Consider the following 144,179-nt stretch of genomic DNA (forward strand, 5'->3'; position numbering starts at 1 on the left):
AAAAACAATATTAAGACACCATAATTTCATAGTTGTAAGGAAAAACTCATTTGTACTTAATGAAGGCTTCAAGAAAAGGGACAACCTTCATTTACTAATATTTAATGACATATAAAACTCCCATACATCTTGTAATGCTTCAAAACTTCACAAGGGATTCCTTTAAACTCAAACAAAGTTCCATGCAAATTCAAAAGCATCACTAGAATTTGCATGGAACTTTGTTTGAGCAAGGTTCATATACTTGCAAATGGTCATCATATTTTCTCATTTTTTACCATACATGATGCATACTTGCCAAAACATTGTGCATTGGTATGTTTACATCATACATGTATGTGTTTGATGGTCATGAAACCTTGAAGAGACCTTTGAATAAGTAAGGCTCATATACTTGCAAACTTTCATAAGGATCAAACATCATATATATGGTGGGACATGCACATTTTCTCATTTTTAAACCATGTATAGTGCATAAGTAACAAGAAATTTTGTAGCGACATGCTTATACCATACATATATATATTTGATGTCATAAACTTTGAACAGACCTTCGAATGAGTGAGACCCATATCCATCTATAGTTTCATAAGGATTACATAATTTTTATGGTGGAAATGTACATTTTTGACCACACACGCTCCACACATGGTAGACAACTATCAAGAAATTGTGCATTGGAATGGTTATATACCATATGTGTATGTGCCCAATGATCATGAAACTTTGCATAGAACTTTTTTGAGTAATTTTTGTATACTTGCAAACTTTCTTATGAGTTTGAGTGAGTTTGTATGGTAGGGTATGCACATTTTGTCATCTTTGACCATGCATGGCATAAGAATTGTGCATCGGTATGCTTATACCACTATGGTAATCTTTGTGTGTGCGCTAGGCAAAAATAATTTCATAGACCTTTTTTTTAGTAAGGTCCATCTAGATAGAAAGTTTCATAAGGTCGAACATTGTTTTGTATGGTGAGACATGTCCCGCCATAGAAACTATGTCAAACCGATGGCCACCAAACTTTGCATAGACCTTTGTTTCAGTAAGTTCATATAGTCACAAAGTTTTATAAGTGTTAAATAGTGATTGTATGGGAGAGCATGCATGTTTTCTTATTTTGCACCATGCAACGTGCATGGTATACACTTGTTAAGAAATAGTGCATCGGTATGCTTACATCTTGTGTGTAGTTATGTGATGGCCATGAAGCCTTGATGAAGCATTTAAATGAGTAACTCCTCTATACTCACAAAGTTTTGTAAGGATCCAATATCATTTGTATGGTAAAATATGCACATCTTCTCAACCATGTAGGGTGCATCGGGATGCTTATACCATATGGTGTATGTGCTCGATGGTTGTGAAACTTTACACGGTTTGCATTTTATAGTAGTTTCTATATAATATCATAGTTACTTATGGTTCTAACATAGCGTGGGTGGTAGGGCATGAACATTTCCTCATATTTGACTATGATTAGTTCTTATTTTGTAAAAATTATGCATTGATGCAGAAGTTGGAAATTGGCTGACAAGGACACTTGATGGTTCTTTTGTTTGCAAGGTCCGTTATGCAACCCGAGCTTTTTTGAAGTTATTATGACAGATGAGGAGCATAAGCAAATGCTGTACTGGAGAACTCTCCTCTTTTTAAATGGGACAAAAAATGGTTCATGTCCTTCCATGGTCACCGCCGACCAGGGACTATCAAGCCCTTATTAGGCTGTCTAGTTTGTTTGGAAGTAGTTGATTTTCCATAGTATTTGGCTTCCCCCTTGCTCAAAATTGCATCTTCTTTGGGCAAAGTGGACTGTCCTCCAAGACCAAATGGGAATTCAATTTGATTTTGCATATTGTGGGAAACTGATAATCCCACACCTGAATCTTATTTTGTCACTGTCAACAATGTGGCTATGGGAAGTGCATTCTACAAGTTCAAGTGTGGTTTGTTTGCAAGTGCTTGTTTTGAATGCAATAAATTTGGACATATGGCTTCGCAAATGTCCTTTACGTGAGCAAAAGATGGCACCAGATGCTATGCCCACACAAATGCAAAACAAGGATATGGGTGGCTTTTCTATGATTAAAAACAAAGGCAATTAATAGGCTTATAATGCACAACCTACAGGATAAAGGCATAGCATCGTTTGATTCTAATGGGAATGCTCCTGCTTCTTTGCCTTCCACCTCTCAATCTAAAGGCAAAGAAAAGACTTTACATGAAGTCTGGTAGACTCTACGCAAGACTATCATAGCCAAAAGGCCGCTATCTTTGCGCACATGGAATGGTACTGCATCTAATGGCCATACTACTAAAGAAAATCCAGGTGTTGGCATTATTTGGGTTGATGTGATAGCCAGTCGTACTCTTTTTCTTGAAGAGGATGTGGTGGGTTTGATGTCCTCTCATGAGGCACCTTTGTCACCTCAGGGTAGAGGTTCTGACCCTGAGGTGGATATGTAGACTTGAGTCGGCTTTACTTTCAATGTACATAAACTATAAATATGTTATCACAAATCAAATGTTTGACACTCAATGTATAGGGTTTGTGTGATGCTAGAAAATGGAAGATAATATGGGTGTATCTCAATCATTTGCATCCTGACATAGTGGCTTTACAAGAGCATAACCAGCACATACATGTACGCTAGACAACATGGTCATTTTGCTAGTTACGATATCTTTTATGCTAGACAACATTCTTTTTCACGAGTGGTTGTTTTAGTGAAGCATGATCTTTAGCCCACTATTGCCTTCAATGATGTACAAGGTAGATGGAAGGTTGTGCAGTGCAGTGTTATTCAAGGAGAAAATTTTGATTTTACATAAGTATATGCTGATTGCCACTGTAATGTGCTATTAACTAAAATCATGGGTTGGTTTCCGCTCACTATTGCCACTTCCATTTGCTTGTTAGAATTATCATATTCTAATTACCACTCTCTTCAGCCATTATCATATGCTAATTAACACATACAATGCTTGTGAGCACCTATAATGCTTACCAGTACCTGCAATTCTAGTTAGCACTTGCAACACTTGTTAGCACCTGCTAATTAGCACTCTCATCTACCACTATCATAGGCTAGTTAACACATACAGTGCTTGTTAGCACCTACAATTACAAGCACTCACAATTCTTGTTAGCACCTAAAATTCTTATTAACACTTGTTAAGCATATGCTAATTAGCACTCTCATATGCTAGCTAGTTAGCACATGTAGAGCTTGTTAGCTGGTGTGATTCTTGCCAGCACCTACAATGCTTGGTAGCACTTGCAATTCTTGTTAGCACTTGCGATACTTGTTAGCACCTGCAATCTGTGTTAGCATCTGCTAATTGGCACTCTCATCTACCGCTACCATATGCTAGTTAGCACATGTAGTGCTTGTTAGCACCAGCAGGAGCTTGTCAGCACCTACTAATTAGCACTCTCATCTACTTATCACACACAATCCTAAACTGTGATATCATATATGCTAGTTAGCACATGCGATGCTCTTTGCACCAAGAGGTGCTTGTCACCACCTACTAATTAGCACTATCATCTACCACTAACATTTGCTAGTTAGCATATGTAATCTAATTAGCTTGTCATCTACCACTGACATATGCTAGTTAGCATATGCAATGTTGTTAGTGCATGCAATGTCTAACACTTAGTGACCGTACTAAGTGTACATAGGGCATTCTAGGGTTGAATTTAAGGTTTATTGACATCTTTAGACCTATAGAAGCTTAGACCTCCCAAACAACTTGTATCCACCAAATTATAACAAAAAATAAACGTAAATCACTACAAGGCATAGGTCCTTTTTCAATGAAAATATCGACCTTTTTTACACTAAAAAGTTTTTTTTTAACGACTGCAAAGGTCGGTATTTACATCGCCATAAGCATCGAAAAAGAACGGTCGCTATACTAGTGTCGCTATATAGCGACGCTTATTAGTGTCGCTATATAGCAACACTAATAAGAGTCGCTATATAGCGACAGTAATAAGCATCGCTATATAGCGACACTGGAAAACGTCGCTATATAGCAACACTAGTAAACGTCACTATATAGCGACAATTAACATAAGCTTTAAAAAAAACATTAGTGGGGCTAAACAGGGCCACAACAAGCCATGTTTTGCCCCACTAATGTTTTTTATTTAGTAATTACAAAAGAATGTTTTTTGTTATAAAATTTTCCTTGTGGAAAGGGTGATACAAAATCACTCAAATGAACCGAGCGAGGAAAGCATATACATGTCAAAGATATACAACATTGTTTATTACAAAATTACCCTTTCGAAAAGGGTGATATAAAATCGCTTAAACGAGCCGATATACAAAAGCATATACGTGGCAAAGTATACACAAACTACTACTACTACTGTTGCTCATTCGAATCATCATCCTCATCCTCATCGCGCTGGCCTGATCCCTGGCCCTAGTCGAAGCTATGTAAGCCTAATCCCTCATCATCGCCGCTCATATCCGCTGATGGGACGTTCGAGCTTTGATTCTAAGAGTGAAACCATATTAATTGGAAATTAGATTGGAACTTAAAGAATAAAACAGTTTAAAAAGTGAGATAACAAGTAGGAGTAGCCTTATACCGTGCGAGTAACCACCTCAGCCCAATCAACCATCACTCCCAGTGCCTCCTGCTCAATAAACCACGGCTTTGTTCGTACGCAAAACGTGTTGAGAGTTGTGGTGCCATGAGCACATAGATTAAAGGGCTAAGGTATGGTATAGGAAAGAATTAAAGTAGCCACCCTAGGATGTGGACTACATGATGTGGAGATGTGGATTTGGGATATCCACAAGGAGAGATGTGGATGAGAGGATCACACAAGTGTTGACTATTCAAAGGGCACTCTCTATATAAGAGGCCTATCATATATTGTTGAACACACACATATATTGCAAGAGATATAGATTTGCTATCTCCCTCTCATGTCTTATTTAGTGTGCTTTGAGCCTCCTTAGTTCTTCTGCTAATCCTGTGTGCACTAGGCTAGTACAATCCGCACTTTGTCATGGTATCAAAGCCTAGGTTAGCTAAGTCTAGATTAGTTTTAGATGTAGTTGAGAATGCTTTGTGAGACTTCTTGAGTGTTGCCTTGATTGAGAGAGAAAGAGAGAGAGAGAGAGAGAGAGAGAGAGAGGTCTCTCTGTTCTTGTTTCATCGAGATTCAGGTACTCTGCTAGGCGTGCTCTAAAGAGACTCCCACCTACAGCAGCTTGCAGCAGAGAACATCTCCAAATGCAACCACAGACGAATAGTGACCCATTTAAATCTCTTTGAGCCAAATCCTTAGTTAAAGGCGTGAGCTGTTGTAGTAGATCTTTCCTTTTTTGTGGGGAGTTATGCTTTGTGGGCAGCTTCTGGACTTCCTCCATTGTTGCGATGCCAGCTGACTGCAGTTGAGCATTGCAAAGTAATAGAAGCTCACCAGCAACCTCTTCAAACATGCTCAGGCGACTTCAACGCAACACTTAGATGCAGCAACCCTCTACTATGCTTTTCACAAGCTCTTGAAAAGACTTGGACATAGCGATTTTTTCAGCTCTTGACAGCAGGACATAATCTTGAAAGAGACAATAGCATTACTAGAGAAAGTTGATGCGGATACTCGGACACTGCAACGACAACTTGTGCTAGTCTATCAGCAGAAAAGCGAAGCCGAATCGTGTGTCTTGCAGTTGAATGGTGCTCTGAAGGAGTGCATGGAAAGGGGCCAAAAGGTAAGAGAGCAGCAAGAGCACAAGATGATCGAGACCCTTAATGCCCGAGGGATTCACTCTTCATTAAAGGGGGACGTCACCTGCGTGCATGAACCTCAAGAAAACCCCCTATTTAAGATCCACGTACCCCTTTTTAAGCTTATAAGATACCACCAAAATTCCATTATGTCCCCCCCTTTCCTTAAATCTACATTCTTTCTCAAGCATTTAGATTACACAATAAGCAAATTTAGGTTACTTTCCCTATGACTATTTAAAACCATACACAAAATCAAACTTGTTTGGACTAGTTACCCAAGGTAACCTATATTATGTCCCCCCTTCTTAAATATGACATGGTCCCCCTAGCTTAAATTCAATATTGGGGAAAAAAAAAGGGCCCCCACCCCTAATGTATAAGCTTATGCCTCATTTCAAAAAAAAACCCTATTGTACACTCACGTGATATCATAAGTTTCCCCCTGTGAATCCCCCGGGCCTTAATGCCAATGCCTTGCAACAACGAGCTCTCCACCGACAGCAGCAGTGACTAAAACTAGCCTTGCCTCTCATCCCACAACTAATTCTGCCATAGCTTCAGTAGCGCATCTCCTCCAAGCTCCAGTAGCTTCTCACAATAGCGTTCACCTAGCACTATTGAACTACAAGCAGTATAAAGACACACAGCCTTGAACTGAAGTAGCAGTGAGCAGACAGGCCAGGTAGAGGAGAAGGGGGATGGCAGAGAAGGATGAGGAGTTGTAGGAGCAGGAACTTCATCCGCAGCCACACCTTCATCCCAATCTTCCCTGTGGACAAGAACTGAAGAAGCTGCCAAACCCGCATTGCCAATCCTAGCTTACAACAGAAATGCAGCTCAGGGAACCAGCTTTGTTTTTGGAAAGAGCTGCAGCTCCCACGCCATTCCAATCGCACCCGTGATGAAGAGCTGAAGGAATGCTCCTCTGTATTGTGGCCCGGGTGGAGCTATAGTCAGAAACAAGGCTGGAAGAGGAGGATGACGACTCGAGGAGGAGGACGAGCAATCGCAGCTTAATCCAACAATGAACTCCAGCTCCATTGACGGGTGACAGAAGTCGGAGGCCAGCAGAAACTCCAAGGTTTTGCCAAGGTTCCCATTGACTGCCACATGTCAAGATTGGATGTGACCAGGATTAGGTTTGTTAAACTTTGGGTTGAACTCATTTGGTTAAAATTATGACACATGGCAAGATAAGTCTTTACCTTGGTTAGGTGCAGTTAACCTTGGTCTGGTCACTGGTACATAGGGTTGGATTATGATTGAGTCAGGCCACCCTAGGTTTGGTCATTGGTCAAGCAACCCACACTAAACCATGGTTAGGTTTAGGATTAGGATTAGTTAAAAGTGCCACATAAGCATGTGCCTTCTAAGCACACAACCTCTTATTAAGCACCATTTTGAATTGAGCATGTGAATCCATGTGCCACATCATCAAGGCCCCCTCTTCTTCACAAAACCTTCGACAAGTTGTAACTTCCAATCCAGGAAGAATTTCCACATGCTCCAAGAAGGAAAAATGATCGTCTTTTTTAGCTCTACATGCCTGTCAAGTCAAAATCATTGTATACAATTAGACACTGCCAATATTAAAAGAAATCAATTGGTAAGACCTTTGCAACAAATGGAAAAGCAACGCATGAATGCAATAAGCATGCCGAAAGCACAAGTGCATGAGATGACCATAGCCAGAAACATGGCATCCACACAGAAAGCATTAAGGCACATGGAAGAACAAAGCATCATGCATCAAGCTACGAAGCAAATACCATCGACATGAAGCATTGAAAAGTAAAATCCTTTCCACCTACAGCCCATATGTTTGTAATCAACCTGACCACCTGAGAGTAGCTATGACATGTAAACCACACTTTACCACCTTAAGTAATAATGCAAGCACTAAGGGGAGGTGATGGAATGTAACTCACATCTGACCACCTTGCAGTAGCCAAAGGATCATGGCACCAAGGGGAGGTGTTGAGAGTTGTGGTGCCATGAGCACATAGATTAAAGGGCTAAGGTATGGTATAGGAAAGAATTAAAGTAGCCACCCTAGGATGTGGACTACATGATGTGGAGATGTGGATTTGGGATATCCACAAGAAGAGATGTGGATGAGAGGATCACACAAGTGTTGACTATTCAAAGGGCACTCTCTATATAAGAGGCCTATCATGTATTGTTGAACACACACATATATTGCAAGAGATATAGATTTGCTATCTCCCTCTCATGTCTTATTTAGTGTGCTTTGAGCCTCCTTAGTTCTTCTGCTAATCCTGTGTGCACTAGGCTAGTACAATCCGCACTTTGTCAAAACGGGTGTCTCATCTCTGTGTCTTAAGAAGCACTCATGGTAGTGGCAGAGTCAGAGCCAGTGGCGTTTGTGCGAGCGCTTACAGAGGGAGGAGTAGCAGTGGGAGTAGGAGAGGGCAAGGGACCTAACTAGTACTGGGTCTTGGGACCAAGAGACCTATATGGATGTGAGTGTGTTGACTTGTCTACATCTCCCGAGTCAGCACAACATAAGTGACCCCTCCTACTCTTTCTTTCCTTACGATGGGCACGCCCAGGTGATGACCCCTCAGTCGAAGGGACTAGAGGGGACGACTGGACATTGGGTCCAACCGTCAGTGTAGGAGAGGGATTTGCTGAGGTTCTCTGGGATAGCAGAGAGAAGAATCTTGCTGCCTCCGCATCGGTCATCTGTGCGACAAACTCATCGAGATTCCCGACAAAGCCATGGGCTATTAGCAAAGGAGTTTCCCGAGGGGTAGTCATAGTGTTACGTCCAAGAGGAGTTGGGCCAGGGGTAGTTGCAGGGTAGGCCCCTGAGGTGTCGCTTAAGTGGAATCAAAGTCCTCTGGAGAATAGAGATCATGATGTCTCCTCCTACAAGGGTTTTCGTACTCATCGAACGTGCCATCGAACGTGCGACATGATCCCATGTCTAATTTGGGGGGATTAGCCAAACATAGACACAAACACGAAAACAAAAAACAAAAAGCAAGAGCGGGTAAGAAGCAGAAAGCATATGCATAAGAGAAGGAGAAGCATAAGTGAAGCATAAGAGAAGGAGAGGGGAAAAGAACAGAAAGAAAAGGGGAAAAGAGATTGAAAGAGGGAAAAAGAGAAAAAGCTTATGAAAAGAAGAGAAAAAGAGAAGAGAAGGAAAAGAGAAGGAGACATACTCTCTCATGCATAAGAGAAGAAAAAACATATGCATAAGAGAAAAAGAGAGAAAGCATATGTTTGAAAGAGGAGAAAAGAGATTGAAAGAGGGGGAAAAGAGATTGAAAGAGGGGAAAACGAAGAGGGAAAAAGAAGAGAAGGAAGAGGGGGAAAGAGATTGAAAGAGGGAAAAAGAGCATAAGCATAAGAGAAGGAAGGGGGAAAAAGAGATTGAAAGAGGGGAAAAGAGCATAAGCATAAGAGAAGGAAGAGGGGAAAAGAGATTGAAAGAGGGGAAGAAGAAGAGAAGAAAGAGGGGAAAAGAGATCGAAAGAGGGAAAAAAGAAGAGAGTAAAAAAGCATAAGCTTAAGAGAAGGAAGAGGGAAAAGGAGCATAAGCATAAGAGAAAAAGAAAGAAAACATATGCTTATGCTTATGCATGAGCATATAAGCATAAGAGAAAAAGAGAGAAAGCATAAGCTTATGCTTATCCATGATACATATGAGCATATGCTCATACATAAGCATAAGCATAGGCAAATACATATGCTTATGAAAAGAGGAGAAAAAGAAAGGAAAAAAGAGAGTGGAAGATAAGAGAAGGAAGAGGGGAAAAGAGATTGAAAGAAGGGAAAAAGAGAAAAGAGCATAAGCATAAGAGATGGAAAAACATATGCATAAGAGAAAAAGAGAGAAAGATTATGCTTATGCTTATGCATGAGCATATGAGGGAAAGGGGGGGGGAAAGAGGAATGAAAAGAGGAAAAGAGGGGAAGAAGAGGGAATAAGAGAAGAGGTTCCCCATCACTATAGCTAGCGCTTAACGCATTAGCTTGTAGGCCAATGCAAATAATAAAAATAACAAAAGGGAAAAAGAGGAAGCACTTTCTTACCTAGAAAAGTCTCGAATCGTGTTTCGTGGACTGGCCCTACAAAAAAGAGAAAACATACCATTTTTTCAGATAACTAGTTAGAGGAAGGAGAAGTTTGGAGAAGCAACTTTTCAAAGGGATTGGATGAGTTTGGAGAAGCCTACAAACAAGGAGAAAGCATAAGCCTACAAACAAGGAGAAAGAGGAGGAAGAGAAAAACCAAAAAGAGAAGAGATGAGTCTTCTTTCTTTCACCAAATCTCGTTTTTTGTCCTTAACCTCTGAAAATCAAGCATGAAAATTAGCACATAGCCTTAGCAATACAAGGAGAAACATGCTTCAATAGTCACAAAACAAAATCTCACAAAAAATGAATCTACATTGCTTAAAGAGACTCACCTTCTTGAAAAACTTCCTTTCACACAAGCAGAGAGGGAGAAAGGTGGAGAGGGAGCACAAGTGTTGGGAGAGGGGCTGGGTAGGGGTGAGAAGTGGGGAATAGAGAGGAGGAAAGCAAGGTCGTTGAATATAAGATGGGAGGAGAGATTTTTGCTTTTCCTACAATAGAGATGTGAAAGACGGCGTCACACGAGGCTTCGACTTTAAGCCCCCAGCATTGCTATATAGCGACACTGGTCAGTTGCTATATAGCAACGTTTATATCCAAAAAGCATCACTATATAGTGATGGAACAAGACAAAGAGTCGCTATATAGTGACAAAACAGGGCAAAGTGTTGCTATATAGCGACGATTCAGGGCACTTATTGTTAGAAGAGAGAAAAGGAGCTCATGGGTGGCTATTTTTTGGATCTTAATAGATTTTCTTGCAGCTCATGTTGTGATTTTGGAAGTGTGCAGATGAAAGGGATGAGTGGAAGCTTATCAGATGATGCGCCAACGCCCGAGAGCACAGAGTGGCTTACGAAGAGGATTACCAAAAAGCGAGCGACAAAAAGTGAGCGAGCCACAAAAAGCGAGCGATAAAAAACAATAAAAGATTTATAAATCCCCCATTTTAGTAGCAAAAAATAATAACTTATTCAAAAGTGCATATGTTCCCTTAATTCCAGAAGGTTAAACATGCATATAACTTTAAAGCCATTAACACTAATTTCACATCATCCATGAGACAGTTTGTATGTTTAATTTCCAAGTCATTGTTTGTATCAAAGAACCCTACTGCAATCAAGTTCTCTCTTTCCACTAGAGTAATTGAGATCGTCTTTCCAAGGACTCCTTGCATGGATTAGTCTAGATTCCATGCATATGTAAATGCTTAGCTTTTTTAACTCTATTCACTCTTTGAACAAAACCCATGTTCCTTTGTTACTGCAAAAATATCCTTCCCTAATGATTTATTCTTACCTCCCACTAATCTTACCAATGCAGCAAATTGACCATAAATTCATTTTTTCGTGCATTAAATTTTACTAGATGGTGCACAAAGACATGATAATCATCTAAACTACACCTTGCCATTTGATTTGATATGTAACATGACCCCATTTGGACTTGTAAATCAAAAGATGCAAGGATGTGAAAATGTCCTCTGTTTTGGCCCAAAAGAGGACATTTTCACATCCCTATATTTTGGCAAGATGTCAACATTTGATTGTTTTGGCCCAAAATATGAGTTTTTAACATCCTTGCATCTTTTGATTATCAAATATAAATGGCATAATGTTACGTATCAAATCAAATCACGAGGCATGATTTAGATGAATATCATGCCTTTTTGCACCATCTAAAAAACTTGTGTGCATCAGAATATAATTTTGTGACACATAACCACCTTTTTGAATACTTTGTACTTCAAGCAATTATTTTATAAAAACTTAGATTCTTTCTTTGCTTGCTTGATTTTCCAACCACTTCAACTAATTGTCGCTCGCTTTTTGGGCTCGCTCACTTTTTCTCGCTCGCTCTATTGACTACCTCGCTTACGGAGAGGTTGTATTGTCATTGCACTCATTGCAAGCGAGAAGTACGACATCAATGTCATATTGTTATGCGCCACTTGCGAATGTATGGGGAGGAGCCCGACCAACCAGTACCTACTGTTGGTGATGGATCATCGGTAAGTCAATGCTATTTGAGTTTGTGAATCATATTGGATACCATTATGACACAAAACCTTGAGATAAGATCTTATATTTACACGAAATCTTGAGACAGGATGAGGAGGGTGGCGAGGGTGCACATATACCTTCACACTTTGAGCAAGACTATAGTCTCCTGGATGTGCTAGATGATGACGAGGGTATGGTGGACATGATGGATTCTATTTTTAGGGGCACTACATCACATGTACACGTGATGTTAAAGTCTGAGGTCAATATGCGAGAGTTGCAATCAACACAATTGTACGAGGATGCTAGGATGTCTAAACTACGGGCTTGTCTCTCAATCTTGAATCTACAAGCAAAGTATAGGTGGTCGGATACAAGTGTCTCGGCCTTAATGAGGTTAGCTCCCGCATTAATTTGACTCATTATTTGGATATTGTTTGTTTTGAGAATCATCATTATTCGAAGCCTATGTATGTTTGAATTGTCTCTCTCTTTTATCATGTATGTTTGAGAAAGAAAAGGGGAAAAGAGAGGTGAGAATTATCATGTATGTTTGAGAATCATCATTATTCGAAGCCTATGTATGTTTGAATTATGATAGGTTGCTCCAGAAGATGTTGCCTGCACCAAATACCGTGCCCGCATCAAGAGATGAAGCGAAGAAGATGCTAGCAATGGTGGGTATGGATTATGATACCATCCATGCTTACCGTAATGACTGTATTCTCTTTCGTCGTGAGCATGGAGATTTGGCTAGTTGTCCGAAGTGTGGGGAACAACGATATAGAGACGACTTGTAGGGTGAGCGGATACCGGTAAAGGTCTTGAGACACTTTCCCATCATTGCAAGAATGCAGCACATGTTCCGATGCAAATCCATAGCAGAGTTGATGACTTGGCATGCATCTCATTGGTCCACTGATGACACATTGAGGATTCCCGCAGATTGTGCAGCTTGAAAGCACATAGGCAATCAGTGGCCGAACTTTGCGAGGGAGCCACACAACTTACATCTTGGGCTCGCCATGGACAACGTGAATCCTTTCGTCTTACGCTTGACATCTTGGTTGACATGGCCCATAGTCTTGGTAAATTACAATATCCCACCATGCCTAACAATAAAGAAGGGACACCTCATGCTTGCACTACTTGTGCCATGGAAGTACAAGGCCAAAAATATGGACATGTACATGGCACCTTTGATAGAGGAGTTATAGATCTTATGGAGAGGAGTGTGGGTCTCTGATATTTCTAGAGCTCCTAGACATACCAATGATATTTTGGTCAGGGGTATCTTGATGTGGACCATGCATGACTACCTAGGATATGGAGAGTGCGCAGGTACGTGGTTGTGTCTTTACATGTATAATATAGGATTATTCTCTTTTTCGCACACATGTCTTATACTAACACATTCATGCACGCGTGTAGGACTTGTTACAAGTGGGTACCATGCTTGTCCTGTTTGTGGACCGGGTTTGAAATCGCTTGCACGATACTCCAAACATATGAGGAAAAATGTTTATGAAGGTCATGCTCGATACCTTCCGCTGTGTATGAAAAGAGAAAAAATTTTGTCATTGGGAAAAACTAATGGGAAAAAACACTCTCTATAAAACGTCGCTTAGGAAACTATCTCAGTGTCGCTCTATAGCGACCATTCACAAGTCTAATAAGTATCGCTATATAGCGACCATTTACAAGTCTAATAAGTGTCGCTATATAGCGACGCTCCTTAAACATCGCTATATAGCGACACTTGCCTAAACTCGCTATATAGCGATACTTAATGAATCCCGCTTTGGTTACCGACGATTAGTGCCCTACACACGCTAAACATCGATGCTTAAGCGTCGCAATAAGACCCGTGTGTAGTAGTGAATGTATTGTATTATAAGTGATGGAACATCAAATGCAAGGAACTTGTGTGCAATAGTTCCTCACAAATATTAAAGTGTAGAGTACTCAGTAAAATCTATGAAAACAATTAGTAACAGTTAGCACACTGTTTACATAGAAGAAAAAAAGTCCATGCTTGTAGGAGAGTGACAATTGTGAAGGAGCAAAACTAATATGCATAATAAGTTAAGCACAAAGTTTGGAGAGTCATGGTCTTCAAGGGCCTCATAAGGAGGGGATTAAGAAATGGGTAATCTCACTAATCCTAGGGAAAATTTTGTGTGGTAAGCTACATTAAATGAATATTTTCACTATTTGAGGGTGTGCCCCCAATTTTAAATTTTAAAATTTGAAACTATGGATGGTATAGATGGATTTTGTTGAGTTTTTTATAGTGGATAAAGGCTCAAGTTGTAAGTCGTTCAATCATGGTTGTAATCCAAGGGCTCACACACATCGCCTATTGTGATCCATAGGATTGGTTTTGTAATCGAACGGCTCACAACAATCAACACCCATTTTGATCCATAGATGCATATCTCCATCCAATGATGGAGATAAGTCTCATAAAGAGGTGCGTGCGGATTCGACGGCTAGTGTTGCACAATTGTGATAGTAGTCTATAGTGACTGCCCGTGGATCTCGACCATTGGATCTCTAAAGATCCAATGGCCATGAATGTAAGTTGGCCCATGCCATTAAGGTACTTGCTTCATTGTGCTGCCATGTAAAAGCACGAAAGTACAGAGCAGCGGATGCATATGAAAAGGCCTCCACTCGCTGGGATCAATGGCTATGGACATAAATTCAGACCCTTGATGATCGCCCCCAATTTGATGGCCAAGATCTTTTTTTGAGCTTTGAAATTTCCCTTTACCTTGGTGAAAGGGGTAAAGATTATGACAAGCATTTCCTTCTACCAATGAGGAGGAGGGAAGTTTCCTCCATTATTTTAATGCTTGACCTTCCTCATTAGTGGATTCCTAATTTTTGGATTAGAGGAAGAATTAGGCCCTTAAGCTAAAGGGCACTTTTTGACCCCAAATATCCCCCACTTCTAAGGCAATGTTATTGTTGATAGTGTAGAGACAGATGCTCTTCCACTTTATCTAGAGATGAAACCAATGGAACCAATGATAGTGATGATTTATGAAGAGTAGTCAATTTTGAAAATATACCAAGGACATTTTGTTTCTACTTATTAATCACTTTTCAATGGTTTATTTCATTTTTAAAATATCTATGATCTTTGCTTCCAATAATAGCACAATTACCTTGCCATTTGAGATTCATGATTATGTAGAATTTAGTTTCTTGCAAAAATCATGTCATTCCTTGGATTTTTTTGTTCTTTTTGTTTGGAGAAGTATGGATTTTTTGGCTCATTTAGAAAATCCTTTAATAGTAAGTAAAGAATTTATCTAATGTCTTTCAAAAGAGTCCCTTTTTGTACAAATATTTCTAAGATTCCAAATGTTTTTCATAAGTAGGTAAGATTGCCCAAACAATCCACCATGGTGTTCTTTATAATTTTCTTTTGTGTCAAATTTTTTCATATGTCATGCATCGAGCATGCATCTTGTATCATGCATGCATTTTGTATCATGGATGTTTGTATGTTATGCATGCATGTATGTTCTATGCACTTATACTTTTATAAGTTGTAACTTTAGACTTAAATCATTCATGTGTATGTGTTACTGTGCATTACAAGTAGCTTGTCTAGTGAATGGACATAGGATGTATTAGTCGAGTGTCACAGACAATGTCCATTTAATAGCCATATATACGCCACAAGTTGCACTAATAGGTGCATCTTTAATGCAACTTATGGTGGCTTGCCATATGTAGACATTGCCTGTAATTTGCAAACTTGTACATGAACAATTTTCTTATGAGTGGGAGACTCACAACGTGTGTTATATCTCATTGTTGGTTGTAATGCCTACCATGCCCTAGCTTTTTAGAGCAATATTTTGGGTTTGTTCACTTGCACATCTTCCTGTTTGAGCAACAACAATCCCTGTACTGTGTTCAAACCAATATTGGCTTGATGTGTGGCATTTTGGTGATTCTTTGTGATGTTGCCTTGTTGGGAGTAGGATGTTGGTTCTTCAAAAGTTTTATATGGAACATTTGTGATCTTGATATGAAGGTTTGTATTTCAACTCACTGTATAAGTTTGGTGAGTGCATCCTTTCTTGTATACACATTATGTTCATGTTTTCGGGCTGTATTGCATGTCCCCCATTGTTTAATGTTACTTATTTGTATGTATCATCAAATGTTGCATGTTGTACTTCATCTAATGGAAAAGATGAGACTTGGCTGTATGTTCTAATATAGTTTCATTGAACTTATTTGTAGGTGATTTGATTGATGTGTTACTTGTTTGAACATTGGTTTGGCTACTAGGTTTGTGTATTTGGCAATATAGTCTAAGTCAATGCACTTTTGTTGATGGTTTGAGGAGTCTAAGAGATGATGCATGCTCATCCCATTCAAGTAGCTATAGTCCATTGTGGGAGTTTTGCATGTAGGCCTTGTTGATTGTTTGTTATGTTCATCGGTGGAGGTGTTGTATGCTAGAGATAATGTTGTTGGTTTAGTCCAGCAAAAAAGATGCTGCGTGCCAAACCAATTTTCTTGTTTTAGTTTGCCATAATAGATGTTTGCATATTACTCCATTGTGGGAACTTTGCTCTTTAGACCCTGATGATTGTATATAATGTTCATTAGTGAGGGTGTTGCATGCCATAGATAAAGTTGGCTTAGCCCATCAAAAAACAATGTTGCATGCCTGAACCAATACTTTTGTTTAGTTTGCTCATGTAGATGTCTGCATATTCATCCTTATCCACAGTTTTGGATGGGGTTATTATCGATTATGTTGCCTCTTTTTCCCAACAGATGTATTTGTATGCTTCGTCAACTAGAGCTACACTTGTTTAATGATTGGGTATATATTATGTACTATTGTGTGGTAGACATCCTTAAGTGATCCTTCAGTTAATGTTTTACCTTTGTGATCATTAGTTTGATTAGTAAATTCATGTATATGGATATAGATATTGACTCGTATCCCTTTTATGAACGCTTAGAGTGCAAAGATGCTACATGTGGGTCTTGGTTAAATAGCTCTGACCCATCATGAGTGTGATGCTAGTTCTGTTGTAATGTTCATTTTGTTTGGCGTGTCAAGGTAGTTGCTACATTCTAGTGATAGTGTTATTCATCGTAGTAGATGTTACATGCTCTAAGTAGTACATTTGTTTTGGTTAGTACAAATGTTGCATATCTAAAATTTAAATAGTTTATAATTGTGATAATGATCTTTTGAGTAGTCAACAATATAAGTTAATCAGTGTTTTAAGTTCCACTTTGATATTAGGCACAACTCATGGATGCCTAATAGGTTTGCTGAGGTTTTTGGGTCAAATGCTTGTGATATTAGGCACAACTCATGGATGCCTAATAGGTTTGCTAAGGTTTTTGGATCAAGTGCTTGTGAGATAAACTATTTGCTGAGAGTTGTTGAGCCTAGAACTTTTGTTGGCAGTCTGTTTCTTTACTTCAACATGTGTCATCTTGGTTTGTTAGGGTTAAGCATGCGATTTATCTAAGTACTTGTCCTTCTCTACTTTTTACATTGATTTGTTCTTGGGTGATTATATTGACCATGTCTCGTTTTTCCCACTCTCGCTTGCTTCACATAGAGAGGTTAACATATGATCATGTGTTGAGTGACATATCCTAATTTTAAGCTTTGGACATCTAGGAGTTTTACTGTAACGGCTCTTTGAAACTACTTGTGAGGCATTATAACATTTAATACTTAATTGTGGTCTATAGTACTGTGCTTGCCACTGGACCTTGTCAAGTCGCAAACAAAAATTCTTGTTTGCATTCTGAATGTGGGAAAACTTTTGGGAGTTGGGTGAAAAAAGAAAGAACCACAAAAAGCAAATGAAAATTTTGATCTATTACAAGTGATTGATTAATTTGACTCTTGAGAGTGTTCATGAATAAAAATAATGCAACCTTTGGCATCTTTACTTATTGCATACTACAGTATTTAGGAGGAGAATATATATACTTTTTTGTGAATAACTTAGGCTATCAAAGGGCCTTTTACAACATCTTTGTTTATTGTGGTCTTACTAGAGTGACTTAGATCTTTATTGTGGTCTTTGTTTATCGTGGTCTTATTAGAGTGACATAGATGATGATTGTATGTTGATTATGAAGCCTACCTACCTCATTGAGCATGCAATGCACTAATGTTGTTGCTTGGTGGGATGGTGGTACGTGAGTCGGCATGATTCTCTTATAGGTTTGTAGCGTAATGAAGCTATTTTGAACTTTGCATGAATAGAGATTCTCCAAATGGATGGATGGAACATGATTTACCCTTTACCTTATAGCAAAAGAGCACTAATATAGTTTTTTAAACTTCAACATTTCACACTCTTCTACTAATGATTATGTACAATTTTGAAGTGGAAAGAATTTGAAACTTTACTCAAGTTTGTAAAAACCATGAAGGGTTTTATAGGTTGAAACTTGGGATATTTTGCAACATTGCAAAGCCACTTCGCAAAAATAACTATTTAACAAGGAGATGTAATTTTGGAATTGTTTCTGGGTTTCGAGTTCTAGGTCATGAACATGCCAGAGTCATCAAGATTGCGGAATGTTGTCGTCATCTCTCTTGGGGTGTTGGATGTGCTATGATCCAATGACCTAGAAACATCTTTAGTTATGATGTCTATGGACCTAGTGCACCTGTCCCATATGTGTGATCTCTCTTAATGATCAATATCAAATGATGAGTTGCTACCCTTCGCCTCCTAGTGCCCCCTCGAAGTGAGGAATGCATGCCAAGTTGGCCATCCACTCCAAAGTTTTCACAGAGGGTATATTTATATCCTATTAAAGAACAATGGAAGAATTTTGTATAACTACTTATTTTTGTTTCATGATATTAAGGGAATGCAATTGTTTATGTCATGTGAAGTCCCTCTTTGGAAAGGAACTAGCAGAAATTTAACATGTTAAGATTGCAAAATTATAAGATGACATATTTGTTTAACATACTTTAATGGAAAATGAGTGTGGCTTTACTTGCTTAGCATTTTGTGTAGGGGACATATGTCCTCACTTTCTCTCCCATCAAAAACCTGAGTGGTGCCCTTGACATCTCAGCTTCCAGACCTTGAGAGTGACAATCCAAGCTTGGTAATGATGCCAACTAAGGGGCTTATGTCATGGGAGTGAATTAGCTCAGAAAAGATGCATTTCCCTTATGTAGGATGAAAAAACATGTGTCTTTCCCCAAATTTGATTGTCCTTCTTGGCCTCTCGACCTCAATATGCACTCTCCCCTGCATTTCCAAGGTTTTTGTTTCCCCTATGTATTTAAGGGTCTTATGCTATGCATTTCCACAAAAGGTAAGACATGTGTCCCAAGCTAGGGAAATGCATTTGGAAAACTCGACCCCGATGATGTAAGTGCATAAGTTTCTAATTGTAGAGGTTGTTAAAGGGATACCATGAGAAGGAGTTTTGTGTTCCAAAAACAAGCTTATTTATGGGCATAGAGTGAAGTCGAGGTGACCGAGGCCTTGGAAGGGGCATTTCAAAATTTCATCAATGTTGGAAAATTTTTGCTTGTTGAAGAAATTAAGAGAGAGGAAGAGTTGCTTACCAAAGAAATTGAGAAAGAGAGAGAGAGAGAGAGAGAGAGCACATGTGTGGTTTCGATTTTAGTATGTTAAGAGAGTTTCCTGTCAAAATCAAGGAGAGATGACAACCTAAAGTTTGTTGTACCCTTCAGATTGAAATATAAAAAGTAGCATTTTTCATTTCTATCCCCCTCCCCTGTTGACCCTTGCTTGCATGTGTAGACCGTTGGCATATGTTAGGCATCCAATTGCCTTCCTTTTTTTATTTTTGCATTGTATAGAAATTGCAAAGGCTAGTAACGCCCCCATATGGGGTGACCAAGATAGAATCTTGAGCTGCCCTTGGGGCTTGAACTCAGGACCGCCGGCACATCACCCATGCATTTTAATTGCTTGGTCTAAACACCATTGGCATCTAATTGCCTTCTTGCTGAAGGTGGCCAAAAGCGTTGCATGTGCCCAAGGTGAGGTCGGGAAGGTTGACAAATAAAAATTCTATAAAACTGGGCATGACACCAGAGTCTTGTGCAAACTTCTTAAGCCAAGAGTCTCCATTAAATGCATGGAGCTGATTGGCTAATTGATTTTAGGGCCTGTTTCCACGATGATGAGATGCGATGGGAGTTCGAGCACTGGTGGGAGTGGGGTGGCAGGACTGGCACCTGGCATTCAGGCCACTTTGAGAAGATTGGTAGATGCAATTAATGTTTGATTGCTGAGAGAAAATGACATGAGAGTGGAGGCAGACACAAGCAGTAGAAATGCAAAAGTGTAAAGATTGGCTGGGACATGACTGTTTAGGAAGCGAGCACGTGGGTGGCAGAAGAGATCAAACGAAATTGGATGGACTCCATCTTGCACCCAAGTGCTGCAATGGCAGACTCATTAAAAGGTTGATGAGAACCAAATGAGTGCGAGCATCAGGCACCGAGATGCTCGCATTGGTGCGAGTCATACTATTTTTGCATATACTGGGACTCTCCTGTGTTGTTGATTCCCACGAGTCATTACTAGGAATCCTACTCAGCTCTCCTGCTATTCAATTAATTCATGTATTCCACTCTCCCTTCTGCCTCCATTAACCTATTGCTATTTGATTAATTTGGCTCGATTAACCTATGTCCTGTGCCTCATTTCGCATTCTCGCTCCTCTCCCGTGCTCCTGTCCCGCCCTCAGCTCCCTCCCCTCTCCCTCTCCCTCTCCCTCCCCTATCTCCCCTTTGAGGCATAGAGAGGCTTGCACACTCTCTCCTCCTTTGAGAGCCTTTCAGAGGCCCTCCTCTTGCTTTACCATCCTCCCTTCACCCTGCCTGGGCTTTATAGGATGCTGTGGAGAGCAGAAGCTTCTCCAAGAAGTGCCCTCCTATTTCGAAGCTTATGATAAGTATCGCACCTTCTCGATACATATCACTTTTAATTTTTACGTATGGCCAGGTTTAATTTTGGTCAAAATCACCCTCCTCCCGCACGCACAAATTAATTAATGCCGTGAGAATTCTTTCCATGGGGTACCTATTTTTACGGTAGGTAACCTAGAGGGAAGTTTTGGATTTTTTATCTCTCCTTGAACCACGTGTTCAATTCTAAGCCCTTGATTTTGGATGATCTCAACAACCACAACCACTTTTCCAAATTTGTGATGCTTTTCTCATGAGAAAGGAAAAGCTTTAGATTTAATCTGCCCTTGATATCTAATGATTTGTGCCTTATTTTGGGGCATGGTTTTCTTTTTTGGAAAGAGCCTGAAAAGTTAGGCCAGGCGAGGACACTTTCTCCATCGCCATCGCCATAGCTTCCTCCAGCAGCTTCCCCCCCTCTACTCTTCATATTCTCCCTTGGTGTAGCCTTCCAGTGTCCAAGCTCATCAAGTGTTGAATAATGCATTTACTTGGGAGTGCAAATCTTGCGCGATTCGCCCAGCCACAGTCCCACAGAATGCACCCACGGTACCTATCGCTAGTCTTTGGCTTTTGATAGCAATTATTTTGTCTTCTCAAGAGATGCCGCGTCTCTAGCCTTGAGCGCCCATCACCACAATCTGCTCAGGATCTTGCGCAATCCAAGATCGTCCAGCCACAGTCCCATAGAATGGACCCACGGTACCTCTAATCATCACCTTCTTGCTTTCACATTGCCGTCTTTGTGTTTCTTATTCTATAATTTATCGCTTATCACTAGTCTTCGGCAATTCTTTTGTCTTTTGAGTTGATGTTGTCTCTAGCCTTGAGCACACCACCACAATCCGCTCAGGATCTCGTCTCTCTCTCTTTTCTACGGCATCGTTCGCTCTCACAAAGCTCCAAAAATGCGAAACATATCTCACAAAGCTTCAGAAATGCGAAACATATCTTGCAAATTTCCTTCTTTAGCGCCGATGATCTGCCGTCCAAGAAAATGTAAATTCTACAGCCACACGCCCATACACCAGTTGTGGAACATCGCCAGTGTGGTCTGTTGCACATCCAGCTCAAGTCTCAACGGAGGTCACATCTTATAACAACTGTGACAGGAGACCCCCACAAAAGGCAGTACAAAAGTACCTGTGCTTCAACTCACACGGCAGGTGATCATTAACATAGGAATTCTAGTGATTATGAGAGCTATGTTGGCAAGCACCCAACATTCTGCAACTTGCTCTATCTCCTTACAACGCTATGCTGGTTCGTTTTTCGTTGTGGTCGAATAGCATACCTAGAGCATCTACTTTATGATCTCTCTGCATGAGGCTCAAATTGGAAAGATGCGAATTGCTTTGTTTTGAAGCTCCTGCGGTTCTTCATGAAATGTGGTCACGGTGCTCAGAAGCATTGCGTTCTACCAAGGTACAAATCTGTCATCCAAGACGTTGCAAGAGGTAAGCCTCTACACTTAAGATTGATTATTGGAGATGCAGGAGCTGCTTTGCAGTTTCAGAATTCAGTGCATCACAGGCATCAACCACAACTTCAAGAGGATGAAGATGTCCAAGAACATTGCAGAGATCGAATTCCTTGTGCATGTGACATCCTCGGGATTGACATAACAAAAAAGAAAATAAAGTTATCTGCAACAAGGAGGCGAGGTTTAATTCCCAGACATGCCATGGAGCCAGTTGGTCGAGCGGCAATAGCTGGAGGTCACGCAAATGGCCCTATACGATTGCAAATGGCCCCAAGAGCCAAAAACAGGCAGCTATAGTGGCATGGTCGACTTTGATATTGCTTGCTTTGTGTTGAGAAGCAACGCCACTCCAAAAGTTTTGAAATCAGGCAGGAAGAAAAAGAGAATGGCCATTGATGAGAGTATGCCATCGATTTTATGGAAGAAAGAGAGACGAAAGGAAAAAAGGTTGGGGACAAGTGGTTGTAGATTGAGGAGGTAAGGTAGAGAAGTCCAATAGAGACGTAGTGATCAAAGAAGACACTCTGTCGAGGAACATAGTGGAGACTCGAGGGAGATTAGTTCATATCAGAATTGGGGATTTTGATTGAGAGACACATATGTTTATGACCTTGCCTCGGAAATGTCGTTTACATTCCAACACTACATGTAGCAATTTATATATAAAATTTTGATAAAGGCTAGACTAATGATTTGTTGTTCAATAATACCGTATTTTAATACTGTTTCCATTTCGAGACGTGTTTTTTACATCTTTTTAGAAAGTGAAGCAGACGTACATACTTGGTGCGTACACGAATTTGGATGTTCAACTTGGAATACAAACACGCCCATTGAGATTTAGGTAATGTGTCAATCTCTTATATATTCGCGATACTCAATCTCGGCGCTAATATTCTCAGCGATTCCAATCTCGACGCACAAGGAAGGGCCCGTTCCCTCGGATTACAACTCTTTGGGGAAGGAAGCGCGCCGCCTTCCCAGCCCACACTCTGTGTGGTTATATAAAGCATATTATATATATCTATATATATGTTTTGAATTCACCTTGTTTGTTGACTTTTGCTTTTGCATATTCTAAATTCTTATCTGTTTCTGTGTTGAGGTACTCGCTCGCAAGAAGGGAATGCTTAAACACACACGACATTTGCTTGGACCTTCTATTGCCTGCTTAGTTTATAGTGACTTTCAAAACTTACAGAAATCATATTCTTCGGTTTTCTTCCATCTCCTTGAGTCACGTGTACTGAACATGAGCTCGTAGATTGATGTTATCCCTTACAATGATGAGTCCTTAGATTGATTTTAATCAATGCCAATCATGAAGGTTTTATTCAAATAGCGTGGGTAAAAGAATATCTTTGCTGTGAAAACTCAAAAGAGCAAAAAGCATACAATTCTGATATTCTCAGCTTACTGTTTTCATTCCAATGTAAAACATTGTTAATTGAAATGGACTTATTATAAATTTCGTAATTGAGTAAGTGTTTCCCCTTAATAGGAGGTGATTGGCTAATAGATGTTCGACTAAAGGAGTGATACTATTTTCGTAGAAAGTGGGACTCTACTGTGTTTAATGAGAAGGGCCTCAAACTTCAAAGGTGAGTGGCTATGGCGGTAAAAGCTTTGACAGGAGCTCGCCTTTCCTTTCTGGCAGCGTCTTCTTCTCCATCGCCCTCTTCCTCTTCCATCTCTCGCCTCTCCATCCCCCCTCCCCATCACCCTTTCCTCTTTCGAGCTTCCCCTGCTTCCATGGCCTCCCCTGCTTTCACCCACAAGAAGGTCAGTTCCTTCTTCGTCCCATTTGCATCAACCCCAATTCTTAATTCTCATCATTGGACGCACATGAAGCTCCGAACCACGGAGATTTCATCCCCCTTCTTGCAATTGTGTTTGCAGGTCCTTGTTCCCATTGGTTTTGGCACCGAGGAGATCGAGGCAGTTGTCATTGTCGATATCCTGAGGAGAGCCGGAGCTGACGTTCTGGTCGCTTCCATTGAGGAGGATCTTCAAATTGAGGCTTCCAGACGCGTAAAGCTTGTGGCCGATGAACGAATATCCGCCTGTGATTCTAAAGCTTTTGATTTGATAGCATTGCCAGTACGGGTTTTGCACTTTCACTTCCTCCAAGTGCATTGGTAGCGAGCAGGGTCGAGGATATCTGAGAACATGATTGTGAACAGAATTTGGTACTTTAAAATATCGCTCATGGGATCGTCTGAAGCATCGTGGGTTGCTCCCAGGGAGGTATGCCAGGTTCGGCACGGCTGCGAGACTGTGAATTGTTGAAAAAGTTGACGATTGCCCAGGCTCAGCAAGGAAGTCTTGTAGGAGCAATTTGCGCCGCTCCTGCTGTGGCTTTGCAGGAATGGGGCCTTTTAGAGGGCCGGAGGGTGAGCCTATTTTGCGAACCGAACCGGTTTAATTTGCATATCTTTGCCCTTCAAGAGTGTGCGTGCGCGCGCGCGCGTGTGTAAAGCATTTCACTAGAAAAAGAGTGTGTACGGTCCATTGTGATAAATCTTCTAGTGCAAATTTCGACGATTAAGCCTGGAGCGGTTTGCCTTAACTAACTTCTTTTATTACCACTCCAAATTTGCAGGCAACTTGCCATCCATCCTTTATCGACAAAATGAGTTCCTCTCTAACAGTGGGCTCAAGGGTTCAGAAGGACGGGCACATAACTACCAGTAGAGGACCGGGCACAGCTTTCGAGTTTGCTCTGTCTTTTGTAGAACAATTATACGGAACAGAGAAGTATGAGGAGGTTCTGAAACCTTTGGTGCGTCTCTTTTAGGCATTGCTTTGTCACGCAGCTGTTAATAAGTCTTTTCATATTTGTGAAGCATCTGCTTGGTGCTTTCTCCTTCTAATTTGTTCCTGGGGAATAAATTAAGGGTTTTGCGGTCTGCTGTTACAGCCAAATTCGAAATACCTGTCATGTCTTCTTGAGAGAATAGTGTATTCAGGATTTCTAGTCTCTTTGCTATTTGGTCCTTGCATTGTACCTCTCGGAGTTGCACGTGCTTTTCTAGATTGAAGCAACCTGGGGACATGCTAAAATCGTCTAATAATTTCATGCAGGTGCTCCAATCTAAGGGTGGAAGCGAACCAGCGAAAGTTGAATTTAATTGCCAAGAGTGGACAGCAACTGAAGCTCCTCGTGTAATGCTCGCAAAAAAAAGAATAAAATTCTCAGTCTTATCAAGAATCTCTGTTTGCTATGCTATATACGTCAGAAAAAGGGAATACAATTTCGAATTTACTGCAGTTGCTTTTTTGACTTGGTCTTTCTTGTATGCATGTGGGTTTTCGCTGCGGAGTTTATTATACATCCTCTTCAACTCTTGATTTGTTCACATAGATTTGACTGTGGAGGTCCTCAAGTAAGCACACATGGAGAAATCTTGGTTTTTTTGACCCCAGTGGCAGTACACGAAGGGATATCATTGGGAGTGTGTGGAGGTCGTCAATGAACGGTGAAGAAATACATGGGTGCTTCAATTTCATCAAGCCCACTTGGGCATTACAAGCTTCCCAATACATGGATGTACAGGGACAACTAATTCAAAGCTTGACTTGGGCTAAGTCAATTTTTGTTTATCGATAAAGTACAACTACATGGTCAGTTTAACAAAATCTACATAATGTCTAACAACTATCCTTCTCCTTTAGTGCTAGCCTTCGTCATGGCTGAGTTTGCCCTTCACCTCTGGAGTGCTGACAGAAACTCAGTACGAAGACTTTGTATAAAAGGATGTTCAAGTATGTGTGGGTGTGTGGATTTGTATGTGTGACAGCATATTTTTATACGATGGTCTACGCCCACTGTTGGGCGCTCATGACGTTAGTGGGGATGTTCATAGTAGCTAGTCCCTGCTATGCGTGACGGAGTTTATGGTTTTCAATCTTATGAGTGACTATCGTGAGATTGAAACTGTACTATGTTGTGTTTTTAGAGGATGAGTTTGGGAATGTGCCTGGATTCATTGAGGTATATCCTTCTGCTTATCTTGTTGGCGTTATTGTGTTGGACCTGTTCACCACATGACAAAACATCCAACACTAGCTTAACACATATTTACTTGACCTTTCCCTTAGGCTGGTTATTGGAACAACTCCTTGAACATAATTATATAGACCTTTTGTACAAACAAGATAAACCAATATTCGAACTTTTTCGACTGTTCTTGGATGAGGATGTTCTACAATCTTGTTAAGTTGTTTTGGATTCATACTCATCAGATCTTTGGAAATTATATGTCGTAAATTTTCACCTTTTTGAATTTAACCGCTTTGACATATAGCTTCAGCAAACTTTAAACTTTCATGAAATGCTTGACATGATCTTTCTTAGAGTCACTATATCATTGAGAAAGACTCCTACAACTTCATCCAAATGGATTCAATCAGTATATCATTGATTTACTGTTAGTATATCATTGAGAAAGACTCCTACAACTTTGTCCAAATTAGATCCAAGCACACTCTTTTTTAGGGCTGGTGCATTGGTTAAACTAGAAGGCATGCCACATAACCTTGAACATGATGAGTTCAAAAAGTAACCTTAGATACATCCTCCATTCAATTCAGACTTGATGATTGGGGCTAAGGTCAATTTTAGAAAATAGGTAGCACCTTAAAGTTGATAAAAGACTTTTTCCATGCCTTGCATTGGGATTTGCACTACTTTGACTTGGTTTAATTCTCTGTATCCCCTTAGAGAACTTTAAATCAAAATGCCTATTAATTAGCTGTGGAGATAAGAAGAGGGCAAGGGCATGATTAAACTAAGGGAGAAAGGGGGGAGGGGAGGAGTTTCAATGAAAGGATAATGGAGGGTAGGGGGCGTTAGAGAGGGAGGCACGTGAGATTGGGGATGGGGGAGGAGGATCGCTTACGAAGGACCAGTTATGAAGGGATATTAAAAAAGAAGGGACGTCTTAAAGGGGTAGGAGGAAGAGGGACCATTAATAATATTATAGTTAGCAATAGGCATTCTATACCACACTATTACTTAGTGGTAGGGCTCACTTATGAGAGAAAATTGTGGGCTCGAATCCTTCCTTGAACCTTTGGGGATATCTAACAAAGGATTAACCTATGCCCAAAATATAATGTGCACCCTAGGCTTAAAAGATTAAGCTATGTTTAAAATAAATTAAGCTTAAATTAATCTATGAACATAGATTAATTGGTGTAGCATGCGGGGTCTAGCTGTGCAGAAAATAGATGAACTTGCAAGGAGAACTCAAGCATGAGAGATACAAGAGATCTACCTAACAATAGTACACTGCTTTATTTATACATGGTTGCCAAATCGGCATACAAAACTGTGGTGAGACCACTCCCCTAACTACGACATGGGGGAGATGGAACTATGCTGCGGAACTAGGACACCCGAACCTCGCTCATATGCTGGCTGGAAGTGTTGTTGGAGGCTGAGAGCTGAGTGCTGAATGAGTGGCAAGCCCCCTTTATATAGGGGCTGGAAAGGCCCATTTTGGCTGACCCAACCAGCCTGAACTGAGTGACCAACCAGTCGGCTGGTTGGCTGGGCTGGTCGTGCTGTTTGCCCAGCCCTAGGGGCCGACCAAGAGGGGGTTGAGGCTGCCTATAGAAGACGCCTCCCCCAGCCCACTTTCTATGCATTTCGGTGCCCTTTTGAGGACCCAAATTGTGCCAAATCTGCTGCGTAGGGAGCTGCGATTGCTTGACAAGGTAGCCAGTTGTCACTACCATTTGGGCTTGACCGTGGTGCATGTGACATTCCCCTCTTCAGAACTTGTTGCTACATGGATACCTTGCAACACTTTGCTGTGGCGACCCGAACTGCTCCTCTGTGGTGACAATGAGAATAGACCTCCGTAGCTCGTGCCTGACTCGTCCCCAGACCAAGGCTCACAACGGGGTCACGGTGTACGACAAATGAGTCAGACTGTGTGTCACAATGCTCCATAGTGTAGGTGTGTATGTGACATTCCCTCCTGCTTAAATTCTTGATGATGATAGCTGCTGAGAGACTGAGTGAATCTGCCAAGAGATTGTGATCGTGATGACCACCAACTGTTGCCCGAAACTCGACTGTCCTCCCAAAGAACGGGGAAATAACAGTCTGGCACTGGGATTGACCTGGTATCGTTCCAAGAGGGTGAGGAACGAAGAGTCTGCTATGGCGCTCAATAATAACTCCTGAGAACCGGTACTACTGTAAAGACGGGAAGCTAAACTGTTGAGGCCAGTCATCCCACCACGCTTTTACTGTGAACTCCTGATCCTCGGAGGGTATGGAACTCTGATAGGCTCTTGGAAATATGAACTCCATGCTATCCTCGTGAACTGCTGAGGATTGATTGGGCTGCTGTGGGGGCACTGTGCTTTGAAAGTTCAATGGCATGAAATTGTCTCCCAACTGTTGGCATGCATTCTCCCCACTGCGGAAGATCTACTAACAGAAAAATGCTGGTGCTACTCCAGGAACTGCTAGGGTGATGATAAAGTCACTGAATCTAGGCAACCAAAACTAAAAGAACTGGTAACTCCAAAATACTCACATGCACTCCTGAAAACTGTGGTACTGCTGTCTGCATGTCTGCGTTGAGGGAAAGCTGGAATGTTCCTACCTCCTCTACTTTGGTGTGATAACTGCTGAGGGTAACCCCTTGTGTGGGAGCCCCAAGAGAACTAACGGTGGGGAATTGACAACTCCTTTGGGTGGTGGATCCAAGAGGCTCATTTATGGCAACTGTTGATGGGTCTGAGATATCTTCAAGAGTGGAAGACCCATCACTGATAGCTGTGAACCATCTGCTCCCCTACTAAAGCTGATCCAGGTGACTGAGTTCTTGGGGTGGAAGACCCAGAGGAACTAACTGGACATGATAAAGCTGTTGGACGAGTAAAAGAACCATCTGATGTAACTGCACGAACTGATTGATCCTCTCGGGTGGAAACTCCAAGAGAATAAGCTACTGAAGCTGGATGATCCCCGTGGGTGGTAGATCCAAGAGTCTCATCATCTGGGCTTGCGGATTGAGCTGAGCTGGCCCCAGGGATGGAAGACCCCTGAGAGCACATTGAGGAATGGCTGTACTACCCCCATGGGTGGAAGACCCTGAGGCATTGCAGGTAGCACCATGGAAACTCAATGATCCCCTGGATTGGTAGACCCAAGGGAAACCACTGTCTGAGCTGCTGCAAAATAGTCCATTGAACTATGCTCGGAGATGGAAGACTTCAGAGCAGATAAAGGAATTCTTGCTGATGCATGGTCTGTGGGTATTGCGGATGAGGAGAGGAACTGGGAGCAGGCCATGAGAAACTGCTGGTGTTGTACAAGCATCTACTCTCGGTCTCGCCTGCGTTGGAACTCATATACTGCCAAGTCGGCACAACGCTTGGATTGATGTGTGGCCGCCTCAAGGCGTTCTTGTTCCAACAGAAGCTGGAAATGGTCCAACATTGTTTCATCCTCCTTTGTCTTCTTGTGCTGCTTGAGTTGCTCAGAAAAGAGCCTATTTTGGTCAAGGAGACGATCTTGCTCCTTGAACGCTTGCATGAGAGCTGCCCTATTGGGGTGGAAGGTTGGTAGACCCATAAACTACGGCAATAATGATTGCAAGAGGGGAAAAGATTTCCCCCCTAGCCTTACCCCGCAAGGTTTAAACACATACGGGTGAAGATGGGAGCCGGCCCGATGCACGATGAAGGTTGGGAGGAAGAGGCTAATGGAGTATGGTACTACCACTACTCCAGGCTAGGAGCACAATACAAAGGTGCTGCCACTACCGCTCGTTCGGGGTAGGGACAAAATACAAAATTAGATAATGTCCTAGACATGCTCCCTCCTTTACTGACCGAGGAGGGAGTATGATACTACCACGAGTATGGGCTAGGAACAAAATACAAAATTAGATAATATCCCCGACATGCTTTCTCTGCTAGTCCGGCGTAGGGACAAAATGCAAAATTAGGGGTAGGGATTGTGAAAAACCAGACTTTTCGAGAATGCAAATGTGTGCAATGCATGTAGAATTTGAATGCCAATTGGCCCTCCAATGGGGAAGAGCGCCCTCGTGAGAGTACTTGTTTCTATTTCGACCTATATGCAAGGTGGGAGAGAGATGGCGGATGAATGCAATGTGGTAGAGAGAATGCTACGTGAGGTTCACAATGAAAGGGTGATACCCTTTCATTAATGTCCCTTGAGATCACTCAAGTTCCATCTTCCCATTTACACCTGCCCTTATCCTATGACCCATGCACCTATCATTCAATGCACTCTAATGCACCCTTCTCTTTCCTATTCCCCTAGGACCTAGACACGTGTGTGCACATCTTTATTACTAATCATTGGCCAATGTTACGTAGTTTGGCGGTACTATTTACACCGCTTGATCGATCATAAATACAAACATATAACCGCACCATCAAATTGGCGCCTAACAATAATAAGGTTCTAATGACGATTAATTAACTAAATAATCATTTCTCTTGTCATGACACTCCCTCTTGCTTGAATGAGTAGAAGTCCTTTTTTGGATTATTGCCTGTCTCTTCCTCTTATGTGCACTTTCTCTTGTTACTTCTGCAATTGCATCGCCTCTTTATAATCTGCAAGTATCTGTGGAAAATCTGTAAAGAACTCTTCTTCCATCCATTATCACTAGTTGGGTGGTTTTTAAACTTCAGTGAATACATATATCTTTTCTTTCCACGAGTACTCTTTTCTTTATGGTACACGATCTGTTTTGGAGTAAGAACTTCAGTCCCCATCTTCAAGTTCAGGTTCTTCTTGATGCTGAGTATCCAAAAACACATAAGTATCGCCATGGTATCTCTTCAAATTGCTCACATGAAAGATATTCTTCATATGCCAGTGGGCTGGTAATTTCAGCTCATACGCTCTGGATCCTTCTTCTGGATATAAAGCTCTGGATCCTTCTTCTGGATATAAAGTTGCTGAAATCTGAAATGGACGATAAAACTTCGGTGCTAACTTGACATGTTTTGTACTTCCTCTCATTGACTTGATTCTTCTTCCTCCTTGTAATAAACTTCTTTTCTTTTTTGATTGGCTGCCTTGGATTGTTGAACCTGGGCCTTCTTAATATGTTCTTTTACATGCTCAATAACCTGTGACATATCCTCAGCAAACTGGTCAGCAGCAAAAATTTGCTCCCCCAAGTGTGTTATTGGAGTGGGTAAACATTGCCCGTGGATATTTCAAATGGGGCTTTCTTGGTGGAAGTATGTACAGTGTTATTATAAGCAAACTCTAACATGGGTAAGAACTTTGGCCACCTTCTAGGTTGGTCATGGAAATAAGCTCGAAGTAAAGTAATTATGGTTTGATTGGCATTCTCACTTTGTCCATCTCCTCGAGGATGGAAGGTTGTAGTAAATTTCAGTTTGGTTCCGAGATTCTCTAATAGGGCTGTCCAAAAGTTGCTAATGAAATGGCCATCATTATCGGATACAATAGATTTTGGTAACCCATGTAACCTAAAGATTTCCCTAATGAATAACCTTGTTGTTTCAGGAGCAGACAACTCTTTTTTACAAGGAATAAAATGAGCCTGTTTACTCAATCTATCTATAACAGTGAAAATCTGCTCAAACTGACCAACCTTGGGGAAACTTGACACAAAATCCATTGTAATGTGTTCCCACCCTTCAGAGGGAATAGGCAAAGGCTACAAAAGACCAATAGTCTTACTTGTGTTAGATTTAATGCGTTGACATACGTCACATTATCAATGGTCTCTCTAATGCCTCTCAATATTATCAATGGTCTCTCTAATGCCTCTATGTCCAGAATATGGACTCGCATGTAACTCACTCATGACTAGATACCGAAATGTTTTGGGTACACATATGGCACGTCCCAACAATAAGTATCCATCCACGATGGAATAAGCCTCTAAACCCCCGACCTCATTACGCGAAATCTTCCCATAAATGTCAGCGAAGTCCTCATCTAAAGGATAAGCTTCAACCATTGCTCCTAATGATTTCTCCTTAATCACAAAAATGTGATTAACTTGGGGCCGTCTACTCAAAGCATCAGCTACTAAATTCTCCTTTCCTGGTTGATATTCAATATTTGGTTGCCCAAAGGATTGAATATATTCAGCCCAGTTGATTTGACTTGAAGAAACAATGGGTTGAGAAAACAAGTGCTTGATACTTTGATGGTCAGTCCTAATGTTGAAAGCAGAACCATATAAATAATGCTTCCTACTTTAAAGCATGAATGACTGCCAGTAACTCCTTCTCATACGTGATATATTTCAATTCAGCCCCTTGAAGTTTTCTACTCTCATAAGCAATGGGATGCCCTCCTTGCATCAACACTGCCCCAATCGAGGTACTACTCGCATCCGTATATACAACAAAGAACTCTTTGTCCATGTTCAGAAGTGTTAACACTGGTGCAGTGACCAATGTTCTCTTAAGCCCTCAAAAGCTACTTGGTGAACCTCTCCCCACTCATATAAGGAATGCTTCTTCAACAAATTTGTTAGTGGAGAAGCAAGCCGAGCAAAATTCTTAATGAATATGCCATAATAACTACACATCCCTAGGAAGGATCTCAGCTCATGTATATTTTTGGGTATTGGCCATTCAATTATGGGCTTGACCTTTTTAGGGTCAATCCGAATTCCCTCAGTAGACACAATGTGACACAGTCGAATCTCGTTGCTTCTAGTTTTACGTTGAATCACGGGCGAAGGCACTTAGTCTATCCTCCCAGCCAACCTTGTTGGTTGCAAGCTTCTTTGTTGTAAAATCCCAAAAAGATTCGTTTCGTCAAAGCTCTCTGCTTGCTTAATTCCAATGAGGATGAATCTAGTATGCCACATGTCATAAATTTAGGGTCCTTCCTTAATGCATTATTTACCTCTCTCTTGGGATATCTTTAAAACATTTGCTCATGCATTTAGAATTTTTGATTTCTGATTTCTTTTATTTTCTTTGTAGATTTTTGATCTTTAGAACAACAAAAATTCTAAATTTGTATGATTGGACTTATTCTAGTCTTACAAAGGTATATACATTTACTCACATTTGTTCTAGAGCATTGGCACATGTTACACAACACTCGGTTACATAGATGGTCTAAGCATTTTTTTGCTTGGATGCTTGTTTGGGAGAGACTAAAATGAAATCGTTTAGTCTTCACAAACAGTTGTAGCTTGAATGAAGAGAATGCGGACTCCTTTTTGATTAGCCTTCTCCTTTAGTGCTAGCCTTTGTCACGGCTGAGTCTGCCCTTCACTCCGGAGTGTCGACATAAACTCAGTATGAAGACCTTTGTATAAATGGATGCTCAAGTATGAGTGGGTGTGTGGATTTGTATGTGTGAGAGCATATGTTTATACTATGGTCTAGATCCATTGTTGGGCATTGATGATGTGAGCGGGGATGTCATAATAGCTAGTCCTTGCTATGCGTGATGGAGTCTATAGTTTTCAACCTTATGGGTGCCTATCATCAGATTGAAACGGCATTAATGTTGGTCTCAAAAATTCCAGGTCAACCCTGCAGTTGACTTAAAAATGAGCTAATAATTTTGTATTAGCTTTGCCGTATTAGCGGACATTGTGTTGCCCTATCAGCTAGATTTAGATTTAGATGCTCATTGGGGAGAGACTAAAATGAAAACGTTTAGACTTCACAAGCAGTTGTAGCTTGATTGAAGAGATTTTGGACTACCTTTTGATTAGCCTTCTCCTTTAGTGCTAGCCTTCGTCATGGCTGAGTTTGCCCTTCACCTCCGGAGTGCTGACAGAAACTCAGTACGAAGACTTTGTATAAATGGATGCTCAAGTATGTGTGGGTGTGTGGATTTGTATGTGTGAGAGCATATTTTTATACTATGGTCTACACCCACTGTTGGGCGCTGATGACGTGAGTGGGGATGTCATAGTAGCTAGTCCCTGCTATGCATGATGGAGTTTGTGGTTTTCAACCTTGTGAGTGACTCATGAGATTGAAATTGCACTATGTTGTGTTTTTAAAAAATGAGTTTGGGAATGTTCTCGGATTCATCTAGGTATATAATAATTTTGTAAGGGTAGAGGGGTCATGGGGCAAATTTTTTAAAGGCTAGTCAGTGTAAACCACTCTTAAACTAAGGTTAGAATTGTTATTATCCTAACCACAATAGCCAATAATATTAACTATGGCTTTAGGGTGGTTGATTCAATTTTACGTTGCCATTTAGTGATACGAAAATACAGCCAATACGGTTCTCAAATTCGTACACTCACCTTTGGATTGCATTACATGACTACTACCTTCATGGATCGATAGACATGAGTATGGTGGCATAGATGAAAAATGTTACATTTTGGCTTTTGTTTCGTATTTGGGTCAGCTTGCATCCCATGGCTTAGCAAGAAACGAGCCAGGCTCTCTTTTTTCTTTAGTGAAGCTGAATATAAAGTAGCAAGTGCAACCAATATGGAATGCATGTGGATCTACTTACATAGGATGGTGTGGCTACTCTTATTTGTACTTCCTAGGTTACTTCCACAGGTTGCTATATTGTAAAATATCGTGTAGGATCTAACTCTAAAATGCGCAACCAACAAAACAAGATAATCAGCACACGACTCACTTCCTATCCACCCCCATGCATGCGCTATAGATCTGGCATCCCATACCACGAGAATCCATTCCCAAAGAACCCTCGGCACAACATCTTGCGATCTGCCATATAGATGGCAGAAGTCTAGGCTCATATAGATGGCATGAGTCTAGGCTCCTGATCTAGACAAGAGCATCTAGTGCTGAATACCTTCACAACAGCCTTGGCCACTCTTTTTATAGAAGAGCATCACATTTTATTAAGGGTGCTTGGCTAAATTTGGGCAACTGGCCCTGTCATGTGCACGGATCAGTATCTGACGTGTACTAGGTACACAGAACTAGCTCAGGTTAGCCTGGGGAGGCTTAGAGCTAGGCAGGCTTGATTCTCGGGTTGAGTGGCAAGGGTATGAACTATTTATAGGTCTTCGCTATTTTTGGCGCCGGGGCCCGAGTCTATAAAAGAGGCCCAGGGGGTTCAGTTCTCAGTGTGCAGTTGGGAGCAAGTCTCGTTCCCAGGTGCTAGGTCTGATCCTGGATTGTGTCGCGGACGCGCGCCTGCATCTTAGCGTAGCCCAAGGCCCAGTGGCAGATCCAGGGCTTCACAGCGCCACCTGGTGGTATGGGACACCAGGCTGGTTTGGGATCTGATTGGGAGTTCGTACCAGTAGCTCAGCTCGTGGCTCGGGGGGACATCTTCTGATTCGGGATCATATCCTGTAGATGTCACGGTTGGGTGGTGAGTAGCCTGCTCAGTTCTGATGTTGTGTGTGGTTATTTTGCAGATCAGGGGTTTCAGGAGTGCTGGGATGTGTCAGTTGGTATCAGAGCCAACTCCTGAGGTAGGAACTTCTGATGCGAGAAATTTGACGGATTTCTCTTCCAGGTATGCCCTAAAATTCGAGATTACCTGCTGCGTTTTTTGCTGTCTACCTGGAGTAGACGGGGTGAAGAAATATCTGGAAAAGGCAGGAAGAAGGAGAGACCTGATTTCGAAATTGCTGAAGGGACTAAGTGAGAGAGGGAGTGAAGTTCTAGCTAGGAGAGTGAGGAAGAGAGGCGAAACAGGGCTGATAAGTAGGAGATGGAATCGGGATGCTGGTCAGGTCTGCACAGAGGTAGGTGTCGCTGGTAGGTGGGGCTGAGAAGTGCGCCATCTGTTGGTGCAGAATTCGGCCCAGGCAGGGGGTGCGTCAGGCTGAGCAGGGTGCGGCCAGTAGCATCTAGGGGTGGCTGAGGTGCGAAAAAGCACCACCTTCCAAGTTTGGAAGGTGGGGCAGAAAAAAGCATCGACCCTCCAAGATTGGAGGGTGTGCATGCTAAATTTAGCCCCAAGCCCTATTTTAGGAGGCCAGCTTTTCTGGAAAGCGTGGCTAGGCTTTTCTAGGAAGCACAGCCTCCAGAATAGCTGGGCTAACTTCTATAAAGACTGGCGAGACTTCAAGTCCAGCCATAGCCTCAAGCCTGATAGCGCAAGAACAGCCTGCCCCTACCAGAATTCCGCCATTTAGTTACTGCTGCAATAGCAGCAGCTCTGCGACCTGCCTCTGCCTGAGATCCGCCTCCACGAAACGGCTGCAACAGTAGCAGCTATTCCGTACTGTACGGCCTGTAGCGGACCTGCAACAGGACCTCATCCCCTACGCGCACTGATCGTTGGTGCACGATATCTTCTTGTTCCAGCCAGCTTCTCTGATTTCGCCATATCTTGGAGGGACGGTTTCTTTCCTCTACTCTTCTCCTTCCAGTTTCGATTCTCCCAGCTATTTCTCTCAGCCTATTATCGAGTTAGTATTCAGCCATGTCTGATGCTCCGAATCCCGAGTTCACTATGGGAGAGCAGGAATTAGATTACACTCCAGTGGGAGAGGATGATCAGGGTCTCTATGACGACCTGATCACTAAGAAAGCCTTCAGTGAGTTCACGACTGCTCTAGATGGTAAATTTGAGCAGGTCAACGCTAATCAGTCGGGGTTGACACAGCAACTCCAAGGGATACAAGCTACCTTGACTCTTCTGGCTAGCACGGTTCAGGCTCTCACGCATGTGGATGCCATGGCCTCCGTGCTAGGCCCGAATATCACTCCGGATCCCTTTCCAGGTGACCAGAAATCAAGAACAAAGGAGGTGGTTGACACTTGGCTGCACAAGTGGCAAGTTCACTTCCAATTTCACCCCTATCCAGACGAGAAAAAGATTCAGCTAGCAGCAGGGTTTATGTCAGGTAAAGCCTTGCTTTGGTGGAAAGAACTCCAGCCTAAGCCTGACACTTGGACAGAATTTGAGGGTATCTTCAGGAAGGAGTTCCTGAAGAAGGAAGATGACTATGATATCGTCGGCAAGCTCAAAGCCCTCGATATGTCAAAGTTGAATTTAACTTTTGAAGTGTATCTTCAGAGATTTAGGGATCTGCAAACCAGGGCCACCAAAATGGATCCTGTAACCTTGTTAGGTTTTTTCGTGGATGGTTTGCTAGACTCCTATAAGTTACAAATTAAGAATAACAAGTGCACAACATTGCAGGAGGCCATGACATATGCGCGCATATATGATGATACCATGGCCGGAACCAAGGCAACCACAGTTACCGAGACCAGCGGAAAGAACAAACGCAAGTTCTTTCAGCATACAACTGGTATTGGGGAGACGAAGTCTACGGACAACGCCTCCAGGAAAAGCTTAACTCCTGCGAAGAATGGTAAGGCCCGTTTCCTTCGCACTCTCAGGCTCAAGAAAGAGGGCCGGTGTTTTTATTGCGAGGAGCAGGGCCACACGAAGAATGAGTGTCCTAAGCGGAAGAACCAGAGATTGGTGCTAGGACCGAAGCTCCAGGCAGGTCTGCGTACCGCAGCCAAGGGAGCCAACCAGGTTACGATGACAGGTATTTCAGTGAATGTCATTACCTGCCCCCTTTCTTGTAATTGTACCTTTAATACTTCGTTGTTTGGTTCCCATGATCTTTTCCGAGTTTATGGAGAAGTTAGGGACCAACAGGTTCACATTCTCTTTGATCCGGGCAGCTCTCACAATTTTGTTAATTACAAATTTGTGCAGAAGATGGGGCTGTCCACAGTACCTAGCGACCACACCTACGAGGTGCAGCTTCCAGCCGGGAAGCAGTTTTGGGATCGCAAGGTTGAAGCGCTTCCCATCCGGATTCAAGCCTACACGGGAGCTCTCACATGTTACGTTATGCATCTAGAGCATGTAGACTTGCTGATCGGGATAGAGTGGTTTAAAACCCACAATATCCAGATCGGATGGACGGAGCATACGCTTTCTTTTGAAGACAAAGGCACCCAATTTTGTATTCAGTGTGATAAGATTACACCTTCTCAGGGGCCTATTGTATCTGCGATGCAGCTTCGGAATATATTGAACACTTCTCATTATGATGTCTATCAGTGTGTTTTGATTCCACTTTCTACATTTGTTGTTTCGGTAATTAACAAAAATGAATTAAGTGTGTTTGAACACCGAGAATTGAGAACGTTGTTAGATAATTTTAAGGACGTATTCCCAGCTCAACTGCCGGTAGGTTTACCTCCAGAAAGGGCAGTAGATCATCGCATAGACTTAGTCCCAGGGGCTCAACCTATCAGTGTACCACCGTATAGGATGAGCCAGGTAGAGGAGGATGAGTTAGCTATCCAGCTTCAGGATTACCTGAATATGGGCTACATCCGCCCAAGTAAATCTCCTTGGGGTGCACCTGTCCTCTTAAGAAAGAAGAAGGATTCTTCCTGGAGGATGTGTATAGATTATAAACGACTTAATAAAGTTACAATTAAGAACCGCTATCCTTTACCTCGTTCTGATGATTTGATAGACCGTTTGGCCGGAGCGAAGTATTTCACTAAGATTGATTTGCGTACGGGTTATCATCAAATCCGTATCTATGCTAAACACATAGATAGGACCGCATTCCGGACTAGGTATGGTCATTACGAGTTCCTCATATTACCTTTTGGTTTGACCAATGCTCCTGCTACTTTTCAGCAGATGATGAACGATTTGTTCAGAGATTATCTGGGCAAATTTGTTGTCGTGTTCTTAGATGATATCTTGGTATATAGTAAAACGCTTGAGGATCATATAGGACACCTCCGGGTTGTCTTACTTGTTCTAAGACAGCATAAGCTTTATGCCAAGATGAGTAAATGTGACTTCTTTATGAAGGAGATCATTTACTTAGGACACAAGATTTCTTCTGAAGGTATTAGCATTGATCTGGATCGTATCCAGAAGATTTTAGAATGGCCTATTCCTCAGACTGTGAAACAACTTCGTTCTTTCCTAGGATTTACGGTATTTCTTCGGAAGTCAGTCCGTGATTATTCACAAATCACGGTACCCTTGACCAACATATTGAAAGGTCGTGGACGCAGGTCTACTCAACCGATCCCTTGGAATGATGCAATGCACAAGGCTTTTGAAACCTTGAAGTTATCTATCAAGGAAGCACCCGTTCTTGCATTACCCGATCCTACCCGGCCTTATGTTTTAGAGGCCGATGCGAGTGATTATGCGATTGGGGCAGCTCTATTCCAAGAGGGCAGACCTGTAGCTTTTGAGAGTAAGAAGCTAGACGACACCCAGTATCGTTGGCCCACACTGGAGAAGGAACTTTATGCGGTAGTGTATGCTCTCAAGGTTTGGAGACACTACTTGTATGGTTCAAAGTTCCTTATATTGACTGATCACCAGTCAATTAAGTATGTGTGTGATGGATCAGAATTGAGAGGAAGGAAAGCCAGATGGGCAGAGTTAATGCAGGATTTTGATTTCGAAATACGTTATCGTAAGGGTTCGTTGAATAGTGTGGCGGATGCCTTAAGTCGAGTTAAGTTTGTAAATGCTTTGTCATTTACGGAAATATCCTCAGACCTATTTCAATCCTTGAGAGGGCTATACGCAACTGATAGTCATTTCAGTTCTTATTGGCAGAGAGTCCAGGATGGGAGCTCCATGGTTGACCAGGACTCAGGGATTGTGCCACCTAGAATACAGGCGGCGGGAGGTCAGTGGATGATTAGGAACGGCTTGCTGTTCCGGAATGAAAAGATTTGTGTGCCTGATGTTCTGGACCTAAAATCCAAGATTCTCTGGGAGTGTCATGATGCTCCTAGTGCGGGACATCCAGGTATACATAGGACTCTGTCTCTTGTGAAGCATACCTTTTATTGGCCTAAGATGCGTGCATTTGTAGAGAACTATGTGGTAGGTTGCCGAGTTTGTCAGGTTACTAAGGCTGAACGCCTTAGAAGCGCGGGCTTATTACAGCCATTACAGATACCAGGTAATAAATGGGAGAGTATTTCCATGGATTTTATTACTGGTTTACCTCGAACGCGCAAGGGTCATGACTCTATTTGGGTCATAGTCGACCGTTTGACAAAAATGGCTAGATTTTTACCTACAAGAACAACTATTTCAGCTGTTCAGTTGGCTCACGAGTTTGTGGACCACTGGTTCAAGCTGTATGGTTTGCCATCTGACATAGTCAGTGACAGGGACTCAAAGTTTACAAGTAACTTCTGGACACTTGTATTTGAGAAGTTGGAAACTACTCTAAGTATGAGTTCCTCGGATCATGCACAATCCGATGGCAGTACAGAGAAGGTCAACCAGTTGGTTGAAGACATGCTTCGGGCATATGTATCTAAGAGACAGTCTTCGTGGGAAGATTATCTACCCATGATTGAATTTGCTTACAACAGTGCAAAGCATTCTAGTACAGGTTATAGTCCTTTTATGCTTATGTACGGGTTTCAACCTAAGTCACCAGTTATGGTTGGATTAAAAGGGATTCAAAATGATGCTGCTAAGAACTTCTTGCTAGACATGCAGGAAATGTTGCAGTTTGCCAAGGAGTCTATTAGAAGTGCCCAAGATCGGGACAGATTTTATGCTAATAGACATCGTTCACCTAGAGAATTCTCTGAAGGAACGATGGTATATTTGAGAATTCCTAAGGAATCCAAGAGCCTAAGTACTGGTTTGGTTCCGAAATTATCCCCCAGATACTGTGGCCCATTCAAGGTCATTAAAAGAATTGGACCAGTTGCATATCGACTAGAATTGCCTCCTGATGTTAAAGTACATCCAGTCTTTCATGTCAATAGACTGAAAGAAGTATTGGGTGCAGATGATCAAATTGTTTCTCCTCATGAGATTATAGAAGTTACAGATTTAACTTTTATTCCTCACGAACCTGAATCTATTCTTGAATTCCGCGAAAGACAGATTCGAAATCGTACTATCACGGAATACAAGATTAAGTGGAAGGATCGTGTTGAGGAGGATGCAACATGGGAGACATTACAAAACCTCCAAAGAACATTTCTCGATTTCTTACCGAACTCAGGAGTGAGTTCTTAGAGGAGCGGGAGTATGTCATGTGCACGGATCGGTATCTGACGTGTACTAGGTACACAGAACTAGCTCAGGTTAGCCTGGGGAGGCTTAGAGCTAGGCAGGCTTGATTCTCGGGTTGAGTGGCAAGGGTATGAACTATTTATAGGTCTTCGCTATTTTTGGCGCCGGGGCCCGAGTCTATAAAAGAGGCCCAGGGGGTTCAGTTCTCAGTGTGCAGTTGGGAGCAAGTCTCGTTCCCAGGTGCTAGGTCTGATCCTGGATTGTGTCGCGGACGCGCGCCTGCATCTTAGCGTAGCCCAAGGCCCAGTGGCAGATCCAGGGCTTCACAGCGCCACCTGGTGGTATGGGACACCAGGTTGGTTTGGGATCTGATTGGGAGTTCGTACCAGTAGCTCAGCTCGTGGCTCGGGGGGACATCTTCTGATTCGGGATCATATCCCGTAGATGTCACGGTTGGGTGGTGAGCAGCCTGCTCAGTTCTGATGTTGTGTGTGGTTATTTTGCAGATCAGGGGTTTCAGGAGTGCTGGGATGTGTCAGGCCCTTTGCTATTGCCCATGTCCTCTAGACCCATGTTAGCCTGATGGGTTAGCCTACTTCTCTTAATCCCAGGGCCCCCCAACCCTATTATAGAATTTAGGATTTTAGAATAACACAAATCTGAATCTGTATGATTTGATATATTCTAGTCTTACAAAGGCATAGGTCTACTAATTCGAGGATTAGCATCAATGTACATAACATTCTTCCCCTCTTCAAGTGTTTACTCTTAACGAAATTGGGAAAGTTCTTATGTAAACTAGCAATTGACTCCCAAGTTGAGTCTTCCTCAAACCTATCCTTCCAATTAACTTTGACCTTTGGCATTAACTTGTTTGTAAGTTCCCTTTCCCTAAAAGCAAGAACTCTTTCATGCTCATGTAAATATAGATTAAATCCTTAACCTCCACAAGTTTTTGGGGCAAAATGAGACTGTCTCTAGCCCCCAACCCCTCTTTCAGTCTACTGACATGAAAGACGGAGTGAACTTTCACGTGTGAAGGCAATTCTAGCTTATATTCAACCTCAAGATTAGGAAGGGTCCACAGCACCTTGAGGATAAATTCTCTACCAATCCCATCCGTAACATCTGTGAATCCTTCAGTATTGACAAATATACATCCCATTGAATGCCTGTAAGAAATCCTAGATTTACTATATTTAGAAATGTGCTAAGGAACAGAAAGGAGATAGAAATAGCAGAGAACAAGGAATAATTGTATTGCTTGAGTGTCTGTAGTGTGTCATCCATACAATTGGGCCTCTCTTATATAGAGAGTGAAGAGTCACACATGAAAAGGTGTGTACTCCAAAGTGTATGTGCATGAAGAGGTGTCTACCCCTTGTGAAGGGTGTGACCCTTGATGAGAGGGTACATTACAATAGGAATGTCTCTTCAATAGAATGTCTCTTGTGAAGGGTTGTGCCTCATAGGAAGTGTCCCGTCGAAAGGGCATACCCTTCCACAAGTGTCCATTCATCAAACCATCCATAAGTCTAAGGTATAGAGAAAGGAATACGTCACAGATCATGACATCCCCTCCCACTCAAAATAAGACCCTGGTGGAGATAATGAACTGATGTAGAAAATATCATGGTAAATTCTGAAAATCCTGTTGTAAAATGTCAGGGTACTGCTGTAAGTCTTCATCAGATTGCCAAGTAGCGTCGGAGTCGTCCAGATCTCGCCAAAGAACAAGGAATTATGTGATAAGTCGATGTCGAGTCTCTCGTTGTCGATGGTCCGGAATATGCTCAGGAATAAGGAGAACATAATCGTCTTTGATTTCTAGGAAATAATCACCTGCAGGAGGAACTGCTTCATCATCTGGAATGTACGTCTTTAGCCAAGAAATATGAAATGTCGGATGGATTTTACCCCATGATGGTGGTAATTCCAATTTGTAACTTAAAGGTGAATTTTTCTCGACGATCTGGAAAGGTCCATAGTATCTTGGTCGCAACTTAGGAAACACAAACTTAAGCGTCTTATAGCGATGTGGGGCTTTAAATAATAGCACCATGTCACCAGTGTCAAATTCCAAGTGACGTCTATGTTTGTTGGCAGACCGTTGATACCGCTTTTGCGCTTTTCGCATATGATCCTTGACTTGGAGTAGAATGTCTTGTATTTCTTGAAGCAGTTGATCAGCTAGGGCCACTCGACGTTGAAGTACAAAATTCGTTGGTACAATCGGAGTGTGTCCATAAGCTGCTTGGAATGGAGTCATGCTGATGGCACTATGGAAAGAGTTATTTACTCTTCCCAAGCTGCTAGGTGTGACTGAATATAATGTCGAAGCATTTCTTCCAGAACTTGGTTGACTCTTTCAATCTGGCCATCTGATTCTGGGTGGTAGGCTGAACTGAACAGTAGAGTTATACCCAAAGATTCGAACAGTGAAATCCAAAAGTGACTGGTAAACTTAGGATCTCTGTCGGATATGATATTCTTGAGCAATCCATGGTGTCGGAAGATGTGTTGTATGAAGAGTTTGGCTATGTCCGGAGCCTGTGCACTGCTTTTACAAGCAACAAAGTGTGCCATTTTGGACAATCGATCAACAATTACCATAATCTCAGTGTTACCTCTGGAGGATCGTGGTAGTGTTGTAATGAAATCCATGGAAATACTTTCCCATCTTTTAGTTGGAACTGGAAGAGGTTGAAGAAGTCCTGTTGGAAGTCGTCGGCTTGCTTTCATTTGTTGACAAGATAGGCAAGATGTAACCATTTTGATGACGTCGCTTTTCATTTGAGGCCAGTAGTATGTTGCACTGAGTAACCTATAAGTCTTGTTGATGCTTGGATGGGCAGCATAAGGAACTACATGATGCTCTTTTAACAAAAGACGTCGAACATCCTTGTCATGTGGTATACATACGCGATCTTGATAATACAGAAGGTCATCCGTATAAGAATAGGATGAGAAAATCTTCTGTTTGGAAGTCGAAGGCTGATCTTTTGAAAGAACTTATACTGCTGTGCCGAAGTCTTTATCATTGAAATACTTCCCTTTGAATGAATTCGGAACATCCACAGATAATGTAGAGATTACCATAGCTGATGCTAGAGTTAACCTGATGAGAGCATCTGCAACTACATTGCGTAGTCCCGGAATGTACTCAATGGTCATGTGAAAGTTGGCCAGAAACTCATCCCAGCATGCTTGTCGAGCGTTCATGACTGGCTGAGTAAAGATATACTTTGAGAGTGATGGTCTGTCTTGACCACCGAGTCGGCTCCCATGAGATAATGTTTCCAAGAGCGATAAGCATGTACAACAGCAAGAAACTCCTTATCATAAACTGGGTATCGGGTTTGGATATCAGAATGTTTATGGCTGTCAAAAGCAATAACTCTGCCTTCTTGCGTTAAGACTGCTCCTATAGCGATGTCGGAAGCGTCGGTCATGACCTCAAATGGAAGGTTTGGGTCAAGAATAGCCATAACTGGTGTGGTAGTGAGTGCTTGCTTGAGTTGTTGGAAACTATACTCTGTTTCGGGAAGCCACTGAAAAACTGCTGTGCTTTTCAATAATTCGGACATAGGAGGTGCAATTTCGAAAAATTGATAGACCTTTGTTATGGTAGAAGTTTGCCAATCCGAGAAAAGAGCGGACATCATGAACATTCTTAGGAGTAGGTCAGTTTTGGATTACCTCGACCTTCTTGGGATCCACAGAGATGCCTTGAGCTGAAATAACATGTCCCAAATATTCGAGTTAGGTCTTGAAGAACTCACTCTTCTCAATGTTGATGTAGAGAGAATTTACGCGGAGAACTTTAAAAACTTGGTGAAGATGTTGTTTGTGCTCATGTAGAGATCTGCTGAAAATGAGGATGTCATCGAGGTAAACAATGACGAACTTATCGAGGAAAGGCCTAAAGATGTCGTTCATTAGTGTCATGAATGTGGCTGGGGCATTGTTTAATCCAAAAGGCATGACCAAACATTCATAGTGTCCATACTTTGTTCGAAAAGCTGTCTTGTACTCATCGCCTTCTCATATGCGAATTTGATGATAGCCTGAACGAAGATCAATCTTTGAGAATTGTGTTGCGTGTAGAAGTTGATCGAAGAGGTCATCGATGCGAGGCAATGGATACTTATTTTTGATAGTGAGCTTGTTGAGGGCTCGGTAGTCAATGCAGAGGCGCATTGATTTATTCTTTTTTTCCACAAGTAGTACACGAGATCCGAAAGGGCTGCGATTGGGCCGAATGTGACCTTTGTCGAGTAGTTCGGTGACCTGTCTTTGGATTTCTTCATTTTGAGTGTAAGAAACCCGATAAGGAAGTTTCGACGGTGGATTACTACTAGGAATAAGTTTGATTGGGTGATCCACAGGTCGTCGAGGTGGTAACAGCTTTGGCAATTCCCGTGGAAAAATATCTAGGTAGGGCTGGAAAAAACGTTGGTTGAGGTATTCAGGAGGATCCTTTGTTGGTGTCTCCTCTACTGCCGTAACCAACAGAAGTGAAGTCTTTACTTGACATTTATGAACCCACTTCTTTACTTGTAGGGCAGAGGCAACTAGGGTTGAAGGAGAGTCCCTAGAACCAGTTAACTCAATAAGTTTTCCCTGGTGGACAAACTGGATAGTATGGCTGCCAAAACTGATTGATGGATCTTAGTCGTAGAGCCATTGTTGTCCAAGTATGACATCGTATCGAGAAAGAGGCATGATGTCGAAATTTAACTTGTTCGTATAATGTTGGATGCGAAAAGACAAGTTTTTGATCCTGGTGTTGCACAAGAAGGTAGTTCCATTTGCGAGTTCAATCTAATAGTCCATGAGACTAGGACTGGTGGTCAACCGAAGTTTGTCGACCATAGAACTAGCTAGGAAGTTATGAGAGCAGTCACTGTCGATGAGGATAGCGACCGTTGTTTCACGAATCGATCCTTGAACACAAAGTACTTGAGTGGCTAGGGAAGGTTCGGGGTTGTTGGCAAGGCTCAGGTGGATGGTATTTGCTATTGGAACAGCTTTGCCTTTCTTGTCTTGTGTTGGGGTAGCATCTTCTGTTTGGGAAGTGCTAGGTTGCATATTGGAATTTTGCTTTGGTCGCTTGGGACAATCGAACCATCTATGGTCGCCTGTATAGATGGTACAAAGTCCTTTTGTGCTGGAGTTGTTCTTCTTGTCAGTGGCCGCACCTTTATGTTGGGGATGACGGTAATGGCTTTGTGAAGAAGAAGAGGCGCGATCCTTGGAGCAGTGCTTCTGTTGGAATCCAGCATATGATTTCTGAGACTTGTGGGGATCTTGAGACTGTCGCTGACCTTGATTACTCGAGTTTTTTCTAAACCTGGGGTTATCTTGAGGGCGAGCACCTTTGGCCATAGTAGAGTTCTGTGTTCGATTAGCACTCTGCTTCCCTGTGTTTTGGAAATCTGTAATGCGCTCTGCGTAAGCAATAGCGCCAGCTGTGGTGGTGATGTTTGCTTTGAGGACATCAATGCGTAACGAGGGATTTAGGCCTGAGATGAAAGCATGAAGTCGATCATCCTCAGTTAAACCATCAATCTCCAGCACCAATGTGGTGAACTGAGAGATGTAGGAAAACAGGGAGCCTGTTTGCTCCAACTGTCGGAGTTTTGAACATGCTTGGAAGTCCGCATTGGCAGGTATGAACCGCTTACAGAGCATGTGTTCAAAACGTTCCCAAGTTAACACACTTTTGCCGTCCTTTAAGCGTCGTTGCCACCATAGGAAAGCTGTATCCTTGAGGAGGGAGGCTGCCAAGGCAATCTTTTTGCCTTCAGTGAGGTCAACAGTATCAAAGTACATGCGTAATTTTGCGAGCCATTGGTCAACTGTTCAGCGATTTCGTTGACCAGTGTAGGCTTCCGGAAGTTTAATGTCAAGTCTTTTAGTTTTGGAAGCTTGGAGTAAATGGTAGAGGGCACGGAGTTCAGTGTTTTCTACCTCTGGTGGGAATGAGTCCACATAGTCGTCTGGTTGCGTCATGTCATCCTCTGTATGTGTGGTACTGCGAGAATCTTGGAGTTGTTGGACTTTCTGGACCAAGTTGGAGATGCTGTCCTGAAGCTGGGAAATTTGAAGTTGTAGTAGTGTTTCGCCTTGTACGTTGACTTCAGGGGCCTTTTTTGGACCTGAGTCGATGATCTCTGGAGAGGCTGCACGCGAGCGTTGCGACATATCTAAGGTCCCCGTGAGAAAAACACGAACCTGCGCTCTGGTTTGTACCATTCCTGTAAGAAGATTCGGGCTGCTCCCTGAGGTTGCTCATGTTGGAGGGGGCAGGTGAGGCAGGATGGAACCACCTGTGGAAATTTGGTAAAGGAGGTCCTGTCTGAGGTAACACTGGTGATGCCGAAATGGGTGTTACTGCTCGTGAGAGTACAGGAGTAGGTTGCAGAGTCCACGGATCTGAGAAGGGATAGGAAGCTGCTGTCGAAAGTGGAGGATATCCAGGAGAAGGAGTGCCTTCAGAGTGTAAATACTGTCTTGGGGAAGGTACAACCTGTATAGGAGGATATTTGGGAGCTGAAGGAGGTGGAGAGTACCCTGGAGATGCTGAAGCTGAGGGGTAAAAATCTCTCCAAAGATGGACAGCAAACTCGTGAGGAATATCGGGTTCTGGGTATCTTCGTGTCTCATGGAACACAACCTGGACTGTGCTGAGGAAGTAATGTAATTGAGGTGCCTCACGAAGAAGGTATAGGATGTGGTCCAAATCACGAGGAGGGCACGTGACACAGAAGACCCACGATGCCAAAGCTCCGAAATGGGCTGGTTGTGCAATCTGAACACGATATTGTGTGGTAGATGATGCCTGAGGTGTCCTTGAAGTGACGGGTGAATTACCAGGGGTTTCCATGCTTTAAGGAAGCGTCTTTCATTTGCTGTAATTTGATAATGACAAGAGAATCCTTAGAAGTAGAATGGAAAGAATCCACCTGGCATTGATTTAATCTGCCAATTTGTTGCGTGGAAAAGGCCTGCAGATCGCTGTCCGGAGGTCCATATTGCTGTCCTTGCAAATCCACGTGGCTGTGTGAGCCAGAAATAGGTGCCGGGTAGACTTTCAAGGCAGATAGCGGCGTTGGCAGAGGCTGGATGCAGAAAAGGCAGATTTCCTGCGTTGATTTCAGAGAACAAGTGCCTGTGGGGTGCGAGGAACAGAGCTCGGCCTGGTTGGACAGGACTGGAAGGCAGCAACAGGGCGAATTTCACAGGCTGTCTTCATCGCGATAGAGGGGCTGAACCGCTGCTGAAAGAGGGGGCAGGCTGCGTATGGCGAAACAGGCTGCGGCTACCAAGGCTGGATCGCGATAGAGGGCTGGCGAACCAGGCTGCATGCTTCCAAGGGCTGGATCGCGATAGAAGGCTGGCGAACCAGGCTGCGGGCTTATCAAAGGCTGTTTTGCGGCAGCGATGGCAAGGCCTGGCAGGAAACCAGGGCAGCAAACCGGTGAGGGCAGGGCAATAAACCGGCGAGGGGCAGGGCAGCAAACCGGCGAGGGGGCAGGGCAGCAAACTGGCGAGCGGGGGGCCTGCACAGGGAGGAGAGCCTGCTTGACGAAATCCGCACGGGCGTCAAAAGGTGCGTCCCTTTTTTTTTCGTTTGTGGCTGCCTATGTTGGGTGGTTGCCCAAAAAATTTAAGGGTGGGTTTATTTGACCCTTAGGTAGTCTAGGGTAAGACCTAAGGTATGGGGCTGGTTTATTTTTTCTTTTTAACCCCTCTAGGTACCCTTTTTTTTAAAAAGTGCTTGGTGCCAAAAGGTGTGCCTATTCGAAGGGGTGTGACCCTTGGAATAGGTGTACCTTTTCATGAAGGGGTCGACCCTGTTTTTAAAAGGAGTGTCCCCACATGAAGAGGTGTGTCCTTTTTCCCACGATGGGGTGTGTCCCTTGGGTGAGGAGTCAAACTCTTCATCAAAAGGTGTGTCTGATGGTGGAAAAGGTGCGTCCCTTGGTTTTGGGACAGCCCAAGCACATGAAAAGACACGATTTTTGTCGTGTCCATTCACATCAACTCGTGATGTGTGGGAGATGGGGAGGCCATTGATGACTTTAGGCAGGGGTGGCGCTAAAAAATTTTACGCTCATTCTCTCCATCTCTTCCATGCACAATGTGCATGGATATCCTTCTAGCGGAAAGAGATGTATCAGATAGGCGCTAGAAGGTGGGGGGCATTTCCTACAGGCAGGAGCGAAATTTGCTCTGATACCACTGTAAGAAATCCTAGATTTACTATATTTAGAAATGTGCTAAGGAACAGAAAGGAGATTGAAATAGCATAGAACAAGGAATAATTGTATTGCTTGAGTGTCTGTAGTGTGTCATCCATACAATTGGGCCTCTCTTATATAGAGAGTGAAGAGTCACACATGAAAAGGTGTGTACTCCAAAGTGTATGTGCATGAAGAGATGTGTACCCCTTGTGAAGGGTGTGACCCTTGATGAGAGGGTACATTACAATAGGAATGTCTCTTCAATAGAATGTCTTTTGTGAAGGGTTGTGCCTCATAGGAATATTCCGTCGAAAGGGCATACCCTTCCACAAGTGTCCATTCATCAAACCATCCATAAGTCTAAGGTATAGAGAAAGGAATACGTCACAGATCGTGACAATGCCCTTCAATAGGAGAATTGGGATTGATGTCCGTACATTTGCATAAACAATCTGTGAAGGTCTCGGGCTTGAGTTTGCGTAGCCCTATCAGGATGGATCGTCTCTTCCGCCTACCAGTAGTTGGCTGAGGTTTTTGTGAAAAAGTTGCTTTGGCCGTAGAGTTTTTCATATCTATAGCATTCTGGAGGTCTTTACTATGATTATTCTTCTCTTGCAGTTTCGTTCGCCAACCATTTATGAAAAACCCACATAAGGTAGCTGGATCCATGTATGTGGCCTTTGATTGCAATTCCCTAAACCATTGTATGTAAGCATCAAATGACAAAATTCGCCTTACTAAGAGTAGTGAACTTAGAGATGAGTTTAAAATGATCCTCAGGTTGAAGGAATTCTTCTTTAAACAATTATTCAAATTCAGCTCAGGTTTTAGGTGATTTGAACTCATGCTTCCAAGTCAAAGCCTTTCCCTTCAACATCCGTGAGCCATTTGAATCTTGAGCGAATAAGAGAAAGGATGAAATGAGAAGTGTACCTGCCACCATTGGTTCAACTACATATCTATAGACTCAGGAGTACGCTCTTTCTTCTCACATGCGAAGGCCTCAGGTGTGAATGATGGTGCTATGGGTACACTCCCTTTGGATCCTGTTGCCAAGCCCGTAACTGTGACTTGCAACACTGCAATTGGTTGGGTTTGTGTCTTGAGGCGTGTCTCTTGGGCCATGAACATGTCCTTCAAGTCCTTCAGCTGCTTTTCGAAATGTCCTTAGGTCGGTGTGCTGCTCTCTGATGACAAGGTTGTCCTACCAAAATCTATGCCGTCTCCCTCTTCATCCTGAGGCTCCTCATGTGGAGGCATGCTGGCTGTAATGGCTACAGCTTCTTTGCTATTGGGTAAGAAAATATGAAGAAGAGTGTTTAGATAAGAAGAGCAGGAAGAAGAAGAGCTGTGAGTAGGTGATACACACGTGACTTTAGAGGCTGTTACTGTTCAGGATCAGGATGCTTAGAGAGATAGAAGTGAGGCATATCCATGCAGAATTGATTCGAGTTTCTGTAAGCTGGTTCACATTTTACTGTGGGCTGGCTAGGAGCCTATTAGCTGCTAAATAGAGAGTGTAGGGTACCCAAAAGCCAGGCTCTTTGTTCTAGGAAAGCTTACTCTGAAAAGCAATCCAAAAGCAGAGGAACAACCTTAGCATTGGAAAACCTTCCCAAATGCAAGCTTTGAACCCTGACCATAGCGATCACCTTGCCTTCTGCGGGAAGGGAAAGCGAAAATATTTGAAATACGCCAAATCTGCAAAAGAAAATCTTTTTGAAATGCGAAAAAGTTAACTTATAATTTGTGTGATTGGATATATTCTGGTCTTACAAAGGTGCGCGCGCATGTGTGTAATGATTGTGAAACCACTGAAATGTAGGAATTGAAAGATTTTCTAGGCCACCATAAAAGAAAGTCCGGGCACTGTAGTAATACCTGAAACACACGATTCCATTCCCACCTCGATATGTGAAAAGTATTTTTTGCCATATATACTGAGAATGTCCTGGAGACGTCATTGGACAGCCTGCTTTTGTCACAATAACATGGTAGAGAGGGATTCCAGCAGCTTGGGGGTCCTGCTATTCAAGGCTCCTACTAAGAATGCTCCTACCATCTGGCATAACCGTCCTTCCACTGCATGGATAAGGAAAGAAATTGAAAGGGAGAGGTGGATAAATAGACCTTCAGCCTTGCATACGGTCCAGCAAAATCATCAATTAGAATCAAAAAGCAATCCCAGTCAGCAGCATGCCCCAATCTGGTGCACTTGTTGACAGATTTGCTCCTCCATATCTTCCAATTCCATGTAGCAAGTAACCGCCTGCAATGAATTTCCTGCAGCATACAACCTTATTGGCTGAATAATTCTGCCCAGGTGATCGCAACTGCTGTCCGACAGTCTAATCACAATATACAAAGAGCCAATAAGTGCTCAGTAGGTGGCCATGCACCAATCAACAATCACGAAGGTCTACCCTACACTACCCGCGAGGCACACAGGTCTGTGCAACACCTATGCATCACTACAGCAACTAATTGACAGTATATCCAGGTGGGTTCTGCAATAGCAATCATGCGCAACAATATAGCTTGCCTTGCCTCATGAAACGAGCCCCCCTATGCATCACTATAGCAACTAATTGGCAGTATATCCTGGTGGGCTCTGCAATAGCAATCATGCACAACAATATACCGTGCCTCATTAAACAACCCCCTTATGCTGTGTGAACTGGTTTCCAGCCAGTTGCTCAGCCCTTCGGTGGTTCTCCCCAACCAACAAGCAATCCAGCGCAAGTAAATAACCTCCTAGGGTGATTCGCATTCAGGCTTCATGCCCTACAGTGATTCGCAGCCAGCCTGGTGCACCCTCCCTGCAGGTTCATCACCCCTTTGGGGTTTGCACGTACAATAGCCTTGAATTTGCAAAAGCTACATCCTACTCCATGAATTGAAAACAGATTCTTCCTCAACACAGGACAAAAAATTCACAGGAGCATCTTCACCTTGCACTTGCATACCTTGCAATAATTCTGTGTGTGTTAGGGATGCTCTGATACCAACCCTAGAAGCCTCTAGGATCTAACTCTAAGGACAGATCAAAACAGCAATCAGTAAAACAACAAGACAATCAGCAAGTGGCTGACCTCCCAGCCACATGGAGATAACACTCCCACAAGCCCATGCTTATAGCTCTGGTGTCCCATACCTCCAGAACCCATTTCCAAGGAACCCTGGATACAACATCTCGTGATCTGCCATGTAGATGGGAGGAGTCTAGGCTTTTGATTCAGACCAGACCATTTAGTGGTGTGCACATTGAATGCCTTGGCCACTCTTTTATAGAAGAGCATCCTGCTTTATTAAGTATCCTAGCTAAATTTATTCAACTGGCTCTTTGCTATTGCCCATGTCCTCTAGACCCATGCTACCCTTCTTCCCTTAATCCAAACTAACCGTGTTGGATTAAGTCCACTAATCTGAGTATTAGCAGCTAGGTACATACCATATATCCCTTGGGGACGTGCAACCATGACACCATAGCTAGACTAGGTGGTCCTTCAGCCACACCATTAAGGGGGAATCCCTATGATTGAATGGTTATGGTAATTTACGATTGGATAAATTCAAGTCTTACAAAGGTATACGTCTTGATTTTTTAATGGGTTTCCTATACGTTCCAACTCCTTGTATTTCCATTATGGAATACACACATTTGTGTCTTGCATTCTCCACTCTTTGACTCCCTGGCATTGCTGGAAGATAATATGAGAAACAAAGTGATGTTGATTAAAATGACCAAAAAAGAATTTAAAGTCTTTAAAGGCAAAAGAAGTCCCTGAATGAATTCGAGCATGAGGTAAAAGCATGTTAATGATGAGAACCTTGTTGTTGGGGCGGAAATGTTTCGACTAAATAAGGGCAAAGGAGCTGCATGCTAAATGAACCAAGTGCAGAGAGCCTATGGTCTTTGTTCGGGCTTGTAGATAGAAGAACATGTTGAAGTTTCTTCCAAGTTGATCAAGTAAGGTGATGGTGCAACTTAAATGATGTTATCATTTGGCTAGATATTGGATTTATACAGAGTTCGGCTGAGGAAACGATGTCATAAGGTCAAACATTTGCATTAATGATGGACAGAGTTTGTTGGCTTTGTTATTACGAATGGTGAATGCTTTGTTCCATGGTAAATATGCATATGATATCCGTTTGTGAATGAGCCTAATATTTTCATAGGTATACCCTGTTGATTATCTTGCCCTTGCCCTTGATACCAATATTAAAATAATCCTTCAGAAAAGCAGGCTGAAATGATGAAATAATATAAAATTATCTTTTCGGCCACTTTCACACATTCTTGTTTAAAGTTTTGATCTGATTATCTGTACTGCAGGTTTTGGTTCCCATTGCCAACGGATCAGAAGAAATGGAAGCTGTTATCATCATTGATGTTCTTCGTAGGGCTGGTATCCATGTTTTAGTAGCTTCGGTGGAGGATGACCTGCAAATTGAAGCCTCTAGGAAAGTAAAAATTGTTGCAGATAAGCTGATTCAAGACGTAGAAGGGTCCTCATTCGATTTAATAGTATTACCGGTCAGATTCTTTCTGAGTTGTTTTTATCATACTTTTTTGTATAAGGTTAAAGTTGTTATGGAGTTAGTTGGCTTTGTCACTTTCTTCTTCTTTATGTAGTCTTGGCTCTGCTTTCAATTTTATTTAGGTCTTTGTCTCTGTGTATCTTTTCATCGGTGCATGGTTGTTAGAAACATCAGGTATGAAACGTTAGAAATGTTTATACATACACACATACAAACATACTTACATATATACATTCATACATACATACATACATACATATAATATATTTTACATATCTTATTAGTAATATGATATATCATTGATGTGACTTGTCAGAATATTAAATATATTATAGTAGATACTAGATGCGTCATGCTGCATGCACATTGCACATGTGAGTCAGAAGTCTCTGACATTACATACCACTAATATTATAGTGATCATTGTTAAGCTATAAGACTTAATTTATAACTAATAGCTAGAATCTAGATACTATATAGTTGGTTCAGATCATGTCCTTAACCATGGATAATGGTGTGTTTGGACTTAGAAACTTCAAACATGGCACACCGCACATGCCACACAATTAACTTGAAAGTTCATAGAACATACATGATATAGTATACGACATAGCAAGTTAGACTTAATTTATAACTAATGGCTAGAATCTAGATACTACATTATTGGTTCGGGTCATGTCCTTAACCATGGACGATGGTGCGCTTGAACCTAGAAACATTGCACACTGCACATGCCACATAAGTTCATAGAACATACATGATATAGTATACGATGATGAGACTGGTAGAGCAACTCAGAAATGCCTTTATAGCTGGATGAACAGTCACGTTCAAAAACACATGCAAGAAGCTTCAAAACTCAAACCGGCTGCCACTGCCTCTTGCACTATAGATGGCGCTGGAGGGAGAATCGTTTGCAGCACCTACTGGCTGTTGTGAGCATTCACGAGTCCCTGCACAACCTTTTCCAGGCTTTTATGAACTACTGTCGTTGATGCATATGTAGCGTAGACCTCTTTACCTTTAGCCCGTGAATCAGAAGCATAAGAGCTGCTGCCGGTTCACGTATGTTTTCAAAACCTTTGACAGTTCTTTGATCACCATGCAACTTTTTAATTGTCAGTAGCTATTCCAAGTATTCCATTGATGGGCTTTTTTTGTGCGACTGGTATCTTTTTGTATCAGATAAGAAATGCTATGTAGATCATGAATAATAGCACTCACGTGTAGGAGGCAGTAGCACTAATAGGCACACATGTAAATAAGTAGGGATAGGATAGAAGATAGTAGCTAGAGAATATCATGACATTGGCCCTCTCCATTTTTTGGGATGTTTTTTGTATTGATATATCTTGAAAATAACTATGCGCTTGTATGAAGAACCCTAATTGTAGGAGATGATGACAAGAACTTTGCGACCAAAAATTGGATGACCCACGGAATTTGGATGTGGACCTTGGATCTTGCACTGGCACATGGAATGGATGATGGAGGGAGTGGTCACTAAGGCACTGAAGAAGGACCAGTGTTTTCCTAAAAGACTACAGGTAAGGAGCACTTTGCACAACCACAGACCGAAAGAGTGGGCCACAAGGAAAGAGAATTAAAAGGATGGCTCTCAATAGTGGAGATAAAAGGAGCCGATCAATGGCCAAGGTTTTGCATGGAAAAGGAAGGACGTGGGTTAATGGAGCTTCCAGTTGATCATCCATAAGTAGAGGCGGCCATCTTGGATTAGATCTATCTTCGTGCTCATCTCGTGGATTAGAGGGCAGTTGATCTTGTTTTCATGAGCGTTTGCTCATCTCAGTTGTGGTGGGAGTTGCCCATCCTAGTTTGTTGGGTTTGGTCTAGTGGTGGCGAGGAGACTCTGACTAGTTTGTATTTACGAGAGGCTGAATCCGACTTGCTTTGAGGGAGCCTTGTTGGCTCGCCTCCGTTTTGGTTATTTGTCAACATTAAAGGTGTTTCAAGGGCCTCACGGAGACTCGTAACATCCCATTAGTGTTGTAATTGATTGAGGGAGCCGTTTTCCCCCTCCAGCACTATCTATACTGCAGTTTCGGTTGTATGGTGTGCTAGCAAATGGTGGGCATAGTTTGAGTGCTGTTAAATCATAAAAAGAGGCAGGCTCGACTCAAGTGCCTTGATTGTGGATGATCGCAGTAGTAGACTATTATTTGGTTCAGTTCATAGTGGGAGTTGCTTGTCAGTGTTTAGTGCTGATGTTTAGTGGCAGAGATTGGAGATCCCACGGTGAGCATTATTGCTGGTCATTACGTGTGCTTGCAGAGAAATCGACTGGCTCAGAATATCTACCGAAGCGGTATTTTGGAGGACCTACTTGAGATAGTCCTTTATCAGGTTATGGAAGAAATCGCTCTGTATACGTAGGAGCAGCTAAGGCGACGGAGTTTGGTTTTCAAGCAGGTGCAGATGGCGAAGCAGTTGCATGGGTGATTGTCACGTAATCACAAAGGTTTGGTAAAGCGGCTATTCATGGTTTTCGCTAGCTTTTCTCTCTGCTAGAGCTGCTTTTCTAGTGCACTACATGGGTTCTAGCATTTCTCTATTAATTGCAACAAAACATTTGTAGGAAGGCTTTCAACTACTATGATCAGTAGCAGTCGTGGTGCTGAGGTTGAGGAATCCATAAGCATGCTTGCTTGTCCACTATGCCATTAAGTGCTGGATTGAAGGTGCCAGGCACACTTTGATCAACCACCGAAACTCTTACGTGCCTCCACTACGATTTTTGGCCAGAGGGGCGGAAATCCCCATGATATCGAGGAGGATTTCAGGTCATATTCGATGATGCTAAGTGTGTAGTCCGAGACATAGAGAATGACTATGCTTTGATGTTATCTGGCAATTTGTATCTTGGTCTTTTTCAGCTTGACATTTATGAGAAAAGATCTGTTCTTGCACTTTCAGTGAGCACTCCCACTACTGCGATGCAAAATGCGGAGTTATGGGTACATGAGCTATGGCAGCTTGATGACACTTCATAAGCATGCTATGGTTGATGCATTGCCTCCTTTGGAGTCACCTCCTCCTCATGCATGTGAGGGATGCATCCTTGGCAAGATGCATAGATTTCCTTTTAAGAAGGATGGTGCAGTAAGAGCTACTCGTAAATTGCAGCTCATACACAGTGATGTCTGCGGTCCCATGAGGACATCTGCTTTTGGTGGTTATCTCTATTATGTTACATTCATAGATGACTTCACCAATTATACTTGGGTCTATGTTTTACAGAAAAAATCAAAAGTGTTTATGCACTTTGTGGCTATGATTGAAAATGAGATAGGACTCAAGGTGCATACACTTCGCACTGACAGAGGGGGGGAGTACATGTCTCATGAAATTGAGGCATTTTTGAAGGAGAAAGGCATCACACATTAGCTTACAGTGAGGCTTACACCTCAGCAAAATGGCAAAGCTGAGCGCAAAGATCACACTCTCATGGAGATGGATAGATGCATGCTTACTAGTATGAGTTGCTTCACAGGTTTTGGCTCGAAGGGCTCATGTGTGCCAATTATGTTTTGAATGGGGCTCCCACAAAAGCTTTGAAGACAATCATTGCCTATGAGGCTTGACATGGGAGAAAGCCTTCAGTGGATCACTTCAGAGTTTTTGGTTGTGTTGCATATGCCCACGTGCCTATGGAGTTTCGACATAAGTTGTCAGATAAGGCACTTAAGTGTATTTTTGTTGGGTATAGTGCACAAAGCAAAGGCTATCGTCTCTACAGTCGTGCTTCTCACAAGATTTTTGTGAGTAGAGATGTTATTTTTTCAGAGAATTCAGCACATACACATGCTGAATTTACTATTCCTGCTTCGTCAGATGATGTTTTTGAGGGGATGCTTCCTATAGCTTTTGGTTCCCTTGCTAAGGCTCATGCTGAAAATTAGAATTTACAGCAATCTCCTCTTGATCCACATGCCCCGATTCAGCCACAGCAGCCACAGGCTGATTTTGTTTCTCCAAAGGGTGTGGATGAAGTTGTCAGGCAAGAGATTCAAGAGATACATGCAGCCAAAACAATTCCGAATTGGTTGCTACAGACTCTCAGGGAGAGTAGGCTTGAGGCACCTTTGCCTGGCAGGACTCGTAGTGCAGTAAGGCACGCAGGGGGGGCTCTTTTTGTTGAGACAACTTATGCAGGTACTCTTTTTGATGAAGAAGAACCTGACTCTTTTGAAGAAGCCAAGGATAACTTGCATTGGATGCATGCCATGCACAATGAATTGCAGTCCATTGAGAAAAATCAGACTTGGGATGTTGTGGATTTGCCACCAGGGAAGCATGCCATTGGTACCAAATGGTTTTTCAAAGTGAAAAGGAAGCTAGATGGGTCCATTGATAGGTACAAGGCAAGGCTGTTTGCCAAATCCTATGCATAGAAAAAGAGCATAGATTATGAGGAGACTTTTGCTCCTACATCCCGAATGACCACCATAAGGTCAGTTATTGCCATGGTTGCAAATTTTGTTTGGAGTGTCCATTAGTTGGACATAAAAACAGCTTTCCTTAATGGGGACTTGCAGGAAGAGGTTTATGTCAAACAACCTCTTGGATTTGAACTTTTTGGCAATGCACTTGAAGTTTGCAAGTTGAATAAAGCTTTTAATGGGATGAAACAAGCCCCACGTGCATGGTATGCTAAGATTGATGCATTTCTGGCAAGTTAAGGGGTTACATAATAGTCCCACGGAAAGCACTTTCTACATCAAGAAGGATGGGGGGGATATTTTGGTCATCATTGTTTATGTAGATGACATGCTGCTTATCTCGTCAAATGAGGAAATAATTATAGATTTCAAAGCTGAGTTGAAAGCTGAATTTGACACGACAGATTTAGGCATGTTAAATTTCTATTTGGATATCCAGTTCATACAAGACAAGCATGGCATTGTTATGTCTCAATCCAAGTATGTGCAAAAGCTCTTGGATAGGTTCAACATGCATGATTGTAAGCCTATAGCCACTCCCATGGAGCCAGGGCTGAAGCTTACGATGTATGATGCAGGTGAATCAGTGGATGTCACACTTTACAGCCAGGTTGTTGGATGCCTCATTTATTTGTGCAATACAAGGCTCAATATTCAGTATGCATTATCTCAGGTGAGAAGGTATATGCACAGCCCAAAGACATCTTCCGTTACTTGCAAGGCACAAAGTCTTATGGCTTGATGTTTCCTAGTGGGGGTGACTTGGAGATGCATGCTTACTGTGACTTAGGTTTGGCTGGAGACTATGATATCAGGCAGTCCACTAGTGGTAATTGTTTCTTTTTGGGCAAAGCTTGAATTTCTTGGCTAAGCACTTCCTCATGTGAAGCTGAGTACAGGGCAGCTTTCACAGCGACAGTTGAATGTGTTTGGCTGTGTCGTTTGTTTGCTGATCTTCATCTCTTATTGGAGGGTCCTTTTCCAATTCTCACTGAGAGTCAGAGTGCTATAGCAGTGGCAAAGAAAACCCTATGTTTCATGCTCGCACGAAGCACATTGAGGTTCATTATCATTATGTCAGAGAGAAGCTGCATGCATGGGAGATCAGTATGATCTCTGTGTCAACACATGGCAATGTTGTAGACATCTTCACCAAAGCACTTCCACGTGAGAAGTTTGAGGCATTTCGCAGTGCCCTAAACTTAGCTCCTTTTGGTGATTGATCACTACCTTGTACACTACATTGGCACTACAGGGGGGTGTTAGAATTATTGATATATTCTAGGCTGTGGCCAATGTAATGTAAATAGTAGGTTAGGGGCACTTTTCCCTTGAGGTTTTTTCCCCTAATCACAGGCCAATCCCTAACTACAGTTAGTGGATAGGATAAGGGTTTTGTCACTTAGACAAAACCCCACTTTCTTGTACTTTCTACTTCTTCTATTCAGATGTTCAGCAACTATGGTTGGAGGGGCCAGTACAAGCCCATAAATAGGGTTGTATGGCCAGCCAACCAGGTGGACCAGCAAGGTCAGCTGGTTTGGCGGCTGAGTCGATCCTAGGGGGTTGGTCCATTTGGAGGGCCTTGTGCCCTATAAAAGGGAGGCCCCTTGGCCTTATTTGAACATCACTTGGAGCAGCCCTCAGGACAGCAGACAGGAGCAACAAACGGGCAGCCTTGGGCCTACATTCAGGAGGGGAAGGTGACCTAGAAGAAGCTGCAGACTGAACTAGAGTGGCAGCTTACCTAGGCTGGTTTTACGGACAGCAATGTGGAAGGGATCCTTTGGACAGAGAGTCTACATATGATCAGTGGAGCACGTAGGCTTAGGATCTAGAGGTGCCCAGGCATATAGTAGGAGAACCTTTTTGGTCTTGTATCTTGTCCAGTTTGTGGATGGATGGAAATATATAAGAGTTGCTTCGATATTTGTCTTTGAGCACAGTCTATTTGCTAGTTTGCACACACATGAATGGTTCTGAAGTACACACATCTTTATGAAGCTTGATTCCATAGTGAAACGCTTCCGTGTGTAATTCTTGGGCTAATCTATCAGTCTTTTGCTGCGGGATACCCTCTGGAGGGATTTCATTTTTTTCTAACACCAGGCCCATCTAATCTCAGCAAGATCTCTTATTTCTTGCAACCTATATTGTTGATTTAGCATTGACAAGTCTGAAACTCACTTCGTTTAAGATAATAGATCCAAATTTCAAGAATTCTCAGTTGCTAGTAAAGACCTCTAGCTATAGTACCTCTAGAGTCGAGTTATTATAACACTATTAATACAAGGCAAAATCATGAAACACTTACCTGATGGTGTGAGTGCTTCACATGCTTTTAGGGAAGCTTGCAATCGATCCATAAAGTGAGTAACAATACTTATAATGCTGCCCTCCATATCGGATTTCCCGCAAGCAGCAAAGAGAGGATGAAGGGTTCTCACTATGGCTTGCATATCACTCCAAAGTGCATGATCCAAGCACATCCTTTGCACTTCCATGCTCTCTGGCTGAGTAGAGTCTGTGACACAAATGTTTGTCAAACAGATGCATGTATGGCAAGAGGAACTCCAACCACGTCTATGACAGAACTGTCTGTCAGAGGGCTGCATGTATGGCAAGAAGATGCTCCAATACAATGTGCATGTAGGCGAAGCGTGTGTTGGACGATCAAGAGTTACTATGCTCTCTGAGAATAGTGAATTGCCTTCAGCGTCTTCTTAAAGGAGGAGGTAGTTGTAGCATCTTGCAGGTAATTATTTAAATCAGAATTACCAAGGTTGTGACTTGAAGCTTCCTCCATACAGGCTGGGCAATGAGCACTTGCCACTGCAAGCAAATCGAAAACGGGCTGCTAACAAGAGAAACAGACGACACAAGGTTCAACGCTGGCTGTTGGCAGCTGCACACATGCTGACTGAGGGCACAAAGGTTGGCAGGCAGAAACGATGCACACAGGCTGGGCGGTGTCGAATGGCGTCATGGGTTGGAGAAGAGTGCCGTACAGTGTATGCGGGTCAATTTTAGCAAAGTACATGAAAACCTAATTTTTTGGGAGGGTACCTAAAAAGTTCCTGACATTTGTAATGTTTCTTAATTTGAGATAATGTGCTTCGATCCAACCATGCATTGGTGTATCACCAAACACAGAATTTGCCTCTGTAGGTAAAGGCTTTGTAATGTTTCTTAATTTGAGATAATGTGCTTCGATCCAACCATGCATTGGTGTACCACCAAACACAGAATTCGCCTCTGTAGGTAAAGGCTTTGAATATGAATAATAAGTTGGCAAGGGTTAGTGTCCATGTGCAGGTTTGGTTGGGTTGAGCATGCCCACACAAGTGCGCATGTATGCATTATATTCTGGTGATTCTAATCGTTCCTGCTGGGTATATAATGCCTTAATATTTTAAAAAGAAAAGTTCTTGGAGCTGAGAAACGAATTTTATTTATTCCATCTATTGTGACTTTCGTGAAGTGACATATGTGGTCTGCTCGTGTCTATGACACTCAGATTTGGGAGCTCGTCATTGATATATTTTTTCATTGTTTTGGTGTGCCTGTGAGCCTCTTTTGAGATCTCCATCCAAGGTGCAGGTGCAACTGGTGGTTTATGCTGAACCAAGTATTTATAGGGATCCACTTGCCCCTCCAGCTTGCTTCTCTAATTCTTGTTCTTGGATCTTCTGTATTGATCATGTGTCTCCACATGGCGGTTGTGTGATTGAATAGTTTTAGTTGTGGTTGCATCTCTTTCGTACCGTTATTAGATGCTAGCATGTGAAGTATGCTTTTCATGTCTTCTCTGTAAAAAAAAAGGTATGCTTTTCATGTTAAGAAGGAAGAAGTGAACATGGTAGTGTGTAATTAACTGTGTAAGTTCTAATGCTGACATGGATTTATTTACAAAACTTGCACGTGCAAGTAGGGATGTCATGAAACATTTTAAAATGCAGACTATATATCTTTGTTTCCAATTTTAATGTTCAAGAGAATAAGAGTAGGCTTATGTTATTCTACCATCTTAGTAGGCATACAAGTTGTTTTACAATGGTTGTCTTTGCATGCTTTTCATGTCTAGAAGGAAGAAGTGAACATGGTAGTGTGTAACTAAGTGTGTAAGCTCTAATGCTGACATGGATTTATTTACATAACTTGCACCTGCCAGTAGGAATGTCCTGATACATTTTAAAATGCAGACTATATATCTTTGCTTGCAATTTTAATGTTCAAGAGAATAAGTGTCGGCTTATTTTATTCTACCATCTTAGTAGGCATACAAGTTGTTCTACAATGGTTGTGGTTGATTTAAATTAATCAAACACATTCAATCAGGTATCTCTAATGCTAGCGTTTATCATAGCTGATAGAAACTTAGTATATTGGGCAGTGTAACCAAAAAACGCGTTTCTAGCAGGCAAAACACTTTAAAACGTTTCTAGACGAAACGTTTCGCCGAAACGGGTGAAACACCCAAGTACAGGGTGTCGCATGTATCTTGAGTCTTTTGAGAGTGCTCAATGTGTATATTGAGAGTTCTTTTGAGAGAGAGAGAGAGAATTTGAAGAAAATTATTTATCTTTCATATAAAATTCATATAAAATACAGTTTTAAAACCCGTTTCTAGACAAAACGCCTGGCAAAATCTAGAAACGTTTCTTGTCACATTGATACTGGGTCCATTTATTAACTTGAAAATCTTTCGACCTAGCCTTATTTTGTGAGTGAATGTAATGGAGGCCAAAAGCCAGCATCACTGATACCTCTCTTTGAGTACTTATAGCACCATTCGAGGACATATCCAACAAGTATCATGTGAACCTACAACTAGAGGCAGAAAATGTAAGCACACGCTCTTTGGGATTTAGTGGAACTCCTCAAAGTGTGCTCCACAGTCTTCGATTGCAAGGGAAGAAGCATCTTGACCTTTGGGTGGATGGAAACTTGTATCCTTTAGACCCTGCCACCCAAAAGAGTCCTCCTTTTCATACAGTGCATGATGTTGTTCGGTTTATTGGCAAGGGACATGCTGGATTGCTCGGTTATTGCAATCGATTGAACCATTCTCAGACATTGGCTATGCAAGCAAGCAAGGTGCAGAGAGCCCAAGCAAAAGATCTTGCACATTTGGGAAATATTACTATTGTGGCAATGCATAATAGTATGCAGGATCTCCAATTGCAAAACAAAGAACTCAGTGACAAAGCACATGCACTGGACTTGGAGCGACATGAATTGGAAGAATTAATTAAGAAGCTTGCTGAAAGCAAACAAGATTTGGAAAGGTCTATCTATGGCCAAGTTCAACGTGCTAATTGCAATCTATGGATGCATTGTCAACCAATAGTGGTGCCCGAAAGAGGAGAATACGGGCTGCAAGGTTAGTTCCCTAAATTTTCAATGAAATTCCTTGTCCCAAAATATTTGCGGTGTTGCATTCTTTCCACTTAGACTCATTTGTACTCTACTTTAGGAATTTCATGGAGGATGTGATGGGAACAATGGAAATGGATGACAGTGATCCTTCATATGTTCTAAGAAGTTTAATAAAGCCAAGTGATGTCATGGAAGTGTTGAAGGATCCTAGACAAAAAGGGCTACGTAAACAAGTTGCTAGAGAGGTAATGAAGGATTTCAAGGGCCTCGTCTAAGCAAAGGAGGTGATTGGAGCTTGTGATGCTGCTGGTGTAAGGCGTGAAGCTTATAACTCTGTTTTTAAAAATTTCAAGTCTGCTATGGAGAAAAAGTATAAGATATCTACAATGCCATTGCCAACACCGTGGTTTGTAAGGCTTGCACGTCAAGAAACAAACCAATGTGCTAGAGAAAAGCTTGGAGGATACCATTGTGTAAGTGGCACAATGACTTGGAAGAGTAAAAAGAAATCTGGCATTCAAAAGTTTGAGATGAATGCTTTCAATAATGTTTACGTGGATGTAGAGAATTGTAGAGAGCCATGGTCAAATTCTATGAGATGAGAGAAGAAGGTAAGAGAAATTCCCTCTTCACATTCAACTTTATTTCTTCTGATTTCTATATCCTTACTGAATTTCTCTTTCATTGTACAGATGGCAAGCTAGTATTTTTATAAAAATGGATGAAGCTTAGTTGGTAAAAGAGCATAAGCTAGAGAGGGTGAGCATTTGCTTAGACAAGGTCAAACAGATGAGCTTTATTATGAGAGATTCATGACAACATTGGGAGAATTCATATCATTGATGGTAGAAGCATGGGGGGAGTCACATATTACACATTACATGGTAATCCTCCTTAGGTTGAAAATTTGTGCTTTAAAGTTGAGTCAGTTTATGTTTCTACTACAATGTTTTTCTTTATAGCATATTCTTTACGCACATGCACCATGGCTTGTGGAGCAATGGGGCCCTCTGTCCATTTGGAATACTCAAGGAATGGAGAAATCACACTACAGAGCAAAGGCAACATACTTCAAGAATACAAGGCATGGGGGTGGTATCGCACGAAGCAATGCACTACATGAAATGTTTGATTGGTTTTATAAATGTCTAGAGGCCAGGACTCTCAAGTGCGATAAGGTAGAGGTCTCAAGTCTCACAAAAGCGGTTCAACATATCAAGAAGACAAGGAGATGTGTTGCTTGGAAGTCCTTAATAGGGAGTCAAGGGGTTGCGCTTTGGTTGCAATGTAGAGTCAGACAGGGGAGGCGTTGGGTCCTAAGAGAGCCCCAAATGTAAAATGTTTGATGAATAAAGTTAACACTATTTTGAGTCAATTATAGTTTCCAAAATTCACAAATTTGTTTGGAAATTGCAGAATTGCATGTGCGACATGGCAGGGCGGAGGGGTGAGTGGGTTGGGAGGGAGGGTGGTGAAGATTAAGTATTACCGAACAGGCGACAAAACACTGGGGGGGGAGAAGGTGCACTCAAAAAACCCTAATTTAAAAGAAAAACCCTAAAGTGCTTTAAAAAAGACTATATAAAGCACTTCAAAATCCTAAAATCCCTCATTTCTATGGCACGAGTTAAACAAACTACTAGACCCACTGGACGCCCTTTAGACGCTACCCGTTGTCCTCCTCAGAACGCCATGGACTCCGAACACACTGTAAGCCCCAGTGGCCAAGAGGGCAATGATCATCAAGGATCTGAAGGCGGTTCTCATCATCAGGAGTCCAAGTAATGCGAGTCCCCACCATTCGACTCTCATGGGGGATCCCAGGGATCTCAGCACCATGAGGAATCCGAGCACGATGAAGGATCCAAGCACGATCAGGGGTCCTCTCAATCCTTCCACACAACTAACCGTGGAAGTAGAGAGGTCTCCCAAGAGGGGCAAAATAGTTCAGTTAATCCTGATCAACTGCCTCTCCTTCCTCCGTGGGGTCCTGGCGTGGAGCATCTAGACGAACAAGGGGAGCAAGAAAGGCAAAGAGAGGAGATGGAGAGATTACAGGGGCCACAACAAGAGGAAGTATTTGGCGGGATCGCAGATATAATGAACCTTGGTCCCAATCCTCCAACCAAGCAGACCGCACGGAAGAGCACGATCAACCCTCTGTGCCTCGAGCTGATCAGATATGAGGAGCCTCTAGTACGAGCTGAGCAAGAGCCTCAGCCTGTTGTCTCACAACCTCGTGAAAGGAAAAGAGACCAAGGACAAAGCAGACCCCTAGGCGCGAGAAGCTACCTCGAATGACCCACCAGACACAGGAAGAGGAGTCTGAAGAGGTGGTTGCAAGGGAGGAGAGGCGAAAGAAGTTCAAAGCGGACAAGCGGCCATGGAGCCATGTCCAAAGGCTAGTGCAGGGTCCCCCAAAGATTACGACGTGCAAAAAATCAAGCGTGAAGGTACTTCAGGAGATCCGCAAGTTCCAAACCACTGTGGATAATCTCATTCCCCATGCATTTTTCCAGCGTGTTGTATGTGAAATAGCACAGCATTACAAGAGTGATGTGCGTTTCACTTTAGGCGCTATGGGAGCAATTCAGGAGGCAACGGAGCAGATGACAGTAGGTCTTTTTGAAGATGCGAACTTATGTGCTATCCATGCCAAAAGAGTAACAGTGATGGACAAGGACCTTGCACTCGCCAAGCGCATCTGCTCCAATCCCTCCCTTAGGCCCTAGATGTTGTTTAGGTTTATTTGGTGTAACCTGAATCATTTTGTAAATCTCTGTCCTTTGAGGCCAATGAATAAAAGATATCTTTATGTTCTATTACTGTTCCCATGTTTATACACGTTACGTGATGCTTTCCATCAGTTTATGCAAGTTCAGTGTGAATTTGAGTGGTCAAATGATGTTTTTTCACCGTGCGACAGAAGGCAAATGTGTTCGGCATCGCGCGGGGAGTCTAAAAATGGTAAAACCCGCTATGGCGCGTATGGGGCCTGCTTGGTCAAACAGGCCCCATATGCGCCATAGCGGGTTTTACCATTTTTGGACTCCCCGCGCGATGCCGAACACATTTGCCTTCTGTCGCGTAGTGAGATTCTTATTGGATTGCTAAAAAATGACCATTATAGCGCAAATATTTATCTGATCGCATGCTTTTGAACATAATAGTGAATGAAAATATTAATGCCAACAACAATTAAAGTTACAAAATACAATGACAGTATAAAATAAAATTTGAAAAGAACACAAAATGGGGCACTGTATAAAAAGTATAGCTGTATTCATATAAAATAAAATTTCTATACAATAACGCTTCAGAGTCTTTCTCTCTTCTCTAAAACACTGAGAACATCGGGCTTTGAATTCCCAAATACACTCCTAGCTCTAAACCTAGTCGATAGAGAGTCAATGCGATTGTCGTTGGCCAGGGACATGGTTGCTGCTGTCAATGCCATGCCTTGAAAATTGGTTTCAAAGGCATTGAGGGCAGCCATGCGGTTTACAAAAATGACCTTGTTAGCATTGTGATTGATGTCAGCATGACCAATCACTCTTGACAAGGCCTTGCACTTTAGGAGGTCATTAGTGCCATGTGGAGAAAACTTTTTGTGGATAACCACAAAGCGTCCTTTTGCTTGGCCAAGGTAATGTGCCAGTGAGTTATCTCGGCCGAAGCTACTGCGAACAAGGCGTTGCCGAGATGAGAATAGGTCAACCTCAAATGCCTCCTGCAACAGTCCAACATTACATTAGAATTCCATTAAAGCAAAAGTATACCAAGAGAGAAGAAATTCAAAGCTCATAGTTTCTTACCACTATGGAGTCATCATGCTCAATCCCTTCCTCTTTGTCAATGAGGATGGATGCAGAGGCCTCTTACTGTCTGGAGTGAGATGTGGAGGCTTCTTTTGGAACATCAGGTAGGTCGGAGTAGATTGATGGCTCTGCATCTTTGATTTGGGCCAGTGTTAAAGCAAGAACCTCTTCTATTGAATCATCTGCTCCCAAAAACCCAGGTTCTTGCATAGTTGTGTCCACCTCATATCCACACAGGATACCAAGAGCTTCATCCTCCCGGAGACCAAACATAACCTCTATGTTATGGAGAAAGAGGTATTGTTCTCCATCGACAAGAAGGGGAGCAAGAAACCATATCATTGTTGCGGGGTCAACAGAGGTGGTGCTCGAGGTGGATGGAATTTGAAGTAGAATGGGATTCAGGAGGTTGTTGGAGCACTTCCAGGGCTAATGCAGCTTCTCGCTCCTCAGCTTCTTCATCTATGGGCTTTTCATTGTAGATGTTGGGCTCATCTACAGAAATAAGAGGATCGAAAAGGGCAGGGGCAGGGTCAGCAGGGCTTGAGGTCGAGGCCTCCTCTTTCATTTGTTCCTCCTGGAGAAGGAAAATAAAGGTCATTTCCCAGGATAGGAACCTATTTCCTGTGTTTCCGACGACTCCACATGATGCTAGGAGGTCATTAGTGTCCACCTCCTTAAACCCTAGGGGTGTGAGCTGGGCTCGAAAGCGATCTAAATGCTTCACGAACCTGGGTTCTTGATTGAACAAGTACTTCAAATAATCAATGGGGATCCATCTTTTTGTAGACTCATCAAGTTGATATGCAAAACTCGCGATGTAGTCTTGCATGTACTTGATGAGGTCTTCAAAATCGTTTCGAGCTCCCAAGTAGGTGCCTAGGATATCTATGCTCTTATCAAAGACTGAAAATAACTTCTCCTCTCTATTAATTAATGGAGTATGGGAGATGAAATCGTGGAAGGCAGATCTAGCATAATCCATGGTAGTTTGGTAGCTAGGAGAACTATGGCTATGATAGTGAAACTTTGAAACTAAAGTAACTTTATAACCTATATATACCCAAATGTTCTAAATATAAAAAATAAAAAGAATTATAAATTTTTTGGAAAAAACTTGACATTGACATGAAACAAAACGATTCAAAACATCAAAATTAATTGCACTACTATTAATTGGAAAATGTCAAAATCCACAATTGTTCCACTCCATATTTTCTAGACAATCTTCAATATTGTAGGAGGGATAAAAGTGGCACTATGCACGAGCTTCTTTGCATGCTTTCCTACCTTTTCACCATTTAAGATAAAGTGAAAGGACTCAGACATGCCATCCTCCATGACCAATAGGTGTTCCTGCACGTCCCTGAGAGTCCACTGTGACGTGACAGTCACATTCTTGATATCTTCTAAATGAGAACCAATACATAAACTTACCCCTGTATTATCATCATCGTTAGAGTCAAGGGGGAGCCAATTGCCACCTGTTTTCTTCTAGCGCCTATATTGGAAAGCAAAATATAACATTTGGCAGGAGATGTGGTACTTGACAACCACATTGTCCTTACATACATGGCATTGAAACATATCACCCTTTTGTTCACCTGACCTGCTTTCCCAATTCGCCCCAAGTAATTCCTCAAGGGCATTCTCATGTAGGCACTTGCATGACCACATGGTTTTTGTTCTGTGCATCTGGATATTATGAAAACAAGAAACAAAAATGTGCAGAGGCATAAACCAAGACAACCTTACCCATTTAGAGCGAAATGTAAACTTCATGGCCATGCCCACATCCTTTGCAATCTTTTCCTTGTATGATTGCGTTGTTCTTGTGTCCACCATGCTGCAATCCATGTCTTCAAGTTGTGGTGTTGCAATGCATTGAAGATGGCCATAGCCTGATGCCGTCCTTGGAGTAATGTACTAGGCATTATACCAGTAGATATTTCTCTGTTTCTAAGCAGAGAACTTCTCTCTAGCATGCATTTGCCTTTCTAAATTCTCATGAATGGAAGTAAACTTACCTAAGAAGCACTTGACTGGTTTCCACTTCTCAAAGTTTGAAGGAAATACATCTGCTATGCACAAGTGCTATTTCAAAGTACAATTTCAAACCGACTCATTACACTGGTTTTATTTCAAAATACAATTGCAAGCTGACTCATTACACTTCAAAATCTTACACAAAATGAAGACTTATAATGCGATGGTATTGTCGATTGATTGCTTGATGGAGGAAGGCACATGTCCTTTCCCATGTAGATGTGTTGCATCTTTGCAAGCAATTCTTTCTTCCCAAGCTTGAACTTCATGATGCGGCCCTTCCATTCATGCAAAAGATCACCTCTTTTTCTCTTGGGAAGCTTATGCGGACCCTTGGCAGATCCTCTCATGACTATCCAATCATTCCAGATGTAGGTGCAAGGCACCCATTCACCCAGTGCATTTTTGCTCCTGTGGGACAGAGAGTACATGTATGGTCTCCTCACCATGCTTGTACGTAGGTCACAACAGCAATAGTGGACTAGAAAGTGCGGCTTGGAGGGAGAGAGCAGCTCTGATAGAGGGAGAAGGTATAGAGGGTGCAACTGAAGGTTGAGAGAAGCTCCAAGAGATGTTGTAGCTAGGAATGGAGGGAGAAAGAGTAGAGGGGGATGAGCAGCTGCTCCAGGAGGTGTTGTAGCTAGGAATGGAGGGAGAAAGAGCAGAGGGGGATGAGCAGCCACTACAGGAGTTACTGTAGCTAAGAATGGAGGAAGAAAGAGCAGAGGGGAATGAGTAGCTGCTGCTGTAGGAGGTGCTATAGCTAGGAACAGAGAGAGAATGAGCAGCTGCTACAGGAGGTGCTGGAGAGGGAGAAACACAGTGGACAAGAGCAAGAGGGGGCAGAGAAGATGCCAAATGAGTTCCCACGTTTGAAAAATGGAGGGAGAATGGAGCTGGACCAGAGAAGAGGAGGGGAGAGGCCTGTAACAAGTTGAGAGGGGGGAAAAATTCGCCCAGAAGGGCCCACCGCCTCTTGAATGACTTGTAGGTTTGTTTGGGGGAGGTGCATATGGGAGAAGGGTCGGGGATGGTTTGAGTGGTCCCCGGTGTAAGAGGAGTAGCCAATAGGGGCTGTTTGCAGCTCTGCCCACCCTCCACCTCAACATGGCATTGCCTCACAAAAAGGAGCACTCCCATTGGTACACCTCAAATACCTCACTAATCCCTTGAAATTAGGAAACACTAATTGGGGGCCCTTTGGAGACCCCAATTCTCCCTTAATGCATGACAGTCCACGAACCAATGGTTTTTTGACCGACCCGGAAGGATCCGAACAGTGGGTTGAATGAAGTCCAATGCTGAAGGCACGGACTGCCTCGCTAGACGCCAACATTGACAAACTGCCTCGGTTCAAATGAACTAGACGAACTGCCTCGCTTATTCCAGTCCCGGCTTGACCACCGAATTCCAGCTTTCTTCGGCCGCTTGCGAAGCTCCCCGACTTGCGAGATCCATTGCGATGCCACCAATTCATCCATGCCATTGATTTCCTCCATTGCGACATTAAAGTTTGTCGTCGTCGCACGATCCGCGTCCATTGCTTGTTGCAAAATCTTAGTCTAAGTTGTTAATTAATCTTTAGGTTAGTTTAGATCGAGTTAGTTGGGTTAGATTGAGTTAGTAGGTTTAGTTAGGGTTAGGTTAGCAAGTTAGTTTAGGTTGGGACTAGCTGGATTAGTTTTACTAGGATTAGGTCAAAAACTAACTTGGGTTAGCTTAGAATAACTAAGCATGCTAACGAATAGTGGGTTGAATGAAGTCCAATGCTGAAGGCACGGACTGCCTCGCTAGACGCCAACATTGACAAACTGCCTCGGTTCAAATGAATCAAATGAACTAGACGAACTGCCTCGCTTACTCCAGTCCCGGCTTGACCACCGAATTCCAGCTTTCTTCGGCCGCTTGCGAAGCTCCCCGACTTGCGAGATCCATTGCGATGCCACCAATTCATCCATGCCATTGATTTTCTCCATTGCGACATCAAAGTTTTTCGCCGTCGCACGATCCGCGTCCATTGCTTGTTGCAAAATCTCAGCCTAAGTTGTTAATTAATCTTTAGGTTAGTTTAGATCGAGTTAGTTGGGTTAGATTGAGTTAGTAGGTTTAGTTAGGGTTAGGTTAGCAAGTTAGTTTAGGTTGGGACTAGCTGGATTAGTTTTACTAGGGTTAGGTCAAAAACTAACTTGGGTTAGCTTAGAATAACTAAGCATGCTAACTACCCTAGTGGTCCTAGTTGGGTGTCCTTTATAACCTAGGAGACTTATGAACCCCCCAATCCCCCACACAATCCTCGCCCCCCCCCCGCCTCTTGAATGACTTGTAGGTTTGTTTGGGGGAGGTGCATATGGGAGAAGGGTCAAGCATGGGTTGACGGGGGGGGGGGGGGGGAGGGGGGATGGTTTGAGTGGTCCCCGGTATAAGAGGAGTAGCCAATAGGGGCTGTTTGCAGCTCTGCCCACCCTCCACCTCAACATGGCATTGCCTCACAAAAAGGAGCACTCCCATTGGTACACCTCAAATACCTCACTAATCCCTTGAAATTAGGAAACACTAATTGGGGGCCCTTTGGAGATCCCAATTCTCCCCTAATGCATAACAGCCCACGAACCAATGGTTTTTTGACCGACCCGGAAGGATCCGAATAGTGGGTTGAATGAAGTCCAATGCTGAAGGCACGGACTGCCTCGCTAGACGCCAACATTGACAAACTGCCTCGGTTCAAATGAATCAAATGAACTAGACGAACTGCCTCGCTTACTCCAGTCCCGGGTTGACCACCGAATTCCAGCTTTCTTCGGCCGCTTGCGAAGCTCCCCGACTTGCGAGATCCATTGCGATGCCACCAATTCATCCATGCCATTGATTTTCTCCATTGCGACATCAAAGTTTGTCGCCGTCGCACGATCCGCGTCCATTGCTTGTTGCAAAATCTCAGCCTAAGTTGTTAATTAATCTTTAGGTTAGTTTAGATCGAGTTAGTTGGGTTAGATTGAGTTAGTAGGTTTAGTTAGGGTTAGGTTAGCAAGTTAGTTTAGGTTGGGACTAGCTGGATTAGTTTTACTAGGGTTAGGTCAAAAACTAACTTGGGTTAGCTTAGAATAACTAAGCATGCTAACTACCCTAGTGGTCCTAGTTGGGTGTCCTTTATAACCTAGGAGACTTATGAACCCCCCAATCCCCCACACAATTCTCGCCCCCCAACCCCGCCCCCCCCCCCCGCCTCTTGAATGACTTGTAGGTTTGTTTGGGGGAGGTGCATATGGGAGAAGGGTCAAGCATGGGTTGACGGGGGGGGGGGGGGAGGGGGGATGGTTTGAGTGGTCCCCGGTATAAGAGGAGTAGCCAATAGGGGCTGTTTGTAGCTCTGCCCACCCTCCACCTCAACATGGCATTGCCTCACAAAAAGGAGCACTCCCATTGGTACACCTCAAATACCTCACTAATCCCTTGAAATTAGGAAACACTAATTGGGGGCCCTTTGGAGATCCCAATTCTCCCCTAATGCATAACAGCCCATGAACCAATGGTTTTTTGACCGACCCGGAAGGATCCGAATAGTGGGTTGAATGAAGTCCAATGCTGAAGGCACGGACTGCCTCGCTAGACGCCAACATTGACAAACTGCCTCGGTTCAAATGAATCAAATGAACTAGACGAACTGCCTCGCTTACTCCAGTCCCGGCTTGACCACCGAATTCCAGCTTTCTTCGGCCGCTTGCGAAGCTCCCCGACTTGCGAGATCCATTGCGATGCCACCAATTCATCCATGCCATTGATTTTCTCCATTGCGACATCAAAGTTTGTCGCCGTCGCACGATCCGCGTCCATTGCTTGTTGCAAAATCTCAGCCTAAGTTGTTAATTAATCTTTAGGTTAGTTTAGATCGAGTTAGTTGGGTTAGATTGAGTTAGTAGGTTTAGTTAGGGTTAGGTTAGCAAGTTAGTTTAGGTTGGGACTAGCTGGATTAGTTTTACTAGGGTTAGGTCAAGAACTAACTTGGGTTAGCTTAGAATAACTAAGCGTGCTAACTACCCTAGTGGTCCTAGTTGGGTGTCCTTTATAACCTAGGAGACTTATGAACCCCCCAATCCCCCACACAATCCTCGCCCCCCAACCCCTCCCCCCCCCCCCCCCCCCGGCCCACCCTTCCACCCCCCTTTTCACGTTCCCAAAAGAAAACAAAAAACAAAATGAGAGAGAAATTTTAAGGCCCCTTTTAAAGTCCTTTTCTAAACCCAATTCAGCCTATGTGGAACCCATTCATGGCCTCGTCTTCGGGCATTATCTTGAGCCTCTCCATCAATATTTTGAGCAGCCATATTCATCAGATTAGTACCAGAATTTCAGGCCTTGAAACCATCTTTACCAGCCCCTATAAAGCTGTTTTCAGCCACCTTTTCACCCACCTTCTAGGCGTCTCCATCACAGTTCAAGCGGTGAGATAGGCGAGAATTCACAGCCATCCAGCACACGTGCATGCATTTGGCACAGTTGAACAGCAACAAAGCTTTATTACATACGATGGGACAGTCAAATGCCTATGGAGGGCACATGGGGCAACATGCCTCTTGTTTTGGGCAGCTTATGCAGGGTTTTGAGCAGCACGCCTCTAGTTTTGGGAAACTTATGATGTGGCTTTGAGCAGTATGCAAAAAGCTTAGGGCAGCTTCAACCTAAGGAAGATTCACAGCCCAATGCAGTCCTTTTGATTGCCATCCACAATTTGTTGTATCCCATTACATTGGATGTGTTGCATCAACTATTTTCTCCTTCTGGGCTTATTGAGAAGATTGTCCTGCATCAGATTCCAGCTGGTCTCCAAGCTGAAATGTACTTTGCATCATGGGGTCGTGCATTGCAAGCACGAAACGCCTTGCATGGTCGGGATGTATATGATGGTGTTTGTAGCTTACATATTCAGCTGTTAAAATTGGCAGAAATATCCTTCTATGCTAAATGTGGGGATACAAATGCCTTAGAGCAGCCACCTGTTGTTGGAGCTATGATGCCTCGAGGAGTTATGACAAAGGCTAAGCAAGCCTATAAACATAGGCACCCAACATCTAAGGAGGATGCAGTTATGCCAATGCAGCCCAGCCATACTATTGCTCTTCCTAGTATGCAGCCAAATCATGCTTCAAAGCCATGGAAGATGCCTCAATATGAAAGACAAATTCTGGTTGTTTCGAGGCAATTACAGCTGCAAATACAAAAGGGTTTTGTGGGGATTGTTGGAGATATCATAGCCAAAGAGTGTGCTGATGTGATGTGTTGGTGTGTAGTACTAGGAGATCTAGTACTAGTTCATGTGTGAGTGCCACGTGTTACTATGGGACTTATCCCATATGAACTTGGTGCAAGTGTGTGAGTGTGTAGCCTATAAGGCTTGTACTTCACTTGTAAAAGGGGACAGCTAGGCATAAAGAAGTGTGCAAAGTAGGCTTCATGGAGACAAGCAATGGCTATGTGATTGTGGAGATCCTTGATGATGAGCATGCTAGATGGGATCAACGCTTACATGACCCAGGAGGGGCCACAACATCTAGGGCAAAGAACTATCCTACTTTTCCTTTTGACCCAAGTGGCTTGTATGTTGGAGCATGTTTATTCTACAGCAGAGTTTTGGAGTGTAACCGCCATCACTCGCAATTTGAGGACAAAATTATATTGAGTGGGGATGGTTGTAATGAAGGCGAAAAATTGGCCAAGTTAGTGGGGGTTAGGATTATTAGTAGTTGGGAGTGCTTGCAAGGAGTATTGTATAAGTACCCTCCTATCATGTGTAGTGTTCTCTCTCTCTCTCTCTCTCTCTCTCTCTCTCTCTCTCTCTCTCTCTCTCCTTCCTTCTCCCCCTCATTCTCTCTCCCTTCTGCTCTTCTATTCCCCTTTCTCCAATCTGCTTCTACCCCTTTTCTACAGTGAACAGAATAGGTTGAGGTGTTGATATGCCCCTGGATTTGTAAGTGTGTAATTCAACTGGTAGAGAAAAGGCTACAGGGTTTATCCATAGCTACAGTTGGAAACTGTGGTGTTGATTGGGATGAGGGCATTTGACACATGATAACCTCCTCTACTTGTTGTGTAAAGCAATTTCAGGCCATGCTTTCTGCAAACAGGTCGTTTATCTTGGAGCCCAAGCCAAGCTTGCCACAAATAGCTCAGGTGCCACTAAATTAGACACAATTGGTCTATATTGGCACTGGAGTGTCCCACTTTTAATACCTTGGGCTATTCACAGCCAGCCCTTGCAAAAATGGCATTAGCTGTGGAGTCCATCCCGTCAGTTCATCCTCTTGCAGCAATCAGCTAGATCAGCATCTGTTCCTTGCTGCTGTGCAACTAATTGACATGTCGTGAGCTGATCCCTCAGCCTTTAGGACTGCCAATTGTCAAGCTACGTACTGGATTGTTCAAGCCTGATGCCCATGATCCAAGTTTGTGAGGCTCAAGGACAACCAATGCTGCACATCCCATATTGTGAGCATATTGCTGTAGGGCCTCTGCTCAAGGGCTGCCTATTCAATCACGATTTTTCTTTGAGATCATCAGCTCGGGCTAATTGTCAATGCCAGATCAGATTTGTGTGTCTTCCCAGATTGCCAATGCCAAGCTTTTAATATTGAATTTAGAAGCCTTTTTATATCAGCAACCTATTGTAGGCTAAAAGCTACAGTAGCACTTCACCAGCCCAAAAGCCAGCCCACAACCAGTGGAGTGATGATCTTCCTATCCCTGTGGGATGATCGCTGCACCAAAAGACCTCTTCCCAGGATTTCCCTAGCTTTCGTGATTCATTCTCCAGGCCTCTAGATCAATTATGACAGCTGCAGCCTCTGCTCGGTACACCTTATCTTAGGCAGAACGTTTCAGCAAATGAGCACACTGCAAGCATATCACCTTCATATTCTGATGCTTCAACAAGAGACTTGCGCCTATAAATTCCAGGCTCTGCCTGACTATCAAGTATCACTTGGGCAGTTATCTCTGCCTCTAATTCAGATTTGCCAACAGCCAAGGCACACCTGAGATTTGCCTTATTCTGATAAATATGATCATCACATGCCCAGGACGATTCTATATCAGGTTTGCACACCCACGCCCTACTGGGATTATTCCTCAGCCTTGCACAGGTATGTACAGTCTCTAGCCTTTTCACTGAATCTAAAAGCCAAATCTTTCACCAGATTCTACCTTCTCAAGTTTCTTAGAAAGGTCATATGAGTCTTAAGGCTTGAGACACTGCGCATAGAGACAATAGGATAGGATGAACCTGTTCTTCCATGGCACTGATGGCGACATAAGCGTTGCTTTGCTTGCTAAGTGTTTAAAAAAAGAAAAGAATTCTTACCTCATTTTTCTTCTCTTTCATTTTCTCTTTTATTTTCTTTGTAGAACTTTGGACTTTAGAACAACAAAATTCTGAATTTGTACGATTGGATATATTCTAGTCTTACAAAGGTATACAAGAATCCAGCATTAAAGTGAGCAAGATCCCAACAACTACCTAGCATCACGTAAGATTCTTGCATAACTGAAGGGTGGCTCGGGTACTAGGTACTAATCTTGAGCAATGGTCCCTGACCTGGCAAAACAAACCAACAGCAACAGTCGTAAGGTAACTGGACCATAAGGGTTGAGCTGGCAAGCTCATCTCGCAGTCATCGGTTCAATCCTTTGAACTATCCCTGAGCTTGAGGCCTAGATTACCAAGGCAGCTAGGTCATGTCATGTCCCATAGCAAATGCCCCTTCCACCAGCGTACTATTACTTAGGCCAACAGGTCCTATGGTCTTTGGGAACTACTTTGTCTCAAGGCAGCCGTGAATCACCCCTTGGCTTGTATTTATAAGCCTAGCTCTGCTATCTTGAGCATCCAAATCCTATTTTGGGAGTTATGCATTAAAATAGCCTTATTTCTCTATGAAGCCTCATGTTTCTTAGATTAGCCTTGCTTTTACTGGATTAGTCAAGGGGATCTAAACCTCATCCATTCTAGCTCCAATCTCAACCTTAGGTTATTACTCATGCCAAGTTGGACTGCACTTTAACCTATGATTATCCAACCATAGTAAGAGCTTTGGTTAGTCATGTAACAGGCTGGCTGGAAAATCTTTTATTTTCAACTGAAGGGACTAAATCCTGCCGAATGTCTGAAGCTATCAGCAAAATCTAATAATGGTAAACATCATTCCCATGTAGTTTTCTGAAGAACCTTATTCTCTAACCATATTGGCTAATACTTGATTTACTCTCTTTCTTATTTTCAAGCAATGGCTGCACGCTACTGGTGATTGAAGATCCAAGTTTGTCAAAAGTTGCTTTCTGGAATTGGTTAGTGAATCTTGGAGCTCTCTCTAATATGATGGATTAGGCAATCCGTGCAACTAGAATATACGTGGGAGGATAAGGTGTGAGTTGCAGGGTGCGGTGTCTCTCTAGTAGGAATGAAGTCGGCCTTCTTGATCAGGAACGAAGTCGGCAGGAATGAATCAGTAAATTATTTCTAGGATGGCATCATGATCAAACCAGATCCAAGGTAAATTATCAACACAGTTCATACATAACAAGACTCTCCCACTATCTATGTGAAAATATCAATGGATATAGAGGTCCTAATTCTTCCTCTATCTCCTTTATTTATGTGGCATTCAAAGCAGTCTGACACATACCTGTGCATAGTACTAGCTGCTGAAATGTACTCTGATGAGCACATAGGTCTTCTCCATCCTGGAATATCTAGCAAGAAGTGTCATTACTCTCATAGAATTCTCTGTCAAAGCTTGACTACACAAGGCATACTTCTCCATTTCTCTTGATCAAGCCATATATACTTTATTGTATATCCAAAGTAGGTGTGGATTGTGGAGTGAGAGTCAGGATTAGCTGAGACCTTAACCCCATGGAGACATGTTGCTAATCACAACCACTCTTGGACAATAAACTATCTTCACACGGATCAATTTTACTTTTTGGAGGACATTCTCAACCACTGTGAAGCTCCAATATAATTGTTATGACTATGGTTGCTAAAGACATGGGCAGATGGACATGGGCCTGTGCATACTTGCGCTAGGGTGATTTGGGGCTCTATAAATAGGTAGCCTTGCCCTACCAGGAATCCCCGCTGCCATCGTCTATTGATGCCCAACCCATTGCATCCTTGGGCTCCGTGGGATTACTGATCCTGAGTCCCACTAGGCTCCCTTAAGACAACTCGTCTTGGGTTGCAGAATAACCATTGGGGCTGGAATGTTATTTGTTACTTGGTTAGTTTTCGTGCATGGTTTATGGTTTGAAGTTCGAAAGTTTGCTCCCATGTGAAGATTGCACATGCAGCATACTATGTATTTCTAATGGCTAATAGGGGAATGTCTTAACTTTTTACTGATTTATATAACTTAAATGTGGATTGTGATATGCATTGCTATAAATTTATCAGAAGTAAACCTGTAGAGTCTTTTTTGGTTGTTGACAGGGGGGGATGCCAGGAGCTGAAAGGCTACGTGATTGTGAGGCATTGAAAAAGTTACTAAGTGATCAAATTGATGGGAAGAGACCGCTTGGAGCAATTTGTGCATCTCCAGCTGTAGTCCTTGAAGCCATTGGGCTGTTGAAGGTCTGTTCTTACCTCTGTTTGGAAGCATTATGACTTATACTCCTGAAACCTGCCTTTCCTTTCCCTCTCACAAAACATCGTGTCACGATATTGGAAAAGTATTTTTTAATTCTGTCGTTAGCTGTGTAAAGAGGCTTAATGAAGGCTAAATTAGAAAGTCCATAATTTGTCAGCTATACATTAGGGTGTCTTTCATGAAAATGGGTTGATGAAACTGGGGCAGTCTTCTGCCTCTTAATAGAGTGGAAACATTCCTGGTTTAATGGAGAAGTAAGCTGTGGGCTCATGCAGGGGAAAAAAGCTACCTGTCATCCTGCGTTTGTTCGAAAGCTTTTGGATCAGAGTGCAGCTGAGTCACGGGTTGTACTTGATGGTCTTAACATTACAAGTCGAGGTCCTGGAACAGCGATGGAGTTTGCACTCTCTATTATTGAAAAGTTTTTTGGGGAGGAGAAAGCTGTAACTATTGCAGAGGCCATGGTGTTCCAGTATCCCTTGTAAGTGCTGCGAAGATAACTACGATTTGAGGTAGCTAGTTCTGGTGGTCAATGCTGGCACGTCATCTGTGTTGCACCTATGTGATCTTGTGTAATTGCTTTTGTGTTGTGGTTTTATTTGCTTAAGGATCACCATCCAGATGCTCTGTGAAATTGCAGGGCAAGTTGCCCTCATGTATTTTCCCTTACGAAGTCTAGTTTGTTAAGAAAGAGCTGTAGAGCCCTCATCTGATAGTGGCAATTATAGTCTTTTGGAGTATAATGATGGTATCACGTGTAAAACAGAAGATGTTCTGGATGCTCTTTTATTGTCGCCTTTGTCTTTTCTTGAATGGTATAAATTTTATTTTAGAGCATTTTATGGATGTGAGTGCAAATATGGTATATTTTCAGAACATCTAAAACTCAGGCTAGATCATCTGTCTGAAAACATCGCATGCTTGCCCTTTTTTCTTTATTCGCAGAATTAGATTTGCATGGGATTTTTAATGTTGAAGATTGCAAATATGATCAGTTTTGAGTGAGTGCAGAAAATTGAATCGGTACGTTAGCTGCCATTTATGTGCACTTCATTGATATAAAGCTTTGACACACCACAGTTCTTGTTTGTGGGGTTATCTCATGATCTTACAACACTCTATTCAGAAGCTTTACTCAGCGTCACTTTGATCTGTCCTTTGCGTCTGCGTTACTTACTGAAACTTTCTTCCATCTTCAATCCTGCTGTTGGAGCTTGTTGGGTGCTTCACATACAGGACTGGTTGCCCCTTCTTTTGGCTTCTGGTGTCATGTCTTGCTCTTCTGCAGCTCCTACTCATGACTCATGGATTGGTCCTCGGTCATTATTCTTGAAGTGCAATCCATCTACTTGATTCCAAAGCCATTTCCATTTTTCACGTGGAATGAAACTTATAAATCTGCAAATATGACTGAAAATGCTATATTTCATTGAATTAAAAAATGGGAAAATTGTGCATTACAAGATGATACTCTTTTTTGTTTGAAAAATTAAGATATTGAGAGTGACTTTTGGCTGCTTGCCTCCATGATTAAAATTCTGTTGGGAAGAATAACAGATGTCAAAGTCCTGTGGTTACTATGCTTTTCTGTTACTTTCAAGATAATAGGCTACCCAGTGCGGTGAATTTGTACAAGCCAGCCAAAGAAACTAAGCTAGGACCACCAGGCAAGGGGGTGTTCTTTAGTGCATTTCAGTGCCTTTACTTGATCAGTGTGTCCAAAAGATGAAAAGTTGTTACAGGATCTTTGGGCGAGACATTATGCACAGGTATGATTTGTCTCATCCCGAAAGGGGGAGACAAGACAGTCCTACGTAATTGGAGACCCATTACACTTCTAGGGACAGCCTACAAGATCCTAGCGAAGACCTTGGCTCTTCGCCTAAAGCCTATGCTGCCAGATATCATCAGAGCTACTCAGACAGGATTTGTCCAAGATCGGAGTATCTTGGATAACATCTTCACTTTTTGGGAGGCCACTCACTGGGCGAAGGAGAGTCAGCAAGAGATTGCAGTTCTTCTCCTCGATTTTGAGAAGGCATATGATAGGGTGGACTGGGGTTTCTTGGAAGGCACTATGAGGAGGCTAGGCTTCAGAGATAGATGGATTTCTTGGGTCTCCTCACTTTACTCCCGCTCTTCTAGCAGGATGGTGGTCTGTGGAGGCAAAGGACCGGCTTTTCAGCTATCCAGATCGGTACGACAGGGATGCCCGCTTGCACCTCCCTATTTTCTTTTCGTAGCGGAGGCTATGGGATACTTTATGTAGGCTACCAATCATGGCGCTTTGGGCCTCCATCTTCCTATCCGGCAGGAGCAGGAGTTTTTGGACACTGAGTTTGCTGACGACATGGCACTGACAGTTAGAGGAGATGCTTATAGTCTCGCTACTGCTGCGGATTCAATTGACAAGTTTTGCCTCGCCTCAGGAGGACTTGTCAATTGGAACAAATCAAAAGGCATCTGGACAGGAGCTCAGCAGGATACCCCGGCTTGGGGAGGAGACAGAGGCTTTGTATGGATTCCCAGAGGCACCTCCAGGAGATATTTAGGTTTCTAGGTTGGCATTGAGGTGTCCCCGACGCAACAGTTTGCCCCAGTGCTTGAGAGCATCCGGAGAAAGCTAGCCTACTGGAGCACGGCTAGACTTTCTTTGGCCGGAAGAGCGCTGGTACTCAACCAGGTTCTTCTAGCGACTATGTGGTACGTTGTGTCATGTTGGTGCTTTCATGCTGACTCGATCTGTCAGGTGAGGAGATTGCTCCAGAACTTTCTGTGGAGTGGTGGTGATGATTCTGAGGACACTGGGGCCAGGGTTTCATGGGATACTATCACTTTGCCCGCCTCGCAGGGAGGACTTGGAGTTCTTGATCTTGAGATGCAGAGCAGAGCCCTTTTAGTCAAACTTCTTGTTAGAGGTTTGACTCCAGGAGATCAGCCGTGGAAGCAATTCCTACTGCATGGGATTCACCAGTGCACCCCCAGAGCAGCAGGCCAGTGGGCAGGAAGAGTCAGTTGGATCTTCTTGACGGACCGGCATTCTTAGCCTTCCTCGCCACTTCTGAAAAGGCTTATTCAGATATGGGATCATTTTCGTCAACACCTCATCAGAGCAGTTCCCTCCTCCAGAGAGGAAATTGCCCGACAGCCACTTTATCATAACCTCTTGGTTCGGTATCAGGGATCTTCCCGTGGTACAAAACTTAGGACTCCCTTGGCCAGATGGCATGCTCAGGGGGTTGTGACAGTTGGAGATTGGTTTAGGGGAGGTGTGGAGATGTCAGAGGAGATTAGAGATAGACACAGGCCACTTGGACAGATTGCTACCACCAGATTACTGATCATGAGAGCTATTCTTCAGGGGTGGAGGGACATGCTTACAGATTCAGCCTATGTTCTTTACTTGGTCAGGTTGTTTTAGTGAGGCTGGGCTATGCATTGGAGTTCGTTTAGGACCGACACCGTTTACTTATTTTGAGACGGACTCCTCTCACAGATTGTATCCCACTCAGCCCTTGGATCGACAGGAGCTTCTTTGGCAGAGAGTCAGGGTCATTGGTTGCCTAGGTAAGGAATGGGCCACAGATCCGTCCAGGTTGACCATTGCAGAGGATCCTAGATGGAGACTTTGTATCTCTCAAGGTCGACCTCTTGCGGAGCTCGACTGGGATCCAGGTGAGTGGGCGTGGCCTGCTCCGATGGCAGGCGCTCGTCCTCTTTCCTTTTTCCAGTACTCTACGAGGGCAGGTTACAGGCTTCAGCAGAGAGACTCTCATCACCTACCATCTGCCTCACAGCATTGGCACGCACAGGGACTTACTGCAGAGCTACTGGACTTACTTTTGGGGCATTAGTAGAGTCAGGAAAGTCTCCTACTTTCTTTGGCTCACTATTCATAGGGATATACCTGTGGGTACTTGGCTTCAGCAAATGGGTAGACCCTCCTTGTGTATGCGTTGTCAGCTTGCAGAGGAATCTAGTAAGCATTGTTTATGAAGCTGTCCCAGCTCTAGAGTGGTTTGGACAGGTATCTTCAGGTTGTTCTCATATGTTACATCTGAGTTCTTTCTGATGACATGGGGGGCTGCTCTTTGGGGGAGAGGCTCTGGAGCCTTTGCTCTCTATAAATCAGAGCCAGGAGACCACGGTTTCTTCATGCAGTGTTGCCAGAGACGGGGTCCCATAGATGTTAGCATCATGGAGCCGCAGGACTTACTTTTGGTACCAGTACTAGCTCAGGATTCTAGGCATACTTCACCTGAAGGGTCAGCCTGGGAGGTGATTTCTAGCATTACCCTATGGCGGATATGGTGTTCGAGATGTTCTTTTGTCCTTGGGGGCCATTTATGCATGGAGGCTGACACTCTTGCTTCCATTTGGGCAGAGATTATCTTCACTCTCAAGAGTCAGTGGGAGCGGTGTACAGGCACCTCTTTGGTAGCTCGTGGGAGACTTTTATCCTTCATGAGGACATGGGACTGCTCATTATTTTTTCATTTGACCCCTTTTGGGATATCGTGGCATTTTAGACCACCACCATGGCTTTTTTGCCACATTGTTGAGGCTAGGGATAGAGTACTTTCTCTCCCACCTGTTGTATGATTCGTTTTGAATGGAATATATCACTTTCTCTTTTAAAAGTTGTGCCCTAGCACTTCTGAGCGTATAAGACTACTAAATAATGAAACCAATGAGAAGAAGAACTGCTCTTCGCTTTGTAACTTCCATTGCACTTGTTGCCTCTTGGCCCATGCTGCTTTAGCCTTGGATCTTACTCCCTCCCCCTCATGGTTGCTCCGCCCTTGTGCTCACTTATTGATTGCCAATTAAGACCTACTTAGGTGCCCATGTGCACAATTGGGCCTTGCATGGTTAAGTCTCTTTGGGTTTTCAATGCATTTGTCTTAGTAATGTTGAGGCCTAGATATGACCATCCACATAATTTATCCCCTCCCAATATTAAGATTGTTTGGAGTATCTATAGTAATGGTGTGCAACCAGGTCTGTTTTGTAGATACAAAGTGTGCTCTACATGCTATGTAGAGGCAGTAGGGGGACTTGGACACTGATCATGAAATTGCTCGTGTAATGATAGTTTGGAAGAAGAGATGAAGTGTCTTTAGAACAAAAAAAATCTGAATTTGTGTGAGTGGATATATTCTGGTCTTACAAAGGTATATATACTTGTTAGTTAGAGGCATGCCTTGCTGTGATATATATTTGGTCTTTTAATTAGGTGAAGGCGGTTTGGCTTGGCATAAGAGGTGGAGTGCTACTCCACATATGGATGGCAACAGACATCATCTTTTTCAACAAGAAAGGCTTACCACTACATTCTAAGACTGCTGGTCAAATAGCTTCCTCACAATTGTATAGTTGTAATAATGTAGTATGTCTCACGAGTCTCAAGGATAGATGGGTGACGAGCAAAGTAGGCCCTCACGTATATTTTCTTTGTGCTAGGAGATTGCTACCTCTCTCTTGTAATCATCGTTAACATACTATAGTCTTTTGTAATCATCAGGAAGGAGGGGGTGTGGGGGGGGGGGGGCTTCCTCCGTGCTGCTCTCTGCCTCTCCTCCTTGCCTTGACTCTCTCTTTGTACTTCTACTCCTCTACGCACTCGCTTCACCTCTCTGCCCCCTTGCCTACTTTTTGCCCTCCTCGCCTCTCTCAGCCTCTCTTCTCTATCCCCATCCCCCCCTCTCTCAGCCTATCACTTCTTATCTCCTCATTCAGCCCCTCTTCTCTTAGCCTACCCCCTCTCCACCCTTCCTTCAGCCCCTCTCCTCTCAGCTAACCCCCTCTCAGCCCCTCTCCTCCCAATTTAACCCCTCTTAGCTCCTCCTTCAATCGCATCCTCTTAGCAACATCCCCTCGTAGTCTCTCTTTTTGCCTCTTCCCTCTCAGCCCCTCCTCTTTCAGTCCTCTAATTATTGATGGACGGAGTTTTATTTGTGTTTGAGTCAGCCTCTCACCTTTGATTGACGGATGGATACCCATTTAGCCAATCCTTGATTGCTTTCATCAACTGCAAGAACCTTGGACTTTCTCAAAAGTTGAGTTATTACATCTCCTAAAGGATAGGGAATTTGAAAGCTCCACCACCCTCTTTGCATGCATCCACGGGTCTTACTCTTCCAGAACACGAGCCAAGGTCTTGCTCTCCGCCTTTTCAAGGTTAGACTATTAGGACGAAGTTGGATCCTAAACACTCTAGTGCCATATTTGGCTAAGAGGAACATTGGTTGATTTTGGAGAGAGTTTGTGCCTTCTAGACCTTTGGTGACACGGTTATTGACTTTCCTATTGACAGGTTTCATTTTTCATAGGAGTGGGTGTTCTTTTCCTGCGGATTTTCCTACTCTACACTACAAGAAATCTGCCACATAGGAGGGAGTTGTTTTTGCCAGCTGGTAAGGTTTTCCACCCTACATAGGTGACGATTGATAGCTAGAATATCGAGGGTTAGGGAGGTCACGTCGTCGCCGTAGGCAGTTTTTTCGTAATGGCTTCATCCAAGTGTTATTGGGTAATCCATTGACATTCTTTTTGTTCAAGAACATGAATTGGATGCCAGAGATCGCTCAAAGTTAGGTAAATTTCTTGCAGGTCATACTTTTTGGTCTTGTGCATTGGGCACAAGGGAGGGGAACATGCAATTTCAGTTTCAGATTTCTTTCTTCCCCTTGTGGCTTGACAATGGATAATTTTGTTGAATGGGGGATGTAAATTTGGTCTTCTCAACCTAATGCCCCAACAATAGAGGGGATCGTGTCCTATTATGGAAGAAACTTCTCTCTTGGGTCTCTATTGCAGACTCGGATGATTGGAGGACTCTTCAACACAGGGGGGTTTCCTTTAAATACTACTCCATAGAATCTCACTTTATAGGGAAGCCTTGGATTCATTTATCTATATAGCACTTCCACATATTAATTGGAATAAACCCAATGGCTTTGATTTTACTTGGATTCCTAGGGTTGTTTTTGTTAGATGCTTTGTTCGCCAGGTCAGTGTGGGCATCTCTCCTTTGCAACAATTTACTCATGTGTTAGATCTAGAGTATTAGGAGGAAACTCCTTTTTTGGAGTTGAGCCAAACTTGACCTCGCTTCTTGGATGGTGGTGGTCAGCCAGGTATTGTGGACATGGCATGGTTTGCTCTTATTGGTGCCATTCTAGGGATTGCATCACTCAGCTCAAAAGGCCAATAAGGAAATTTACATGAAGTGGACTAGATGGTTTCGTAGACACCAGATTTAGGGTGGCTTGGGAGACCTTGATCCTCCCTACACGAGAAGGAGGCCCCATTATAATAGATGCAGACTTGCAAAGTAGAGCCTTACTATGCAAGGTGGTGGTCGAAGGGCTAAAGCAAAATAGGAACCTTTGAAGGATTTTTTCATTCAATGCATACATTGTTGTTCTCCTTCCACACATGGAAATTTGGATGGATAGTACCAAGTGGATCTCAGGGCTCCCTCCTCCCCTTTTACAGCTCCGTTACCTTCAACGCATTTGATGATCATAGAAGACAAGGTACTTCTCATTATATGCAGACTAAATGGTCTATGTGGTAGAGGTCCTACTTCCTCTATGGATTCTTGAGAGAGAGGTCCCACTTTGGGTCGTTGGGAGACATGTCTCGCTTCTAGATGATCGTAAAATCCAATTAGTAAGTCACCTCAGAGGAAGTGTAGAGATAATTTAGTATATTGATGTAGCCATAAGTTTACAACTGACGAGACTCACTTTCGATCTACTTGGCTCAACTATATGAGATTAGGGATCACCCTTTAGGTCATAGGACTACGATGATCAGATGAGTATGCCTTGGTCTTTGATGTTTATTCTGAGGCAAGTTGTCTAGGTCTTCCAAATGTTATGAATATTTCATTTCAGCCTATCAGGGTTGTAGGTCATATGGAGCAATGTTTTTGGCTTTAGGTTGGCATCTAGACCCTAACCCGGATCACATTCCCTTGGGTGCATGGCTGACTTGGCTCTACAAAGGTGCCCCCTTAAAGTATTCACAATGGGACCCTAGGGAGTGGGAATGGATTGATGCAGGGCACCCAGAGAAGCCATTTTTGGTTACATGGTTAATAATGACAAGAAGTTTTAGCTCAACCTTAGAGGCTCGCAGCCCTTAAAAGCTCCTTATTGGGAAGATTTTCAAAATTTTAATGACTGTTGAAATTCTTTTGGAAGAAGCTTTGGAAATCCTTTAGAATCACTCTTTCTTTTGGATTCCTATTCATGGAGGGATTGAAATGAATCAATGGAGGTCCATGTTTGGGATGCACTTTACTTGTATTCGTTGCCTTTCTATTGAGGAGTCTATTCAACATTACTTTTGGACTGTAGATAAGTAGGCAAGGGGATTGCTAGTGTATTGAACACCTTTATTCCCTTCTCCCTTCTTTTTGACCTGGGGCTCGATGGCATGGCTTTCTTTTCGGGGCCTCACATGTTTTATGAGAGACGTGACTCTTCTTGGGCTCTCTTGAGTTAATGAATTTGGTTGTTTTATGAGAGACGTGACTCTTCTTGGGCTCTCTTGAGTCAACGAATTTGGTTGATTTATGCTCTCAGGATGATGTTCTTGGTTCTTCTTTGCAGACCTGCACATGCCTCTATGGATACTTCCAAGGAGGAGCATATTAGAGTGGCATATTCAGAGATCTAGATTGGATGGTTTCTAGGTCCACCCTACATCCACATTGGCCAATATTTGGATAGATACTATACACACCTTGGTTGCTATTTGGGGGAGCATGCAAGGTTCTTCCTGGGTAGATTCTACCGAGATGATTGTTTTCCCTAGAAAGTTGAGTGGCTCCTTGTTCTTCTTGGAGTCCTTTACAAGTTTGAGGTGGCACTTTCAGTCGCAATCTTGTTTTTTATTTTTGCTCTCTATAGGAGCTTGATTTTTCCCTATTAGGGTGTTTTATTTTCTCATGGATTGAATGATGTACCTCTACCATGTTCTTTGCTCTTGGAGTTTCTTTCATAGTTAATAAGTCTTTTCTTTGGGAAAAAAATTAGCATCTAGGGTTTAGGGTTTAACGGTACATGATATTTTAGCACATAGTTAGAGAAGTATACAGGGTGGCATGTTCAAGTTTCAATTGAAAACCAATTAATATTAAAGTGGGTGCTATCATATAGCTAAGGTTTTTCTATCATTAATGCCTAAAATAGAGGAAGTTAGTTGAGGGAAAAGGAAAACGGTGGCATCTAAAAGGCGATGAACCGAGAGTTTATGCGGTTGAGTTATGGGTGCAGATGCACAATTTTTTTTCTTATATTGAAAAATTAAGGACCAATCACAAAAAGATCATATCTTAACATGAAAGAATGCTATCACTAAATGTGGATGCAACATTTGACAGGGATAAAAGTACACATTGTTTACAATTTGTGAATTCTCTTTGGAAAAATTTGATTTGTGGGCAAAAGTGCAAATCATTGACAAGATAATCGTTTTCATATGTACTATGCATGGAATATGAGAAATAGAGATATCTTTGCAGTCATTAATGAGAGTGGAGGTGTTATTGAACAAGATGGGCATTCGAGAAATTGTGAAGAATGTTTTGGTCCATCCAATAATATTGATAGTAAGTTCTCAATTGGAGGTGCTAATAAGAGGAGTTACCTTAATCATCGACCTTTTATAGGATTATGGAACCAATTGGTAGAGCTTTGTGCTTTAACAACATTCCTCACAAAATGCAGCAAACAAGCATAAGGAGTTTTAGATTTCATTGAAGGCACTTCTATAATCTGACAAAAAAGTATGTGAATGAGAAGGACATTGTATTTTCCTTTCAACTCACACATCTATTGAATCATTTGTGAGTGCTTGGCGAGAGTCATGTTGCACTTACTACATGGGTACATTATTGAAATTCTTATATTTCACAATGGAATGGAATCAAATTAAAGGATAAAATAAAGAATTTGGTTTTATCCTTTCTTGCAACATATAAATTTTCAACCCGGGTACCAACAGTAATGAAGCTTGGTTGTTTAGAATGCACAAGGTATTGAAAAGTCTCAATGACCTTTTAAAGGTCGCACACTTAGTAAAGGCTACATTGAAGTGAAGTATTTCGGAGAACTGTAAAGGGAGGATTAACCACTCATTGGAAAGAGATGGTGGATAAACGATTGCCTTGATTGGAGCAAAAGTACCTATAGGTCCTCCTTATAGCTTAAGAATATACATCATGGAATAAAATGACTTTTCAGGCTTAAGTTAGTCAAATCTTCGAATTGCCTGCACTTGTGGATGCAGTACCACTTCGGATCATCTACACTGGAAGTACGAAGGTGGGCCACAAATTATTTTGGACTTGCTTGGGAGTAAGATCATCGGGGAGGTCTTGTGCAGTTCCTGAAGATGCATGCATCCATTGACCCAATCCATGTGGTGGCGGAGGGCTATGTTGAGGGGGAGGAGGTGGTGGGATTAGGAAAATTGAGATAGGTATTTGAGGGAGAGGCAATGGGGCAGTCGGAATTAGTGGACAGGTGGGGGAGTTGAGATGTGTTGGGGTGGGTGGTGGAGTTAAAGATGGCGATGACCATGTAAGTTTCTTCTTCAGTTAGAACACGGGGGTAAGTGACATGCTTGGTTTCAAAATGGATGAAGCCTTAATCAAGGGCCTCTATGATTTTGTCATAAAGTTGTATTATGCTAGTTAGAGGGTATTGGCTAATCTCGGTGGCCTAAAGATAATTATATGTTATTTGAGCTTCCTCCCGATTGTGTTCATGCAACCACCCGAGGACTTCGGCCATAGAATGTGGAGCGCAAGCCCACGTAGGGTGGTCCCTTGGCTTGTATAATTGTAATATTTCTATATCGATTGGAAAAAGCGAGGATTCTAGGAGGCACCTGCACTAGCTGCAAGAATTGAGGATTATGGGGTGTAAGGGCAATTGTTGGATGTCCTGGTCCTTAGTGAATTTTACGTTGCCGCTCAAAAAGGCCATGGCCAAAATTGGATGGGCGTGGACGGAGTGGTGGTGCATAACATAAAAAATGTGTGCGGGGGAAGTGGGTTAGTGAGGTCGAGGTGGTATTCCATAGAAGCTACCTCCTCCTTATCTTATAGGATGAATTTCAAGAGTTGGATGACTTATACTCTACCTCCTTATAGGATGAATTTCAAGAGTTGGATGACTTATACTCTACCTCCTTTTGGCTGTCCAATTTGACCTCTGTGGGCCCATTCTAGTTGACGGTACAACTGGTTATATTTCTGGAGTTCTCCCGGTGGGACTTGTGGGACTTATATTTCTATTGGTGCATGGCCGCCTGAGTCTTCTCCACTTTGGCTCTGTACTAGTCTAGTGTTTTCTCAGCCTCCAAGAGACCGTTTCTTCCGATAGTTTCTTTTCAAGGGCTTCATTCCTCTCTTGTAGTGCGGTTGCGGTCCTCCATTGATTTGGCATGTGCTAGTGCCGGCTCCCTTAGTTGTCTGTATTCAGAGCATGAACCATATGCAAGGCTCGCACAATGGCTGAGTGCTTCTTGTACGTCAATCCAATTTGTGGAGGAGGGCACTGCTGATTCTGTTATGGGGGCGTTACCCTTAAGGGAGGAGAGCAACGAAGCAATTTGCTTAGAGAGGTTAGGAATCGACTGATGAGACTGGGTATTTTGGCCAGTCGAGTCATCAAAGTTAAGGAGATCATCATAGAGTTGCTGGGGCTGTGACCCCGGATTTCCCTGCCCCTTGTTGTTGCTGCTCTTGTGTTTGCCCCTGCTACTGTTCTGACACTTGTGTGGCCATGAGGGAGGGGGTGACCACCTGTGTTGCCGTAAGAGGCACTGTGACACCTTGTTGACCTGTGCCCGTGGTCTTTTGCCTTGCTCGCTCCAACTTATGTTGTTCCCAGATAAACGCAGCTCTTGCCTCCACCTGCTGCCTAAGGTAGCGCTCTTGCTCTTCAACCGTTGAGGTCATATTGGCGGGATTCTCCTTGTTGAACGGTGTGCTGCCTCGTAGTGGTCGGTGGGCCAATGCTTTAATTATTCGTTGGGCTTGTGTCATTGAATATCCATCTCCTAATTTGCCCAATTAGTCTTGAACAATACATGTTTGAGGAGTCGCACGAGGAGATTGGCCACTACCACGTTATGGTGATCTCACATCTCCACTTTGGTAAGGAGCCCTACGCGAGCCGACTTGACATAGGTTGGGTCCTTGATGTCATCGAACAGAATTCGTCCCTTGTGGCATCTGCCATCCCAATCGACTAGACGGGCTAGCTTCTGCTCTAGATGGCGAACCTTTATTACAGGGAATCCAAACACTGTCATGATGGCGTCAATGTTGAGCTAAAAGTGATGCGTGATGCCTTGGTCATCAATGAAAGAGGTAACCTTGGTTGAATGATTGTAGTTATCGATGACCTGTGTGACCAAGTTCAAGTCCAAGTAACAAGGGAGATCCAAGGGCATGAGACCAGCAGCTTCCAAATAAGGCTTGATCTCGAGATCATGGCAAACTTGATAGCAAGTGTAGTAGAAGGAGGAATGAATGGATAGGCCATTGAGGTTGTCTAGCCATAGGTGGCCTAGTGGGGACGTGTTGGCCATAGTGATAGAATGTTATGAATAGAGGTTGTCTAGTAATAGGTGGCCTAGTGGGGACGTGTTGGCCATAGTGATAGAATGTTATGAATAGAGGTTGTCTAGCCATAGGTGGCCTAGTGGGGACGTTTTGGCCGTAGAGGGATAACCTTTCTTCTCTTTGGTGGATGAGATGTCGAGGCTTGACCGCACTCCTCGGGGTGGGTCTCCGTAGAAGTTCTTTCTGAGTGACATGACTGGGGAGGGTCAGAGAGATAAGTAGAGTGGATGACGGGTAGAGTGAGGGGATGTTGGATTCACTGCAGCGTTTGAGGAAGTGGTGGATGGGCTAGAAAGGCTAGGGGTCTCAACATGGGTGTAGTTCGACTCCATGGGGCCGAAGGAGTGGTAGATAGAAAAGGGTTCAGTAAGGGAGTCGTCGAAGCTTTCAGAGGTCAAACTCATGCAGAAAATGAGAGATGGGGGAGATGGAAGGCAGGTTGGGTAGCTTGGGAGGTACTGGAAAATTTATGGGAAAATTTTAGCAGAGTTTGTTGAAAACCCTAATGCAAGGGATTTTTGCCCAGGGGGTCTATTTTTATAGAAAATTAACCTGACATGCGATGCGTTAACTAACTCACCGTGCATTGCATTGATAAGTTATCGTGCGCTACCTTACCAGATAACTCGACATGCGTTGCATTAGTAACCTGTCGTACGTGTGCTGCCTTACTAACCCGACGAGTGCGCTACATTAGCTTAATGAAGCTTTTTTTTTTTGGTTTGGCCATTTTGGGGCATTTTCTGCTTGTTTGGACATTTCTTGACATTTCTTGAAGTGTGTGAGGGCTAGATCAGTGCAGGGGGTGATTATTGGTGGCCCCTTGATAGTGTGAAGGTCCATGTCGAAAGCTGACTGACCAACCCTGGGGTGCAACTGCTATCATGTATGATGTGGTGCAAATAGGGGAAAATCCCTATTTGCCTAAGGTACTTCATGAGTGTGGACTCTTGGAGGTACATACAGTACTATTCTCACTTGGGGATTGCCCCTTCATGACAGGGACTCCTTTTTTCACCTATGTGGTGAGCCTCCTATTGTCACCTAGACCCAAGGGATGATCAATGGAATCAACTTTGTGGGACTTAGCGTACCTAGCATCTTTCCATACTGCATACTTGATGAGTGCACCGGTGAAGTGGGCGGAGAGTTGTGCCTTGGAGCTATGAACAAATGGCATTATCAGCTCGTCTTTGTTGAGCTGCGTGGTTTAGGCGCCAACATTTATCAGGAGCATTATTGCTCTAAGGGCCTCATAAACTTGAGGATCCACTTGAGTCTCCGTGGGTACTTGGGGGAATGTTGGCACCTAAAGTGGGTACCTACAATGTGGGGGAAACCGTAGGTTCTTGTGGTGCTGCTCCTAAAACAGGAGCATCAAGGTTCTTGTATGTCTATTGTGCCAATTGTTGATGTTGATGTGGAAGCAAAAGCCATACTTAGTGATTTGCCTTTGGGCACCGCAGGCACACTAGGTAATTGGGCTATGGGATTTCCCTTTCTTAGACCAAGTTCTTATGGCTCAGCTCTAGTAGACGGTGTCCTTGCTTGCAACATAAAAATTCACGAGTAGAGGGGAGTTGCCTGCGGTCTTTCCATGGTATGTTTTTTCATTGAAGGGCGAGCAATAGGTTCTTGTTGTGATCTACCTCTGTTTTAACGATAGGTTCTTGTGCTATTACAATTGCCTTGCCATTAGATGAAACCACGGACTGCTTGGTATCAATGGAGAAGGCGGAGTGGCTGCATGGTAGGTCTCAGGTACCCAAATGTACTCGTTGCATTCGTAGTAGCATTGAGTTTGAAGCAACCTCTCAGGGATACACCTGGGGTGGCTTCTTTGCGCATGCCTCTTTATTTGAGATTTGTTCGAGTTGGATCCTTGTACCCAAATGGGTGTAGGAAGTAGGGGTGGAAGCAAAGCTATGCGATGAAATTGATTCTCTGGTAATCAGAGAGGCTTGTTTGGGTTCATACCTTTAGGAGCCCAATGGTCTTTATCTTTTGAGGAAGAGGTAGAGGTTGGGGCTATTGAAAAGGCAGTTACAGATACTGATGTTCCCCTTCCCTTTCCTCTTGGTACCATGATGGTATCATCGTCGATGTGGACAGGGGTGGATGAGGAAGCTGCAACCACTCTTAGCGGACCTTCGACCTTCTTGTTGACTAGAGTGAGCACATTGTTGGACTTACAGAACATGGGAATATTAGGCCTGAGTCTCTTGAACCGATGGAGATTACTGAGGTGCATCCATCATTGGTCAATGTTGCCGTGCGTTCACACCAATCGATTTGGTAGCTAATTGCCCAATACCAAGTTCTCCCAATGATTACCTGTTTGTCTTTAGCACTTGCATGCATTACATAACATCGACTTGCCACGCTATGGTTATTTACTGATATAGGCAATTCCACACAACCTATGGTGGGCGAGATCTTATCATTTACTGCACGTACCATGATATGAGTAGGTTCAAGTGTTACCTCAAATGTCAGGAGTTGGGTGCACACCTCATAGGTATCATTGCCCTGAGGGTCTACAAAAGCTTCCATGGAGTAATTATTCTCCCTACACAAGTGAAAGTCCACCTACACCTCAGATGGTGTAATGGTTAGATCATCCATGCATGGGGCTTAACCCTTCCACGGATGCTTTGCAAATTGTTACCAGCCCTAAGTGTTTTGCCTTGGCTTGTCGGGCTCTAGCTTCCTCTATGGCCTACTGTTTCATGCGAGCGACTTCCTTTTTTAGCTCTTTTTTCAGATGGATGGCTTGAAGTGTTAGAGGACCATAATAGCATTTCAGTTTGCTATGTTAATATAGCCATCAATCTCCTCTTCGTCAAGGGTTGCGATACGGCATGACCCTTGCGGTGTGATTTCCACCACGTGATAGGGACCCATACCATGGTATTTCAACTTCTTTTGATTTGTGTTCCTTACACTATATAGCAATGCAACGTTGCCTTCCTTGAGGTCCTTATTTTGGAGATTACGGTCAAACCATTTTTTGGGGGAGAGTTTCTTGACCTTGATGCTGTATGCCACTCTCAGTCTAGTCTCATCAAGCTTTTCAAGCTCTACTAGCCTTTCTGGAATCATCTCAGACGATAATCTATCTCTAATTGCAACTCTAAGGCTTGGGACTATGAATTCCATAGGCATAACTGCTTCAATCCCAAATGTGAGGCTAAAGGGTGTGTAGTTAGTAGTGACCTTGTATGCCATTCGATATGCCCAAGGTGCCATGGTGAGTTTTGTGTTCCCAGTCATTGTGACTGGCCTCTACCATGCACGTTTTTGTGTGGCACAAGGTCCTATTCAAGCTTTCGGCTTGATCACTTGCTCTAGGGTAGCAGGGTGTGGATTTCTTGTGGATGATGAGGAACTTGCTCTCCTAGGATTGCAAATGGTATCATGATAAAATGTGTTCCTCGAAGCGTGATATGACATTCTTGTACAAGAACTTATCAGTCGTTCTCACGTCAGCCTTCTTGGTAGCCTTGGCCTCTACCCACTTCGTAAAATAATATGTATAATGTATTGGTCTTGCATCCCTTTAGAGCTACTGGACTGATTGGTCCTACAAAATAGATACCCCATTTTTCAAATGGTTGATTTGTAAGGACTCCTGTTAGAGGTATATAGTCTTAGCTATGGGGTATGGAGGCTCATTAGTAGGGGTCATGGTGTTTAACAAATTAACAGCATCTGCGAAGAGAGTGGGTCACCATAATTCTACTTGCAGTACCTTGTGGGCTGTAAGCTCTCCTACAAAATGCCCCCCAAGGATGCCTGAATAGGCTTCATCCAAGACCTCCACAAACTCGTTTTTGTAGACGCATTAGCGCACTATACTGTCCTTACCCATGCGATAGAGTTGGCTGGCTATCATGCGATATGGTAATGAGTTTTTTCGGCTTATCCTTATTGTGGGCCTTGTCGTCGTGTAGTTTATTTTTGCATCATTCAGTTGGTGACTTGCAAAATATATCGGATAATCCATATCATACTCACTTGGTTGCGCCAACATGCACCCTATTTTGCAAACTTAGAGGAATCAATATGGACATGGAATATCAAATGATTCTAATCCCAGTTTGGTGCTCGCAAAATTGGGATTGAAGCCAGAATGAGTTTGAGAGTTTCATAGGAGGTTTCTGTCTAATGGAAAATGATAAGTAGCTTATACAAAGGGCTAGCATTTTGGCATCATTATAGATAAAACTATGATAACAACTCCTATGCCCAATAAATCTTTGTACACCCTTTGCATTGGTGGGGGGTGGTAGCTCTAGGATGAGTTTGATTTTATTATATTCCGTGGATATTCCATTCTTGGACACAATATGTCTGAGTATAACCCTGTGTTTAACCCAGAATTGGCATTTAAGAGGATTGAGGGAGATCTTGTAGAGGTGACACCTTTCATAAACAAGTCGTAGGTATCTAAGGTGGTCATCCCATGTGGAATGGACATACAGGTCATCTAGAAATACCTCTAGAAATCCCTCAGATATTCTTTAAAGCCATGATCATTAGTATTTGGAATGTTGCAGAAGCATTGGTTAGACGAAAGAGCATTAGGTTGGAAGTGTAATCTCCCCATTCCATCGTAAATGCAGTTTTGTGTTGATCCTCTGGCACTATGGATACTTGATTGTATCCAAAGAATTCGTTTAGGAAGCTATAAGCCTCCTTTCAATCTAGCACATGCCCTATAAAGGATAGTGGAGGTAGCAGTCCTTTCGAGTTGTGGCATTTACCTTTTTTAGATCTACACGTACTCGGCTCTTATGGCTATCTTTTAAAAAATGATGACCAGGGAAACCCCATCCATAAGCTTGATCTCATAGGCGAATCAGTCTGATATCATCCATCATAAGGATGGTATGTTGTACAACCTTAGGTGGCACACGCTTCATATCAGCAGGGGAGTGGGTGTAGGAGGGGGAGAGGCAAAAGGAGAAGCATTGGAGAAGGATGGAGAGGGCAACGTTGGCCTCTCACTACTACACACGGATCCTATTGTGACGTTTACGTACCGACGTTTAGTGCCCGCTTAGCATTAATCGTCGGTATGAAAAGCGGGTTTCGTAAATCGTCGCTATATAGCGACTGTTGCTGAAAGTCGCTATATAGTGACACTGATACAAAATATTATAGCGACGTTTTTACAGAGAGTTTTTTTTTTTAAATTTGCCTTAAAAGTTAGTTTTTTCCAATGACAAATTTTTTTAAATTTTCATACATGTTTGAGCTCATAGAGAATTAAAAAATGAGAGCATGTACATCAAGCCTTTGAAGCTCATATAATCATGTCCAAGTTTGAGATGAGAAAAATCAAATAAGAGCATTTACATCAACTGTTTCATCTTGAGCCAAGTCTAAGGTGCCAAGCAAGTCTATCTCCAACTCTATACCGAGTTGATCTCCTATATCATCATCGTACTCTAGCATCGTACATTCACCTAAAAGTATTTGATCATCTTCTTCAATAAAGCTTAAGTGTGGTGATTGATCTTGATGATTGTTGTCTTCTTCGTTAATATCGTGATTTCCATCCTCCTCCCGTGCGATGTCATTATGCGTACCTTCCTCTTGGCTCATATGGTGATCTACATCTTCTTTGCTAGATTCATCAATTGGATCCGGCATTGGTAGTGGCATCTCCATATCCACATCTCGATCTTGAAAAATTTGCTTACTTCGTGGTGCAACTTGGATCACGTACCACCATCTTGGATCAAAACGATCCGGATGAAAAACCACCTATATTGAAGATGGGTGCCAAATGTCGTCAATTATATATATAGCAATGGACTTTAAAAACGAAAGCTTCGACTAATTAAATCATTAGTATGCACCTGCTCACAGTGCTCGGGAAGAACAAAAGTATCACTTTCATCGGTCCAATGTTTGGTGGAGTCTATTGCAAAGAGACCGCTACTATCTTTTCTCACTGTCGCATGGGGACCGTTGTAAGTAGTTCTAAACCATTTTACATCAAGAATGAAAATAGTAAATCGTTTGAAATCAATTTCATAGATGTCGCGTATGGTTCCACAATAATCCAACTGTGAGGAGAGAAGATTGGTATCCGAAGCACTTGCTCGGCTATCTTGTGTGAAGTTAGCCATGACTCCACAATCATACGTGACTCTCTTTGAATCGATGCGTTCCACGCGAAAATGTCGTCCATATGACCATAATGCACTGTACTTTTTGTACTGTAAAAGAGCATCATTAAAACAATGAAGATGTACCTATTTTATAGCATATATTGCCACAAATAATTACTTAATTACGTCAAGAGATAAGAAACTTACATGCACCATACATCCAGATGATAACTCTCACTCGCGCTTGTTTATTGTCTCTCCATCACGTTCGGCTTTACGTAGAGCTAGTTGTAGCCAATCAAGTGACATGTGAGTAGGGAGAAGAGCCAGATCTCGTGGATATGGTTCTGATCGCCTGTACATTACTTTGAATCTCGTCCTTGCATTTTTTCTTTCTGCTTTGGCCACTTCGTATCTCTCAATCCACTTTTGCATCTCAGGGCTATTGAGGATGATACAAAGCTTATTGAATTTCTCCATTTTCTCTTCGATCATCTTTCTTTCAATCCCTTTTCCTTGGGGAACCTCGCCAATGATGCGATCATCATCCTTGTTGTGCCAAGCTTGCGGCATATCAGGATCCGTGGATGCAAGAAACTCTGTGATATATACTAATGACTCTTGTACAAGCCATCCCTCTACCATGCTTGCTTCCGGTCTTGCTCTTTGTCTTACAAACCCCTTTAAAGTTTTCATAAACCGCTCGAGAAAAAACATCCATCGACTATGAACGGTACCTGCTATAGCCACCTCATCAACTATGTGCACAAGCAAGTGGACTTGAGTTGTCATAATGCTCGAGGGAAAGTGCTTCTCAAGCAAGCATACGGCTTCGATGGATTCCACCCTAGCCTTCTCGATGCTCGATATAGAGATCTCTTTTTGAGATATCCACCTATTTCACATGTGCATGCATATGTAAGATATTTGAGATATCCACCTATTTCACATGTCCATGAAGAAAATACATAATGTGATTTGATAGTAAGCATACCTCACAATACCATAGATCTTGAATATAGCATTTCTAACATCTTCTTGTAAGCACCCTTTTATTGTAATTGGGAGGATGAAGTATCAAAGCAACAATGGAGTCATGTCAACAATATAACATAATAATAATTATGCTAACGCATCACTATTATCGGTACACTTATTCTACTTAGAATAGCTATAAGACATTGTGCCAATCATGGGACTTGAGGCCACTAAGCTTATTTTCCTTTGAAAATGCTCCTTTCAAGCAATGCATGTACCCTGTCGGTGTTTGAAAAGAGGCAATGTCTGCCTTGACTGCTGTCTCCTCCCTCGTAGAGAGAATCCACATTGCTTTTGGGAGGACAACTTTTCCTGAAGCATGCACTTGGGGTCACAAATGAGACATCCTATTCATAGCACGCAAGTCTTCTCGCACTCCTCTCGAGTCCTTGGAACCAACCAAGTGTGCCCAAATAGTAGCCCCCACATTCTTGAAGATATGCATGGGATCCAATAGATGATTGATTTGTAACTGACTCCAATAAGGAAGCTCGTCAAAGATCGATAGCCTCTTCATACCAGGAGGAGGTTCCTCTCCATTCACCCTCCAAGCTTGAATCCAATCATTTGCCTTCAAATATGATGGTGGTGGATCAAGCTGACCTCCACGTGTGAGATGGTCGAGCGGAAGGTATCGAGCATGATCTTTATAAACATTTTTTCTCATATGTTTGGAGTAGCGTGCAAGCGATTTCAGAGCCGGTCCACAAACAGGACAAGCATGGTACCCACTTGTAACAAGTCTTGCATGCGTGCATGAATGTGTTAGTACAAGACATGCGTGCAAAAGAGAGTAAAAAAAGCATAATCTCTCATTGTACATGTAAAGACACAACCACGTACCTGCGCATTCTCTATATCCTAGGTAGTCATGCATGGTCCACATCAAGATACCCCTAACTGAAATATCATTGGTATGTCTAGGAGCTCTGGAAATATATCAGACCTGCACTCCTCTCCATAATATCTATAACTCCTCTATCAAAGGTGCCATGTACACGTCCATGTTTTTTGCCTTGTACTTTCCTGGCACAAGTAGTGCAAGCATGAGGTGTCCATTTTTTATTGTTAGCCATGGTGGGATATTGTAATTCACCACGATTATGGGCCATGTCGACCAAGATGTTGAGCGTAACCCGAAAGGATTCACGTCGTCCATGGCTAGCCCAAGATGTAAGTTGCGTGGCTCCCTCGCAAAGTCCGTCCACTGATTATCTATGTGCTTTCAAGCTGCACAATCTACGGGAATCCTCAATGTGTGATCAGTAGACCGATGAGATGCATGCCATGTCATCAACTCCGCTATGGATTTGCATCGAAACATGTGTTGTATTCTTGCAATAATGGGAAAGTGTCTTAAGACCTTTACCGGTATCCGCTCACCCTGCAAGTCATCTCTATATCATTGTTCCCCACACTTTGGACAACTAGCCAAATCTCCATGCTCACGACGAAAGAGAATACAATCATTACGGCAAGCATGGATGGTATCATAATCCATACCCACCATTGTTAGCATCTTTTTCGCTTCATCTCTTGATGCAGGCATGGTATTTGGTGCAGGCAACATCTTTTGGAGCAACCTATGACAAAGACACTATCCAAATGATGATTCTCAAAACAAACAATATCCAAATAATGAGTCAAATTAATGCAAGGGCTAACGTCATTAAGGCCGAGACACTTGTATCCGACCCCCATATTATACTTGTAGATTCAAGATTGAGAGACAAGCACGTAGTTTAGACATCCTAGCACCCTCGTACAATTGTGTTGATTGCAACTCTCGCATTTTGACCTCAGACTCTAACATCACGTGTACATGGGATGTAGTGCCCCTAAAAATGGAATCCATCATGTCGACCATACCCTCGTCGTCATCCGGGAGACTATAGTCTTGCTGAAAGTGAGAAGGTATATGTGTACCCTCGTCACCCTCCTCATCCTGTTTTAAGATTTCATGTAAATATAAGATCTTCTATTTCCTGGTATACAATAAGATTGCGAACTTAAATAGCTTTGACTTACCGATGATCCATCAACATGTGCAACACCAATGGGGGGTAGTGGTTCCGGCTCCTCCCCATACATCTGCAAGTGGCGCATGATAATACGACGTTGATGTCGTACTTCTCGCTTGCAATGAGTGCAATGACAGTATAATCTCTCCGTAAGCCACTTTGTGCTCCTGGGCATTGGTGCATCATCGGACGAGCTTCCACTCGTCGCTTCCATCTACACTTATAAAATCACAACATAAGCATGAAGAGGAGATATTGACAATTATAAAATAGCATGTTTGAGCTTCTCTTGATGCCATGTCAAAAAAGCGACAGTAAGCGTCGCTATATAGCGATGCTTTCCTCTATTCCGTCACTATATAGCGACGTTTTTAATTAAAAACATCGCTATATAGCGATGAATAAGCGTCGCTATATAGCGACGCTGTGGGTCAAAACCCGAAACGCTAAACGTGCAGCGTTTTGTTCATACTATTTCCTAATCTCTCAAGTAAGCAACCCAAAATCTCCTCCCACCTATTTTCGACGACCTCCTACCTATTCCAAGCAACCTCCCACTCCTTTTTCCACTCCTCATCCTTCTCCTACCTCTTGTACTCCCTCTCTGTCCTTTTCCCTCTTTGGTTTCTTGAAAGAAAGTTCTTCAAGAGGTGAGTTTGTTTTAATAATGTAGGTTGTTTGTTTGTTAGCTTTAGTTTTGTGAGTGTTTCTTCTTGTATTACTAAACCTGTAAACTAGTTTTCATGCTTGTTTTGAAAGGATTGAAACAAAAAACGAGATTTCAAGAAAGGAAAAAAACTCACCTCTTTTTTCTGTATTTCTCTTCCTTCTCTTTCTCCTTGTCTCCTCAATCTCCTCCTTTTCTTGTCTCCTCAATCTCCTCCCTTCAAGAAGTTGCTTTTGTAATCTCCTCCTTCCACTAACATCTTATTTGAAAAAATGGGTTGTTTTCTCTCTTTTGTAGGGCCAGTCCACTACACCGAGCGGGACATACTATTTCAGGTAAGTACTTCCTCTTTTTTCCATTTATTATTTTTGTTATTTGCATTGGCCTGCAGCTAAGGCGCTAGCTGCAGTGATGGGCATAGGAACCCTCTCTTCCCCTCCCACTCTTTCTTTCTTCCCCCTTCTCTTATTCTCTTTTTTCCCCCTTCTCCTTTTTCCCCCTTCTCTTTTTTCCCTCTTTTCTTATTCTCTCTTTCCCCCTTCTCTATTTCCCCCTCATCTCTTTTCCCTTCTCTCTTTCCTTTCCCTCTTATTCTCTATTTCCTTTCCCTCTTATTCTCTTATGCTTATGCTTCTCTCATTCCCCCTTCTCTCTTTCCCCCTTCTCTCATTCGCATAAGCTCATGCTCATGCATGAGCATAAGCATAAGCTCATGCTTATGCTCATGCATGAGCATGAGCTTATGCTTAAGTTTTCGCATAAGCTTATGCTTATGCATGAGCTTATGCGGAAATAGAGAATGAGAGAAGCTTATGCGGAAACTCATCCTCTATTTCCACATAAGCTCCTTCTCTTTTTCTGCATAAGCATAAGCATGAGCTTATGCTTATGCTTATGCTTAAGTTTCCGCATAAGCTTATGCTTATGCATGAGCTTATGCGGAAATAGAGAATGAGAGAAGCTTATGCGGAAACTCATTCTCTATTTCCGCATAAGCTCCTTCTCTTTTTCTGCATAAGCATAAGCATGAGCATGAGCTTATGCTTAAGTTTCCGCATAAGCTTATGCTTATGCATGAGCTTATGCGGAAATAGAGAATGAGAGAAGCTTATGCGGAAACTCATTCTCTATTTCCGCATAAGCTCCTTCTCTATTTTCGCATAAGCATAAGCATGAGCTTATGCTTATGCTCATGCATGAGCATGAGCTTATGCTTAAGTTTCCGCATAAGCTTATGCTTATGCATGAGCTTATGTGGAAATAGAGAATGAGAGAAGCTTATGCGGAAACTCATTCTCTATTTCCGCATAAGCTCCTTCTCTATTTTTGCATGAGCATAAGCATGAGCTTATGCTTAAGTTTCCGCATAAGCTTATGCGAATGCATGAGCTTATGTGGAAATAGAGAATGAGAGAAGCTTATGTGGAAACTCATTCTCTATTTTCGCATAAGCTCCTTCTCTTTTTCCGCATAAGCATAAGCATGAGCTTATGCTCATGCATGAGCATGAGCTTATGCTTAAGTTTCCGCATAAGCTTATGCGGAAATAGAGAATGAGAGAAGCTTATGCGGAAACTCATTCTCTATTTCCGCATAAGCTCCTTCTCTATTTTCACATGAGCATAAGCATGAGCTTATGCTTATGCTTAAGCATAAGCTCATGCTTAAGCTTAAGCACGAGCATGAGCTTATGCTTAAGTTTCCGCATAAGCTCATGCTTATGCATGAGCTTATGCAGAAATAGAGAATGAGAGAAGCTTATGCGGAAACTCATTCTTTATTTCCGCATGAGCATGAGCATGAGCTTATGCTTATGCTTATGCATAAGCATAAGCTCATGCTTATGTTCATGCATGAGCATGAGCTTATGCTTAAGTTTCCGCATAAGCTTATGCTTATGCATGAGCTTATGCGGAAATAGAGAATGAGAGAAGCTTATGCGGAAACTCATTCTCTATTTCCGCATAAGCTCCTTCTCTATTTCCGCATGAGCATAAGCATGAGCTTATGCTTATGCATGAGCTTATGTGGAAATAGAGAATGAGAGAAGCTTATGCTTCTCTCATTCTCTATTTCTACATAAGCTCATTCTCTATTTCCCACTCTATTTCCCCCTTCTCTCATTTCCCCCTTCTCTACTTCTCTATTTCCGCATAAGCTCATGCTTATGCTTATGCGGAAATAGAGAAGGAGAGAAGCATAATAGAGAATGAGAGAAGCATTATGCTTCTCTCCTTCTCTATTTCCGCATAAGCTCATTCTCTATTTCTGCATAAGCTTATGCTTATGCTTCTCTCATTCCCCCTCATCTCTTTCCCCCTTCTCTCATTCTCATAAGCTTTCCCTCTTCTTTATTTCTCTATTTCCGCACAAGCTTTCTCTTATGCATGAGCTTATGCGGAAATAGAGAATGAGAGAAGCTTCTCTCATTCTCTATTTCCGCATAAGCTCATTCTCTATTTTCACATAAGCTTATGCTTATACATGAGCTTATGCGGAAATAGAGAATGAGAGAAGCATAAGCATGAGCTTATGCTTCTCTCATTCTCTATTTCTGCATAAGCTCATTCTCTATTTCTGCATAAGCTTATGCTTATGCTTCTCTCATTCCCCCTTATCTCTTTCCCCTTAAGGCTCTATTTCCCCCTTCTCTCATTCTTTCCTTTCCATCTTCTTTCCCTCTTTCCTGTCCTCTTCTTTTCTTTCCCTCTTCTTTCTTCTTGCCTATGCCTATGCCTATGCCCATGCCTATGCTTATGTTTGTTTTTTTGTTTTCTGTTTTTGTGTTTGTGTCTATGTTAGACATGGGATCACGTCGCTCATCCGACGAGTATGGAGAGCCTCGCAAGAGGAGAGCTCACTATCTATATGCTCCAGAGGACTTTGATTCCTCTCAAGCGACTACCCCGAGGACTACCCCTGGTCCGACTCCTCTCGGACCTAGCACTACGACTACCCTTGGTCCGACTCCTCTTTCACGTAGCACTGCGACTACCCCTTGGGGAACTGCTTTGCTAGTTGCGCATGGCTTTGTCGGGAGTCCCGACGAGTTTGTAGCGCAGATGAGCGATGAGGAGGCAGCGAGATTCTTCTCTTTGCTCTCTCAGAGGACCTTAGCAATTCCTTCCCCTACACCGACGGGTGGACGTACTGCCCAGCCATCCCCTCGCGCCCCTTCGACCGCAGGATCATCACCTGCGCATGCCTCTCGTAAGGGAAGGAAGAGTAGGATGGGCGGCTCATGTTGTGCTGACTCGGGAGATATAGACGAGTCAGCACACTCATGCTCCTTTAGGTCTCCACTTGGTCCGGAGACACAGTATCAGTCAGGTCCCTTTCCCTCTCCTAGTCCCACTGCTACTCCTCACTCCAGAAGCACTCGCACAGCTTCCACTCCTTCAGACTCTGCTACCGTCAGTCCCCCTTACTCATCAGGGGATCTCTCCTATCAAATCACATCTGCCGGAGAAATAATAGAAGATAAAAAGGGCAAAGCAGTGATGGCCGCCATGAGGAGGTTGATGAGTCATCACTTCAAGAGCGACATAAATACCGATTGGCGGTATCAAGATGCCCAAAAGAAGCAGGTGATGATCAATGAGTTAAAACAAAGATACCCTAATCTGCCAAATGTGGAGTTTAATGACGATTATATGCGAGAGCGCATGGGTTTGGTCCTGAAGCATCGTAGATCAACCTTGCGTACTTCCATCACAAAGGGGTTAGCTAAACCCAGCTGGGCAGACAAAGCTGATTGGAAGTACTTCAAGAAGCAACATAGGGACCATCCCGAAATGTTCGAGGGTGAGAGGAGGGCTGCGAAGAGACAACTGGATGTCATAGGTACTTCGTACTTTGGTGCAGGTGGACAGTATGCGTTCGAGGCAATCGTGGTAAGTCTACTTCTTCTCATTTAATGTATTGTTCTATTTGTTTTACTTACATATTACATGCACTTTAGCTAACTCTAACTCTCGTAAATTGGATCCACAGCAAGCTGCGATGGGTCGTCTTCCTACAGATGCAGAGACGCGATGCACTTTTCGGATAGGAACAAAGCCGTGGTTCATTGAGCAAGAGGCAATGGGAGCGACGGTCGATTGGGCTAAGGTGGCTGCTCGCATGGTATAAGTTTACTCCTACTTGTAATCTCACTTTTTAATTTAAGTTCCAATCTAATTTTCGATTTATATGGTTCACTCTTAGGGTCAAAGCTCAAGCGTCCCATCATTGGAGGTGAGTGATCAATAGGCCAAGGATCAGATGCAGGTGGCGAGGATAAGGGAGAAGACGCAGGTGTCGAGGACCAAGGAACAGGCCAACAAGACGAAGATGATTCGGATTCGGATGAGTAGTAGTGGTAGTAGCATTTTGTATATCCGCTCGTTTGAGCAATTTTGTATCGCCCTTTCGAAAGGGTAATTTTGTTACAAACACTATTGTATATGTCCGACATGTATATGCATTTGTTACTCATCATTTCACAAGAACAATTTTATATCACCCTGCAAGCAAGGGAAATTTTGTTATAAAAAACTTTCTTTTGTAATTACAAAAGAAAAAAAGGATTAGTGGGGCTAAACAGGGCCAAAAGGAAGCCCTGTTTAGCCCCACTAATCCTTTTTTTTTACTTCTGTTAATCGTCGCTATATAGCGACGTTTACCAGTGTCGCTATATAGCGACGATTAACAGTGTCGCTATATAGCGACGTTTGCATCGTCGCTATATAGCGACGTTTGCATCGTCGCTATATAGCGACGATTGCTAGTGTCGCTATATAGCGACACTTTATAGTGACGGTCCTTTTCCGACGCTTTTAGTGACACTTATAGCGACGTTTGCGCCTGTGAAAAAAAAAATTTTAATGTAAAAAGCGTCGGTATTTCTGTCGGAAAATGGCCTATGCCTTGTAGTGTCTAGCATGGCAAATGTCTGGCCAAAGCAACTACGAGGCCCCAAGCTAAAAGGCATGAAGGCATAGGGATTTGCAGAGGCCTTAGTTGGGCTGTCAGCAAAGCGTGAAGGGTTGAATTGGTCGACATCGGGACCCCAAAAGATGGGATCATGGTGGAAGGCAATGATAGGCACATATATATTTGTGTCCTTTGCTAACATTAGCTTCTCTCCTAGCTTCATGTCCTTGGGAGCTTGCCTAGCCACCAATGGAGCTGGTGGATATAGCACGTCATTGAGCACCATCCCCACCTGCACCCACAATATCATGCACAATCAATGGGGTTAGCTAGTCACTTGATTGCAAAGCTAACCTACTGAGCATAAGAATTCGACTCTGCTTTTCCTTACATTGTTTTGATGTTCATGAAGAACTCTTGTTTTTATAGAACTTACAAGTTTTTCCTAAAAATGTTCAAGTTTTAGGGCCAAAACATAACTAAAATATAAAAGAATTTGCAAACATGCAAAAATATTATTTCTAGATAAATTTCCAAATTCTAAGGTACATTGTATATAGTTTGCTAGTTTTTTTGGAACATTACATTAAAGTTTTCCATGGATCATCACTACCCAACTAGTCTCACTTGTTTGTTAACTTGTAGTAAAGCCATTGAGTGCATTAACATGGTGAACAAATTGAAGCCTTTGTAAAATGCACACTTTGTGATCTTGCAATTGCCTTAAGTAGCTCTTGCTACTCTTGAGCCAAAACTCCTTGGTCAATCTTTACAACTTCTTAAACCATACTTGGTTGGCTCATCAACGCAATCAAACGCAATCAAACCGCCTATAACTATGAAACTACCTACACAGCACCATATAAACTTTCAATGACTTGAGCATAGTCACGAATGCAATCAAACAACTAGCTGCTAATTCCAGAAAATCCAGAACATGCACAAAGCAAGAGAGCCCAAACGCAAAAAACGTGCATGCAATGGTGATGAAGAACACATCCATTGAACATGTTACTTGCGCCACTCTCATATGTTTGCTACATGCAAAGAAAACATCTAAACTTTGTTCGCTATTTACTGAATTGTATTCCATGGATGCAGTAAGGCCAATGAGGCTCCATCGTAACAAAATGATATAGAATCCAACTGAATGAAATTAATACATCAGTTTATGAACAATTATCAAAATTCTAGACCGAAGCGGGTTGGAATATACGTGCAGCCAGCTTGTTTCCTAGAGAGCTTTATGTGGAGGAAGTCATGCATTCGACCGGAGCTGGATGTATACTTGAAATTGTTCCCTTCGTTCGTAAAGGACAACTAACAAGGGAATAAGAGCGAGATGGACAACACGCTACAGGGGGTTGAAGTAGAGGAAGCTTAAAAAAGCTGTTCTGTTATTCTATGTTCTCTAGTGTTCTGTATGACGGAATTCACAGCATATTGAATGGGTGAATGATCCAGATTGAAAGTTGTGTGATAGGCAGGTGCTTATCCTATTTATGCAAAAGGTACCACTTTAGTCACATTTTGATTGTGAAGCTATGGGACATCTTGCACCGCATGTAGTAGCTCGTCCACGTCCTTTAGCTTTGGAAAAACAACATGTCATTTTCCCAAGATGGCTGGTCTTCCTCCTAATTATAATAATCTCACTTCTTGCATGGTCCCTCCTATTTTGCAATCTCTAGTTCTCCTCGTATCAAGCAGCACACTCGAAGCCAGGAAAAATTTGGTCGTCCACCCTCCCCCGGGAAAAATGTTGCCAGTAAGCAGTAGCTTGGTTTTCGGCGTGAAGACTTGTGTAATTGTCTGTGTTAGCTTAGTTTTCGGCATTGGGCTGTGAAGAGGAAAGAGCAAACGGCAAATTGAGTCCACACTCCTGATGCTGCTATTCGATTTTAATATATAAGATTCAAGTACTTATGATCTTGAGGCGGTTGACTGCGTCTGTGCTGGGTACATTTTTCCCACACACCGCCAGCACCTCCTCTCGCGCCCACTCTTGCCACCCCACGTCACTCCCCAAAAGCATCACCGTCCATGTTAACAGCGTCGACGTCGTATCGTGCCCTGCGAACATGAACATCTTGCACTCCTCCATAATCTCTCCTATCTCCAGCATCAGGTTCTTTTGTGTCCCTTGCAATATCTTTGCGTTCGCAGCCACCATCACCCCTAGTAGATCGTCTCCATACGAGGTTGCGCTCTCAGCTTCCAGGCGGCTGTAGATCATCTTACGTAACAACTTGTTCATTTGGCTAGCGAGCATCCAACGGCGGAGATTCGTAGACGTTGGCAACAATCTTCACACCATGCAGCCGACAAAAGAGGAAGTTAACAGCGTAGAAATCCGAGGAGAATTCAAATGAACTTCCGATGGAGTTCCTCTCGAAATCGGGCGGCTGCATTTGCTTACAATTGGCATGTAGTATGCCAACCCACTTTTTAACAGCTGCCTTTGGAGATTTGTTTTACAGAATGAGAAACAGCGATTGATCGGCTGCGGGAAGCTGTGGGGACGGAGTCGTGGCTTACCTTGATCTGGGATCTGAATATTATGAGCGCTCTTGCCAAGGAGAACCTGCTGTTCATGCCATATCTCAAACAATCGCTTACCCTGATCTGCTAAACTGTCTTTGGGCCCCTTTTTTAACATGGCCCATGTGAAAAAAAGAGGTCCAAATACCCCTTTCTTCATTGAAAGAGGTTTTTTGGGCCTCTTTACATAGTCCATGTTGAGAAAACATGCACAAAGGCCCGTTTCTTTGAAGAAAGAGGCATTTGGACTTCTTTTTTTGACCTTTCCTCAAAGAGAGAAAAATCCCTTTCGTCAAAGAAAGACCATTTTCTTTGACGAAAGGGGTTTTTGGGCTGCTTTTTTAGCTTATCTTTGTTACAATATGTAATACTTTGCAAAAGCCTTTTGTACAAAACTATAGTATCATTGAATCCATATCATTTTTCTACTTTAGCAACACAACAACACAAAGCAACTATAGACGCGCTTGGTAGACGCGCAAAATAGCGGGTGCATCTATAGGCGTTGCTTGAGTAGAGGAACTACGGACGCATCTAATAGCACGTCTAACAGCTCATCTATTTGCGCGTGTATTAACACGTCTATTTACGCATTTAAACAGAGAAAATACGGGCCCGTCTAACATTGCGTTTATCAACGCGTCTATTTGTGCATGTATTAACACGTCTATTTGTGCATCTAAACTTAGAAAATATGGGCCCGTCTAACATTGCATTTATCAGGGCGTCTATTTGCGTGTGTATTAGGGCATTTATTTGCGCATTTACACTGAGAATTAGACACGTATTTAGACACAAACCAGAGAATACAGAAAGTGAGATTTTGGTGTACATCATTGCTTTCCAAACATTGCCCATGATTACCAAAGCACATAATTTTAACAAAAACATCAATGCTTTTTTGTAAGCCCACATATATAAGAATTAAGTGTGGTGAGGAGAATGAGACAATATGTAAAATAGTTTTGCCAACATCAATGATGGGCTACGGTTCAATCTCATCCTCAATGAGATCAACCCTTGCCAAACTATCTACTTCAAAATCCAAACAAGTGTTTAGATCTACAAATGCATTCAACCCACTACTACTTGTGCTACTCATGTACTCATCGCACTAATGGTAGGCTCGTCCTCATGGGTAATGGCCTCAATATCTGTATCTCCTATCTCATGATCATCCTCCTCTCTCGTTCACGGTCATCATCACGTCCATGCCATGATCATCCTCCATATGCTCCATATTAGTAAATGTACTATACATCACTTTGGAATGTGGCATAATAGGTATGACATGCCACCATCTATTATTATCCGATTGCTTATTTAATTGATTTTTTCTTGGTATAGTGCACTATGTTCAATGCTATATGGTGTGAGGGCAAGCATTTTCGAACACAACGGATTGATGATAAGAGAAACACACAAGATTGCGGCGTCATTGCTAGCTTTGAGGGAGTCGATGGAGCCATGGATGATTATTGTGGCATAATCCAAGATATTATTAAGCTTGACTTTCGACACTTCTTTGTGTATGTTTTGGATGTAAAGTGGTTTAAGGACGTGGTGGAAAGAGGCCCTAATGCAACAATTAAACACCATGCAAGTGGCTTTGTAACTATTGACTCCATAAAGTTTTGGCAAAGTAGGAAGGACACACTAGTACTACTGCAACAATGTGAACAGGTACTGTGCACACATATAAAAATACTCGCTTTTAAATATTTGATGCAAGAAAAATAACATGATTGTATTTGTGTTTGAATTAGGTTGTTTATCAACCAATTATTGAAATCTCCTAACTTATGCATAACATTCTATATACCGACCTTGCTCATGCATCCCCTAGCATACTTCCATTCTTCCATTGTGATATGCATCCCCTCGTCTTTCTCTGCTTTCTCCATTTCATCAAGTAGCCAATCCACATGAATATCCTTTGGAAGTGCTCTTAGATACTGAGGGTATGGCACATGAGATCCGTGGTGTATATGAAAGAGGGCCCTTTCTTCTTGTCTTCTTTCCTTTGCATCCTCGTATCTTGTCACCCATCTTTTCATCACATCACTATTAAGCACGCAATAGAGGTTGATACTATTATGCAACTCCATGTCTATTACTTTGTTGTGTCCTTTCCCTTGAGACACAATAGAGGTCACCCTTAGGTCTTCATCATCTCTCCATAGTCATGGGAGAGAGCTATCCACATCAACAAGAAACTCAGAAATATATACAAGTGACTCTTGTACCAACCAACCCTCAGCCATGCTACCTTCGGGTCTTGCATTTTGTCTCACGAAGCCCTTCAAGGTCTTCATGAAGTGCTCGAGGAAGAACAACCATCGTGCATGTATAGTATTGCATATAGCAATCTCATCCACCAAATGCACTATAAGATGTAGTTGGCTTGTGAGAATAGAACGTGGAAATGTCTCCTCCACTAAACAAACCACCTCCACTTACATAACTCAGCATTATCAAGCATGGTGGGATCTATTTCCTTTGAGCTCACATACTTAGAAATGAAAAAGTACAGTATATTAGCAATATGCATTCAAACTTGCATGGAGCATTGATATGCATCATATTTTGTATCATGTAAAGTACCGACAAGCTCGCCCATCTTGTGAATACAATCTTTCACATCCTTCGATGCACTACATGAAATGCTAGTAGGTAGTATGAACTGAACCCACGAGGAGGTGGTTGATTAGTTGCTTATAATTATTCACTCACAAATTTGAAAGGAAAAAGATATTATGCACATAAAATACTTACTTGGAGCATCTTGTGCTAATCATGAGATTTCAAGCCATATAATTGCTCTACACCTCTTTTCTTGCTCTTTGTAAAGGCTCCCTTCAAACACCTCATGCATCTAGTGGGAGTACGAATTGTAGTAATAGTGCGCTTTACCATCAAATGCTCCCAAATGGTAGATGCCACATTCTTGAAGATATGCATGGGATCAAGCAGGTTATTGATCTTGAGGTGGGACCAATATGGTAAATGATAAAAGATGGAGTATCTAAACAAAAGTTGGTGTTAGTAGGCAATCTTTATTTCTAGCCAATATAGCACACAATAGTTACAAACCCTTATCGGCTCATGCCAAGTGGTGGAGGAGTCGTGGAACCATCCCAAATTCTCATCCAATCTCCCGCGGTGAGTGATTGTGGGACGACTTCATTCCAAGGGGCAACATATCTAGGATGATTAGGTGGGAGAAATCGATGGTGATTCTCATAGATGTTCTTATTCAATGCATCTGCCCGTGAGGCAACTAGTGAAGGACCATAAACAGGACATGCATGGTAACCTGATGTACTGAGACCTGAACAATAGACACAATTAAGAGTTGAAGGTGGGTTTAGGGTCCCACATCCTTTGCCTATTCATAATTAGAAGTGCAATGCTTACCTAAACACTCGCCATAGCCTAGGAAGTCATGCATCGTCCACATCAAGACTGCTTTGCATTTGAAGTCTCGTGACGAGGGAGGCCTACTCACATCATGCACCTCGATACCTCTCCAAAGTATCTCTAGCTCATCAATCAAAGGCTCCAAATAAACATCAGGATTTTTGACTTTATGTTTCCCTGGAATTAGAAGGGATAGCATAACATGTCCTTTCTTAATAGCCATAGAGGATGGAAGATTATAATTCACCAATATCACTGGCCATACACTGTAAGAGGTGCTTTTGAGACCAAATGGGTTCACATCATCCATACCCAATCCAAGTCTCAAGCTCCTAGGTTCTTCCTTGAAGCTTGGCCATGTGTCTTCAATATGCTTCCATGCAGGAGAGTCCACGGGAGTTCTCCACTTACCATCGAGGAATGCCATGACATGAGCTCTATAATAGATTTGCACTTGAACATATGTTGGATGCGAGGCATTATGGGAAAATGTCGCAGAACCTTACGAGGCACGTCCAAAGTTTTGAGATCTGCTCTATATCTTGCCTCTCCACAAGTAGGACACTCTCTTGCATCCTTATGTAGTCCACGAAACAAAATGCAATCGTTGACACATGCATGGATGCGCTTGTAATCTAATCCTCCAAGAGAGGTCACATGTTGCCTTGCCATATCTCTTGAGGTCGGTAATTTATTCTCCCTTGGAAGCATTTTACACAATAGCCTACACGTGAAGACCATAAATGAGGAAAAGCATTCGAGTAATTGACCCACTAGCATAATTCACCATGTTTGCAAAATAGACTTTAAAGCTTGATTGAGTAATGCATTCAAACTTGCATTGCTCCATCCATAGATGGTTTGCAAGTTTAGTAACTCAAGGGAGGCATGTAGAACAGAGAATGTGCACCCCTCAAACAGTGGAGTCGATGCTGCAGTAAAAAGATCATCCTACTCCATGCTATCATCCCTCCCTTGATGGTTTGCTTCGCTATTAGCAGATCCACAGTTTCAATGCTTAAGAGGAAGGCACCCACACTTACTTCCAAGCTTACACTTAAGAGGAAGGCACCCACACTTACTTCCAAGCTTAAAGGAGAAGAGGGCGAACAAGGAAGAGAAGCAACTTTGAAAAAGGAGAAGAACCTTCCATACCTCTATCCAAGGTAAGTCTTTTTGCAGTTGATCTTTTTTGGAAGTTTGCTCTCTTTGGATTTGTACTTTCTCGTATCTAAAAAAAGCATGATTTGGGTATCATTGTTACATTTTTGTGTCGGGCGCATGTCCTTTTCTACTTTTTAGAAAAGTCCATTTGTCGGAGTGCGTCTATAGGCGCATCTCAGAGCGCATCTAAAACCGCATCTACAAGCGTGTTTAGACGCGCGTCTAGCCTATTTGCAGACACAGATAGCCGCGTCTATAGACGCGTTGTTATACGCAAAAATAGACACGCTAGTCAGACGCGTTTATAGACATGCTCTAATAGTAATCCTCTCTTCCCTTCCCCTTCCTTCTCAGCTCATCAGTAATCGTCTTTTTTTCTTTTTTCCAGTTCATCATGTGGCCAGGAAGCGCTTTGGGCTCACCTGATCTCCGAGAGTCTATTTTTAGGGACATATTTAACCTTTTAGGGCACCCTCCTAGTCCTGCGGAGTTATAGGGTATATGACGCATACTCTAAACCCCCCCAGGAGTCAGCACTATAGACTCCAAACCACCCCACACCAGTTGAGATCACCCCAGCAGAGTCAACCTAGCCCAGCCGGCTACACATCGTGGGCCCATCTCCCATGCCGTCTTATGCCCCTTCCCCCATGCCGTCTTATGCCCCTTCTGCCATGCCATCTTATGCCCCTTCCCCCATGCCGTCCGGAGGTCCTTCTGTCTCGCAGAGACATCGACGTACTCCTGTGCAGTTGAGACTCGGTTCTCTAGCTACGAGTGGTCCATGTAGTCCCATGCAGTCTCCAGCTACGACTGGCCAGCGTACTAGCTCGACACGACGCGGTAGCAGGCATAGTAGCAGGGAGAGTGGTGGGGGATGCATGGCACAGTAATTTGGGAGGGGTGGTGGTGGGGATGATGATGATTCAGATGATTTAGACATGCCTCTGGGTGACGGTACGATATTCTATGACATCACTCAGACAGGAGGCATTTTGATGGATGCACGGGGGAAGGACATCATGGCCTTCATGCGCTCTATAATTGCTAACAATTACAGAGATTGCTTTATCCACTACAAAGACCAGCCAAAGAGGTTGGCTGATGAGACCCTCGGTGTTGTTCGCTCCAGGTATCCTAACCGCCCCAATCGCTAGTTCATAGATAAATGGGCCAAGTCAAAGATTATTACAATACTTGGCAATAAAAGATCTTCGCTTAAGAGGCAGGTACTAGCGGAGCTTGCCAGGCTCGAGGGAGGTCAACCACCAAGGGGCCCGCCCCACACCGCTCACAAGCGTGAGTGAAAGAAAGCAATGAAGTCAACGAGGGAGGACCCCAATTTGCAGCACGTGGAGGCACGAAGGATCCAGATGAAGCAATATGGAAGCGTGCATTTTGGAGCAGGGGTGTTGATTCATGGGAGGTCCAATTTGTAAGTATCGATCTCAAATTATATTGCTTATGTAGTTTGTTAGGAGGTTGTTTCTTTGTACTAATGCCTCCGCAAATTGTGTCGTCTTGTAGCTTGATATCATGGGTAGATACCCTACTCCTGTCGAGACAGCCTACCACTGCCACCATCGTAGAGGAGATACATGGAGGCACTTCTATCATGACGGGTTGATTATTGTGGAGCAGTATATCCAGGCTACTGGAGCCGCCCCCGAGGTATTTAAAAGTAGTTAAATAATGTCAATATTATAAGTAAAGATTTGATTTTTCATACATTGATATATAATGTCCCTTGTTTACAGGCCCATGCACAAGACGACGAGGAAGAAGACGAGGAAGGAGGCACAGAAGGGAGCGCAGAAGGGAGCATGGAAGGGAGCGAGGATTAGTCATAGAAGTAGTGCTAGCTACTCTTTTTTGTACTTAAAGCCACTGGCTTGGATTCGTGCCTCTTGTATATACACTCCTCTTATTTTTTGTACTTGAAGCCACACGACATGGCTTAGCTTCGTGCTATATGTACATACAAGCACTTTTTGAGCTTTCAATTTTATTGCGTTTTGGAGTTGTAATGTTTTAATTGGAATTGTAATTAAAATGCGGTTGGCTGTAAGAATTGAATTACACAATGTGGAAATGGGATTCTTGTAGCTATATAGCATACACAACATACATAGCATTCTGTAAATTTAAAAAAAAATATTATAAAGCACATCTATCAATGCATCTATAAATGTGTCTATATATGCGTCTGTCTGTTCGAGAAGCATCTATTTGCATGTCTATAAACGCGTTTAAAAATGCGTCTATACACACGTTTAACGATGCATCTATCTGTTTTTTAAATTTTTAAGCAGAGCATCTATTTACGCGTCTAAATACACGTCTATACACGCATGTGTCTACTATATAGATGAGGTGTTAGACGCGGGTCTGTAGACGTGCAAATAGACGTGCTAGTAAGTTTTTTATTTAGTTCAATAAATACGTCTGTGTGCGCGTCTGTAGGTGCTTTGTCTTGTTGTGCAACCACCAGATATCCATGGTATGAATCCATGATATGGAATACATATTTCTTATCACATACTTCTTCATTCCTTCGGATACACCATGCAGCATGAATGTAAGAAAATATGAATCGGTGTGCTTTTAGCCTATGTGCTTATCCGTAATAAGTAGGATACTTTAACTAGGTAGACTTATAATTACTTAAAGTAAAGCCTTTGCAAAGGATCGTACCTAGTATTGGCTATATCCAACCTGTTGTACAAATCAAGAAAATTGCACAAATCAAGAATTTTCTTGATTTGTGCAACAGATTGGATATACGGTTGGTTGGATAAACTATAAATAATTAATACCAAAACATCTTAACCACCGTAAATCTTAAACTTTAAACATTTGATTCATAATCCCTAAACTCCTAAACAATAAATCCTAAACCCTAGATCCTAAACTCTAAATCCTAAACCCTAAATCCTAAATCCTAAACCCTAAACCCTAAACCCTAACCCTAAACCCTAACCCTAAATCTTAAATCCTAAACCTAAACCCTAAACCCTAACCCTAAAATACAACCAAAATTTAATGAATTTTTTTGATTTGTGCAACAGGTTCGATATATTCGCCAACCTGTTGCACAAATTTAAAAAATTGCACAAATCAAGAATTTTCTTGATTTATGCAACATATTGGATATACGGTTGGGGGTGCACCCCCAATGGATATATCTAACCTATTTCACAAATGAAGAATTTTCTTAATTTGTGCAACAGGTTGGGGGATATATCCAATCTGTTGCACAAATCAAGAAAATTCCTTGATTTGAGCAAGAAATTAGATATACCTCCCAATCTGTTGTAAGAGGTTGGGGGATATATCCAATCTGTTGCACAAATCAATAATTTTGGTGACTTGTGCAACAGATTGGATATATCCCCCAACCTATTGCTCAAGCAATAGGTTGGGGTGATATATCCAACCTATTGCACAAATCAAGAAAATTACAAAAAACAAGAATTTTCTTAATTTGTGCAACAAATTGGATATAGAGTTGGGGGTGCACCCCCAACCTGTTGCTTGAGCAACAGGTTGGGGGATATATCCAACCTATTCTACAAGTTAAGAATTTTCTTGATTTCTGCAACAAGTTGGATTGAGCATTAAGGTGGGGGATATATCCAACCAGTTGCACAAATCAAGAAAATTCTTGATTTGTGGAACAGGTTGGGGGGTATATCAACTTGTTGCACAAATTGAGAAAATTCTTGACTTGTGGAACATGTTGGGTGATATATACAACTTATTCTACAAGTCAAGAATTTTCTTGATTTGTGCAATAGGTTTATATATCCCCCAACCTGTTCCACAAGTCAAGAATTTTCTTGATTTGTGCAACAGGTTGGATATATCCCCCACCTTGTTGCTCAATCCAACTTGTTGCAAAAATCAAGAAAATTCTTAACTTGTGGAATAGGTTGGATATATCCCCCAACCTGTTGCTCAAGCAACAGGTTGGGGGTGCACCCCCAACCGTATATCCAATTTGTTGCACAAATCAAGAAAATTCTTGTTTTTTGTAATTTTCTTGATTTGTGCAATAGGTTGGATATATCACCCCAACCTGTTGCTTGAGCAATAGGTTGGGGGATATATCCAACCTATTGCACAAATCAAAAAATTCATTAAATTTTGGTTGTATTTTAGGGTTAGGATTTAGGGTTTAGGGTTTAGGATTTAGGATTTAGGGTTTAGGCGTTAGGATTTAGAGTTTTGGGTTTTGGGTTTAGGATTTAGTGTTTAGGAGTTTAGGATTTAGGGATTAAATGTTTAAAGTTTAGGATTTATGGTGGTTAAGATGTTTTGGTATTAATTGTTTCAAGTTTATGATGTAGGGTTCAGGTTTAATGCCTTCTCTGCTAGTTTTAATATAAAAGTTATTAAGTAATAATAAGCTCAATGATTATTTATTGTGTCTTTTTTTGAGTTGCTAATCTATTTTTGTACATAAAATAGGTATTCACCGTAACAGAGGATATGGATGTGGTCTTATATAAGAAAAATGAAGTGGTGGCTTTTGGACGAATTCATAGTCTTGATCCTATGAATGTATGTCATTTCCAATGTTGTGGTGAGAGAAGATGTGTAGTGATAATCACCAACGTTGTGAATCCTGAAGTGCATTTAAAATATCCACATGGAGACTTTGAAACATTGGGAGATATCTTACAATGTGACATATTTGATATGCAAGCACACAGAATGCTCTGGGACCAAGACGAAATTATTCCAAAGACATACTTTCAAGATATCAAGAAAACTTATTTTGAGGGAAAAAAAGTAGAGATGTTATCTTGATCCGGAGAAGTTTTAACAGTTAGGAGACTACTGTTATTATTATTATAGTTATTGGATAGGGGCACCATGCACAAGTTTGGGAATTATAGCTTCATTGAGCCATATTTTTTTAAATTAGAGGTCACCACTTGACTTTTTAGCTTAATAAGGCCATATTTGTATATAAGTAACCCATTTAGTGCTCTAATAAACCCAATTTTTGAGCTCACTAAGTGAAGTTGAGTGGAGAGGATATGCTCAAAAAAAAAGTCCAAACCAGCAGAGAAAGTCTAAAAATTTTGAATAGTGTGTTTTTTGGGCTGCTTTCTTTTGAAAAAGAGCAACCCCCAAATGCCTTTCATTGAAGAAAGGGGTCTTTGGGTCCTTCGTGAATTGTGACATCGGTTTCCCCTTTAGACCACACACCTTATCCATGGTTGGCATTTTCATCTTTGACAAAACTCGGTTTGCCACTTCCCGAGGAACTAGTACTTGTAGCTAACCCGTGCTTTTTTGAGTGCAATGGGCAATTTCCAGTCGCCTTCCATCACTGCCCGCATTTGCCCAAATCAGTCATTTTACATCATTTCATGATCACCTCAAATGCATGATAGTTAATTAATAGGTGAGGATCTATAGATCAATTTACAAATCTAGTCCACCTGTATCGGAGTAAACCGGGAATCTGATCTCTATGTTGCCTTGCAAGTTGCCATCTTGTCCACTTGCACACTTTGGAGAGGGATGCAAAAATCAAACACAATGCTGACGAGAAGTTACCTTCAAAAGTTGATCCATCAGATCATGACAGTGTTTGAATTGAGAGAACTAGGCCATGGAGGAGATTATGAGAAGGCAGAAGCATAATAGAGCCTGTATAAACTGACTTACCAACCCAATAGCATAGCTCAAATCTGGCTTGGTAATAGTCATATAAATCAATCATCCTACTATGCATCTATGCATAGCAGGGTTTGCCAAAAGCTCACCTGCATCTGCGCTCAGCTTCACATTCTGCTCCAAAGGAACTGAAATAGGCTTACAACCTATCATCCCATATTTTGATAGCATGTCCAATCCATACTGCCTCTGCAAGAGCCATATCCCACTTGTGGATCTAATCACCTCAATGCCCAAGAAGTAACGCAACTCTCCCAAATCCTTCATCTCAAAGTTTTGCTTCAACAGCATTTTCACATGAAGGATATCTTCATCACTATCACCTGTGATGATCGAATCATCCACATAAGAGTGACCTGCATTCACATCAACCATGGGCTGAACTACTTTCTCTTCTCCCTTTCGTGATACTTGCATACCACTATCTACATTGCTTTGAGGAGATTCTCTTGATCTCAATCTGCCTGTCCATGGCAAAGTATGTGAACCACTGCTAGAGGACACTACAGGTCCACTAATATTTTGTGATTGCTGTTGTGAACTCTGTGCAGCATTACCATTTTGTGCATCTACATCATCAATCACATTTACTGGTTTATACTAGCTGCTCATCTCATCAAAAACAACATCTTTGCTCATTGTAAACTTACGAGTAGAAGGGTTATAGCATCTATACCCTTTCTGCTGTAGAGAATAACCAATAAAGATGCACTTCTCAGCTTTTGGATCCAACTTGGATCTCAACTCATCTGGCACATGAACATAGGCAATGCAACCAAAAACTTTCAAATGAGAAATATCTGGTTTCCTACCAATATACCTCTCCTCTGGAGTCATGCCATGTATTGTTCAGGTGATTTAGATGTGCCTCCAGGTGATGGTACGATATTCTATGACATCACTCAGACAGGAGGCATCTTGATGGATGCACGGGGGAAGGACATCATGGCCTTCATGCGCTCTGTAATTGCTAACAATTACAGAGATTGCTTTATCCACTACAAAGACCAGCCAAAGAGGTCGGTTGATGAGACCCTCGCTGCTGTTCGCTGTAGGTATCCTAACCGCCCCTATCTCCAGTTCACAGATAAATGGGCCAAGTCAAAGATTGTTATGATACTTGGCAATAAAGGATCTTCGCTTAAGAGGCAGGCACTAGCGGAGCTTGCCAGGCTCGAGGGAGGTCAACCACCAAGGGGCTCGGTCGCCCCACACCGCTCACAAGCGTGAGTGGAAGAAAGCAATGAAGTCAGTGAGGGAGGACCCCAGTCTACAGCACGTGGAGGCACGAAGGATCTAGATAGAGCAATATGGAAGCATGTATTTTGGAGCAAGGGGTGTTGATTCATGGGAGGCCCAATTTGTAAGTCTCGATCTCAAATTATATTGCTTATGTAGTTTATTAGGAGGTTGTTTCTTTGTACTAATCCCTCCGCAAATTGTTTCGTCTTGTAGCTTGATATCATGGGCAGATACCCTACTCCTGTCGAGACAACCTACCACCACCACCATCGCAGAGGAGATACATGGAGGCACTTCTATCATGATGGGTTGATTACTGAGGAGTAGTATATCTAGGCTACTGGAGCGGCCCCCAAGGTATTTGAAAGTAATTAAATAATGTCAATATTATAATTAAAGATTTGATTTTTCATACATTGATATATGTTGTCCCTTGTTTACAAGCCTATGCACAAGACGACGAGAAAGAAGACGCGGAAGGAGGCATAGAAGGGAGTGCAGAAGGGAGCGCAGAAGCGAGCATGGAAGGGAGCAAGGATTAGTTGTAGAAGTAGTGCTAGCTACTCTTTTTTGTACTTAAAGCCACTGGCTTGGCTTCGTGCCTCTTGTATATACACTCCTCTTATTTTTTATACTGAAGCCACATGACGTGGCTTAGCTTCGTGCTATATGTACATACAAGCACATTTTGAGCTTTCAATTTTATTGCGTTTTGGAGTTGTAATATTTTATTTGGAATTGTAATTAAAATGCGGTTGGCTGTAAGAATTGAATTACACAATGTGGAAATGGGATTCTTGTAACTATATAGCATACACAACATACACAGCATTTTGTAAATTTTTAAAAAAATATTATAAAGCGCATCTATCTGTGCATCTATAAATGCGTCTATATACATGTCTGTCTGTTCGAGAAGCGTCTATTTGTGCATCTATAAACGTGTTTATAAAACCGTTTAAAAACACATCTATACACGCGTTTAACGATGCATCTGTCTGTTTTTTAAAATTTTAAGTAGAGCATCTATTTAGGCATCTAAATGCACGTCTATATGCGCGTGTGTCTACTATATAGACGCGCTGTTAGATGCAGGTCTCTAGACACAAAAATAGACGTGCAAATAGATGCGCCCATATGTTTTTTATTTAGTTCAATAAACGCGTCTGTGTGCACATCTGCAGGTGCTTTGTCTTGTTGTGCAACTACCAGATATCCATGGTATGAATCCATGATATGGAATACATATTTCTTATCACATACTTCTTCATTTCTTTGAATACACCATGCAGCATGAATGTAAGAAAATATGAATCGCTGTGCTTCTAGCCTATGTTCTTATCCGTAATAAGTAGGATACTTTAACTAGGTAGACTTATAATTACTTAAAGTAAAGCCTTTGCAAAGGATCGTACCTAGTATTGGCTATATCCAACCTGTTACACAAATCAAGAAAATTGCATAAATCAAGAATTTTCTTGATTTGTGCAACAGATTGGATACACGGTAAGTTGGATAAACTTTAAACAAGTAATACCAAAACATCTTAACCATCGTAAATCTTAAACTTTAAACATTTAATTCCTAAACCCTAAAATCCTAAACAATAAATCCTTAACCCTAAATCCTAAACTCTAAATCCTAAACCCTAAATCCTAAATCCTAAACTCTAAACCCTAAACCCTAACCCTAAATCCTAACCCTAAATCCTAAATCCTAAATCCTAAACCTAAACCCTATACCCTAACCCTAAAATACAACTAAAATTTAATGAAATTTTTTTGCTTTGTGCAACAGGTTGGATATATCCCCCAACCTGTTGCACAAATTAAAAAAATTGCACAAATCAAGAATTTTCTTGATTTATGCAACATATTGAATATACGGTTGGGGGTGCACCCCCAACCTGTTGCTTGAGCAACAGGTTGGGGGATATATCCAACCTGCTCCACAAGTCAAGAATTTTCTTAATTTGTGCAACAGGTTGGGGGATATATCCAATCTATTGCACAAATCAAGAAAATTCCTTGATTTGTGCAACAAATTGGATATACCTCCCAACCTGTTGTAAGAGGTTGGGGGACATATCCAATCTGTTGCACAAATCAATAATTTTGTTGACTTGTGCAACAGATTGGATATATCCCCCAACCTATATATACAACTTGTTCTACAAGTCAAGAATTTTCTCGATTTGTGCAGCAGGTTGATATACCCCCCAACCTGTTCCACAAGTCAAGAATTTTCTTAATTTGTGCAACATATCCCCCACCATGTTGCTCAATCCAACTTGTTGAGAAATCAAGAAAATTCTTAACTTGTGGAATAGGTTGGATATATCCCCCAACCTGTTGCTCAAGCAATAGGTTTGGGGTGCACCCCCAACCGTATATCCAATTTGTTGCACAAATCAAGAAAAATCTTGTTTTTTGTAATTTTCTTGATTCGTGCAATAGGTTGGATATATCACCCCAACCTGTTGCTTGAGCAAGAGGTTGGGGGATATATCCAACCTATTGTACAAATAAAAAAAATTCATTAAATTTTGGTTGTATTTTAGGGCTAGGATTTAGGGTTTAGGGTTTAGGATTTAGGATTTAGGGTTTAGGGTTTAGGATTTAGAGTTTCGGGTTTAGGGTTTAGGATTTAGTGTTTAGGAGTTTAGGATTTAGGGATTAAATGTTTAAACTTTAGGATTTACGGTGGTTAAAATGCTTTGGTATTAATTGTTTAAAGTTTATGATGTAGAGTTCAAGTTTAATGCCTTCTTTGCTTGTTTTAATATAAAAGCTATTAAGTAATAATAAGCTCAATGATTATTTATTGTGTCTTTTTTTTGAGTTGCTAATCTATTTTGGTACATAAAACAGGTATTCACCCTAACAAGGGATATGGATGTGGTGTTATATAAGAAGAATGAAGTGGTGGCTTTTGGACGAATTCATAGTCTTGATCTTATGAATGTATGTCATTTTCAACGTTGTGGTGAGAGAAGATGTGTAGTGATAATCAACAACGTTGTAAATCCTGAAGTGCATTTAAAATATCCACATGGAGACTTTGAAACATTGGGAGATATCTTACAATGTGACATATTTGATATGCAAGCACACAGAATGCTCTGGCACCAAGACGAAACTGTTCCAAAGACATACTTTCAAGATATCAAGAAAACTTATTTTGAGGGTAAAAAAGTAGAGATGTTATCTTGCTCCGGAGAATTTTTAACAGTTAGGAGACTACTGTTATTATTAATATAGTTATTGGATAGGGGCACCATGCACAAGTTTGGGAATTATAGCTTCATTAAGCCATATTTTTTTAAATTAGAGGTCACCACTTGACTTTTTAGCTTAATAAGGCCATATTTTGTATATAAGTGACCCATTTAGTGCTCTAATAAATCCAATTTTTGAGCTCACTAAGTGAAGTTGAGTGGAGAGGCTATGCTCAAAAAAAAAGTCCAAACCAGCAGAGAAAGTCCAAAAAATTTGAATAGTGTGTTTTTTGGGCTGCTTTCTTTGAAAAAAAGCAACCCCCAAACCCCTTTCATTGAAGAAAGGGGTCTTTGGGTCCTTTTTTTACCATGGCATGGAGACCTCTTTCTTCAATGAAAGGGATTTTTGGGCTGCTTTCTTGCAAAAAAAGGTAGCTTGAAAATGCCTTTCTTCAAAGAAAGGGGTCTTTGGGCCCAAATGATTTTGCTCAAAAAATAGAAAGTCCCATTGTTAATGAAGCCCACTACAGAACCTGGTCACCAAAAGTTGAAAGGTTGAAAATTAGAGCATGCCTACACCATGCAAAATGCTGTCATACTTCCACTCCTAAAGTTCCACATACTATAGCCGCTTTGATAAGGCAGCATGACGATCGATCGGACATGCTTCATGCACCGGACCACCAAAATGCTCCCCTACTACCCAAAAGTTTTCATCCACTTTCTTGACCGCTTTGTACGTCCCTTGCACCTTACAACCTGCACGCAATAGCCCTTCCATAAATATGATACCTAAATGTGGTGAATTGTGACATCGGTTTCCCCTTCAGACCACACAGCTTATCCATGGTTGGCATTTGCATCTTTGACAAAACTCTGTTTGCCACTTCCCGAGGAACTAGTTCTTGTAGATAACGCGTGCTTTTTTGAGTGCAATGGGCAATTTCCAGCCGCCTTCCATCACTGCCCGCATTTGCCCAAATCAGTCATTTTACATCATTTTGTGATCACCTCGAATGCAAGATAGTTAATTAACAGGTGAGGATCTATAGATCAATTTACAAATCTAGTCCACCCGTATCGGAGTAAACAAGGAATCTGATCTCTATGTTGCCTTGCAAGTTGCCATCTTGTCCACTTGCACACTTTGGAGAGGGATGCAAAAATCAAACACAATGCTGACGAGAAGTTACCTTCAAAAGTTGATCCATCAGATCATGACAGCGTTTGAATTGAGAGAACTAGGCGGTGGAGGAGATTATGAGAAGGCGGAAGTATAATAGAGGTTTGAGTTGGGCGAATGAGAATTGAGAAGAAGACAGGAGGGGTCTTGGGTTTTAGGATGATTTGGAATGACGATACACACAAGCTAGATGATTGCTTGTTATAAGCATGGTGTTGGAAAAGAGCATGACTGTTAATGGGTATGTCTTTTCTTCGAGCATTTGGTTTGAGCAAATTTTTTTTAGCATTCCGTATAGTCTTTCACAAGACAATTCTGTTGGAGCATGATAGACCCCTTTAGTCACAAAACCACCATGCAAAGATGCTATATTTTACTGTCCATTTAACCACATTGAACATATTACTAATTCATCTAGCAAATATGTAATCTTTTGCTAACATTCCAAATATAATTTTGTTTATGAGACCCCTTTACTCACAACTACCCTACATGTTCACTTTAATTTTAGCATCCTCTCAGCTAAAGCATCCACCATGCATACTCACTAGAAGGTCCATTTGAAAAAAAGAAGCCCAAATGTCTCTTTCTTCAAAGAAAGGGGCCTTTGTGCATGTTTTCTCAACATGGACTAAGTAAAGAGGCCCAAAAACCCCTTTCGACAAAGAAAGGTTTATTTGGACCTCTTTTTTTCACATGGGCCATGTTAAAAAAGGGGCCTCTTTCTTTTGACGAAAGGGGTTTTTGGGTTGCTTTCCAAAAACCACTTTTGTCAAAAAAGGGGTCTTTCTTTGACAAAAGGGGGCTTTTTAAAGAAAAAGCAGCCCAAAAACCCCTTTCTTTGACGAAAGAAAGGGGTCTTTCTTTGACGAAAGCGTCAAAGAAATGGGTCTTTCTTTGACGAACGGCCTCTTTCTTCAAAGAAAGACCCCTTTCTTTGACGAAAGGGGTTTTTGGGCTGCTTTTTCTTAATGGGCTGCTTTTTTAGCTTATCTTTGTTACAATATGTAATACTTTGCAAAAGCCTTTAAGGCTTTGTACAAAACTATAGTATCATTGAATCCATATCATTTTTCTACTTTAGCAACCACCAGATATCCATGGTATGAATCCATGATATGGAATACATATTTCTTATGAATATTTCTTATCACATACTTCTTCCTTTCTTATGATACACCATGCAGCATGAATGTAAGAAAATATGAATCGGTGTGCTTTTAGCCTATGTGCTTATCCCTAATAAGTAGGATACTTTAACTAGGTAGACTTATAATTACTTAAAGTAAAGCCTTTGCAAAGGATCGTACCTAGTATTGGCTATATCCAACCTATTGCACAAATCAAGAATTTTCTTGATTTGTGCAACAGATTGGATATACGGTTGGTTGGATACACTTTAAACAATTAATACCAAAACATCTTAACCACAATAAATCTTAAACTTTAAACATTTAATTCCTAAACCCTAAACTCCTAAACAATAAATCCTAAACCCTAAATCCTAAACTCTAAATCCTAACCCTAAATTCTGACCCTAACCATAACCCTAAATCCTAAATCCTAAACCCTAAACCTAAACCCTAAACCTAACCCTAAAATACAACCAAAATTTAATGAATTTTTTTGATTTGTGCAACAGGTTGGATATATCCCCCAACCTGTTGCACAAATTAAAAAAATCACACAAATCAAGAATTTTCTTGATTTATGCAATAGATTGGACATACGGTTGGGGGTGCACCCCCAACCTGTTGCTTGAGCAACAGGTTGGCGGATATATCCAACCTGTTCCACAAGTCAAGAATTTTCTTAATTTGTGCAACAGGTTGGGGGATATATCCAACCTATTGCACAAATCAAGAAAATTACTTGATTTGTACAATAAATTGGATATACCTCCCAACTTGTTGTAAGAGATTCGGGGTGTACCCCCAACCTATTGCTTGAGCAATAGGTTGGGGGATATATCCAATCTGTTGCACAAATCAATAATATTCTTGATTTGTACAATAGATTGGATATATCCCCCAACTTGTTGCTCAACTTGTTCTACAAGTCAAGAATTTTCTTGATTTGTGCAACAGGTTGATATACCCCCCAGCCTATTCCACAAGTCAAGAATTTTCTTGATTTGTGCAACAGGTTGGATATATCCCCCAACTTGTTGCTCAATCCAACTTGTTGCCCAAATCACGAAAATTCTTGACTTGTGGGAGAGGTTGGATATATCCCCAACCTGTTGCGCAACAGGTTGGGGGTGCACCCCCAACCGTATATCCAGTTTGTTGCACAAATCAAGAAAATTCTTGTTTTTTGTAATTTTCTTGATTTGTGCAATAGGTTGGATATATCACCCCAACCTATTGCTTGAGCAACAGGTTGGGGGATATATCCAACTTGTTGCACAAATCAAAAAAATTCATTAAATTTTAGTTGTATTTTAGGGTTAGGATTTAGGGTTTAGGGTTTAGGATTTAGGATTTAGGATTTAGGATTTAGGGTTTAGGATTTAGAGTTTTGGGTTTTGGGTTTAGGATTTAGTTTTTAGGAGTTGAGGGTTTAGGGATTAAATGTTTAAAGTTTAGGATTTACGGTGGTTAAGATGTTTTGGTATTAATTGTTTAAAGTTTATGATGTAGGATTCATGTTTAATGCCTTCTCTGCTAGTTTTAATATAAAAGTTATTAAGTAATAATAAGCTCAATGATTATTTATTGGGTCTTTTTTTGAGTTGCTAATCTATTTTTGTACATAAATAAGGTATTCACCCTAACAGAGGGTATGGATGTGGTGTTATATAAGAAGAATGAAGTGGTGGCTTTTGGACGAATTCATAGTCGTGATCCTATGAATGTATGTCATTTCCAACGTTGTGGTGAGAGAAGATGTGTAGTGATAATCACCAACATTGTAAATCCTAAAGTGCATTCAAAATATCCACATGGAGACTTTGAAACATTGGGAGATATCTTACAATGTGACATATTTGATATGCAAGCACACAGAACACTCTGGGACCAAGATAAAATTGTTCCAAAGACATACTTTCAAGATATCAAGAAAACTTATTTTGAGGGGGAAAAAGTAGAGATGTTATCTTGCTCCGGAGAAGTTTTAGCAATTGGCAACTTTAAGGGCTATGCTTTGTTTTTCAAAAAAAGGGTGTATCTATACACCACTTATATATTGAATTCAACAAACTCTTTTTTTTTTTAAAATGGTGTATCTATACACCACTTATTTGTTGAATTCAGCAAACTCTTTTCATATGGTGTCATATTTTCACTTTATCAGTATAGTGTTAAAATTGAACTAGAGTTAGGAGACTACTGTTATTATTATTATAGTTATTGGATGGGGGCACCATGCACAAGTTTGGGAATTATAGCTTCATTGAGCCATATTTTTTTTTATTAGACATCACCACTTGACTTTTTCGTTTAATAAGGCCATGTTTGTATATAAGTGACCCATTTAGTGCTCTAAAAAATCCAATTTCTGAGCTCACTAAGTGAAGTTGAGTGGAGAGGATATGCTAAAAGAAAAAGTCCAAACCAGGAGAGAAAGTCCAAAAATTTTGAATAGTGTGTTTTTTGGGCTGCTTTCTTTTGAAAAAGAGCAACCCCCAAACCCCTTTCATTGAAGAAAGGGGTCTTTGGGTCCTTTTTTTACCATGGTCCATAGACCTCTTTCTTCAATGAAAGGGATTTTTGGGCTGCTTTCTTGCAAAAGAAAGCAGCTTGAAAACCCCTTTCTTCAAAGAATGGGGTCTTTGGGCCTTTCTCTAAAATTGCCCAATATGGACAATGCGAACAAAAGAGGCCCATAGAGCTCTTCCTTGACAAAAGGGGTCCCTAAGCATGGCTTCATTTCATGAACTTTTAGGCTTAAAAATAAATTCTTGATTCATTTTGCTCAGATGCTCGAATGATTTTGCTCAAAAAATAGAAAGGCCCACTATTAATTAAGCCCACTACAAAACCTGCTCACCAAAAGTTGAAAGGCTAAAAATTAGAGCATGCCTGCACCATGCAAAATGTTGTCGTGCTTCCACTCCTAAAGTTCCACATAATGTAGCCACATAAAGCATGACTATCGACTGGCCATGCTTCATCATGCACTGGACTGCCAAAATGCTCCCCTACTGCCTAGAAGTTTTCATCCACTTTGCCGACCGCTTTGTACATCCCTTTCACCTTAGAGCCCGCATGCAATAGCCCTCCCATAAATGTGATACCTAAATGTGCTGAATTGTGACATCGGTTTCCCCTTCAGACCACACAACTTATCCATGGTTGGCGTTTGCATCTTTGACAGAACTCTGTTTGCCACTTCCCGAGGAACTAGTACTTGTAGCTAACTCGTGCTTTTTTGAGTGCAATGGGCAATTTCTAGCCGCCTTCTATCTATGTTGCCTTGCATGTTGCCATCTTGTCCACTTGCACACTTTGGAGAGGGATACAAAAATCAAACACAATGTTGGCGAGAAGTTACCTTCAAAAGTTGATCCATTAGATCATGATAGCATTTAACTGAAGTGAGTTGAGAGGAAAACATCAATTGGTCGTCATATAACTCCCCGAGCCACTTGCTTTTAATGAGTGGAGATGGATATTGCCTTCGTGGGTCCTATGGATGCCACCAATTGATCCTTGCATCATGTACACTTTCATCATCTTCACTTTGGGAGGTCATGTTCTTCTTATAATGCCAAGCCTTATCTTGCAAATCTTGCTTTCATCATCTTCAATTTGGGAGGTCATATTCCTCTTATAACGCCATAGACTTATCTCGCCAACAAGAACCCATGATCTTGTTTGTCGGGGAAAGGAAAGCGGCTAAACCTAAATTCCAACATCACTATCTTCCATTGCATCCCTTCTCTTTTGAATGTCGTGATCTCACAAATGGATTTCCACTCTACTACCATCAAATGTTCATGTCCCATCATTGATATTGGCAAAACTATTTTACATATTATCTCATTCTCCTCACCTCACTTAATTCTTGTATATGTGGGCTTGCAAAAAAGCATTGATGTTTTTGTTAAAATTATGTGCTTTGGTAATCATGGGCAATGTTTGGAAAGCAATGATGTACACCAAAATCTCACTTTCTATATTCTCTAGTTTGCATCTAAATACGCGTCTAATTCTCAGTGTAAACGCGCAAATAAATGCCCTAATACACGCATGAATAGACGCACTGATAAATGCAATGTTAGACGAGTCCGTATTTTCTCAATTTAGACGTGTTAATACATGCACAAATAGACGCATTGATAAACGCAATGTTAGACGGGCCCGTATTTTCTTAGTTTAAACGTGCAAATAGACATGTTAATACACGCACAAATAGACGAGCTGTTAGACGTGCTATTAGACATGCCTGTAGTTCCTCTACTCAAGCAACACCTATAGATGCGCTCGCTATTTTGCGTGTCTACCAAGCGTGTCTATAGTTGCTTTGTGTTGTTGTGTTGCTAAAGTAGAAAAATGATATGGATTTAATGATACTGTATTTTTGTACCAAAGGCTTTTGTAAAGCATTACATATTGTAACAAAGATAAGGTAAAAAAGCAGCCCATTAAGGAAAAGCAACCCAAAAACCCCTTTCATCAAAGAAAGGAGTCTTTCTTTGACGAAAGGGGTTTTTCTTTCTTTGACGAAAGGTGAAAAAAAGAAGCCCAAATGCCTCTTTCTTCAAAGAAAGGGGCCTTTGTGCATGTTTTCTCAACATGGACTATGTAAAGAGGCCCAAAAACCCCTTTCGATGAAGAAAGGGGTATTTAGACCTCTTTTTTTTACATGGGCCATGTTAAAAAAGGGGCCCAAAGACCCCTTTCTTTGACGAAAGGGGTTTTTGGGCTGCTTTCCAAAAACCCCTTTCCTCAAAGAAAGGGTAGCATAGGGGGGTGCAGTGTTTGAGCTCAAGGCGTTTGTGAAAGCCAACCCTTTGAGAGAGAGGGTTTCTTGTAGCTTTGGAGAGGAGATTCTTGAGTAGTTTCTTATAGCTTTGGGAGATTCTTGAGGAGATTGTGAGATTCTTTGACGAAAGGGGTTTTTGGGTTGCTTTTTCTTTAAAAAAACCCTTTCGTCAAAGAAAAGGAGATGAGATTCTTGAGTGGTTTCTTATAGCTTTGGGAGATTCTTGAGGAGATTCTGAGATCAAAGAATCTCAGAATCTCCTCAAGAATCTCCCAAAGCTATAAGAAACTACTGAGATTTTGAGATTCTTGAGGAGATTCTGAGATTCTTTGACGAAAGGGGTTTTTGGGCTGCTTTTTCTTTAAAAAAACCCTTTCACCAAAGAAAGGGAGAGGAGATTCTTGAGTAGTGTCTTATAGCTTTGGGAGATTCTTGAGGAGATTCTGAGATTCTTTGAAATTCTTTGACGAAAGGGGTTTTTGGGCTGCTTTTTCTTTTAAAAAACCCTTTTGGCAAAGAAACGGAGAGGAGATTCTTGAGTAGTTTCTTATAGCTTTGGGAGATTCTTGAGGAGATTTTGAGATTCTTTGACAAAAGGGGTTTTTGGGCTACTTTTTCTTTAAAAAAACCCTTTCTTCAAAGAAAGAGGGAGAAAGGGGGTACGAAAGGGATTTTTGGGCTGCTTTTTCTTTAAAAAAACCACGAAAGGGGGTACGAAAGGGGTTTTTGGGCTGTTTTTTCTTCATCAAAGAATCTCAGAATCTTCTCAAGAATCTCCCAAAGCTATAAGAAACTACTCAAGAACCTCCGCACACTCATGCACAGAGCTCAGTCGCTAGAGGTTCTCGCTTGTAAGGCATGGATACTTGAACCCGAATTGTATCCGAGGTTCTCGCTTGTAAGGCATGGATACTTGAACCCGAATTGTATCCGAATCAAGAAACTAGACCAACTTCAAATTATATCGACTTTTAAATTAGTAGTGGCACATCGATTGTAAACCACAGTACACGGGTACCATGGACGTCCTCTCAGCCTCAAGAAGAGTCTGTACATGGATCCTTCTTCTCTGTGCTACCACTTTGGCTATCTCTCTGGCCTACGTTTTTTGGAAACTCTTTCTGACCTTGTGGTTTAAGCCCCTTCGAGCCAAGCGCTTCTTCGCAGGTCAGGGTTTGAGAGGTTTCCCGTACCGTGCGTTCAGCGGAAACGCCCCCGAGATCGCTGCTTTGACAAAGCAAGCTGCCAGCGCTCCTATGACCCGGCTCTCCCACGACATCGCTCCACGGATCCTACCACATTTCTTCTTATGGTCACAGAGATTTGGTGATGCTTTGTTCCTAGGACTCCAATCTGATTTTGTTGTTAGTACCGCACTCTAACAGTATTTGACTGCATTTCTGTAGGCAACCCATTTTTCTTTTGGTTCGGCCCGGAAGCCAGCGTATTTGTGACGGAGCCTGAGGAAGCACGGGAAGTCCTGTCGAACAAGTTTGGGCACTACTCGAAGCCCAAACCTAGCCCTGAAATAATCGAGTTGGTCGGCGAGGGTCTAGTGTTTCTTCCAGCAGAGAAATGGGCTGCACATCGTCGAATTATCAGCCCCGCCTTCTTTTCGGAGAAGCTCAAGGTGCATTTCTAGAAATGAAGTGCCGTAACACTAACGCTTTCTCACGATTTGGCGTTCGTACTGTGAATCGTATTGGATTCTCGGATGATTTCGTGATACAATTCTTTTACACAGGCTATGACGCCCACAATTGCAGCATGCGCGGTCTCTATCATGGATAAATGGGGATCTGAGATCGACAAAGATGAGTCAAAATGTAAGGAGATTGAAGTTTTCGGAGAGTTTACAAATTTGACCGCCGATATTATTGCACACACGGCCTTCGGCAGCAGTTTAGCAGATCAGGGTAAGCGATTGTTCGAGATACAGCATGAACAGCAAGTTCTCCTTGGCAAGAGCGCTCATAATATCCACATCCCAGGATCAAGGTAAGCCACGACTCCGTCCCCACAGCTTCCCGCAGCCGATCAATCGCTGTTTCTCATTCTGTAAAACAAATCTCCAAAGGCAGCTGTTAAAGAGTGGGTTGGCATACTATATGCCAATTGTAAGCAAATGCAGCCGCCCGATTTCGAGAGTAACTCCATCGGAAATTCATTTGAATTCTCCCCGGATTTCTGCGCAAGGAGCCTTGTTAACTTCCTCTTTTGTCGGCTGCATGGTGTGAAGATTGTTGCCAACGTCTACGAATCTCCGCCGCTGGATGCTCGCTAGCCAAATGAACAAGTTGTTGCGTAAGATGATCTACAGCCGCCTGGAAGCTGAGAGCGCAAGCTCGTATGGGGACGATCTACTAGGGGTGATGGTGGCTGCGAACCCAAAGATATTGCAAGGGACACAAAAGAACCTGACGCTGGAGATAGGAGAGATTATGGAGGAGTGCAAGACGTTCATGTTCGCGGGGCACGATACGACGTCGACGCTGTTAACATGGACGGTGATGCTTTTGGGGAGTGACGTGGGGTGGCAAGAGCGGGCGCGAGAGGAGGTGCTGGCGGTGTGTGGGAAAAATGTACCCAGCGCAGACGCAGTCAACCGCCTCAAGATCGTAAGTACTTGAATCTTATATATTAAAATCGAATAGCAGCATCAGGAGTGTGGACTCAATTGGCCGTTTGCTCTTTCCTCTTCACAGCCCAATGCCGAAAACTAAGCTAACACAGACAATTAAACAAGTCTTCACGCCGAAAACCAAGCTACTGCTTACTGGCAACATTTTTCCCGGGGGAGGGTGGACGTCCAAACTTTTCCTGGCTTCGAGTGTGCTGCTTGATACGAGGAGAAGTAGAGATTGCAGAATAGGAGGGACCATGCAAGAAGTGAGATTATTATAATTAGGAGGAAGACCAGCCATCTTGGGAAAACGGACATGTTGTTTTTCCAAAGCTAAAGGACGTGGACGAGCTACTGCATGCAGTGCAAGATGTCCCATAGCTTCGCAATCAAAATGTGACTAAAGCGGTACCTTTTGCATAAATAGGATAAGCACCTGCCTATCACACAACTTTCAATCTGGATCATTCACCCATTCAATATGCTGTGAATTCCGTCATACAGAACACTAGAGAACATAGAATAACAGAACAGCTTTTTTAAGCTTCCTCTGCTTCAACCCCCTGTAGCGTGTTGTCCATCTCGCTCTTATTCCCTTGTTAGTTGTCCTTTACGAACGAAGGGAACAATTTCAAGTATACATCCAGCTCCAGTCGAATGCATGACTTCCTCCAGGTAAAGCTCTCTAGGAAACAAGCTGGCTGCAGGTATATTCCAACCCGCTTCGGTCTAGAATTTTGATAATTGTTCATAAACTGATGTATTAATTTCATTCAGTTGGATTCTATATCATTTTGTTACGATGGAGCCTCGTTGGCCTTGCTGCATCCAGGGAATACAATTCAGTAAATAGCGAACAAAGTTTAGATGTTTTCTTTGCATGTAGCAAACATATGAGAGTGGCGCAAGTAACATGGTCAATGGATGTGTTCTTCATCACCATTGCATGCACGTTTTTTGCGTTTGGGCTCTCTTGCTTTGTGCATGTTCTGGATTTTCTGGAATTAGCAGCTAGTTGTTTGATTGCATTCGTGACTATGCTCAAGTCATTGAAAGTTTATATGGTGCTGTGTAGGTAGTTTCATAGTTATAGGCGGTTTGATTGCGTTTGATTGCGTTGATGAGCCAACCAAGTATGGTTTAAGAAGTTGCAAAGATTGACCAAGGAGTTTTGGCTCAAGAGTAGCAAGAGCTACTTAAGGCAATTGCAAGATCACAAAGTGTGCATTTTACAAAGGCTTCAACTTGTTCACCGTGTTAATGCACTCAATGGCTTTACTACAAGTTGACAAACAAGTGAGACTAGTTGGGTAGTGATGATCCATGGAAAACTTTATCGTAATGTTCCAAAAAAACTAGCAAACTATATACAATGTACCTTAGAATTTGGAAATTTATCTAGAAATAATATTTTTGCATGTTTGCAAATTCTTTTATATTTTAGTTATGTTTTGGCCCTAAAACTTGAACATTTTTAGGAAAAACTTGCAAGTTCTATAAAACAAGAGTTCTTCATGAACATCAAAACAATGTAAGGAAAAGCAGAGTCGAATTCTTATGCTCAGTAGGTTAGCTTTCCAATCAAGTGACTAGCTAACCCCATTGATTGTGCATGATATTGTGGGTGCAGGTGGGGATGGTGCTCAATGAGGTGCTAAGACTATATCCACCAGCTCCATTGGTGGCTAGGCAAGCTCCCAAGGACATGAAGCTAGGAGAGAAGCTAGTGTTAGCAAAGGACACAAATATATATGTGCCTATCATTGCCTTCCACCATGATCCCATATTTTGGGGTCCCGATGTCAACCAATTCAACCCTTCACGCTTTGCTGACGGCCCAACTAAGGCCTCCGCAAATCCCTATGCCTTCATGCCTTTTAGCTTGGGGCCTCGTAGTTGCTTTGGCCAGACATTTGCCATGCTAGAGGCCAAGGTCGCCCTCTCCATCCTTCTTCAACGCTTCTCCTTTTGCCTCTCCCCCTCCTACACCCACTCCCCTGCCACCCTTCTGAATTTGCAACCCCAACATGGCATGCATATCATCTTCCATAAGCTCCCCACCTAAATAGCTAGTGCTGTCCCCAGGTAGTTGACCTCTTAGTCATTGTAAATTGAAACGTTATAGCATATAGTATGGAGAAATCATTCTATAACATTACTTGCATTGTATTGTGCTCATGACATACGTTGCAAGTAGTCATTTAAAGGTAGCAAGAGAGGTAAATGTTGCAATCCTTCATGGGTTCATTCACGAGTTCGATGTAATTAGTACAAAGCATGCTCGACTATTTTACAATTAAGGTTAAATTTAGAAATGAGATTTGCAATCAAAGTCAAGGGCATTAGTTTTCTCAAAGAATTCAATATGTAACTTCTATGGAGTTGTATTCTCTTTAAATCTGAACATCCCTAAAGTAGATTGAATTCACAAACAAGGTTTCCAATTAAACTCAAGGGCATTAGCTTTTTCTAAAAGAATCCAATATGTGACTTATGTTGAGTTGTATTCTCTTTAAATTTGAATATCCTGCAAAAAATCCTTTGGCAAGTACATTCTGTAATACTCCCAAGTAAAAGGTATGCTTGGAAGCGACAAGTTTGGCAACTTTTGCACCATTTGGGATCCAAGGAAGAGAGAATGATAGTAGAGGTGAGCCAACTATCTAAGCAAAGGCAAGCGCCATTGGGACAAGAGACAAACCTGAGAAAGGGAAGAGAAACAAGGACGAGTAGTAGGAGAATATGACCTTTTAACCTCCATCGAGCTCCCGTCCTAATTAAACTATGTGTGAAGTCTATTGGTATTATGTGTTTATAAAATTTGATCTACTTTGTGTCTCTAATGCTCCATGTCTCACTGTTAGACTTAATAAAACATAATAAAAAGGCAAAAATGTTTATTCATCTTTTGTTTGTCAGCAAAATTCTTTATTTTATTATACCCCAAAAAAAAAAGGAAGTATTTGATGGATTTGAGATTAAGAAAACCTAATCCATGTTTAATATTAGCTTCGGTTGAAAATATCCCAAAAATATTGCTGCAACAATATTTTACAAGCCCTTGGATACATTCTGTAATTTTTCAATGGATTCCTTGTCTTGCATTTGTGCTACCTCTAAAAGGTTTAAACCTTTTTTATAAGACTTGGATGACTTTGGGTCTCATGTTTTATCAACAAACCCACTGCTCTTTTGACACCCAGTTCTGCAAGACTTTTTGAAAAAGGGTCTTAACCATATTCCCTCTCTCCCAGTAAATCCCTATCCAGTTATCAAGGAATTATGTTTGGCATGGTCCAAAGTTAGTAATTGGATATCTTGGTCACATTGTTTTAGCTGAAGGTATTTGAGTAGATTCCAAGAAAGTAGAGGCAATAGTGAACTAGCCACAGCCTAAAGATATTCATGAGTTACGATCTTTTCTAGGTTTGTGTAGTTTTTACCGAAGATTTGTTAAGAAATTTGCACACAAGGCACATCCATTGACTGAACTTCTACGTAAGACTTGTGCTTTCTATTGGGAAGAAAAACACACTTTAGCCTTCTGATGACTTAAACAAGAAATGTCCCAAACCCCAATTTGACAATGCTAGACTTCACGAGACCTTTCATTGTCATGGTCACTGATGCTAGTGGGTAGGGTTTTGGGGCTGTGCTTATGCAAGATAACCATCCGATTGCCTTTGAGTCATGTAAGTTGAAACCAACGGAGCTAAACTATTCCATATGATAAAGAATGTTCAGCCCCAATTATTTAGATGCATACTAGCTACTAATTCTATCTTAGAAAAACCGCTTGAATAACATTAGTTTAAGACTGAGAGTCTTTGGGTTTAGATTTGAAATCATGAATCAAGGCTTGTCCATCAAGATACACTGCCCATTTTCTAGCTTCGCGTGCATCTTTCACTTTAGCAACCTCAACATTCCTTTGTTTGAGTTGAGTTGGAGTGAGCTCCTTAGATATCCATACCCGTGTACCTTTCAGCTTGTTTCTCTATTGGAGAACCTTAGTTCTTTGTGCCCTCTCTATGAAATAAACTTGTACTTGTGTTCCCTTTTAAAAAATACAACTGATATCAGTTTCATCCCATTCTATCTGCGGTATCTACTAGACGTGTTTATAGATGCACTGATAGACGTGCACACATAATATTTTTTAAATTTACAGAATGTTGTGTATGATGTGTATGCTATGTAGTTACATGAATCCCATTTCCACATTGTGTAATTCAATTCTTACAGCAATCCGCATTTTAATTAGCACTCTTGCAAGCACATCTATAGCCGACAATTACAATTCCAAATAAAACATTACAACTCCAAAACTGAACTAGGCATTAATTGACAGAACATTGCACAAGAAAATTGAAGCTCAAAAAGTGCTTGTATGTATATATAACACGAAGCTAAGCCACGTCAAGTGGCTTCAAGTACAAAAAATAAGAGGAGTGTATATACAAGAGGCACGAAGCCAAGCCAGTGGCTTTAAGTACAAAAAAGAGTAGCTAGCACTACTTCTATATCTAATCTAAGTTCTCCACGTCCTCGCTCCCTTCCATGCTCCCTTTTGTGCTCCCTTCTCTGCCTCCTTCCTCGTCTTCTTGTGTAGGGGCCTATAAACAAGGGACAACATATATCGATGTATGAAAAATCAAATCTTTACTTATAATATTGACATTATTTAATTACTTTCAAATACCTCGAGGGCCGCTCCAGTAGCCCGGATATACTACTCCTCAGTAATCAACCCATCATGATAGAAGTGCTTCCATGTATCTCCTCTGCGATGGTGGCAGTGGTAGGCTATCTCGACAGGAGTAGGGTATCTGCCCATGATATCAAGCTGCAAGACGACACAATTTGTGGAGGGGTTAGTACAAAGAAATAACCTCCTAATAAACTACATAAGCAATATAATTTGAGATCGATACTTACAAATTGGGCCTCCCATGATTCAACACCCCCTGCTCCAAAATGCATGCTTCCATATTGCTCCATCTGGATCCTTCGTGCCTCCACATGCTGCAGACTGGTGGGGTCCTCCCTTGCTGACTTCATTGCTTTCTTCCACTCTTGCTTGTGAGTGGTATGGGGCGGGCCCCTTGGTGGTTGACCTCCCTTGAGCCTGGCAAGCTCCGCTAGTGCCTGCCTCTTAAGCAAAGATCTTTTATTGCCAAGTATCGTAACAATCTTTGACTTGGCTCATTTATCTGTGAACTGACGATTGGGGGGGTTAGGATACCTAGAGCGAACAGCAGCGAGGGTCTCATCAGCCAACCCCTTTGGCTGGTCTTTGTAGTAGATAAAGCAATCTCTGTAATTGTTACCAATTACAGAGCGCATGAAGGCCATGATGTCCTTCCCCTGTGCATCCATCAAGATGCCTCCTGTCTGAGTGGTCATAGAAGATCGTACCATCACCCAAAGGCACGTCTAAATCATCTGAATCATCATCGTCCCCACCACCACCCCTCCCAAAGCACTGTGCCATGCATCCCCCACCGCTCTCCCTGCTACTATGCCCGCTACCATGTCGTGTCGAGCTAGTATACTAGCCACTCTTAGCTGGAGACTGCATGGGACTACGTGGACCACTCGTAGCTGGAGAACCGAGTCTCGATTGCCCAGGAGTATGCCGACAGCTTTGCGAGACAGGACCTCCTGACGGCATGGAGGAAGGGGCATAAGACGGCATGGGGGAAGGGGCATAAGACGGCATGGGGGAAGGGCCTTGGCTGTGTAGCCGGCTAGGCTGTGCTGACTCTACTAGGGTAATCGTAGCTGGTGTGGGGCTAGGGTGGTTTGGAGTTTGTAGTGAACACCTGGGGGGAGGCAAGAGAAGAGAAGGGAAAGGAAGGAAAGAGTCTAAAACTGTCGGAGCATGTCTATAGACACGTTTGAGAAGCACATCTATTTTTTCATTTAACAGCGCATCTATAGATGCAGCTGTCTATTTTGTAAACAGGCTAGACACGCGTCTAGATGCGCCTATAGATGCGGCTTTAGACGTGCTCTGAGACACATCTATAGACGCGCTCCAATAGACGGACTATTCTAAAAAGTGGAAAAGGACTTGCGCCCGACACAAAAGCGTAACACTGATACCAAAATTATTCGTTTCTTGGATACGACAAAGGACAAATCCAAAGAGTGCAACTTTCAAAGAAGATCAACCGTAAAGAGACTTACCTTGGATAGAGGATACAGGTATGGAAGCTTCTTGTCCTTCTTCAAAGTTGCTTCTCTTCCTTGTTCACCCTCTTCTCCTGTAAGCCTGGAAGTAAGTGTGGGTGCCTTCCTCTCGTGTAAGCTTGGAAGTAAGTGTGGGTGCCTTCCTCTTAAGTGTCGGACTGTGGATCTGTTTATGGCAAAGCAAGCAAGACGCACCAAGTTTATGTGAAGAAAAGAAAAGCAAGCGCACTAAAAGTAGATTTGAAGACCGTGTCTATAGCTACGTCTAAAACCGTGTTTATAAGCGTGTCTATAAGCACGTGTAATTGCATGTCTAAATACACATAGCAGATGCGGTTTTAGATGCATGTATAGACATGCACCATAGATTAGACAGACGCAGTTTTAGACGCACCACAGAGTTTTAAAATTAAATATTTGAAGAAAAGCAAAATTTTTTTTGGTTGTTTGTTTATAGGATGTCTTCATCTTCAACAAGTAGCTCCAGTGAGGATGAATCCCTCCATATCCACCATCATGAAATGTGGTTGGAGCAAAAAATCAAATGTATGTGTAATCGATGTCGAGGAAACATGTATCGTGCATGCAGGATTACACTCAATCATATCTCAAAGTATGGAGAATGGGATGCGACCGTAAACATGGTAAGTGTTAAAAAGTTAAGGTTGATTGAGATACCTATGGGTGTTCATATGTTTGAGTTATGATCCCGTTTTTATTTCGAACACATAATAGAAACACACAAGATTGCGGCATCATTGCTAGCTTTGAGGGAGCCAATGGAGCCAATGGAGCCATGGTTGTCTATCAACCAATGGTGGATAATAATAGATGGTGGCATGTCATACCTATTATGCCACGTTCCAAAGTGATGTATAGTACATTTACTAATATGTACATTTACTAATATGGAGCGTATGGAGGATGATCATGGCCATGGAGGTGATGATGACCGTGATATGAGAGAGGAGGATGATCATGAGATAGGCGATATAAATATTGAGGCCATTACCCGTGAGGACGAGCCTACCATTGGTAATGCTGATTTCGATGAGCACATGAGTAGCACAAGTAGTAGTGGGTTGAATGTATTTGTAGATCTAAACACTTGTTTGGATTTTGAAGTAGATAGTTTGGCAAGGGTTGATCTCATTGAGGATGAGATTGAACCGTAGCCCATCATTGATATTGGCAAAACTATTTTACATATTGTCTCATTCTCCTCACCTCACTTAATTCTTATATATGTGGGCTTGCAAAAAAGCATTGATGTTTTTGCTAGAATTATGTGCTTTGGTAATCATGGGCAATGTTTGGAAAGCAGTGATGTACACCAAAATCTCACTTTTTGTATTCTCTGTTTTGCGTCTAAATACGTATCTAATTCTCAATGTAGACACGCTAATACACGTGCAAATAGACACGTTGATAAACACAATGTTAGACGGGCCCATACTTTCTCAGTGTAGATGCACTAATAGACGTGTTAATACACGCATAAATAGACGTGCTATTAGATGCACTATTAGATGCGCTCGTAATTTCTCTATTCAAGCAACGCCTATAGACGCACTCGCTATTTTGCGCGTCTATCAAGCGCGTCTATAGTTGCTTTGTGTTGTTGTGAATTTATCATTAAAGTATCCAAACTTAGAGAAGTTGAAATGCTTAAAGCATTTTATTTGTCTGCTCGGTTCATGGATGATCTAATTTTTATCAATAATGACTTTGTGGTGAATTGTCTTTCCCATAATAGATCCATTGACCTAACTGACCCAATGAGTATTTACCCGTTGGAGATCATTACTATCAAACCCACTTATGACACTTATTGTATCACTTTTATCAACACTTCAATTACACTTTTGAGGCCTTTTATTGGTGAGTATGAGACGCACACATTTTAGAAAAAATATAAATTACCTTGTCCTAATGTCTCTTTCATCCATGCTACAGGTAATCAACCCGCAAGTTGTGCATATAAAGTGTGTGTTTCACAAGTTCTTCCACTTATTTACAATGCTTCACCCTATTCTTGGGATTATATGGATTTGGATAGACTAATCGGCTTAGTTGCTAAAAATGGATTTGATCCTAACTTAATCAGTAAAAATATCCTTAGCTTTTTTAAGAAGAACGGGTTTCTTGGTTTATGCTAATTTGAGATTCATTTTACTCTTGGGTGAGGGGTAAGTTCCACATGGTGGGCTTATTACCCCTCACCATGTGGTCTTATCCATCAGGTTGGGGGTGGGACACACACACACACACACAAGGATACTTTCTCTCACATATACATCACTACAACGCATAGGCCCTTTTCCGATGAAAATATCAATGTTTTTTACACTTTTTTTTTTGACGAGTGCAAAGATCGTTATTTACGTGGTTATAAGCATCGAAAAAGAACGGTTGCTATATAAGCGTCGCTATATGGTGACGCTAATAAACATCCCTATATAGCAACACTGGTAAATGTCACTATATAGCAACACTGGTAAATCTCGCTATAGCGACAATTAACAGAACTAAAAAAAAACATTAGTGGGGTCCGAGACCTCATCAATCTATAATCCAAATAAGTTAGGCGATAACGCGCATCCCTACTTCACTCTAATATTGCTAACCACCATGTCAAGCATCCCCCTCAAGGGCCCAAACTTTGCCAATCACTGTCTCATACAATGTGTAGATCCCCCAATGCATAACCTCTCGTACACCGATGTCTTGCAATCTTTGCATCAAATGAACGCATGGTATTATATCAAAAGCCTTGAGGGGATCCACAAAGTAGAAGTAGATAGTCCTTTTCCCTCCTTCCCCCACATGCTCGTCCTCCTCAATGATGGCTTTGAGTGTGAAGATGTGATCCACAATAGTGAAGTCCCATTCAAAGTCGGCTTGTCCAGCTGCTCTCACGTCTAAAGAGAAGCCGACAACTTACCACTAGTAATGATACTAATACCACCTTTGAAAGAGCAGTAAAATAAAGACTTCTATGAGAAGCAACTTTCTAAGACAGTAGCTAAGAAAGGGGCATGCAACACTGTAGCTTACAACACAATCATAGAAGAATATTGAGCCTCTACATTAAAATTTAAAAAAGTTATGTTTCTCATGGGACTTATCATCTTACATGTGCTATTCCCCATATGCTAAAAGTTAAAAAAAGCATGTCATCTAAAATTATTCTAGTTAACACGAAAACCAAGTTGACTTGGCTGATGTTTAATTGTAATTCTCTTTACTTATTAATAAATTGTTCAAGAATTACCATTTTTTTTCATTCAACACAATAGACTTTTTATGTTTTCATGATCATGAATGTCCTAGGTTATCATATATTGAGTCCATATAATATTGAATATGACACCAATTTTAAGTTGTTTAGGAGTTATTTTCTTACATTCTTATATGTAACAAGAATAACTAAGGATGAATGAACTTCTTACAAATTAATAATTGAGCCAAGCCATGCTTCAATAATAGAATTACTTTTTTTGAATATTTCATCATTACCATCAGAAGACTAAAACATTTGCTAAAATACACTATGTAAGTAACATAAGTAAAGATAATCTAATAGGCATTGTCATGAATAAAAAATTTGTTCGCTTGGCTATTGTTATGTATTAATAATGAAGAGGAAACTTTATGGAGCTCTTGTAATCAAAAAGGTTCCATATCATCAAGTCTATTGCTTACTATTAGGGTTTTGATGGACATATAAATGCTAAAATGGTTATATTGATCCTAAAAGTAGTTGAAAGTTTAAAAATGAACTAATTTCCTTTCAATGAAGCTTATTATGTATACATGACATCTTCTTTAAGGTTTTCCCACATCATGACATCATCTTGAGATCGCTACTATCTTTACTTTATGATAAATATTTAGTGTCTGCATATCAATCAGTTATTAGAGTCAAAACCTTGTGAAGGAAAGGAATATAAGGTTGGGTGTCGTGAATGTTGTAGAAGGATGAGTCTTAGATACAAGGGGTGCTTTGGTTATTAATCTAGAAGTTCAAGTCTTAAACAATGCTTCACACATCATGTTCATTAAAATATAGTATCTACGTGCTATAATTAGCACCATGGATATTAGAAAT

General features: G+C 42.1%; 2 protein-coding genes across 2 annotated transcripts; both read left to right on the forward strand.

Moving 5' to 3' along the window:
• The first annotated feature begins 23,875 nt into the window (after positions 1 to 23,875).
• Positions 23,876 to 80,275, forward strand: LOC147903442 (protein DJ-1 homolog A-like). The gene is made up of 8 exons (XM_087398978.1): positions 23,876 to 24,124; positions 24,242 to 24,442; positions 24,586 to 24,735; positions 24,945 to 25,124; positions 25,427 to 25,507; positions 53,904 to 54,104; positions 79,291 to 79,431; positions 79,723 to 80,275. Exons 1-8 carry the CDS (start codon positions 23,954 to 23,956, stop codon positions 79,930 to 79,932), a joined length of 1,335 nt encoding a protein of 444 aa, XP_087255104.1. The 5' UTR covers positions 23,876 to 23,953; the 3' UTR covers positions 79,933 to 80,275.
• A 51,987-nt stretch (positions 80,276 to 132,262) lies between these two features.
• On the forward strand, positions 132,263 to 135,938 carry LOC147903443 (cytochrome P450 CYP72A616-like). The gene is made up of 5 exons (XM_087371699.1): positions 132,263 to 132,576; positions 132,657 to 132,880; positions 132,995 to 133,248; positions 133,490 to 133,868; positions 135,504 to 135,938. Exons 1-5 carry the CDS (start codon positions 132,270 to 132,272, stop codon positions 135,936 to 135,938), a joined length of 1,599 nt encoding a protein of 532 aa, XP_087227825.1. The 5' UTR covers positions 132,263 to 132,269.
• Positions 135,939 to 144,179: the final 8,241 nt, after the last annotated feature.

Source organism: Dipteris shenzhenensis, chromosome 3 (assembly GCF_047967505.1).
Source record: "Dipteris shenzhenensis isolate YYH24624 ecotype China chromosome 3, Dip_SZ_1.0, whole genome shotgun sequence".
Classification (NCBI taxonomy): Eukaryota; Viridiplantae; Streptophyta; class Polypodiopsida; order Gleicheniales; family Dipteridaceae; genus Dipteris; species Dipteris shenzhenensis.

Bases quoted from the DNA above. Each gene is read 5' to 3' on its own strand.
- LOC147903442 (XM_087398978.1), top strand. From the start codon at position 23,954: ATGGCGGTAAAAGCTTTGACAGGAGCTCGCCTTTCCTTTCTGGCAGCG. The intron at 25,508-53,903 runs GTAATGCTCGCA...TCTGTACTGCAG, and splicing joins CAGCAACTGAAGCTCCTCGT to GTTTTGGTTCCCATTGCCAA. The intron at 54,105-79,290 runs GTCAGATTCTTT...GGTTGTTGACAG, and splicing joins TCGATTTAATAGTATTACCG to GGGGGGATGCCAGGAGCTGA.
- LOC147903443 (XM_087371699.1), top strand. From the start codon at position 132,270: ATGGACGTCCTCTCAGCCTCAAGAAGAGTCTGTACATGGATCCTTCTT. The intron at 132,577-132,656 runs GTGATGCTTTGT...GCATTTCTGTAG, and splicing joins CTTATGGTCACAGAGATTTG to GCAACCCATTTTTCTTTTGG. The intron at 133,249-133,489 runs GTAAGCCACGAC...CATGGTGTGAAG, and splicing joins ATCCACATCCCAGGATCAAG to ATTGTTGCCAACGTCTACGA.